We start from the raw sequence: 144,179 nt of genomic DNA, 5'->3' as shown, positions 1-144,179 counted from the left end.
AACAGTGTCATCTGCCGATGGAGTGGTTGGCAGACTGCGTTCTGTGGAAGAGCTGTAGCTTCTGCAGGAGGACGAGGAGGAGGAGGAGGAGGGGGTGCGAACGCCTACAGCCAACTGTTTCCTAGACCGTGGGCTAGGCACAACTGTCCCTAAATTGATGTCGCCTGTGGACCCTGCATCCACCACATTCACCCAGTGTGCCGTGATGGACACATAACGTCCCTGGCCATGCCTACTGGTCCATGCATCTGTAGTCAGGTGCACCTTTGTACTCACAGATTGCCTGAGTGCATGGACGATGCGCTGTTTAACATGCTGGTGCAGGGCTGGGATGGCTTTTCTGGAAAAAAAGTGTCGACTGGGTAGCTCGTATCGTGGTTCAGCGTACTCCATCAGGGCTTTGAAAGCTTCGCTTTCAACTAACCGGTAGGGCATCATCTCTAACGAGATTAGTCTAGCTATGTGGGCGTTAAAACCCTGTGTACGCGGATGCGAGGATAAGTACTTCCTTTTTCTAACCAGAGTCTCATGTAGGGTGAGCTGGACTGGAGAGCTGGAGATCGTGGAACTTTCGGGTGTGCCGGTGTACATGGCAGACTGAGAGACGGTTGGAGACGGTAGTGTTTCCGCCGGTGCCCTAGATGCAATATTTCCTCCTACAAAACTGGTGGTTCCCTGACCCTGACTGCTTTTGGCTGGCAAAGAAACCTGCACAGATACTGCCGGTGGTGCGGAAAATGGTGGCCTTACAGTGACGGAAGGGATGTTGCGTTGCTGACTAGCTTCATTGGCCGAGGGTGCTACAACCTTAAGGGACGTTTGGTAGTTAGTCCAGGCTTGAAAATGCATGGTGGTTAAGTGTCTATGCATGCAACTAGTATTTAGACTTTTCAGATTCTGACCTCTGCTTAAGCTAGTTGAACATTTTTGACAGATGACTTTGCGCTGATCAGTTGGATTTGTTGTTGTTGTTTAAAAAAATGCCAGACTGCACTCTTCCTAGACTCGGATCCCTTTTCAGGGATTGCAGACTGAGCTTTAACCGGATGGCCACGCTGTCCTCCAACAGGTTTTGGCTTTGACACGCGTTTTGGGCCAGATACGGGCCCGGCAGATGGAACCTGTTGCGATGTTGATGCCTGCTGCGGCCCCTCCTCCACCTCCGCTTCTGAACTACTGCCGCCTGCACCCTGTTCCCCCAATGGCTGCCAATCGGGGTCAATAACTGGGTCATCTATTACCTCCTCTTCGAGCTCGTGTGCAACTTCGTCTGTGTCACTGTGTCGGTCGGTGGTATAGCGTTCGTGGCGGGGCAACATAGTCTCATCAGGGTCTGATTGTGGATCTGTACCCTGAGAGGGCAATGTGGTGGTCTGAGTCAAAGGAGCAGCATAGTACTCTGGCTGTGGCTGTGCATCAGTGCACTCCATGTCAGAATATACTTGTAATGGGCATGGCCTGTTAAATGTTTCACTTTCTAAGCCAGGGACGGTATGTGTAAAGAGCTCCATGGAGTGACCCGTTGTGTCGCCTGCTGCATCCTTCTCTCTTGTTGTAGTTTTTGCTGAGGAGGACAAGGAAGCGACTTGTCCCTGACCGTGAACATCCACAAGCGACGCGCTGCTTTTACATTTACCAGTTTCGGAAGAGGAGGCAAAAGAGCTAGAGGCTGAGTCTGCAATGTAAGCCAAAACTTGCTGTTGCTGCTCCGCCTTTAAAAGCGGTTTTCCTACTCCCAGAAAAGAGAGCGTTCGAGGCCTTGTGTAGCCTGACGACGAAACTGGCTCCACAGCTCCAGACTTAGGTGGAATATTTTTATCCCCACGACCACCTGATGCTCCACTACCACTACCATCATTACCAGCTGACAATGAACGCCCACGACGACCTCTTGCACCAGACTTCCTCATTGTTTTAAAATCTTAACCAAAGTAACTTTATTTGTTGCTGTCAAACAACTTACACGGTGAGCTATAACTTCAGTATGATTTCAATATCCCTTAACAGGTTGGTGAGACCACAAGGAAAATCAGGCACAATGTTACACACTCTGTTTTCTGTGGCACAAAATCACAGAGATGACACACACGCAGGACTGTCACTCAAGCACTAATGTCAATATTAATCTCCCACCTAATTTATTTATTTTTTTTTCTCAGGGAGACTTTAGAAACCAAATAATATTAAAAAAAGAACAAAAAAAAAAACAACAAAAAAAAGGCTTTCTATGGCCCACAATTAGAGAGAGAGAGGTGGCACACCCAGGAGTCAAGACTGGCGCACAAGCTGAAAGGGCAATATTACTCTCCCACTGTTTTTTTATGTTTTTTTTTATTTTCAGGGAGACTTTAGAAACCAAATAATATTAAAAAAACCAAAAAAATAAATAGCCTTTCTATGGCCCACTGAATGAGAGAGAGAGGTGGCACACCCAGGAGTCAAGACTGGCACACAAGCTGAAAGGGCAATATTACTCTCCCACTGTTTTTTTAAGTTTTTTTTTTTTATTTTCAGGGAGACTTTAGAAACCAAATAATATTAAAAAAACCAAAAAAATAAATAGCCTTTCTATGGCCCACTGAATGAGAGAGAGAGGTGGCACACCCAGGAGTCAAGACTGGCACACAAGCTGAAAGGGCAATATTACTCTCCCACTGTTTTTTTATGTTTTTTTTTTTTTTCAGGGAGACTTTAGAAACCAAATAATATTAAAAAAACCAAAAAAATAAATAGGCTTTCTATGGCCCACTGAATGAGAGAGAGGTGGCACACCCAGGAGTCAAGACTGGCACACAAGCTGAAAGGGCAATATTACTCTCCCACTGTTTTTTTTTTTTTTTTTTATTTTTATTTTCAGGGAGACTTTAGAAACCAAATAATATTAAAAAAACCAAAAAAATAAATAGCCTTTCTATGGCCCACTGAATGAGAGAGAGAGGTGGCACACCCAGGAGTCAAGACTGGCACACAAGCTGAAAGGGCAATATTACTCTCCCACTGTTTTTTTAAGTTTTTTTTTTTTTATTTTCAGGGAGACTTTAGAAACCAAATAATATTAAAAAAACCAAAAAAATAAATAGCCTTTCTATGGCCCACTGAATGAGAGAGAGAGGTGGCACACCCAGGAGTCAAGACTGGCACACAAGCTGAAAGGGCAATATTACTCTCCCACTGTTTTTTTATGTTTTTTTTTTTTTCAGGGAGACTTTAGAAACCAAATAATATTAAAAAAACCAAAAAAATAAATAGGCTTTCTATGGCCCACTGAATGAGAGAGAGGTGGCACACCCAGGAGTCAAGACTGGCACACAAGCTGAAAGGGCAATATTACTCTCCCACTGTTTTTTTATGTTTTTTTTTATTTTCAGGGAGACTTTAGAAACCAAATAATATTAAAAAAACCAAAAAAATAAATAGCCTTTCTATGGCCCACTGAATGAGAGAGAGAGGTGGCACACCCAGGAGTCAAGACTGGCACACAAGCTGAAAGGGCAATATTACTCTCCCACTGTTTTTTTAAGTTTTTTTTTTTTTATTTTCAGGGAGACTTTAGAAACCAAATAATATTAAAAAAACCAAAAAAATAAATAGCCTTTCTTTGGCCCACTGAATGAGAGAGAGAGGTGGCACACCCAGGAGTCAAGACTGGCACACAAGCTGAAAGGGCAATATTACTCTCCCACTGTTTTTTTATGTTATTTTTTTTTTTCAGGGAGACTTTAGAAACCAAATAATATTAAAAAACCAAAAAAATAAATAGGCTTTCTATGGCCCACTGAATGAGAGAGAGGTGGCACACCCAGGAGTCAAGACTGGCACACAAGCTGAAGGGGCAATATTACTCTCCCACTGTTTTTTTTTTGTTTTTTTTTATTATTTTCAGGGAGACTTTAGAAACCAAATAATATTAAAAAAACCAAAAAAATAAATAGCCTTTCTATGGCCCACTGAATGAGAGAGAGAGGTGGCACACCCAGGAGTCAAGACTGGCACACAAGCTGAAAGGGCAATATTACTCTCCCACTGTTTTTTTAAGTTTTTTTTTTTTTATTTTCAGGGAGACTTTAGAAACCAAATAATATTAAAAAACCAAAAAAATAAATAGCCTTTCTATGGCCCACTGAATGAGAGAGAGAGGTGGCACACCCAGGAGTCAAGACTGGCACACAAGCTGAAAGGGCAATATTACTCTCCCACTGTTTTTTTATGTATTTTTTGTTTTTTAAGGGAGACTTTAGAAACCCAATAATATTTAAAAAAAAAATAAATAGGCTTTCTATGGCCCACTGAATGAGAGAGGTGGCACACCCAGGAGTCAAGACTGGCACACAAGCTGAAAGGGCAATATTACTCTCCCACTGTTTTTTTATTTTTTATTTTTTTTCAGGGAGACTTTAGAAACCAAATAATAAGAAAAAAAATAAATAAATAAATAGGCTTTCTATAGCCCACTGAATGAGAGATAGCACACACAGCAGTGGCACACAAGCCCTGACTGAGGCCAATATTTTTCTCCCACTGATTGATGTAGTGTTTTTGTGTTGAGGTAGATTTTAGAACACAAATCAAGGAAAAAAAAAAATGCTTTCTATGGCCCACTGAATGAGAGAGGTGGCACACCCAGGAGTCAAGACTGGCACACAAGCTGAAAGGGCAATATTACTCTCCCACTGTTTTTTTATGTATTTTTTGTTTTTTAAGGGAGACTTTAGAAACCCAATAATATTTAAAAAAAATAAATAAATAGGCTTTCTATGGCCCACTGAATGAGAGAGAGAGGTGGCACACCCAGGAGTCAAGACTGGCACACAAGCTGAAAGGGCAATATTACTCTCCCACTGTTTTTTTATGTATTTTTTGTTTTTTAAGGGAGACTTTAGAAACCCAATAATATTTTAAAAAATAAATAAATAGGCTTTCTATGGCCCACTGAATGAGAGAGAGAGGTGGCACACCCAGGAGTCAAGACTGGCACACAAGCTGAAAGGGCAATATTACTCTCCCACTGTTTTTTTATGTATTTTTTGTTTTTTAAGGGAGACTTTAGAAACCCAATAATATTTAAAAAAATAAATAAATAGGCTTTCTATGGCCCACTGAATGAGAGAGGTGGCACACCCAGGAGTCAAGACTGGCGCACAAGCTGAAAGGGCAATATTACTCTCCCACTGTTTTTTTAAGTTTTTTTTCTTTTATTTTCAGGGAGACTTTAGAAACCAAATAATATTAAAAAAACCAAAAAAATAAATAGCCTTTCTATGGCCCACTGAATGAGAGAGAGGTGGCACACCCAGGAGTCAAGACTGGCACACAAGCTGAAAGGGCAATATTACTCTCCCACTGTTTTTTTTTTTTTTTTTTTTTTTTCAGGGAGACTTTAGAAACCAAATAATAAGAAAAAAAAATAAATAAATAAATAGGCTTTCTATAGCCCACTGAATGAGAGATAGGACACACAGCAGTGGCACACAAGCCCTGACTGAGGCCAATATTTTTCTACCACTGATTGATGTAGTGTTTTTGTGTTGAGGCAGAATTTAGAACACAAATCACGGAAAAAATAAATAGGCTTTCTATGGCCCACTCAGTGAGAGATGGCACACACAGGGATGGCACTGTAGCAGAAATGCCAATCTTAATCTCCCACAAAAAAAAACAAAAAAAAAAAAACAGGGACTGTCCTACAATTACTATCTCCCTGCAGTAATCTAAGCCAGGTATGGCAGGCAGCAATAGGAGTGGACTGATGCACAAATTAAATAAAAAGTGTGGACAAACAAAAAAGATAGCTGTGCAGAAAGGAACAAGAGGATATGTGCTTTGAAAAAAGCAGTTGGTTTCCACAGTGGCGTACACACAGCAATACAGCTATCACGGAGCCTTCTAGGGCAGCCCAATGAGCTACAGCGCTGAGGGAAAAAAAAAAAAAAATAGCTTCCACTGTCCCTGCACACCGAAGGTGGTGTTGGACAGTGGAAATCGCTACAGCACAAGCGGTTTGGTGGTTAGTGGACCCTGCCTAACGCTATCCCTGCTTCTGACGAAGCGGCAGCAACCTCTCCCTAAGCTCAGATCAGCAGCAGTAAGATGGCGGTCGGCGGGAACGCCCCTTTATAGCCCCTGTGACGCTGCAGACAGCAAGCCAATCACTGCAATGCCCTTCTCTAAGATGGTGGGGACCAGGATCTATGTCATCACGCTGCCCACACTCTGCGTTCACCTTCATTGGCTGAGAAATGGCGCTTTTCGCGTCATTGAAACGCGACTTTGGCGCGAAAGTCGCGTACCGCATGGCCGACAAGCACAGGGGTCGGATCGGGTTTCATGAGACGCCGACTTAGCCAAAAGTCGGCGACTTTTGAAAATGATCGACCCGTTTCGCTCAACCCTAATAATAACCCATTGGTACCCAGAAGTTGTGATGTGAAGATCACCAATTGATTGACATAGGTGACAACATGCTATAGATTGTAAGTCCTTCTTTGCCATAATCCGATATTCACATTATGTAGATCTCCCTGCTGGTTCCCTTAACCCCTCTGTGACCTTAGATGTACTATCCCGTCGAGGTGACCTGGGCCTATCTGACCCTCGACGGGATAGTACGTCATAGCCGATCGGCCGCGCTCACGGGGGGAGCGCGGCCGATCGCGGCCGGGTGTCAGCTGCATATCGCAGCTGACATCCGGCACTATGTGCCAGGAGCGGTCACGGACCGCCCCCGGCACATTAACCCCCGGCACACCGCGATCAAACATGATCGCGGTGTACCGGCGGTATAGGGAAGCATCGCGCAGGGAGGGGGCTCCCTGCGGGCTTCCCTGAGACCCCCGGAGCAACGCGATGTGATCACGTTGCTCTGAGTGTCTCCTACCTCCCTCCTCGCCGCAGGTCCTGGATCCAAGATGGCCGCGGCATCCGGGTCCTGCAGGGAGGGAGGTGGCTTACCGAGTGTCTGCTCAGAGCAGACACTTGGTAAGCCTGCAGCCCTGCACAGCAGATCGCAGATCTGGCAGAGTGCTGTGCACACTGCCAGATCAATGATCTGTGATGTCCCCCCCTGGGACAAAGTAAAAAAGTAAAAAAAAAATTCCCCACATGTGTGTAAAAAAAAAAATAAAAAAAATATCCTAAATAAAGAAAAAAAAAAAATTTATTCCCATAAATACATTTCTTTAGCTAAATAAAATAAAAAAAACAATAAAAGTACACATATTTAGTATCGCCGCGTCCGTAACGACCCAACCTATAAAACTGCCCCACTAGTTAACCCCTTCAGTAAACACCGTAAGAAAAAAAAAAAAAAAACGAGGCAAAAAACAACGCTTTATTATCATACCGCCGAACAAAAAGTGGAATAACACGCGATCAAAAAGACTGATATAAATAACCATGGCACCGCTGAAAACGTCATCTTGTCCCGCAAAAAACGAGCCGCCATACAGCATCATCAGCAAAAAAATAAAAAAGTTATAGTCCTGAGAATAAAGCGATACCAAAATAATTATTTTTTCTATAAAATAGTTTTTATCGTATAAAAGCGCCAAAACATAAAAAAATGATATAAATGAGATATCGCTGTAATCGTACTGACCCGACGAATAAAACTGCTTTATCAATTTTACCAAACGCGGAATGGTATAAACGCCTCCCCCAAAAGAAATTCATGAATAGCTGGTTTTTGATCACTCTGCCTCACAAAAATCGGAATAAAAAGCGATCAAAAAATGTCACGTGTCCGAAAATGTTACCAATAAAAACGTCAACGCGTCCCGCAAAAAACAAGATCTCACATAACTCTGTGGACTCAAATATGGAAAAATTACAGCTCTCAAAATGTGGTAACGCAAAAAATATTTTTTGCAATGAAAAGCGTCTTTCAGTGTGTGACGGCTGCCAATCATAAAAATCCGCTAAATAACCCGCTATAAAAGTAAATCAAACCCCCCTTCATCACCCCCTTAGTTAGGGAAAAATAAAAAAATTAAAAAATGTATTTATTTCCATTTTCCCATTAGGGTTAGGGTTAGGGTTAGGGCTAGAGTTAGGACTAGAGTTAGGGCTAGGGTTAGGGCAAGGGTTAGGGCTAGGGTTAGGGTTAGGGCTAGGGTTGGGGCTAGGGTTAGGGCTAGAGTTAGGACTAGAGTTAGGGCTAGGGTTAGGGTTAGGGCAAGGGTTAGGACTAGGGTTAGGGCTAGGGTTGGGGCTAGGGTTAGGGCTAGGGTTAGGGCTAGGGTTGGGGATAGGGTTAGGGCTATGGTTAGGGCTAGTGTTACGGCTAGTGTTACGGCTAGTGTTAAGGCTAGTGATAGGGCTAGGGTTATTGCTAGGGTTAGGGCTAGGGTTAGGGTTAGGGTTGGGGCTAGGGTTGGAGCTACAGTTAGGGTTGGGGCTAAAGATAGGGTTAGGGTTTGGATTACATTTACGGTTGGGAATAGGGTTGGGTGTGTCTGGGTTAGAGGAGTGGTTAGGGTTACCGTTGGGATTAGGGTTAGGGATGTGTTTGGATTAGGGTTTCAGTTATAATTGGGGGGTTTCCACTGTTTAGGCACATCAGGGGCTCTCCAAACGGGACATGGCATCCGATCTGAATTCCAGCCAATTCTGCGTTGAAAAAGGAAAACAGTGCTCCTTCCCTTCAGAGCTCTCCCGTGTGCCCAAACAGGGGTTTACCCCAACATATGGGGTATCAGCGTACTCAGGACAAATTGGACATCATCTTTTGGGGTCCAATTTCTCCTGCTACCCTTGGGAAAATACAAAACTGGGGGCCAAAAAATAAGTTTTGTGGGAAAAAAAAGATTTTTTATTTTCACGGCTCTGCGTTGTAAACTGTAGTGAAACACTTGGGGGTTCAAAGTTCTCACAACACATCTAGATAAGTTCCTTGGGGGGTCTAGTTTCCTATATGGGGTCACTTGTGGGGGGTTTGTACTGTTTGGGTACATCAGGGGCTCTGCAAATGCAACGTGACGCCTGCAGACCAATCCATTTAAGTCTGCATTCCAAATGGCGCTCCTTCCCTTCCGAGCTCTGTCATGCGCCCAAACAGTGGTTCCCCCCCATATATGGGGTATCAGCGTACTCAGGACAAATTGATCAACAACTTTTGGGGTCCAATTTATCCTGATACCCTTGTGAAAATACAAAACTGGGGGCTAAAAAATCATTTTTGTGAAAAAAAAAAAAGAATTTTTATTTTCACGGCTTTGCGTTATAAACTGTAGTGAAACACTTGGGGGTTCAAAGTTCTCACAACACATCTAGATAAGTTCCTTGGGGGGTCTAGTTTCCAATATGGGGTCACTTGTGGGGGGTTTGTACTGTTTGGGTACATCAGGGGCTCTGCAAATGCAACGTGACGCCTGCAGACCAATCCATTTAAGTCTGCATTCCAAATGACGCTCCTTCCCTTCCGAGCTCTGTCATGCACCCAAACAGTGGTTCCCCCCCACATATGGGGTATCATCGTACTCAGGACAAATTGGACAACAACTTTTGGAGCCCAATTTATCCTGATACCCTTGTGAAAATACAAAACTGGGGGCTAAAAAATCATTTTTGTGAAAAAAAAAGGAATTTTTATTTTCACGGCTCTGCGTTATAAACTGTAGTGAAACACTTGGGGGTTCAAAGTTCTCACAACACATCTAGATAAGTTCCTTGGGGGGTCTAGTTTCCAATATGGGGTCACTTGTGGGGGGTTTGTACTGTTTGGGTACATCAGGGGCTCTGCAAATGCAACGTGACGCCTGCAGACCAATCCATTTAAGTCTGCATTCCAAATGGCGCTCCTTCCCTTCCGAGCTCTGTCATGCGCCCAAACAGTGGTTCCCCCCCACATATGGGGTATCAGCGTACTCAGGATAAATTGGACAACAAAGTTTGGGGTCCAATTTATCCTGATACCCTTGTGAAAATATAAAACTGGGGGCTAAAAATCATTTTTGTGAAGAAAAAAAAAGGAATTTTTATTTTCACGGCTCTGCATTATAAACTGTAGTGAAACACTTGGGGGTTCAAAGCTATCAAAACACATCTAGATAAGTTCCTTAGGGGGTCTACTTTCCAAAATGGTGTCACTTGTGGGGGGTTTCAATGTTTAGGCACATCAGGGGCTCTCCAAACGCTCTGCTATGCGCCCAAACAGTGGTTTACCCCCACATATGGGGTATCGTCGTACTCAGGACAAATTGCACAACAACTTTTGTGGTCTAATTTCTTCTCTTACCCTTGGGGAAATAAAAAAATGGGGGCGAAAAGATCATTTTTGTGAAAAAATATGATTTTTATTTTTACGGCTCTGCATTATAAACTTCTGTGAAGCACTTGTTGGGTCAAAGTGCTCAACACACATCTAGATAAGATCCTTAGGGGGTCTACTTTCCAAAATGGTGTCACTTGTGGGGGGTTTCAATGTTTACGGACATCAGGGGCTCTCCAAATGCAACATGGCGTCCCATCTCAATTCCATTGAAAAGTCAAATGGCGCTCTTTCCTTCCGAGCTCTGCCCTGCGCCCAAACAATGGTTTACACCCACATATGGGGTATCAGCGTACTCAGGACGAATTGTACAACAAATTTTGGGGTCTATTTTCTCCTGTTACCCTTGGTAAAATAAAACAAATTGGAGCTGAAACAAATTTTGAGTGAAAAAAAGTTAAATGTTTATTTTTATTTAAACTTTCCAAAAATTCCTGTGAAACACCTGAAGGGTTAATAAACTTCTTGAAAGTGGTTTTGAGTACCTTGAGGGGTGCAGTTTTTAGAATGGTGTCACACTTGGGTATTTTCTATCATATAGACCCCTCAAAATGACTTCAAATGAGATGTGGTCCCTAAAAAAAAATGGTGTTGTAAAAATGAGAAATTGCTGGTCAACTTTTAACCCTTATAACTCCGTCACCAAAAAAAATTTTGGTTCCAAAATTGTGCTGATGTAAAGTAGACATGTGGGAAATGTTACTTATTAAGTATTTTGCGTGACATATGTCTGTGATTTAAGGGCATAAAAATTCAAAGTTGGAAAATTGCGAAATTTTCAAAATTTTCGCCAAATATTCGTTTTTTTCACAAATAAACGCAAGTTATATCGAAGAAATTTTACCACTATCATGAAGTACCATATGTCATGAGAAAACAATGTCAGAATCACCAAGATCTGTTGAAGCGTTCCAGAGTTATAACCTCATAAAGGGACAGTGGTCAGAATTGTAAAAATTGGCCCGGTCATTAACGTGCAAACCACCCTTGGGGGTGAAGGGGTTAAAGTTGTTGTCTACCGCATATAATCACGTTCATGATGGGCCCTATGGAGGTTCAAAATATTGGCTTGTCTAAACATTGGAAACCTCCCACAAGAGACCTCAATTTGCAAACTAGACCACTCATGGAATGTATCTAGATGTATGGTGACCACCTTGAACTCCCAGGTGCTTCACAGAAGCTTATAATGTTAAGCTGTGAAAATAGAAAAATCACATTTTTCTGCAAAAAAATTTTCTTTCGGGTCACATTTTTTTTATTTTCAAAACAGTAACAAGATACATTGCACAATACAATTTATTTAGCAATTTCTCCTGAGTACGACGATATGTCATAAGTGGCTGAAAACTACTTTTGAGGCACAGTGCAAAGCTCAGGAGGGAAGAAGCACCATACTGGAGTTCAGATTTTGATGGAATAGTTTACGGTTGCCATGCCACATTGGCAAAATCCTGTGAGGTGTCAGAAAAGCAGAAGCCCCCCCCAATAAGTGATGTCATTTTACAAACTACACCCCTCAATGTATTTATCTAGGGGTGCAGTGAGCATGTTGACACCAAATGTGCCTCACAGAAATTTATAAAATTGGGCGGTGAAGAAAGAATTACATTTTTACTGCTAAAATGTTATTTAGCCCCAATTTTTAAATTTTCATAAGAGCTAAAAGGAAAATATGGACAGTGCAAAATTCAATAATTTTAAGCAGATTTTTCTATTATGGTTTGTGGGTACCATGACCCACTGAGGAAGCCCATGATGTACCAGAACAGCAGAACCCCCCATAAGTGACCCCAATTTACAAAGAGCACCTCTCAATGAATTCATCTAAGGGCGCAATGATTATATTGATTCCAAGGTTGTGTCACAGGTTTTAGCCTCAATTTTTACATTTCTACAAAATGGGTATAAATGGCACCAAAATTTGTCCCATATGTGGCTGTACAGTACTTGTTAGCCACATGGCGAGACACAGGAGGGATGGAGAGCTGTTTGCCTCCTGGAGCACAGATTTTCCTAGAATATTTAGAATAGAATATTCCATAGAATATTTACATACAAGAGACCCTAAGTGCTAGAAGAGCATAAAACCCCCGTAAACTGACCCCATTTTGTAAATTATACCCCTTTGGGAATTTACCTACGAGTGTAGTGATGATTTTGGCTCCATAGGTAATTTCCATAAACAAGCAGCAGTGGATGTTGCTGAGTGAAAATTGCAAATCTGCTATTGTAGTGCCCGTACATTGTAGTGCTTGGTACACTGCAGTGCCCAGTACATTATGCCCAGCTCGTGCTTCTGCACCCGTAAATTAGGCAGTCTCTCATTGATGCAGAAATGCCAAACATGTGGATGCTAAATGTGATATAAACACACAATGGGGTCATTTGGATTTAGGAGCACAGGATTCACTGGATTTCTTCATTCTCTATCATGTCAGCCGAACAACCAGCAGCGATCGCACATTCACAGCTCCTGCGCGCACAAAATCGCCAGGACATATCTAACGTCATTAAGCACCTGCTAACGTGGATCAGGTCATAAAGGGGTTAAGGACTAGTGATGAGCGAGAGTGTTCATTACTACTCGTTACTCGATCGAGCATCAGTGTGCTCAGAATGCTCATTACTCGGCCAGCATTTTTTGAATGTTTGAGCGGGAGCTTGAGTCCCCGTGCCGCATGTTTAGCACTTTGTAGACAGCCAATCAACATGTGGGGATTGCCTAACGGTCTCTGTAATGATGTAGCCATCTTGGATGTGGCATTGCTATGATTGGCTGGCTGCATAACGTCATTAGGTCTATATAAGACCCATAATGCCATGCTCAGCATAGTGTACCAACAGACACAGGCAGAGTAGGGAGAGGTGCTAATGAGAAAAGGACAGAATTGTAGCTGCATATTAGCCAGGGATTCATCCATATTTATATTTCTGTGAAGTACAACAACAGTCCTTCTTAGGGATAATTATAATAAATATTTATATTGCTCTTAGCAGCACTTAGGGAGAGATTGTGCTGAAGGGATAATGTAGTACAGGATAGGGTGAATTGCAAATCCTTTATGTTGCAGCCTGCAAATGATATCAAAACCTTTTTCCCGGGCTAATAATATTCTTTTTGCTCTTAATTCGGCAAATTATTCCAAGCAGGGAAATATTATACCACATTTTTACTGCAGCAGTTGTGTGTCAAAAGCATACACTGCAAATTTGCCTGGCATTGTAACACTGCAATTTTTTTAAGCGTTGAAATTTTATATGGCACGCATCATGCTACAGCAGGGCCTCAAATCCCCCCCCCCCAAAAAAAATAGTTTGTTAACCCCTTCATGACCCAGCCTATTTTGGCCTTAATGACCTTGCCGTTTTTTGCAATTCTGACCAGTGTCCCTTTATGAGGTAAAAACTCAGGAACGCTTCAACAGATCCTAGCGATTCTGAGATTGTTTTTTCGTGACATATTGGGCTTCATGTTAGTGGTAAATTTAGGTCGATAATTTTTGAGTTTATTTGTGAAAAAAACGGAAATTTGGCAAAAATTTTGAAAATTTCGCAATTTTCACATTTTGAATTTTTATTCTGTTAAACCAGAGAGTTATGTGACACAAAATAGTTAATAAATAACATTTCCCACATGTCTACTTTACATCAGCACAATTTTGGAAACACATTTTTTTTTTGCTAGGAAGTTATAAGGGTTAAAATTTGACCAGTGATTTCTCATTTTTACAACAAAATTTACAAAACCATTTTTTTTAGGGACCACCTCACATTTGAAGTCAGTTTGAGGGTTCTATATGGCTGAAAATACCCAAAAGTGACACCATTCTAAAAACTGCACCCCTCAAGGTGCTCAAAACCACATTCAAGAAGTTTATTAACCCTTCAGGTGTTTCACAGCAGCAGAAGCAACATGGAAGTAAAAAATGAACATTTAACTTTTTAGTCACAAAAATGATCTTTTAGCGAAATTTTTTTTATTTTCCCAAGGGTAAAAGGAGAAACTGGACCACGGACGTTGTTGTCCAATTTGTCCTGAGTATGCTGATACCTCATATGTGGGGGTAAACCACTGGGCGCACGGCAGGGCTCGGAAGGGAAGGAGCGCCATTTGACTTTTTCAATGAAAAATTGGCTCCAATCTTTAGCGGACACCATGTCGCGTTTGGAGAGCCCCCGTGTGCCTAAACATTGGAGCTCCCACACAAGTGACCCCATTTTGGAAACTAGACCCCCAAAGGAAATTATCTAGAAGCATAGTGAGCATTTTAAACCCCCAGGTGCTTCACAAATTGATCCGTAAAAATGAAACAGTACTTTTTTTTCACAAAAAAATTATTTTAGCCTCAATTTTTTCATTTTCACATGGGCAAAAGGATAAAATGGATCCTAAAATTTGTTGGACAATTTCTCCTGAGTACACCGATACCTCACATGTGGGGGTAAACCACTGTTTGGGCAAATGGTAAGGCTCGGAAGGGAAGGAGCGCCATTTGACTTTTTGAATGAAAAATTATCTCCATCGCTAGCAGACACCATGTCACATTTGGAGAGCCCCTGTGTGCCTAAACATTGGAGCTCCCCCACAAGTGACCCCATTTTGGAAACTAGACCCCCCAAGGAACTTATCTAGAGGCATAGTGAGCACTTTAAACCCTCAGGTGCTTCACAAATTGATCCGTAAAAATGAAAAAGTACTTTTTTTTCACACAAAATTTCTTTTAGCCTCAATTTTTTCATTTTCACATGGGCAACAGGATAAAAGGGATCCTAAAATTTGTTGGGCAATTTCTCCTGAGTACGCCGATACCTCATATGTGGGGGTAAACCACTGTTTGGGTGCACGGCAAGGCTCGGAAAGGGAGGCGTGCCATTTGACTTTTTGAATGGAAAATTAGCTCCAATCGTTAGCGGACACCATGTCGCGTTTGGAGAGCCCCTGTGTGCCTAAACATTGAAGCTCCCCTACAAGTGACCCCATTTTGGAAACTAGACCCCCCAAGGAACATATCTAGATGCATAGTGAGCACTTATAACCCCCAGGTGCTTCACAGAAGTTTATAACGCAGAGCCGTGAAAATAAAAAATAATTTTTCTTTCCTCAAAAATGATTTTTAGCCCAGAATTTTTTATTTTCCCAAGGGTGATAGGAGAAATTGGACCCCAAATGTTGTTGTCCAGTTCGTCCTGAGTACGATGATACCCCATATGTGGGGGTAAACCACTGTTTGGGCGCACCGCAGGGCTCGGAAAGGGAAGGCACGCCATTTGGCTTTTTGAATGGAAAATTAGCTCCAATCATTAGCGGACACCATGTCGCATTTGGAGAGCCCCTGTGTGCCTAAACATTGGAGCTCCCACACAAGTCACCCCATTTTGGAAACTAGACCTCCCAAGGAACTAATCTATATGTGTGGTGAGCACTTTGAACCCCCAAGTGCTTCACAGAAGTTTATAACGCAGAGCCATGAAAATAAAAAATAATTTTTCTTTTCTCAAAAATGATTTTTAGCCCACAATTTTTTATTTTCCCAAGGGTAACAGGAGAAATTGGACCCCAAAAGTTGTTGTCCAGTTTCTCCTGAGTACGCTGATACCCCATATGTGGGGGTAAACCACTGTTTTGGCACACGTCGGGGTTTGGAAGGGAAGTAGTGACGTTTTGAAATGCAGACTTTGATGTAATGCTCTGCGGGCATCAGGTTGCATTTGCAGAGCCCCTGATGTGCCTAAACAGTAGGAACTCCCCACAAGTGACTCCATTTTGGAAACTAGACCCCCAAGGGAACTTATCTAGATGTGTGGTGAGCACTTTGAACCCCCAAGTGCTTCACAGAAGTTTATAACGCAGAGCCGTAAAATTAATAAATGTGTTTCCTTTCCTCAAAAATATTTGTTTAGCCCAGAATTTTTTATTTTTGCAAGGGTAACAGGAGAAATTTGACCCCAAAAGTTGTTGTCCAGTTTCTCCTGAGTAGGCTGATACCCCATATGTGGGGGTAAACCACTGTTTGGGCACATGCCGGGGCTCGGAAGGGAAGTAGTGACGTTTTGGAATGCAGACTTTGATGGAATGGTCTGCGGGCATCATCTTACGTTTGCAGAGCCCCTGATATGCCTAAACAGTAGAAACCCCCCACAAGTGACCCCATTTTGGAAACTAGACCCCCCAAGGAACTTATCTAGATGTGTGATGAGCACGTTCAACCCCCAAGTGCTTCACAGAAGTTTACAACGCAGAGCCGTGAAAATAAAAAATCATTTTTCTTTCCTCAAAAAAGATGTTTTAGCAAGCAATTTTTTATTTTCACAAGGGTAACAGGAGAAATTGGGCCCCAATATTTGTTGCCCAGTTTGTTGTGAGTGTGCTGGTACCCCATATGTGGGGGTAAACCACTGTTTGGGCGCATGTCAGGGCTCGGAAGGGAAGTAGTGACATTTGAAATGCAGACTTTGATGGAATGGTCTGCGGGCATCACGTTGCATTTGCAGAGCCCCTGATGTGCCTAAACAGTAGAAACACCCCACAAGTGACCCCATTTTGGAAACTAGACCCCCGAAGGAACTTATCTAGATGTGTGGTGAGCACTTTCAACCCCCAAGTGCTTCACAGAAGTTTATAACGCAGAGCCGTGAAAATAAAAAATAATTGTTCTTTCCTCAAAAATTATGTTTTAGCAAGTAATTTTTTATTTTTGCAAGGGTAACAGGAGAAATTGGACCCCAACAGTTGTTGCCCAGTTTGTCCTGAGTACGCTGGTACCCCAAATGTGGGGGTAAACCACTGTTTGGGCGCACGTCGGGGCTTGGAAGGGAGGGAGCACCATTTGACTTTTTGAACGCACGATTGGCTGGAATCAATGGTGGCGCCATGTTGCGTTTGGAGACCCCTGATGTGCCTAAACAGTGGAAACCCCTCAATTCTAACTTCAACACTAACCCCAACACACCCCTAATCCTAATCCCAACTGTAGCCATAACCCTAATCACAACCCTAACCCCAACACACCCCTAACCACAACCCTAACCCCAACACACCCGTAACCCTAATTCCAACCCTAACCCTAATCCTAAACCTAATCCCAACCCTAACCCTAATCCCAAACCTAACCACAACTGTAACCCCAACACACCCCTAACCCTATCCGTAACCCTAACCACAAGCCTAATCTTAACCCTATTTCCAACCCTAGCCCTAATTCCAACCCTAACTCTAATTCCAACCCTAACCCTAAGGCTATGTGCCCACGTTGCAGATTCGTGTGAGATTTTTCTGCACGATATTTGAAAAATCTGCAGGTAAAAGGCACTGCGTTTTACCTGCGGATTTACAGCAGATTTCCATTGTTTTTTGTGCGGATTTCACCTGCGGATTCCTATTGAGGAACAGGTGTAAAACGCTGCGGAAACGCTGCGGAATCCGCACAAAGAATTGACATGCTGCGGAAAATACAATGCAGCGTTTCTGCACGGAATTTTCCGCACCATGGGCACAGCGGATTTGGTTTTCCATAGGTGTACATGGTACTGTAAACCTGATGGAAAACTGCTACGAATTCGCAGCGGCCAATCCGCTGCGGATCCGCGGCCAGTCCGCTGCGGATCCACGGCCAATCCGCTGCGGATCTGCAGCCAAATCCGCACTGTGTGCACATGCCATAACCCTAACCCTACCCCTAACCCTAACCCTACTCCTAACCCTACCCCTAACCCTAACCCTAGTTCTAACCCTAGTTCTAACCCTAACCCTAGTGGAAAAAGAAAAAAAAATATTTTATTATTGTCCCTACCTATGGGGTTGATAAAGGGGGGGTTTATTTATTATTTTTTTTATTTTGATCGCTGTGATAGAACCTACCACAGCGATCAAAATGCACTTGTAATGAATCTGCCGGCCGGCAGATTCGGCGGGCGCACTGAACATGCGCCCGCCATTTTGGAAGATGGCAGCGCCCATGGAGAAGATGGACCGACACCGGGAGCCTCGTTAAGTATAAGGGGGGGAGATCGGGGCACAGGGGGGCATCGGAGCATGGGGGAGTGGCATAGGAGCAGGGGGGATCGGACAGGAGGACGGGGGAGCGGAGCACAGGACGGAGGGGACTACGGGACAGATCGGTGGCTTGGTGGGGCGATCGGTGGGGGGCTCACATCAGGGTTTCCAGCCATGGCCGATGATATTGCAGCATCGGCCATGGCTGGATTGTAATATTTCACCAGTTTTTTAGGTGAAATATTACAAATCGCTCTGATTGGCAGTTTCACTTTCAACAGCCAATCAGAGCGATCGTAGCCACGAGGGGGTGAAGCCACCCCCCCTGGGCTGAAGTACCACTCCCCCTGTCCCTGCAGATCGGGTGAAATTGGAGTTAACCCTTTCACCCGATCTGCAGGGACACGATCATTCCATGACGCCACATAGGCGTCATGGGTCGGATTGGCACGGGTTTTCATGACGCCTACGTGGCGTCAAAGGTCGGGAAGGGGTTAAAAAAAATTGCATTGCTGTATTGATACTGCAGTCTTATATGTCCATCTGTATTGGGCACATTGTAATACTGTCTGCAATGTTTTCTCAACAGTGATATATCATACATAATTTAAAATGGGTAAGGCGCATGGTAAGGGATGGGGAAGTGGACGTGTTGCTGTGGGTAAGCTGTGCTTGCCGCAGGAGTACAACAACCACATACATCATGTTGATCTAGCTTCCTGTCCCACTTTGTAGGGGGGGCGTGGAACAACATTCTTGAAGCCAAACCAGTGTGAAAAGGTTTTCAAATGGATAGCAGATAATGCTTCCAGTCACTTTGCCAGGGCATTAGGGCACCTGTATCATTGACCTCCGGTTCATCATATCCGTCTTCTGCCCCCTGAGGAACCATATCACGGGGAAACGCGTCGGGGCGTTCTACTGACAGCTAAGTGCCTTCTTTTGGGGGACAATACCCCTTTCACTGGCTGCCTTTAAAACCATCTATTTTGGTCCACCGCACTGTGCATGAACATAGACATTTACCACTGGCTACCATTTTGCCTATGGGGACTAGCAATTGTGTTGAGATGTACAACATTGTCTATACACTTTTTTATGCATTTATCCTAACTGCTGCTGTATGCCGCCAGGGGAGTGCTGTCATGCACAGGCTTTAATTCGGACTGAACCAGGTCATTTGTTATTGATGTTTTTCCTCCCATTGATGTCCTACCGTCTATGCACATAGCTGTATCTTCTTTAAGCTGTGCAATAGGACTGCCACATAAAACCTTTATGAGTGTAATGCTTTATATGCTCTAAGTATATGTCTGTGGTAGTTTTACCGTCCTATTTTGGGCTTCAATAAGGGAGGCTGACATTATTTTATGTGTGCACCTTAGTTTTTGTCTACCCTACGCTTTTTTCATTTCTGTCAATTGCTCAATGTTTTCCCTCCTTTAGCTGGTTAGGTCTTTAACAGGGCCAGCAGGCGTTAGCCGTCGTGGAGTGGGGGCGCCAAACAATCTATCAGGGTGCCAACCTCCACTGATAGGAAGGGACAGTAGGTGAGCGTAGGGTTATCGTTTTAGGGCAGGTGCACCTAGTAGATGTGTTTATCTAAAAAAAAAATTCCGATTTCACTGGGAAGTGGTATTTTTAAATATATCTTATTAAAAATCTAATTTTTTAAAGGGATAATATGTTACACGAGCTTTGATTTTTCCTTTTTGTTTATTTTTCTTGTATGTGTCTACCTGTAGAATAATAGAACCACGTCCCTTGTGATGGAGCCATGATATTGGATGTTGTTCTGTCTCTGGTCTTTTGGATGTATGGGTATCTTGGCAAAATCTCTGGCTGTCCCTTTAGTCTCTCCGTCTCTGAGTCTCTTTATACAGAGGCATGTAATCTATTTTTAGATTTAACAAAGGTCTTTCAGTCCAGCATCACAGGTAAGGGGAAGAATGGTAATGAGATCAAGTAGTATTACTTGATTATTTAACCCCTTCATGACCTTGGGATTTTTCGTTTCTCCGTGCTCGTTTTTCGCTCCCCTCTTTCCCAGAGCCATAACTTTTTTATTTCTCTGTCCATATGGCCATGTGAGGGCTTATTTTTTGCGGGACGAGTTGTACTTTTGAAAGACATCATTGGTTTTAGCATGTCATGAACTAGAAAATGGGAAAAAAATTCCAAGTGCGGTGAAATTGCAAAAAAAGTGCAATCTCACACTTGTTTTTTGTTTGGCTTTTTTGCTAAGTTGACTAAATGCTCAAACTGACCTGCCATTATGATTCTCCAGGTCAGTACGACTTCATAGACACCTAACATGACTAGGTTCTTTTTTATCTAAGTGGTAAAAAAAAATTCCAAACTTTGCTAAAAAAAATAAATAAAAATGGCGCCATTTTCCGATATCCGTAGCGTTTCCTTTTTTCATGATCTGGGGTCGGTTGAGGGCCTATTCTTTGGCTATGCACTAGTATAAATTATATATATATATATTGTTTGGTCAGTTCATCTATTTTACTATATACTATTTTCTGACTTGAACGTCCCGCCCTTCTCCATGCTGTGATTTTAATTACATCTCAACACAGTTGGTTCTGAGCCTCCTATATAAGTAGGCTTTATCCTGTTATTAGCCATAGGTAAGTGTTCACATTAGGCAGTCAGCTCAGATACCATAGGTAAGTGTTCACACCAGGCAGTCAGTGTAGTTACCCATTCGATCTGAGATTACCTTGATGTTTTGGTGAATGGGCTCACAACGTTTGCAAATCTTGTGCTAAAAATCTCATGTGTTTTTTCATAAAGTTCATAAGCCATTATGCTATTCACATTCCACATATTTCACATTTCCTTATTTGTAGCACAGATGAGTGCGGCCATTGATCTATTTTGTATTTGACTTTTTTTGGCTATGCACTAGTATAAATTATATATATATATATATATATATATATATATATATATATACACTCACCGGCCACTTTATTAGGTACACCATGCTAGTAACGGGTTGGACCCCTTTTGCCTTCAGAACTGCCTCAATTCTTCGTGGCATAGATTCAACAAGGTGCTGGAAGCATTCCTCAGAGATTTTGGTCCATATTGACATGATGGCATCACACAGTTGCCGCAGATTTGTCGGCTGCACATCCCAAAGATGCTCCATACAAGGCAGGATGGATCCATGCTTTCATGTTGTTTACGCCAAATTCTGACCCTACCATCCGAATGTCGCAGCAGAAATTGAGACTCATCAGACCAAGCAACGTTTTTCCAATCTTCTACTGTCCAATTTCGATGAGCTTGTACAAATTGTAGCCTCAGTTTCCTGTTCTTAGCTGAAAGGAGTGGTACCCGGTGTGGTCTTCTGCTGCTGTAGCCCATCTGCCTCAAAGTTCGACGCACTGTGCGTTCAGAGATGCTCTTAGGCCTACCTTGGTTGTAACGGGTGGCGATTTGAGTCACTGTTGCCTTTCTATCAGCTCGAACCAGTCTGCCCATTCTCCTCTGACCTCTGGCATCAACAAGGCATTTCCGCCCACAGAACTGCCGCTCACTGGATTTTTTTTCTTTTTCGGACCATTCTCTGTAAACCCTAGAGATGGTTGTGCGTGAAAATCCCAGTAGATCAGCAGTTTCTGAAATACTCAGACCAGCCCTTCTGGCACCAACAACCATGCCACGTTCAAAGGCACTCAAATCACCTTTCTTCCCCATACTGATGCTCGGTTTGAACTGCAGGAGATTATCTTGACCATGTCTACATGCCTAAATGTACTGAGTTGCCGCCATGTGATTGGCTGATTAGAAATTAAGTGTTAACAAGAAGTTGGACAGGTGTACCTAATAAAGTGGCCAGTGAGTGTATATATATATATTGTTCGGTCAGTTGATCTATTTTACATAGAGGTGACATACAGATCACCTCTATGTAGCAGAAAGGCAGGTGTACTTTGAGCTCCGACCACTGGGTGGCGCTCAAAGCAATCGGCCATCAACAACCATAGAGGTCTCAAGGAGACCTCTGGTTGTTATGGCGATGCACTGCTGACCCCCGATCATGTGACGAGGGTCAGCAGTGCGAGCACTTCCGGCCGCGCGGCCGGGAGCTCTAGTTAAATGCCGCTATCAGCACTTGACGGCGGCATTTAACTAGTTAATGGGCGCGGGCGGATCGCGATTCCGCTCACGCTCATTGCGCGCACATGTCAGCTGTACAAAACAGCTGACATGTCGCGGCTTTAAGGTGGGCTCGCCGCCGGAGCCCACCTTAAAGCAGGGGATCTGCCAGCTGACGTACTATTCCGTCAGCTGGCAGAAAGGGGTTAATTTCTCTGTCCTCTGATGTGATCGCACATCAGAGGACAGAGAAATAGGTTCTCTGATCGCCCCCTGATACTTACCAGTGTCTCCCGGTGTCCCTGGATCCTCCTGCTTCCCCCCACAGCCGCTGGCATCTTTTTCCAGTAAGAAAATGGCGGGCGCATGCGCAGTGTGCCCGCCAAGATCTGCCGGCTGGCACCCGGCAACAATAGGAAGACTTTTCCTATTGGTTCATTTTGGTTACTGTGATAGACCCTATCACAGTGATCAAAATAAAAAAATAGTAAATAAACCCTCCCTTTATCACCCCCTAAGTGAGAGAAAAATAATAAAATAAAGAAACTATATTTATTTCCATTTTTTCATTAGGGTTAGACTTGGGCTAAATTGAGTTGGGCTAAAGTTTGGGTAAGGGTTTGGGTAAGTTTGGGGCTAAAGTTATGGTTAGTGCTGGGGCAAAAGTTAGGGTTAGAGATGGGATTAGGGTTGGGGTTGGGATTAGGGTTAGGGTTGGGATTAGGGTTAGTTTTGGGATTAGGGTTAGGGTTGAGATTAGGGTTAGAGTTGGGATTAGGGATAGGGTTGAGATTAGAGTTAGGGTTGGGATTAGGGTTAGGGTTGGGATTAGGTTAGGTTTGTGGTTAGGGTTATGGTTAGGTTTGGGATTAGGGTTAGGGGTGTGTTGGGGATAGGGTTGTGATTAGGGTTATGGTTAGGGTTGGGATTGGGGTTAGGGGTGTGTTGGGGTTAGGGTTGTGATTAGGGCTATGGTTTGGGATTAGGGTTAGGGTTGTGTTGGGGTTAAGGTTGTGATTAGGTTTATGGTTAGGGTTAGGGGTGTGTTGGGGTTAGGGTGGGGTTATAATTGGGGGGTTTCCACTGTTTATGTACATCAGAGGGTCTCCAAACGTGACATGGCGCCACCATTGATTCCAGCCAATTTTGCATTCAAAAAGTGAAATAGTGCTCCCTCCCTTCTGAGCTCTGCCTTACACCCATAGTGGTTTACCTCCACATATGGGGCATCAACGTACTCAGGACAAATCAGAGAACAACTTTTGAGGTTCAATTTCTCCTGTTACCCTTGGGAAAAAAAATTGGGGCTAAAAAGTCATTTTTGTGGAAAATAAATTATTTTTTATTTTCACGGCTCTGCGTTATAAACTTTAGTGAAACACTTGGGGGTTCAAAGTTCACACAACACATCTACATAAGTTCCTTGGGGGGTCTAGTTTCCAAAATTGGGTCACTTGTGGGGGGGTTCTACTGTTTAGGCACATCAGTGGCTCTGCAACCCAACATGACGCTTGCAGACAATTCTATCAAAGTCTGCATTCCAAAACGGTGCTCTTCCCCTTCCAAGCTCTGCCAAGCACCCAAACAGTGGCCCCCATATCTGGGGTATCAGGGTACTCAGGACAAATTGCGTAACAACTTTTCCCCTGTTACACTTGTGAAAGTAAAAATTTGGGGATGAAAAGATTATTTTTGTGGAAAAAATTTGATTTTTTTATTTTCACGGATCTATGTTATAAACTTCTGTGAAGCACTTGGGGGCTTATAGTGCGCACCACACATCTGGATAAGCTCCTTGGGGGGTCTAGTTTCCAAAATGGGGTCACTTGTGGGGGTTTTCTACTGTTTATCCATATCAGGGGCTCTGCAAGCGCAACATGACTCCCACAGACCACTCTATTATTATTATTATTATTTATTTATATAGCACCATTGATTCCATGGTGCTGTACATTAGAAGGGGTTACATACAAATTACAGATATTGCTTACAGTAAGCAAACTAACAATTACAGACTGATACAGAGGGGCGAAGACCCTGCCCTTGTGGGCTTACATTCTAGAGGATAGTGGGGATGGAGTCAATAGGTTGAGGGTTGCAGGAGCTCCGGTGTTGGTGAGGCGGTAGCTTCGGTAGTGGTGAGGAGGCAGCAGGGTCAGTGCAGGCTGTAGGCTTTCCTGAAGAGGTGGGTTTTCAGGTTCCATCTGAAGGATCCGAATGTGGTTGATAGTCGGACATGTTGGGGCAAAGAATTCCAGAGGATGGGGGATATTCGAGAGAAGTCTTGGAGGCGGTTGGGTGAGGAGCGAATAAGTATGGAGGAGAGAAGGAGGTCTTGGAAGGACCTGAGATTACGTGAGGGAAGATATAGGGAGATTAGTCCAGAGATATATGGAGTAGACAGGTTATGGATGGCTTTGTAGGGAAGTATTAGTAATTTGAACTAGATACTCTGAAGGAATAGGGGCCAGTGAAGAGATTTGCAGAGGGGGAAGCGGAGGAGTAGTGAGGAGAGAGATGAGTTAGTCAGGCAGCAGAGTTAAGGATGGACTGGAGAGGTGCAAGGGTGTTAGCAGGGAGGCCACAGAAAAGGATGTTGCAGTAGTCAAGGCGGGAAATGACGAGGGCATGCGCAAGAATTTTAGTAGATTGACGGTTGAGGAAAGGACGGATTCTGGAGATATTTTTGAGCTGGAGGAAACAGGAGGTGGAAAGAGCTTGGATTTGCGGTTTGAAGGACAGGGCAGAGTCGAGGGTTACTCTGAGGCAGCAAACTTCCAGTACGGGGGAAAGCGTGATGTCCTTTAATGCGATAGATAGGTCAGGTAAGGATGATCTATGAGATGGAGGAAAGATGATGAGTTCAGATTTTTCCACATTGAGTTTGAGGAAGCGAGAGGAGAAGAAGGAGGATATGGCTGATAGACACTATGGGATTCTGGACAGCAGGGAGGTGACGTCTGGGCCAGAAAGGTAGACCTGAGTGTCATCAGCATAAAAGTGGTACTGGAATCAATGAGACATTGTGAGTTGTCCCAGGCCGAGTGTACTGTATAGATTGAGAAGAGTAGGGGTCCTAGAACAGAGCCTTGGGGGACTCCAACAGAGAGAGTGTGGGATGAGGAGGTAGTGTGGAAGTGGGAGACGCTAAATGTGCGGTTGGAAACGTATGAGGAGATCCAGGATAGGGTGAGGTCTTTGATGCCAAAGGAGGAGAGGATCTGTAGTAGGAGGCAGTGGTCAACTGGGTCGAAAGCAGAGGACAGGTCTAGAAAGAGGAGTACAGACTATTGTCCGTTAGCTTTGGCTGTAAGGCTGGTTTCACACTTGCATTTTGATCTGCAGCGTTTTTTAAAAAACGCACGTGGTGAAAAAACGCATGTAAATGCGTGCAAACGCTGCGTTTTTTAGATGCATGCGTTTTTGCATGCAGAAAAAAAACGCGGCGTTTTGCCGCGTTTACATGCGTTTTTTCCTGCGTTTGTGTTTTTTAAATGCATGCTGAGAAGTGTGTGACAGCTGCCAATCATCAAAATCAACTAGAAAACTGTTGTGGATTCTGTTTTTGGGCTCCCTCTGGTGGTTACAACTGGTACTGGGTGACTTTGGTGGGTGGCGGTCTCTGGTTTCCACCTGTCCATCAGAGGCTGGGTGTTTCCTATTTAACCTGGCTTTCCTGTCATTCCCTTGCCGGCTATCAATGTATCAGTGTGTCTCTGTTACCTGCTCCTAAAGCCTTCAAGACAAGCTAAGTTCTGATTTCCCTGTTTCATGTTTGCTTTCATGTTTTTAGTCCAGCTTGCAGATATGTAATTCTCTGCTACTGGTTGCTCTGGTGGGCTGAAATTACCACTCATGTACCATGAGTTGGCACATGAGTTCAAGTAATTTCAGGATGGTATTTTGAAGGGTTTTTAAGCTGACCGCGCAGTGCACCTTTTGTATCCTCTGCTATCTAACTTAAAGCGGGCCTCATTTTGCTGAATCTATTTTCATAACTACGTTTGTGCCTTCCTCTCATTTCACCGTCATTATATGTGGGGGGCTGCTATTTCTGTGGGAATATTTCTCTGGAGGCAAGATAGGTCTGTGATTCTTCTGATAGGGGAAGCTAGATCTCCGGCTGGCGCAAGGCGTCTAGAGTCCCCCCAGGAACGCTCCCCGGCTACTGTTAGTTGAGTGTTGAGGTTCAGGATCGCGGTCAGCTCAGGTTCCATCACCCTAGAGCTCGTCCTGTTTTTGCCCATGTTATTTGTTAAATTCCCTGCCATTGGGAACATGACAGTATAGCCGGCCCACAGAGTGTTAATTGTTTGGGCTGAAGCAGGAGGAAAAGAAGTGTTGAAGGGTAATTTTTTATTTATTTTTTCCCTCAGAGTTTTGCTGCCTAGCCCTTAATTGCTGTCTAGCTGCTTCTTACCTCCTCTTAACCCTTGAATGGCTCTGACCTTAGCTGTTTAACATGGATGTCCAGAGTTTGGCTTCCAGCCTGAATAATCTTGCTGCAAAAGTTCAAAACATACAGGATTTTGTTGTTCACACTCCTATGTCTGAACCCAGAATTCCTATTCCAGAGTTTTTTTCTGGAGATAGATCTACCTTCCTGAATTTCAGGAACAATTGCAAATTGTTTCTTTCTTTGAAATCTCGCTCCTCTGGAGACCCTGCTCAGCAGGTCAAGATTGTAATATCTTTCCTGCGGGGCGACCCTCAGAATTGGGCATTTGCATTGGCACCAGGGGATCCTGCATTGCTCAGTGTGGATGCATTTTTTCTGGCACTGGGATTGCTCTATGAGGAACCTAATCTGGAGATTCAGGCTGAAAAGGCTTTATTAGCCCTCTCTCAGGGGCAAGATGAAGCGGAAGTATATTGTCAAAAATTTCGGAAATGGTCGGTGCTTACTCAGTGGAATGAGTGCGCCCTGGCTGCAAACTTCAGAGATGGTCTTTCTGAGGCCATTAAGGATATTATGGTGGGGTTCCCTGCGCCTACAGGTCTGAATGAGTCTATGGCTATGGCCATTCAGATTGATCGGCGTTTACGGGAGCGCAAACCTGTGCACCAGTTGGCGGTGTCTTCTGAACGGGCACCTGAGACTATGCAATGTGATAGAATTCAGTCCAGAAGTGAACGGCAAAATTATAGGCGGAAAAATGGATTGTGTTTTTATTGTGGTGATACAGCTCATGTTATATCAGCATGCTCTAAACGCACAAAAAAGGTTGATAAATCTTTTGCCATTAGTACTCTGCAGTCTAAGTTCATTTTGTCTGTAACTCTGATTTGTTCACTGTCATCCATTTCCGTCGATGCCTATGTGGATTCGGGCGCTGCCCTGAGTCTTATGGATTGGTCATTTGCCAAACGCTGCGGTTTTAGTCTGGAGCCTCTGGAAGTTCCTATTCCTTTGAAGGGAATTGACTCTACACCATTGGCTATGAATAAACCGCAGTACTGGACACAAGTGACCATGCGCATGACTCCCGTTCATCAGGAGGTGATTCGCTTCCTTGTACTGTATAATTTACATGATGTACTAGTGCTTGGTCTGCCATGGTTACAAACTCATAATCCAGTCCTGGATTGGAAAACAATGTCTGTGTTAAGCTGGGGATGTCAGGGGGTTCATGATGATGCACCTCTGATTTCAATCGCTTCATCTACTCCTTCTGAGGTCCCTGCGTTTTTGTCTGACTATTGGGATGTTTTTGAGGAGCCTAAGCTCAATTCGCTCCCTCCTCATAGGGATTGTGACTGTGCTATAGAATTAATTCCTGGCAGTAAGTTCCCTAAGGGTCGTTTATTTAATCTGTCAGTGCCAGAGCATACTGCTATGCGGAATTATATTAAGGAGTCCTTGGAAAAGGGACATATTCGTCCATCTTCGTCCCCTCTGGGAGCAGGTTTTTTTTTCGTGGCTAAAAAAGATGGTTCCCTGAGGCCTTGTATAGATTATCGCCTTCTGAATAAGATTACAGTCAAATATCAGTATCCATTGCCATTATTGACTGATTTGTTTGCTCGCATTAAGGGGGCTAGGTGGTTCACTAAGATAGATCTTCGCGGTGCGTATAATCTTGTGCGGATAAAGCAGGGCGATGAGTGGAAAACCGCATTTAATACGCCTGAGGGCCATTTTGAGTATTTGGTAATGCCTTTTGGACTTTCTAATGCTCCTTCAGTCTTTCAGTCCTTTATGCACAATATTTTCCGTGAATATCTGGATAAGTTTATGATTGTGTATTTGGATGATATTTTGGTGTTTTCTGATGACTGGGAGTCTCATGTTCTACAGGTCAGGAAGGTGTTTCAAGTCCTGCGGGCCAATTCTCTGTTTGTGAAGGGCTCAAAATGTCTCTTCTGAGTCCAGAAGATTTCTTTTTTGGGGTACATTTTTTCTCCTTCTACTATTGAGATGGATCCCGTCAAGGTTCAGGCGATTTGTGACTGGACACAACCTACATCTGTTAAGAGTCTTCAGAAGTTTTTGGGTTTTTTCTAATTTTTATCGTCGGTTCATTACTAATTTTTCCAGTGTTGTTAAACCTTTGACTGATTTGACTAAAAAGGGTGCTGATGTTGCTAATTGGTCTCCTACGGCTGTGGAGGCCTTTCAGGAACTTAAGCGCCGGTTTTCTTCTGCTCCTGTGTTATGTCAACCAGATGTTTCACTTCCCTTTCAGGTTGAGGTTGATGCTTCCGAGATTGGAGCGGGGGCGGTTTTGTCACAGAGAAGTTCCGATGGCTCGGTGATGAAGCCATGTGCGTTCTTTTCTAGAAAATTCTCGCCCGCCGAGCGCAATTATGATGTGGGTAATCTGGAGCTTTTGGCCATGAAGCGGGCATTTGAGGAGTGGCGTCATTGGCTTGAGGGTGCTAGACATCGTGTGGTGGTCTTGACTGACCACAAAAATCTGATTTACCTTGAGTCTGCCAGGCGTCTGAATCCTAGACAGGCTCGTTGGTCGTTATTCTTTTCTCGTTTCAATTTTGTGGTTTCATACCTGCCAGGTTCAAAGAATTTGAAGGCGGATGCTCTTTCCAGGAGTTTTGTGCCTGACTCTCCTGGAGACTCTGGGCCTACTGGTATCCTTAGGGATGGGGTAATATTGTCCGCCGTCTCCCCAGACTTGCGACGTGCATTGCAGGAGTTTCAGGCGGATAAACCTGATCGTTGTCCACCAGAAAGACTGTTTGTTCCGGATGATTGGACCAGTAGAGTCATCTCCGAGGTCCATTCTTCTGTGTTGGCTGGTCATCCTGGAATATTTGGTACTAGAGATTTGGTGGCCAGGTCTTTTTGGTGGCCTTCCTTGTCAAGGGATGTGCGCACCTTTGTGCAGTCTTGTGAAGTGTGTGCTCGGGCTAAGCCTTGCTGTTCTCGGGCCAGTGGGTTGTTGTTACCCTTGCCTATCCCAAAGAGGCCTTGGACGCACATTTCCATGGATTTTATTTCAGATCTCCCTGTCTCACAGAAAATGTCCGTTATCTGGGTTGTGTGTGACCGCTTTTCTAAGATGGTTCATTTGGTACCCTTGCCTAAGTTGCCTTCCTCCTCTGAGTTGGTTCCTTTGTTTTTTCAGAACGTGGTTCGTTTGCATGGGATTCCGGAGAATATTGTTTCTGACAGGGGATCCCAGTTTGTGTCTAGATTTTGGCGGACGTTTTGTGCTAAGATGGGCATTAATTTGTCTTTCTCGTCTGCATTCCATCCTCAGACGAATGGCCAGACGGAGCGAACTAATCAGACCTTGGAAACTTATTTAAGGTGTTTTGTTTCTGCTGATCAAGATGACTGGGTTGCCTTTTTGCCACTGGCCGAATTTGCCCTTAATAATCGGGCTAGTTCTGCTACTTTGGTTTCTCCTTTCTTTTGTAATTCGGGGTTTCATCCTCGTTTTTCCTCTGGTCAGGTGGAGCCTTCAGATTGTCCTGGAGTGGACGTGGTGGTGGACAGGCTACATCAGATTTGGAATCAGGTGGTGGACAATTTGAAGTTGTCTCAGGAGAAGGCTCAGCAGTTTGCTAATCGCCGTCGCCGCGTGGGTCCCCGACTTCGTGTTGGGGACTTGGTGTGGTTGTCTTCTCGTTTTGTCCCTATGAAGGTCTCTTCTCCTAAGTTCAAGCCTCGGTTCATCGGTCCTTATAAGATCTTGGAGATTCTTAACCCTGTATCTTTTCGTTTGGATCTCCCAGCATCGTTTGCTATTCATAATGTGTTCCATCGGTCGTTATTGCGGAGGTATGAGGTGCCCGTTGTTCCTTCGGTTGAGCCTCCTGCTCCGGTGCTGGTGGAGGGAGAATTGGAGTATGTTGTTGAGAAGATCTTGGATTCTCGTGTTTCCAGACGTAAACTCCAGTATTTGGTTAAGTGGAAGGGTAATGGTCAGGAGGATAATTCCTGGGTGGTCGCCTCTGATGTTCATGCGACTGATTTGGTCCGCGCCTTCCATAGAGCTCATCCTGATCGCCCTGGGGGTTCTCGTGAGGGTTCGGTGACCCCTCCTCAAGGGGGGGGTACTCTTGTGGATTCTGTTTTTGGGCTCCCTCTGGTGGTTACAACTGGTACTGGGTGACTTTGGTGGGTGGCGGTCTCTGGTTTCCACCTGTCCATCAGAGGCTGGGTGTTTCCTATTTAACCTGGCTTTCCTGTCATTCCCTTGCCGGCTATCAATGTATCAGTGTGTCTCTGTTACCTGCTCCTAAAGCCTTCAAGACAAGCTAAGTTCTGATTTCCCTGTTTCATGTTTGCTTTCATGTTTTTAGTCCAGCTTGCAGATATGTAATTCTCTGCTACTGGTTGCTCTGGTGGGCTGAAATTACCACTCATGTACCATGAGTTGGCACATGAGTTCAAGTAATTTCAGGATGGTATTTTGAAGGTTTTTAAGCTGACCGCGCAGTGCACCTTTTGTATCCTCTGCTATCTAGCTTAAAGCGGGCCTCATTTTGCTGAATCTATTTTCATAACTACGTTTGTGCCTTCCTCTCATTTCACCGTCATTATATGTGGGGGGCTGCTATTTCTGTGGGAATATTTCTCTGGAGGCAAGATAGGTCTGTGATTCTTCTGATAGGGGAAGCTAGATCTCCGGCTGGCGCGAGGTGTCTAGAGTCCCCCCAGGAACGCTCCCTGTTGTGAAATTGGATTTTGGGCTCCCCCGGTGGCCACTGGTGGAATTGAACTGGTGTGCATCATCCTCTCTGTTCACCTGTTTCCATCAGGATGTGGGAGTCGCTATTTAGCCTTGCTCCTCTGTCACTTCCATGCCGGTCAACATTGTAATCAGAAGCCTTTCTGTGCATGTTCCTGCTGCTAGACAACTCCCAGCTAAGTTGGACTTTAGTCCTTGTTTGTTTTTGCATTTTGTTCCAGTTCACAGCTGTAGTTTCGTTTCTGTGTCTGGAAAGCTCTTGTGATCTGAAATTGCCACTCTGATGTTATGAGTTAATACTAGAGTCTTAAAGTAATTTCAGGATGGTGTTTTGATAGTGTTTTTAGCTGACCATGAAAGTGCCCTTTCTGTCTTCCTGCTATTTAGTAAGCGGACCTCAATTTTGCTAAACCTATTTTCATACTACGTTTGTCATTTCATCTAAAATCACCGCCAATATTTGTGGGGGCCTCTGTCTGCCTTTCGGGGAATTTTCTCTAGAGGTGAGCCAGGACTATATTTTCCTCTGCCAGGATTAGTTAGTCCTCCGGCCGGCGCTGGGCGTCTAGGGATAAAACGCAGGCTACGCTACCCGGCTACTGTTAGTTGTGCGGCAGGTTTAGTTCATGGTCAGTTTAGTTTCCATCCTTCCAAGAGCTAGTTCTTATGTTTGCTGGGCTATGTTCTCTTGCCATTGAGAACCATAACAGTTTGACCGGCCCAAAGGGTTAAATTAATTGACAGAGAAAGGAGAGATAAGAGAAGTCTGCTGAAGATTTTTTTTTTTTTTTTCCTTCAGTTCTGAGTGTGCTTGTAATTGAATCTCTTGCAAGTCTGCCTATATTGCAGCCTTTCTCTCTCTCTCTCCTTCTAATCCTGGAATGGCTTTGTGTTCACCTGTTTAAAATGGATATTCAGAGTTTAGCTGCAGGTTTGAATAATCTTACCACGAAAGTTCAAAATTTACAAGATTTTGTTGTTCATGTTCCTATATCTGAACCTAGAATTCCTTTGCCTGAATTTTTCTCGGGGAATAGATCTTGCTTTCAAAATTTCAAAAATAATTGCAAGTTGTTTTTGTCCCTGAAATCTCGCTCTGCTGGAGATCCTGCTCAGCAGGTCAGGATTGTGATTTCCTTGCTCCGGTGCGACCCTCAGGATTGGGCTTTTGCATTGGCTCCAGGGGATCCTGCGTTGCTCAATGTGGATGCGTTTTTTCTGGCCTTGGGGTTGCTTTATGAGGAACCTCAGTTAGAACTTCAGGCGGAAAAGGCCTTGATGTCCCTATCTCAGGGGCAAGACGAAGCTGAAATATACTGCCAGAAATTCCGTAAATGGGCTGTGCTTACTCAGTGGAATGAGTGCGCCCTGGCGGCGAATTTCAGAGAGGGTCTCTCTGATGCCATTAAGGATGTTATGGTGGGGTTCCCTGTGCCTGCGGGTCTGAATGAGTCCATGACAATGGCTATCCAGATCGATAGGCGTCTGCGGGAGCGCAAACCTGTGCACCATTTGGCGGTGTCTACTGAGAAGACGCCAGAGAATATGCAATGTGATAGAATTCTGTCCAGAAGTGAACGGCAGAATTTTAGACGAAAAAATGGCTTGTGCTTCTATTGCGGTGATTCAACTCATGTTATATCAGCATGCTCTAAGCGTACTAAGAAGCTTGATAAGTCTGTTTCAATTGGCACTTTACAGTCTAAGTTTATTCTATCTGTGATCCTGATTTGTTCTTTATCATCTATTACCGCGGATGCCTATGTCGACTCTGGCGCCGCTTTGAGTCTTATGGATTGGTCCTTTGCCAAACGCTGTGGGTATGATTTGGAGCCTCTTGAAACTCCTATACCCCTGAAGGGGATTGACTCCACCCCATTGGCTAGCAATAAACCACAATACTGGACACAAGTAACTATGCGGATTAATCCGGATCACCAGGAGATTATTCGCTTTCTTGTGCTGTATAACCTACATGATGTGTTGGTGCTTGGATTGCCATGGCTGCAATCTCATAACCCAGTCCTTGACTGGAAAGCTATGTCTGTGTTAAGCTGGGGATGTAAGGGGACGCATGGGGACGTACCTGTGGTTTCCATTTCATCATCTATTCCCTCTGAGATTCCTGAATTCTTGACTGAATATCGTGACGTTTTTGAAGAACCTAAGCTTGGTTCATTACCTCCGCACCGGGAGTGCGATTGTGCCATAGATTTGATTCCGGGTAGTAAATACCCTAAGGGTCGTTTATTTAATCTGTCTGTGCCTGAACATGCTGCTATGCGAGAATATATAAAGGAGTCCTTGAAAAAGGGACATATTCGTCCTTCGTCATCTCCCTTAGGAGCCGGTTTTTTCTTTGTGGCTAAGAAAGATGGCTCTTTGAGGCCGTGCATTGATTATCGGCTTTTGAATAAGATCACGGTTAAATATCAATATCCGTTGCCACTGCTGACTGATTTGTTTGCTCGCATAAAGGGGGCCAAGTGGTTCTCTAAGATAGATCTCCGTGGGGCGTATAATTTGGTGCGAATTAAGCAGGGGGATGAGTGGAAAACCGCATTTAATACGCCCGAGGGCCACTTTGAGTATTTGGTGATGCCTTTTGGTCTTTCAAATGCCCCTTCAGTCTTTCAGTCCTTTATGCATGACATTTTCCGTGATTATTTGGATAAATTTATGATTGTGTATCTGGATGATATTTTGATTTTTTTGGATGACTGGGACTCTCATGTCCAGCAGGTCAGGAGGGTTTTTCAGGTTTTGCGGTCTAATTCCTTGTGTGTGAAGGGTTCTAAGTGCGTTTTTGGGGTTCAAAAGATTTCCTTTTTGGGATATATTTTTTCCCCCTCTTCCATCGAGATGGATCCTGTCAAGGTTCAGGCTATTTGTGATTGGACGCAACCCTCTTCTCTTAAGAGTCTTCAGAAATTTTTGGGCTTTACTAACTTTTATCGTCGATTTATTGCTGGTTTTTCTGATGTTGTTAGACCATTGACTGATTTGACTAAGAAGGGTGCTGATGTTGCTGATTGGTCCCCTGCTGCTGTGGAGGCCTTTCGGGAGCTTAAGCGCCGCTTTTCTTCCGCCCCTGTGCTGCGTCAGCCTGATGTTGCTCTTCCTTTTCAGGTTGAGGTCGACGCTTCTGAAATCGGAGCTGGGGCGGTTTTGTCGCAGAGAAGTTCCGATTGCTCCGTGATGAGACCTTGTGCTTTTTTCTCACGTAAATTTTCGCCCGCCGAGCGGAATTATGATGTTGGGAATCGGGAGCTTTTGGCCATGAAGTGGGCTTTTGAGGAGTGGCGTCATTGGCTTGAGGGGGCTAGACATCAGGTGGTGGTATTGACTGACCACAAAAATCTAATTTATCTTGAGTCCGCCAGACGCCTGAATCCTAGACAGGCGCGCTGGTCGTTGTTTTTCTCTCGGTTTAATTTTGTGGTGTCCTACCTGCCGGGTTCTAAGAATCTTAAGGCGGATGCCCTTTCTAGGAGTTTTGAGCCTGACTCCCCTGGTAATTCTGAACCTACAGGTATCCTTAAGGATGGAGTGATATTGTCTGCCGTTTCTCCAGACCTGCGGCGGGCCTTGCAGGAGTTTCAGGCGGATAGACCTGATAGTTGCCCACCTGGTAGACTGTTTGTTCCTGATGATTGGACCAGTAAAGTCATTTCTGAGGTTCATTCTTCTGCGTTGGCAGGTCATCCTGGAATCTTTGGTACCAGGGATTTGGTGGCAAGGTCCTTCTGGTGGCCTTCCCTGTCTCGAGATGTGCGAGGCTTCGTGCAGTCTTGTGACGTTTGTGCTCGGGCCAAGCCTTGTTGTTCTCGGGCTAGTGGATTGTTGTTGCCCTTGCCTATCCCGAAGAGGCCCTGGACGCACATCTCGATGGATTTTATTTCGGATCTTCCTGTTTCTCAGAAGATGTCTGTCATCTGGGTGGTGTGTGATCGTTTCTCTAAGATGGTCCATTTGGTTCCCCTGCCTAAGTTGCCTTCTTCTTCCGAGTTGGTTCCTCTGTTTTTTCAAAATGTGGTCCGTTTGCATGGTATTCCGGAGAATATCGTTTCTGACAGAGGTACCCAATTCGTGTCTAGATTTTGGCGAGCATTCTGTGCTAGGATGGGCATAGATTTGTCTTTCTCGTCTGCTTTCCATCCTCAGACTAATGGCCAGACCGAGCGGACGAATCAGACCTTGGAGACATATTTGAGGTGTTTTGTGTCTGCAGATCAGGATGATTGGGTTGCTTTTTTGCCTTTAGCGGAGTTTGCCCTCAATAATCGGGCCAGCTCTGCCACCTTGGTGTCTCCCTTTTTCTGTAATTCGGGGTTTCATCCTCGATTTTCTTCTGGTCAGGTGGAATCTTCGGATTGTCCTGGAGTGGATGCTGTGGTGGAGAGGTTGCATCAGATTTGGGGGCAGGTAGTGGACAATTTGAAGTTGTCCCAGGAGAAGACTCAGCTTTTTGCCAACCGCCGGCGTCGGGTTGGTCCTCGGCTTTGTGTTGGGGACTTGGTGTGGTTGTCTTCTCGTTTTGTCCCTATGAGGGTTTCTTCTCCCAAGTTTAAGCCTCGGTTCATCGGCCCGTACAAGATATTGGAGATTCTTAACCCTGTGTCCTTCCGTTTGGACCTCCCTGCATCTTTTTCTATTCATAATGTTTTTCATCGGTCATTATTGCGCAGGTATGAGGTACCGGTTGTGCCTTCCGTTGAGCCTCCTGCTCCGGTGTTGGTTGAGGGCGAGTTGGAGTACGTTGTGGAAAAAATCTTGGACTCCCGTGTTTCCAGACGGAAACTCCAGTATCTGGTCAAATGGAAGGGATACGGTCAGGAGGATAATTCTTGGGTGACTGCCTCTGATGTTCATGCCTCCGATTTGGTCCGTGCCTTTCATAGGGCTCATCCTGATCGCCCTGGTGGTTCTGGTGAGGGTTCGGTGCCCCCTCCTTGAGGGGGGGGTACTGTTGTGAAATTGGATTTTGGGCTCCCCCGGTGGCCACTGGTGGAATTGAACTGGTGTGCATCATCCTCTCTGTTCACCTGTTTCCATCAGGATGTGGGAGTCGCTATTTAGCCTTGCTCCTCTGTCACTTCCATGCCGGTCAACATTGTAATCAGAAGCCTTTCTGTGCATGTTCCTGCTGCTAGACAACTCCCAGCTAAGTTGGACTTTAGTCCTTGTTTGTTTTTGCATTTTGTTCCAGTTCACTGCTGTAGTTTCGTTTCTGTGTCTGGAAAGCTCTTGTGATCTGAAATTGCCACTCTGATGTTATGAGTTAATACTAGAGTCTTAAAGTAATTTCAGGATGGTGTTTTGATAGTGTTTTTAGCTGACCATGAAAGTGCCCTTTCTGTCTTCCTGCTATTTAGTAAGCGGACCTCAATTTTGCTAAACCTATTTTCATACTACGTTTGTCATTTCATCTAAAATCACCGCCAATATTTGTGGGGGCCTCTGTCTGCCTTTCGGGGAATTTTCTCTAGAGGTGAGCCAGGACTATATTTTCCTCTGCCAGGATTAGTTAGTCCTCCGGCCGGCGCTGGGCATCTAGGGATAAAACGCAGGCTACGCTACCCGGCTACTGTTAGTTGTGCGGCAGGTTTAGTTCATGGTCAGTTTAGTTTCCATCCTTCCAAGAGCTAGTTCTTATGTTTGCTGGGCTATGTTCTCTTGCCATTGAGAACCATAACAGCTCCCCGGCTACTGTTAGTTGAGTGTTGAGGTTCAGGATCGCGGTCAGCTCAGGTTCCATCACCCTAGAGCTCGTCCTGTTTTTGCCCATGTTATTTGTTAAATTCCCTGCCATTGGGAACATGACAGAAAACCCACTATAAACAGAAATAGCTAGGGTTAGGGTTAGGGTTAGGATTAGTGTTGAGCGATACCGTCCGATACTTGAAAGTATCGGTATCGGAAAGTATCGGCCGATACCGGCAAAGTATCGGATCCAATCCGATACCGATACCCGATACCAATACAAGTCAATGGGACTCAAGTATCGGACGGTATTCCTGATGGTTCCCAGGGTCTGAAGGAGAGGAAACTCTCCTTCAGGCCCTGGGATCCATATAAATGTGTAAAAGAAAGAATTAAAATAAAAAATATCGCTATACTCACCTGTCCGACGCAGCCTGGACCTCAGCGAGGGAACCGGCAGCGTTGTTTGTTTAAAATTCGCGCTTTTACTTGGTTACGTGAAGTCCCGGCTTGTGATTGGTCAGGGCGGCCATGTTGCCGGGACGCGGACCAATCACAGCAAGCCGTGACGAAATTACGTCACGGCTTGCTGTGATTGGTCCGCGTCCCGGCAACATGGCCGCCATTAACCAATCACAAGCCGTGACGTCACGGGAGGCTGGACACGCGCGCTTTTTAAAATGGGCGCGTGTCCAGCCTCCCGTGACGTCCCGGCTTATGATTGGTCACGGCGCCATATTGCCGGGACGCGGACCAATCACAGCAAGCCGTGACGAAATTACGTCACGGCTTGCTGTGATTGGTCCGCGTCCCGGCAACATGGCCGCCATTAACCAATCACAAGCCGTGACGTCACGGGAGGCTGGACACGCGCGCTTTTAAAATGGGCGCGTGTCCAGCCTCCCGTGACGTCCCGGCTTGTGATTGGTTGCGTCTCCCATGTGACTGCGACGCAACCAATCACAACGCCGGAACATAATTTTAAAATCCTGAAGGACCTGAAATTACGTCACGGCTTGCTGTGATTGGTTGCGTCGCCCATGTGACTGCGACGCAACCAATCACAACGCCGGAACGTAATTTTAAAATCCTGAAGGACCTGAAATTACGTCACGGCTTGCTGTGATTGGTTGCGTCCCGGTCACATGGGCGGCACGCAACCAATCACAAGCCGGGACTCACGTAAAGGAAAGAAAAGCGCGAATTTTAAACAAAGAACGCTGCCGCTTCCCTCGGTAAGGTGCAGGCTGCGTCGGAGAGGTGAGTATAGCAATATTTTTTATTTTAATTCTCTCTTTTACACATTTTTACATTAATGTTGTTTCGATACCGATACCCGATATCACAAAAATATCGGATCTCGGTATCGGAATTCCGATACAGCAAGTATCGGCCGATACCCGATACTTGCAGTATCGGAATGCTCAACACTAGTTAGGATCTCTAGTAACCCTAACCCTAACCCTAAGGTTAGGATCCCTAGTAACCCTAGGGATCCTAACCCTAACCCTAAGGGTTAGGATCCTAACCCTAACCCTAAGGGTTAGGGTTAGGATCCCTGGGGTTAGGGTTAGGGTTATGGTTAGGATCCCTAGTAACCCTAGGGACCCTAACCCTAACCCTAGGGATCCTAACCCTAACCCTAACCCTAGGGATCTTAACCCTAACCCTAACCCTAAGGGTTAGGATCCTAACCCTAACCCTAAGGGTTAGGGTTAGGATCCCTAGGGTTAGGGTTAGGGTTAGGATCCCTAGGGTTACTAGGGATCCTAACCTTAGGGTTAGGGTTAGGGTTAGGGTTAGGATCCCTAGTAACCCTAGGGTTAGGGTTAGGGTTAGGGTTTTCTTGTTTTTTCTTGTGTTTAGGGTTAGGGTTAGGGTTTTCTTGTTTTTTCTTGTGTTTTCTTGTGTTTTTCTATAAAAACGCATGCGTTTTTAACGCAAGCAAACGCATGTGCTTAAAAACGCATGCATTTACATAGACAGCAATACATTTTTTTGCCGTGAATAAACGCATGCTTTTTTTGCGGCAAAAAAACGCCGCTAGAAATTACTACAGGTTGCATTTCTGCAACTAAACGCACGCGTCAAAAAACGCATGCGTTGCCGAAAACATGTCAAAACGCATGCTAAAAAACGCATGCGTTTTTTAATGTGAAGTATAGAAAAAAATGCATGCGTTTTTTAGCGCTAAAACGCTGCAGATCAAAACGCAAGTGTGAAACCAGCCTAAGTAGGTCATTAGTGATTTTGGTCAGGGCTGTCTCAGTTGAGTGATGAGGGCAGAAACCAGATTGTAGATTGTCAAAGAGCAAGTTAGATGAGAGGTGGGAGGAAAGTTCAGCGTGGATGTGCAGCTCAAGGAGTTTGGAAGCAAATGGGTGCAGCGATATTGGGTGATAGCTGGACATAGCTGTTGGATCAAGGGTTGGCTTTTTAAGGATAGGCGTGATTGTGGCATGTTTGAAAGCAGAAGGGCAGGTGCCAGAAGTTAGTGATAGGTTGAAGGGGTGGGTTAGGGATGGGACAAGAGTGGTGGTGAGGTTGGGGAGGAGGTGGGATGGGATTGGGTCAAGCGCACAAGTGATGAGGTGCGATTTGGGGAGGAGACAATTAAGCCCCCCTTCAATGATGCTGGATAGGGAGGTTATGGGGTTAGGGCATTGGTCTGGTATACAAAGGGGTTATGGTGGTTGAACAATGAAGACTTGCCTTGTTTGGTCGATCTTATTTTTAAAGTGTGTGGCAAAGACCTCAGCAGAGATGATCGAGGTTGGAGGAGGCAGTGGGGTGCAGAGGAGGAAGTTAAAGGTTTTGAATGACTGTTTGAGGTTGTAGGATAGGGAAGATATGAGGGTTGTGAGGAAGGCCTGTTTAGCAGAGATGAGAGCAGATTTAAAAGCAAGTGTTGCCTGTTTGAATGCAGTGAAGTCATCTTGTGAATGAGTTTTCCTCCAACGCCGCTCTGCAACCCTGGACACTTGCTGTAGCTTGTTAGTGGTGTTATTGTGCCAGGGTTGTCTGTTGATACATAGCACTTTGCCATGAACAAGAGGGGCAACCGTGTCAATAGCTGATGCGAGAGTGGCATTCTATCAAAGTCTGTATTCCAAAATGGCGCTCCTTCCCTTTTGAGCTTTGCCATGCGCCCAAACAGTGGTCCCCACCACATATGGGGTATCAGAGACCTCAGGACAAATTGCATAACAACTGTTATGGTCCAATTTCTCCTGTTACCTTTGTGAAAGTAAAAATTTGGGGGTGAAAAGATAATTTTTGTGGGAAAAAATATGATTTTTTTTTTTCACGGCTCTACATTATAAACTTCTGTGAAGCACTTGGGGATTTAGAGTGCTCACCACACATCTAGATAAGTTCCTTAAGGGGTCTAGTTTCCAAAATGGTGTCACTTGTGGGTTGTTTCCTCCTGTTTAGGCACATCAAGGGCTCTCCAAATGACATGGCATCCGATCTCAATTCCAGCCAATTCTGCATTGAAAAAGTCAAACGGCACTCCTTCCCTTCCAAGCTCTGCTGTGCACCCAAATAAAGGTTTTCTCCCACATATGGGGTTATCGATGTATTCAGGAGAAATTGCCCAACAAATTTTGTGGCTTATTTTCTCTTTTTACACTTGTGAAAATAGAAAAAATTGGTTCTGAAATAAAATGTTTGTAAAGAAAGGTTAAATGTTAATTTTTCCCTTCCACATTGCTTCAGTTCCTGTGAAGCACGTAAAGGGTTAATAAACTTCTTGAAAGTGGTTTTGAGAACCTTGAGAGCTGCAGTTTTTAGCGTGGTGTCACTTTATGATATTTTCTGTCATGTACAGTACATCCCTCAAAGTGACTTCAAATGTGAGATGGTCCCTAAAAAAATGGTTTTGTCAATTTTGTTGTAAAAATGAGAAATCGCTTGTCAACTTTTAACCCTTATAACTTCCTAACGTAAAAAAATGTTGTTTACAAAATTGTGCTGATGTAAAGTAGATATGTGTGAAATGTTATTAATTAAGTATTTAGTGTGACAAATCTCTCTGATTTAAGGGCATAAAAATTAAAAGTTTGAAAATTGCAAAATGTAAAAAATTTTCTCCATATTTCCATTTTTTTCATAAATAAACGCAAGTAATTTCAAAGAAATATTACCACTATCATGAAGTACAATATGTTTCAAAAGAACAATCTCAGAATCAGCGGGATCCCTTAAAGTGTTCCAGAGTTATAACCTCATAAATTGACAGTGGTCAGAATTGTATAAATTTGCCTGGTCATTAAGCTGCAGATTGGCTCTTTCACTAAGGGGTTAATTATAGTCTTTATTAATTAAAATAATCATATAACAGGCAGATACATGGAGATTCATGGTAATAGTTGCTTATAGATGAGTCAATAAACCTTACATTTCTATGCATTTCCATAAGGACTTCAATTTTTCACAATACAAATTTACATTCATACACTATTCCCACATGCTAAACAAGACTTACACAGGCTGCAATTCACATTACAACCACTGGGAGCCACATACAGACATATATAACATAAACATCTCCTGACAGAATATCATGAGTCATTTTTTTCAGAGCTGCTCAGTTTGAGCCACTTATCTCAGCATATGTCTAGCCAAGAGAATAAGCAAGGAAGGACAGATATGTAAAAGCCTAACAACATGACAATGTAAATTGTATTTATTTGATTTAGTTTACTGATATATATGTGATGATTTAAAAAGTAGGGATTTCACTGGCAACTTCCTTTTTTAAAGATAATGCTGGAATTTTTTCATAGAGTTTTAACACTTTTCCTGTTCTATTTAATGCATAAAATTCTCTTCCTATTCCAACAGAACTTCACAAATTAATATGGCAAAATAGTGCGAAAAGGAGTTACAGACTGAATAGATAAAAACGTCTTCATCACTTTTTACAGCCGATAATGTTTGTGAGAAAATTTGGGTCATCGAGAACGACTTTGAAAAGGTCAAAAAGTTCATTGTATAACCTCATGACTGTCAAGATTATTGATTTAAAAAGTTTTAATAATGTTGAAATTGTACTGCATGATTCTGCTTTTTCTTTAAGAGTGCTTGCACAGCCTGTCATGACAGGAGTATCCCAACAATTATGCTATCTGGCCATTAAGTAAAAAAGGGCACTGCTATAGGGAGCTGGTCAGTGGTCATATAATTAATGATAATGAAGGGACATATTTATTCTGAAGGAGGAACTCCTAGAGGATGCATATACTGTACTTGTGTCTAATTTTGATGTAGTAGACCTAAAACTCTAGTGGCATAACTCATTTTGAGTTTATTTTTAATTGAGCTATAAGTACATTTACTAAATGAGAAAGGTTTTTGCCAATTAACTTCTCTAAATATTGAAGTGCAGGAGCTACAATTGAAACCAGAGGTTTACATACACTATATAAAAAGACACGTATGAATGTTTTTCTCAATATCTGACATGAAATCAGAATTAACCTTTCCCATTTTAGGTAATTTAGGATTACCATAATTATTAATATTTGCCAAATGCCAGAATAATGAGAGAGAATTTTTTAAGGCATTTGTATTACTTACTTACTACAAAGTCAAAAGTTTACACACACTAAGATTACTATGTCTTTAAACAATTCTGGACTGCCCATATGATGATGTCATGTGTTTGTTAGCTTCTGATATGTTTTGGCAACATTTGAGTTAATTAGAGACACACCTGTGGATATATTTTAATGCACACCTGAAACACACAGCTTTTTTTGTGTAGCATTATGGGAACGTCTCAAGAAATCACCCGAGATATCATGAAAAGAATTGTGGACTTGCACAAGTCTGGATCATCCTTTGATACAATTTCAAGATACCTGAAGGTGCCTCGTTCATCTGTACAAACATTTGTACTCAAGAACAAAAAGGATGGGAATGTTGAGCCATCATACAGCTCAGGAAGGAGACGGGTTCTGTGTACCAGAGATTAACTTGCCTTGGTATGACATGTGCACATCAACCCAAGGCTAAAAGCAAAAGACCTTGTAAAGATGATAGCAGAAGCTGGTAAGTTTGTGTCAATATCTACAGTGAAACGAGTACTGTATCAACATGTGCTGAAAGGACCCTCTGCAGGGAAGAAGCCATTACTCCAAAAGAAACATAAAAAAGCCAAATTGATGTTTGGAAATGCACACAGAAACAAAGACCTTAATTTTTGGAGACATGTCCTGTGTTCTGATGAAGCTAAAATTGAACTTTTTGGGCATAATGACTAGGGTTGAGCGAAACGGGTCGACCATTTTCAGAAGTCGCCGACTTTTGGCAAAGTCGGGTTTCATGAAACCCGACCCGACCCCTGTGTGGGGTCGGCCATGAGGTCGGCGATCTTCTGAATCTGGTATCGGAATTCCGATACCGAGTTCCGATATGTTTGCGATATCGGAAATCGGTATCGGAATCCACATTTAAGTGTAAAATAAAGAATTAAAATAAAAAATATTGATATACTCACCTCTCCGACGCAGCCTGGACATCGCCGCTGGTAACCGGCATCTTCCGTTCCTAAGAATGAGTGCGTTCAGGGCCTTAGAAGACGTCACGGCTTTGTGATTGGTCGCGGCGGCCCACGTGACTGCTCAGCGACCAATCACAAGCCGTGACGTAATTCTCTCAGGTCCTAAATTCCTCATTCTAGGAATTTAGGCCATGAGAATTACGTCACGGCTTGTGATTGGTCGCTGAGCGGTCACGTGGGCCGCCGCGACCAATCACAAAGCCGTGACGTCATCTAAGGCCCTGAACGCGCTCATTCTTAAGAAGGAAGGCTGCCGGAAAGAAGCCGAGGGTGAGTATATTCCTATTAGGTATATACTCACCCTCATACGTGCCCTGCTTCTTTCTGGCAGCCTTCCTTCTTAAGAATGAGCGTGTTCAGGGCCTTAGATGACGTCACGGCTTTGTGATTGGTTGCGGCGGCCCACGTGACCGCTCAGCGACCAATCACAAGCCGTGACGTAATTCTCATGGCCTAAATTCCTAGAATGAGGAATTTAGGACCTGAGAGAATTATGTCACGGCTTGTGATTGGTCGCTGAGCGGTCACGTGTGCCGCCACAACCAATCACAAAGCCGTGACGTCATCTAAGGCCCTGAACGCGCTCATTCTTAGGTACGGAAGATGCCGATTACTACCAGGGCTCGTCAGAGGGTGAGTATATCAATATTTTTTATTTTAATTCTTTATTTTACACTTAAATATGGATCCCAGGGCCTGAAGGAGAGTTTCCTCTCCTTCAGACCCTGGGAACCATAGTATCCCATTGCACTGCATTGGGTGTCGCGTTTCGGCCGACCCCGACCCCGACTTTTTTATAGGATCGGCCGATTTCACTCGACCCGACTTTTGAGAAAGTCGGGTTTCGTGAAACCCAACCCGATCCTATAAAAATAAAAGTCGCTCAACCCTAATAATGACCATTGTTGCATTTGGAGGAAAAAGGGAGAAGCTTGGAAGCATAAGAACACCATCCCAACTGTGATACATGGGGATGGCAGCATCATGTTGTGGGTTTTTTTGCTACATGAGGGAATGGTGCACTTCACAAAATAGATAGCATCATGACAAAAAAAGATTCTGTGGCAATACTGAAGCAACATCTCAAGACATCAGCCAGGAAGTTAAAGCTTGGATGAAAATGGGTCTTCCAAATTGACAATGACCTGAAGCATGCTACCAAAATAAGTATTCAGTGGGGACCCAAACTTTGCGTAAAACAGTCGTAGTAAGGGTTAGGGGGTTCCAAAGGGAAGCAAAATGGTGGTAAGAGCATGACAATTCCCCTGAAAACAAATGTGAATAGGAAAATGACTTAAAATAGCACCGAATAAAAAAATTATAATCTAGTACCAAAAGCCAGTCTACGAGGAGGAGGTGGACATGTTGATGTAGGAGGAGGTAGCAAACACAGTTTTTGTGTTTTGTTATTATATATATTTTTGGGATACTTTGAAAACAGGCTCTGTAGGGGCACTCAAATACAGGAAATGTAATAATCTGCTGACCACTCTTTCTCTGTATACAGGCTGTGTTGTATTCTGCACTTTTTGGGGATGCAAAGAATGAGGAGAGCATCATATAGGGGACATGACCATATTGCTGCTGGTGGTGGTGTAGCTGCTGCAAGGAGAGAGAGGACATGGTCTATTTGCGCCAGCTATGTGCCCAAATGAAAAACCTCCCTCTGCTGCATGCAGGCGACAGGACGTTTTGCTTAATTTCATAGGTCTCAGTACTCATGGACAAATAGTGAGGCCAGAACATGTAGAGGCAGTTTTATATTGGATGGCTGAGAGTACCTCCAGTGCCTTCGCTTTGTCTACCACCCCGTCCCCTGCTGAAAGTTCAGAGTTTGCATCTGCTCCCTAACTAAAGGCCATTTTTATAAAATTCATAAAAAGAAAGGGGAGTGACAAAGAGGCCCCACACCCTGAGGTCTGCAGTGAGAAATGTTACAAGAAAACAGTTACTTGCATTATGGGAGACTTCAACCTATAGGGCAATATATTCCCATGTGGGATATCCTTTAATGTAAAGATGAAGCACTTCGATCTATTGTACAGTACTTAGGAAACTTGTATCTATATATCACAATATTTTTAGAGGTCCATATTTATCTTCTGAGGTATTGTGGAGGGGGAGATCTTTGGAGGACCAGAGATTACATGATCTGAGATATCAGGAGATTAGTTCAGAGACATATAGGGAAGACAGATTATGGACAGCTTTGTATGTCAGAGTTAGTAGCTTGAAGTACCAATTGCCTCTTCAGAGAAAAAGAGGACTTAAACCCTATAGCACCACCTGTTGGAAGTAGCAGTCCTACAAGTCACAATCAACCCTTTAACAAGTCGTGCAATATGACTTTGGATACTTTTTGGAATTGGGAGCCAATGAAGGGATTTGCAGAGGGAAGAAGTGGAGGAGCCGCAAGGAGAGGTGGATTAGTCAGGCAGCAGAGTTGCAGGGCAGACTGGAGTGGTGCGATGATGCAATTGTGGATGATGAGGTCCTAAGCCCCCACATGGAGTCAAGGACATTCGAGTGACGTGGGCAGTTCATATGAAGAGGTGGTTGTCACTCTTCCCCAGCTGTACCACAAAGGAGGAAGCACGGTGCAACAGCACAGTGACTGGCCCCTAGTTAGTACATCGCCTGCTACCAGCCACCACGCTGAGAGCACACCAAAGCCAGATCAAAGGAGCTGACAAGACAAGGGTGGTTTGCAAGCTATGTTATTGGAGCGCCCCAGATGCAGGGCCACGGGGTACTTGGTACCGGGCCTCTCGGTCTCAGTTCTGGGGTTGTCACGGTGGCTAGACCTGGTCCGTGACCCTGCTAAGGGGCATCCAATGAAAGGTGTAGGTGGTGGTGCGTGGTGCAGGTCACAATGAACAACGAGGACACAGGGTTGCAGTCTCTTTACCTCTTTACTGAAGGCTTCAAGGTCCTCAATCCAGAGTACGATTAACAGGGCTGTCTGAGACCGGCCGGTCCGATGGCACCTCCAGAGTTCCCTTTGCAGGTGAAAATCTGTGCCCACCTTCTAGCGCCTGTGTGTTGTAGTACTTCCCTGCTGAGCACCACGGGAAAGTCCTCGCAACTGTTGTGTCTGTTTCTGATGTTCTTTCCCACAACTTATGTCTGTTCTGATGTTCTTCTCCGTCCCCCAGATGATATGGATAGGACGCACCCGTATGACGGGTAGGCCTGGAGTTCTTCCGGGACCCTAGTGACGCCCCTCTCCCACAGTTGCCCCCTATGTCTGCTTAGGTGATTTAGGTGAGACAGCCAACCTATAATTAACTGTCCTGCCGTTGGTTTGAAGTAATGCTTGGAGCCCAATACTTCTTCGGCGTTCCGGCCACCGGCTACGCGCCTCAGTAGGATGTTGCCTCAGTTTTACAGCTCGACTCCTACTGGTGTTATCTCCTTTTTGCGTTGATCTCGTTTCTCACTCTCCACAATAAACCTCGCTTCTTGTCCTTTCTTGAGATACCGCCGCGATGTAGTGCAGGTGCGGTTCCTTAATGTTCTTTCCTGTTCGCTAGGCCTCTGTCAGGATCCCACCCCTGACAGGGACCCCCCTGAATCTTCCCCTGCAACACCCTCTGCCACAGGATGTTGCCTGGTTCCAACCCAGTCAGCTTCTGTCTAACTTTCTATCCAACCCCCAGTTTTAACAGATTGTGAGGAGTGGCCTAATACATAGCGCCCTTAGCTCCCCCTGGAGGCCAGACTATGAAGTGTATTGGTGTCTGTGATACCTGGTCAGGTGAACTCCTTCAGTGCCATCAGACGTACCATCACTCCCCTTAACGGCGGAGCATCAGTACTGCAACTACCAGGACTCTGGGGCGCTGCATTATCAGAGACTGAGGTGAGGGATAAATGTTCCTTACCTGAGCACCACCTGTAGGATGAGGCATCTGAATGCAAAAGACAAAATGAAGTAAGGTACACAACTGAAAAATGAGGAAAAATCTGAGCCTCTTCCTGTTCCCTTTTCTGCTGTGTTTTCTAGCTTCTAGCTTTTTCCTCCTGTTTACAAGAGAATTATTAAGGGGAACAAAATGTTGGGATCCTGGGTACCATAGTATGTGGTTTCCAGCTGCCACTACTTTTCCAGGCAGGCTAGCTCTGCCCTGCAAGAACATGTTGAGAACAAATATCAGGTGTACACTGTGCAGTGCAATCAGTGTGAAGGTCCAAATAACCACCAATGCATGGACCGCTAAGAACGGGCAGGAACGGTATATCTCCCTAACTGAAAAGTGGGTAAGGGTTGTGGTGGTTGGGCCTGAGGCAAAAAATGTTTCAGCACATGTCCAACCACCACCACTTCCTCCGCCACCTCCTCATCCGGTCAGCGTAATACCTGCACCACCAACTTCAGCACAGCCAGGGGCAAACAACAGCAAGCTGTTCTGAGACTCATCTGTTTGTGGTAAAAAAAATCCCAGACCATACAGAAGTTGTGGACTGGGATTAAACATAAGACTGATGAGCAGTTTGTTCCTCTGAACCTCAAACCTGACCTAGTGGTGTGTGAAAATGGGCAAAATCTCGAAGCAGCTCTGGTCCAAGCCGGTTTGATGCACATGCTTTGCTTGGAAAATGTGCTGAATGTGGTGACAGAGAGCTTCCTGAACATATTAACACATTAACATCCAGCATCATCAACTGATATGGTATTAGCAAGAGGCAGCAATTCAACAACATGGTGGAAGGGTACCAGTCCTGACATCTGCACGTGCTAAGTGATGTGTCTATCTCATTTAATTTCTGGGTCTCCAAGTTAGGCACATGGGCTGAGCTTTTCCCTTATGCTTTGAAAGTGCTGGACCTCCCTACGGCAAGTGTACTGTCAGATCATGTGTTTAGCATGGCAGGGAGTGTGATCACAGACAGGGGAATCCACCTGTCCACAGCCATCGTGGACAAGCTCATATTCATTAAAATAAGCCAGGCATGGATCCCACAGGACTTCTCCATACCTTTGACTGAATAGAGAAGCATACCAGCCTCACCCACCCATTGTTATACTCCAGGACAGTTTGTTCATTCTATTTGCCATTCCCAATGTTTAGGGGCCTCCTCAAATTTAAATAAAAACAAACAAAAGCAAACAAACAAATAGCAAGGCTATTTTGCAGAGTACCCAAGAGGTTGTTTTGCAATGTGCACCCACATAGGCTTTTTGGCAGAGTACTCCTACAGAGATGGGTGCAGAGTACACACAAAGATGCTTTCTTATAGAGGACACACACAGAACCTAACACTGTCCCTCACTCGAGCTGCTGTCTGTCCCTACACTATTCAGAGAAGAATAGGGGCACCACTAGTTTTGAGCGATACCTTCCGATTAGTGTTGAGCGATACCGTCCGATACTTGAAAGTATCGGTATCGGAAAGTATCGGCCGATACCGTCACAGTATCGGAATCCAATCCGATACCGATACCCGATACCAATACAAGTCAATGGGACTCATGTATCGGACGGTATCCCTGATGGTTCCCAGGGTCTGAAGGAGAGGAAACTCTCCTTCAGGCCCTGGGAACCATATAAATGTGTAAAAGAAAGAATTAAAATAAAAAATATCGCTATACTCACCTGTCCGACGCAGCCGGGACTTCAGCGAGGGAACCGGCAGCGTTGTTTGTTTAAAAATCGTGCTATTACTTGGTTACGTGAATTCCCGGCTTGTGATTGGTCAGGTCGGCCATGTTGCCGGGACGCGGACCAATCACAGCAAGCCGTGACGAAATTACGTCACGGCTTGCTGTGATTGGTCCGCGTCCCGGCAATATGGCCGCCCTGACCAATCACAAGCCGGGACGTCACGGGAGGCTGGACACGCGCTCATTTTAAAATGGGCGCGTGTCCAGCCTCCCGTGACGTCACGGCTTGTGATTGGTTGCGCCGCGATCAACCAATCACAAGCCGGGAGGCTGGACGCGCTCATTTTGAAAGGGCGCGTGTCCAGCCTCCCGTGACGTCACGGCTTGTGATTGGTTGCGCCGCGATCAACCAATCACAAGCCGGGAGGCTGGACGCGCTCATTTTGAAATGGGCGCGTGTCCAGCCTCCCGTGACGTCACGGCTTGTGATTGGTTGCGCCGCGATCAACCAATCACAAGCCGGGAGGCTGGACGCGCTCATTTTGAAATGGGCGCGTGTCCAGCCTCCCGTGACGTCACGGCTTGTGATTGGTTGCGCCGCGATCAACCAATCACAAGCCGGGAGGCTGGACGCGCTCATTTTGAAATGGGCGCGTGTCCAGCCTCCCGGCTTGTGATTGGTTGACCGCGACGCAACCAATCACAAGCCGTGACGTCACGGGAGGCTGGACACGCGCCCTTTTTAAAATGAGCGCGTTTCCAGCCTCCCGTGACGTCACGGCTTGTGATTGGTTAATGGCGGCCATGTTGCCGGGACGCGGACCAATCACAGCAAGCCGTGACGTATTTTCGTCACGGCTTGCTGTGATTGGTCCGCGGCCCGGCAACATGGCCGCCCTGACCAATCAAAAGCCGGGACTTCGCGTAACCATGTAAAAGCGGGAATTTTAAACAAACAACGCTGCCGGTTCCTGCGCTGAGGTCCCGGCTGCGTCGGACAGGTGAGTATAGCGATATTTTTTATTTTAATTCTCTATTTTACACATTTTAACATTAATGTTGTTCCGATACCCGATACCCGATACCACAAGAGTATCGGAATCCCGGTATCGGAATTCCGATACAGCAAGTATCGGCCGATACCCGATACTTGCAGCATCGGAATGCTCAACACTACTTCCGATATTTGAAAGTATCGGTATCGGATTGGATCGGCCGATATCCAAAAAATATCGGATATCGCTGATACCGATACCCGATACCAATACAAGTCAATGGGACACAAATATCGGAAGATATCCTGGATGGTTCCCAGGGTCTGAAGGAGAGGAAACTCTCCTTCAGGCCCTGGGATCCATATTCATGTAAAAAATAAAGAATAAAAATAAAAAATATGGATATACTCACCCTCGAACTGGCCCTGGCTCTCACCGCTGCAAGTGTCTGCCTCCGTTCCTAAGAATGCAGTGAGTGAAGGACCTTCGATGATGTCGCGGTCACATGACCGGTCACATGAGCGGTCATGCAACCAATCACAAGACCGCGACGTCATCGCAGGTCCTACACTCACTGCAATCTTAGGAACGGAGGCAGACGCTTGCAGCGGTGACAGCCAGGGCCCGTCCGAGGGTGAGTATATCCATATTTTTTTATTTTTGTTCTTTATTTTTTACATGAATATGGATCCCAGGGCCTGAAGGAGAGTTTCCTCATCTCCAGACCCTGGGAACCAATCACTGGGAAGTTATAGGAACTTCCGATTCCGATTTCCGATATCAAAAAAATATCGGAACTCAGTAACGGAATTCCGATACAGCGAATATCGGCCGATACCCGATATTTGCAGTATTGGAATGCTCAACACTAGGCACCACCCATGATCTGGCAGTTATACAGGCCGGGTCACGGGGAGCTCTGACCAATCTCCACCAAGACTGTTAGGGCACTCTACACCAGGCTGTTATGGCACTTTTCAACAGACTGTTAGGGCACGATGCACAAGACTGTTGGGCACTCTACACCACGCTGTTAGATCACTGTGCATCAGGTTGTTATGGCACTGTGCACCAAGCTGTAAGGACATGCTGCATCAGACTGTTATGGCACTCTGCACCAGACTGTTATGGCACACTGCCCTAGGCTGTTAGGAAACCCTGCACTAGGCTGTTAGGATACTCTGCATCAGGCTGTTAGGGCACACTGCACCAGGTTGTCAGTGCAAACTCCACCATCCTGTTATGGCACTGTGCACCAGGCTGTTAGGGCATGTTTCACCAGGCTGTCATTGCACTCTGCACCGGGCTATTAGAACATGCTGCACCAAGCTGTTATGGCACTGTGCACGAGGCTGTTAGGGAGCGCTGCACCAAGCAGTTATGGCACTCTCCACCAGACTGTTATCATATTGTGCACCAGGCTTTTTGGGTATGCTACACCAGACTGTTAAAGCATGCTGCATCAGGCCATTAGGGCATGCTGCACCAGGCTGCTATGGCGCTCTGCACCAGACTGATACAGCATTTACAGAGGTCGGGTCACGTGTTGCGCCTGCTAATCACAGCCATGCCAAAACTTGTGATGGCTCTGTTAATGCCCACAGCTAAAAAGCTTGCTGACTGGATCAATTGCAGCTTTTAAGCAAACTTTATTTGGCACAGAACCCCGAACAATAAAACAATGTTCTAGAAAAATCTGTGTCTGGAACGAACACCGAACCTCACAGTTCTGGTTCACTCTTCCCTACTCAAAATGTCACATCTTGAATACGGGGTCAACAGTCTATAAATTATATTGGAATGTTGGTGTCAGTTCAAAGGCCAGTAAGTAGATTATTACATGGAATGGAATTTTTTTCCTATAATCAGATGTTAAAAACTTGGGCTTGCTCAACTTTGAAAAAAAGATGCCTCAGATCAAAACATTGCCACGCCACAGGGCATTAAAGTCCTCTTTTTTACATCTTTTTGTGCTGTTTCCCTTTCTGCTACTATGTATATATAGTTTTATATATATATATATATATATATATACATATATACTAGATGGTGGCCCGATTCTAACTCATCGGGTATTCTAGAATATATATGTACCGTATTTTCCGGCATATAAGACGACTGGGCGTATAAGATGACCCCCCAACTTTACCAGTTAAAATATAAAATCTTCTTAAAAGTCGGGGGTCTTCTTATACACCGTATGTCGTCTTATAGGGCCGGTGACTAATGTGCCTTTTGGGGGGGGAGTGGTCCTGATGACGACGAGGGGGCATCTCACAGGAAAGTGAGTATCCCCCATTACCTCATCGTAGCGCTGCAGCGTGGGGTCTCTGTGCTGGGAGCGGCGGCTGCTGTGCTGTGGGGCGGTGGCTCCTCTTCTGCAGTGTGGGGCCTCTGTGCTGTGGGGCGGCGGCATATCTTCATGCAGTCGGGGCTCCTCCGGCATCTCCTTAAAGCCCGGAGGCCCCGCCGGCAGCTCCATCGGTGCAATGCTGTGGCCTCCGGAAAAATGGCCGCTGCTCAGATTCAGATCTCGTCCCGAGATCTCGGGAGACGAGATCTGAATCTGAGCAGCGGCCATTTTCCCGGAGGCAGCTCAATAGGTGCGATGCGGTGGCCTCCGGGAAAATGGCCGCTGGGGGCGGCGCATGCTCAGATTCAGATCTCGTACCGAGATCTCGGGACACGAGATCTGAATCTGAGCAGCGGCCATTTTCCCGGAGGCCACCGCATCGCACCTACTGAGCTGCCTTCGGGAAAATGGCCACTACTCAGATTCAGATCTCGTCTCCCGAGATCTCGGGACGAGATCTGAATCTGAGCAGCGACCATTTTCCCGAAGGCCACCGCATTGCACCGATGGAGCTGCCAGCGGGGCCTCCGGGCTTTAAGGAGATGCCGGAGGAGCCCCGACTGCATGAAGATACGCCACCGCCCCACAGCACAGAGGCCCCACACTGCAGGAGAGGAGCCGCCGCCCCAAAGCACAGCAGCCGCCGCTCCCAGCACAGAGACCCCACGCTGCAGCGCTATGATGAAGTAATGGGGGATACTCACTTTCCTGTGAGACGCCCCCTCGTCGTCATCAGGACCACTCCCCCCCACCCACCATATACACCCGGCTTACAAGGCAATACCCGGCGTATAAGACGACCCCCGACTTTTAAGAAGATTTTTAGGGGTTAAAAAGTCGTCTTATGTGCCGGAAAATACGGTAGTTTATTTACGAAGATTTTAGAATAATACCATGAATACACAGAATTCGGCTGGCCGGGCACGACCAATTAGCGAAGCGTGGTTCAAATCCCGTGCCAATTCATGGCCAGAGTACGCCTGTCGCTTATTGTTTACAGTCGGCCACGTAGTATATAGCACAGCCACATAGTATATAGCAGGGCCACGTAGTATATAGCAGCCCACATAGCATATAACACAGCCATGTAGTATATAACACAGCTCACGTAGTATATAACAGCCCACACAGCATATAACACAGCCACGTAGTATACAACACAGCCCATGCAGTATATAGCACAGCCCACATAGTGTATAACACAGCCACATAGTGTATAACACAGCCCACATAGTATATTGCACAGCCACATAGTATGTAGAACAGCCATGTAGTATATTGCACAGTCACGTAGTATATTGCACAGCACACATAGTATATTGCACAGCCCACGTAGTATATAGCACAGCCACGTAGTATATAGCACAGCCACGTAGTATATTGCACAGCCCACACAGTATATTACACAGCCATGTAGTATATTACACAGCCCACATAGTATATAACAGCCCACACAGTATATAACACAGCCCACGTAGTGTATAACACAGCCCCTGTAGTGTATAACACAGCCACATAGTATATAACACAGCCCACATAGTATATTGCACAGCCCACATAGTATATTGCACAGCCCACATTGTATATTGCACAGCCCACATAGTATATTGCACAGCCACGTAGTATATTGCACAGCTACGCAGTATATTGGACAGCCACGTAGTATATTGCAAAGCCCATGTAGCATATAGCACAGCCACGTAGTATATTGCACAGCCATGTAGTATATTGCACAGCCCATGTAGTATATTGCAGCCACATAGTATATAGCACAGCCACAAAGTATATAGCACAGCCACATAGTGTATTGCACAGCCACATAGTATGTAGCACAACCACATAGTATATTGCACAGCCCACGCAGTATATTACACAGCCAACATAGTATATAGCACAGTGACGTAGTATATTACCCAGCCCATGCAGTATATAGCACAGCCACGTAGTCCCACATAGTATATAGCACAGCCAAGTAGTATATACCACAGCTATGTAGTATATTGCACAGCCACATAGTATATTGCCCAGCCACATAGTATATTGCACAGTCAACGTAGTATATTGCACAGCCACGTAGTATATAGCACAGCCACGTAGTATATTGCACAGCCCACGCAGTATATTACAAAGCCATGTAGTATATTACACAGCCCACATAGTATATAACAGCCCACACAGTATATAACACAGCCCACGTAGTGTATAACACAGCCCCTGTAGTGTATAACACAGCCACGTAGTATATAACACAGCCCACATAGTATATTGCACAGCCACGTAGTATGTAGCACAGCCCACATAGTGTATTGCACAGCCCACATAGTATATTGCACAGCCACGTAGTATATAGCACAGCCACAAAGTATATAGCACAGCCACATAGTGTATTGCACAGCCACATAGTATGTAGCACAACCACATAGTATATTGCACAGCCCACGCAGTATATTACACAGCCAACATAGTATATAGCACAGTGACGTAGTATATAACCCAGCCCATGCAGTATATAGCACAGCCACGCAGTCCCACATAGTATATAGCACAGCCAAGTAGTATATACCACAGCTATGTAGTATATTGCACAGCCACATAGTATATTGCCCAGCCACATAGTATATTGCACAGTCAACGTAGTATATTGCACAGTCCACATAGTATATAGCACAGTCCATGTAGTATATAACAGCCACGTAGTATATTACACAGCCAACGCAGTATATAACACAGTCCATGCAGTATGTAGCACAGCAATGTAGTATATAACACAGCTCATGCAGTATATAACACAGCCTACGTAGTCCCACACAGTATATAGCACAGCCAAGTAGTATATTGCACAGCCACAAAGTATATTGCACAGCCACATAGTATATTGCACAGCCACATAGTATATAGCACAGCCACATAGTATATTGCACAGTCCACATAGTATATTGCACAGTCCACATAGTATATAGCACAGCCCATGTAGTATATAGCACAGCCACATAGTATATTGCACAGCCGATGCAGTATATTGCAGAGCTGATGCAGTATATAACACAGCCCATGCAGTATATAGCACAGCCCACGCAATATATTACACAGCCACATAGTATATTACACAGCCCATGTAGTATATAGCACAGACACATATTATATTGCACAGCCGATGTAGTATATAACACAAACCATGCAGTATATAGCAATGGGGGCACCATATCCCTGTTAAAAAAAGAATTAAAATAAAATTAGTTATATACTCACCCTCCGATGGCCCCCGAATCAAGCCCAGGCCTTTCCCGCTCCTCACACGCCGCTCTTGTCCCAAGCGGCAATAACACGTGATGATGTAGTGGTCTCGCGAGACCGCTACGTCATCTCCAGTCATTGCCGCAATGCATTCTGGGGACCGGAGCGGCGCGCGAGGAGCTGGAAAGGCCTGGGCTGGATCCTGGGGCCGTCGGAGGGTGAGTATATAATGATTTTTAAATTTTTTTAATTATTTTTAACATTATATGTTTTTACTATTGATGCTGCATAGGCAGCATCAATAGTAAAAAGTTGGTCACACAGAGGGTTAATGGCAGCGTTAACGGACTGCCTTACACAGCATTATGCCGTGGTTAACGCTATGTGGGCGCTGACTGGGGGGGAGTAGGGAGGGGGCACTGACTGCAGGGGAGGAGGGAGGGGCCAATTCGCGGCCGGACTGTGCCCGTCGCTGTTTGTCCGCGGCCTCGGGCCGTGACCAATCAGCGACACAGGATTTCTGTGACAGACAGGCAGACAGACGGAAGTGACCCTTAGACAATTATATAGTAGATATATGTGGTCAATACACAGGACTGGCACATGACTTATTCCTTCCAAAAACCTTGCTTACTAATTATGAACTGATGGGATCTCTGGGTGCCTTCACTCCTGATATCGGCTCAAGTAATATATAAGCTGTTCTGAAATTTATCTACTAATTAATCCTGGTAAATATGCTTTTTAATCTATTATCCCATTGATATTATTGTGTGTAACAATGATTTTAGTGTATTAGAACAAAGGCTAACTTTTAGTGGCCTGTTAGCTAGGAGTTTGTATATCTAGTAGGCCATTGCCTTTCTTGGGTTATTTTGTGCAATAAAGGGAGTTACTGAGCATCAATAATATCTTGGCCAGTGGTAATACATAATAAGTTTAATTCTGTTGACTGGTAACAATATAAGGCACAAATATATATTACTGCCTCAGCAAAGATGGGAAAATGGATTGGAATTACATTTAGTAATGAGTTCTTTATTAAATTATCATTGTTCTTCTCTTAGTGAACGGTGCAGTGAACCGATAACCTTGGCTGAATGTACAGTTTCATAGATAGAATTTGCATTTGTTAATATCATTCTCTTTTATATTTTACATTGTGACTCTGATAATTGTTCTTTATATGTTACTAATGTTCATAAAATAAAGATAATCTGAAACCGAGGTCTCTGGTTCATGGTTGTAATGTAGATATGTTATGCAGATCTTCGAACAGTGCTTATAAACTGCTATACACCTCTCCATGTCTTGTAGTATTCTGAAAAAAAATGCAGTACAATATGATTGTAGTAGTACCAATAAACCATGGAGACAATTAGGTTTGCATTGGGAATCATTGATTCTTTTGAAACCCAAATTCACCAGCTTCGCAGAATTTTTTGAAGTAATTTGGATTTTGTTGAATTGATTTGCTGAGAACCGAACTTGCCCTAACCAGACATGTGTTAATCTCTGGGGTCTCCTATGATTGCACATGGTCACTTGAGTCCAATATTGAGGCTTATTCTCAGCCAATGGTGTAGCATCAATTCCCCTCAGTGGAATAGGGAATTCCAAAGGCTCCAGGACAAAACCACAGCGCCTGGCAAACGACAAATCCATCAGATTCAGGGCAGCACCTGAATCCACAAAAGCCATAACCGAGTAGGATGACAAAGAACAAATTAAAGTAACAGACAAAATGAATTTAGGCTGTATAGTACCAATGGTGACAGGTTTAGCGATTTTTTTTAAGCGCTCAATTCTGGTCAGAATTCTGTCACATTGCATAGACTCAGGTCTCTGTTCAGAAAACACCACCAGAGGATGCGCTGATTTGCGCTCCCGCAAACGCTGATCAATCTGAATGGCCAAAGCCATTGAGTCATTCAGACTTGCAGGCATGGGGAATCCCACCATAACATTCTTAATGGCTTCAGAAAGACCTTCTCTGAAATTTGCAGCCAGGGCACACTCATTCCATTGAGTAAGCACTGACCATTTCCTAAATCTTTGACAATACACCTCTGCTTCATCCTGCCCTTGAGAGAGGGCCAACAAAGCCTTTTCTGCCTGGTTCTCAAGATTAGGTTCCTCATAAAGCAGTCCAAGTGCCAGAAAAAAACGCATCCACATTCAGCAATGCAGGATCTCCTGGCACCAGAGAGAAAGCCCAATCTTGAGGGTCGCCACGTAACAAGGAGATAACAATTTTAACTTGCTGAGCAGAATCACCAGAGGAACGAGGTCTCAAAGATAGAAATAATTTACAATTATTCTTAAAATTCAGAAACCTAGATCTATTTCCAGAAAACAACTCAGGAATAGGTATTTTTGGCTCTGACATAGGGCTATGAACAACAAAATCCTGAATGCTTTGCACCCTTGCAGCAAGATGATCCACACTAGAAGTCAGACTCTGAATATCCATGTCTGCAGCTGAACTCAAAACCACCCAGAGATTAAGGGGATGAGAGAAGCTGGACAGACTGCAGCAAAGGTAGAGGAAAAAACAGTACTCAGGACTTCTCTTATCCCACTTCTGCGATGCATTAAACACTTTTTGGCCTGCTGTACTGTTATGATCCTAGTGGCTGAGGATCGCAAAATGGACTAGCTAAGTAAATGAATATAGACACGAGCTCTAGGGAGGTGGTAACTGGACTGACCGCAAACCTGATCCTAACCAAACACACTAAAGGTAGCCGGTGAACGTGCCTAAAATCCTGGACGTCTCGACGCAGCCTGAGAAACTATCTACTCCTAGAGGGAAAGTAAGACCTCGCTTGCTTCAGAGAAATCACCCCAAAGATATGGGAAGCCCCCAACAAATAATAACGGTGAGGTAAGGGGAAAATACAAACGTAGAAATGAAAACAGATTCAGCAAATGAGGCCCACTAATACTAGATAGCAGAAGACAGATAGGGAACTGTGCGGTCAGTAAAAAACCCTATGCAAAATATCCACGCTGAGAATACAAGAACCCCCACACCAACTAATGGTGTGAGGGGAGAAACTCAGCCCCCCAGAGCTACCAGCAAGCAAGGAAATCACATATTAGCAAGCTGGACAAGAAACAAAAATAAACCAAGAAACATATGAACACTGATGATCAAAAAAAAATGACCAAAGAAAAACTTAGCTTCTCTTGAATAGACTGATAACGAAGGCATGCAGGAGAGCTCCAAAATAGCACTGAAGACATTGACAGCAGGCAACAACTGATAGTCCAGGTGAGCTAAATAGGAAACCAGCTAACAGATAACGAGACAGCTGATCCAGCCTCAGACCTGCAGAATGACACAAAGAGCCACCAGAGGGAGCCCAAAGACAGCACTCACACAGTACCACTTGTGACCACAAGAGGGAGCCCAAAAACAGAGTTCACAACAAAATATATTGCCTCATTATTTTTAGCCCCTTCATCAGGGTAAAATAATTCTAATACTAATAAACAGCCCCTCATTTATGACAAATTGAGGGCAGTGAGGGTGTGCCACCATGGAGCTGGGGCACCAACTCGCAAATCCCTAGGGAGGCAACCTGCACTGCCAAGTAGGGTCAGTGAAAGTATTCATTTCTGTTTTCATTTCTACGTTTGTATTTTCCCCTTACCTCACCGTTATTATTTGTTGGGGGCTTCCTATATCTTTGGGGTGATTTCTCTGAGGCAAGCGAGGTCTTACTTTCCCTCTAGGAGTAGATAGTTTCTCAGGCTGCGTCGAGACGTCCAGGATTTTAGGCACGTTCACCGGCTACCTTTAGTGTGTTTGGTTAGGATCAGGTTTGCGGTCAGTCCAGTTACCACCTCCCTAGAGCTCATGTCTATATTCATTTACTTAGCTAGTCCGTTTTGCGATCCTCAGCCACTAGGATCATAACAATATTTGTCCTAAATTAGGGCAGAGTGAGATGGTTGCCAATTTTGTCCACTCTTATCTCTAATTTCTGTCTAGAGGAACACACAAAACTTGGTGGGACAGTCATGTCAGCAGGGGTTATAGTAATTACTTAACGCTATCCCTCTGGGTCTTCCTGAACACACAAATATGAGATATTTTATCTAAAGCCATCTAAAAGATTCTTTCCCTACATGCCAGCAGAGGTTGTCACACTAGCGGGACACAATATGGCGCCCCCGCTCCACAGTGGCTCTCACTTCACTTTCCCTAACAAAAAGTAAAAGGGGCCAATGCAAAAGTTTGGGCACCCTGTATGGTTAGTACCTAGTAGCACCTCCTTTTGAAAGTATCACAGCTTGTAAATTCTTTTTGCAACCTGACAATAGTCTTTAAATTCTTGTTTGAGGGATTTTCATTCATTCTTCCTTGGAAAATTCTTTCAATTCTGTGAGATTCCTGGGTCGTCTTGCATGCATTGCTTTTTTGAGGTCCAGCCATAGATTTTCGATGATGTTCAGATCAGGGGACTGTGAGGGCCATTGTAAAGCTTTCAGCTTCCGCCTTTGGAGGTAATACATTGTGGATTTAACATGTATTTAGAATCATTAATATTATCCATTTGTAGAAGCCATCCTCTTTTCAATTTTTTTTAACAGATGGTGTTATGTTTACTTCAAGAATTTGTTGAAATTACATTGAATCCATTCTTTCCTCTATCTGTGAAATGTTCCCTTTGCCATTGGCTGAAGCACAACCCCAAAGCATGATTGATCCACCCCCATGCTTAATGGTTGACACGATATTCTTTTCCTAAACTTATATGCCCTTTTTTTCTCCACACATACCATTGATCATTGTGGCCAATGAGTTCTATTTTACCCACATTGGTCTACAGGACTTGTTTTCAAAATTAATCAGGCTTGTTTAGATATTCCTTTGCATGCTTATGATACTGAAATTTATGGTTAGGACAGAGGAGAGGTTTTTTTCTAATGACTCTTCCATGCAGGCCATATTTGTGCTGGTGCCTCTGAACAGTAGAACAATGTACCACAACTCCAGAGTCTGCTAAATGTTTCTGAAGATCTTTTGCAGTCAAGCGCATGTTCTGATTTGCCTCTCTAGCAATCCTACGAGCAGCTCTCATTGAAATTTTGAGGTCTTCCAGATTTTATCTTGACCTCCACTGTTCCTGTTAACTCCCATTTCTTAATTGCATTTCGAACTGAGGAGGGAAGGGCAACTTTAAAGTGCTTTGCTATCTTGCTCTCGCCTTCCCCTGCTTTGTGGGCCTCCACCATTTTCATTTTCAGAGTGCTAGGCAGCTGCTTAGAAGAACCCATGGCTGCTGTATTTTGGAACAAGGATAGAGGAGGCTGGGTTTTAAGAAAGCCGCAAAATTTGCAACACCTGGCCTTTGCTAATGATGATAGTGAGCAGGCCATAACCTTAAAAGGTTAATTAAGGTACTTGATCAAAGTTATCTGAGCACACAAATCTCCTTTTGCATCTGCCCAATTTCCTTTTTGTAATTTTTAAAATGTAAAAAAATACTATACACATATTTTTTTTTGCCTAAAATACAAAATAAATGTGTCATCTTTAACTTTAGGCCTTTTAGAAATTATTTCATCTTCATCGTGCTTAACTGTTCACAATAACAGTAATTTTGATGAGGGGTGCCCAAACTTTTGCATGCCACTGTAATGCTGACTGAAGAGAAGAATAATTTTTGTTTTTTTATTATAAAACTGTTGCAGAGGTATTAGCAAGCAATCAAAGTATTTGGCAACTAATGAGTTTACATTTTAAGCTGTAGTGGATTGTGTACTTATTAACACTGCATGTTGTGGACCAATCATAAGCAGGCAGCAACACAGTAGAAAAAGGACACGCCCCTCCAATAGTTTAAAGCAATATTCTCAATTTGTGAGATGCAATCACACTTATGTCTGCTGTGCTCGAACAGCTTGTAATCACACTGCAGTGAGAGGAGAGAAGGCCGTTATTAGATCCCACACATCAGTAACTTGTTTTCTCTAGACTACGCTTGTGTGAGACGTAATAACAGCCTGCTGTTACATCATGAGTGTAATTTACCTTGAAACGTTTTGTGAAAGATCATCTTGTGTCAGCAGATTCATGCTATGTAATGTGAGAACAGCAAGAGGTAGCAGCTGAGACACTAAATTCAATGATGTGTCACTTTTTGGCAGTTTAACTTTCTGAAAGTTTAATCACTAGGAGATAATCACTGCTGCACTACACCAGTGCATGAGCCCTGGTCTGACCAAGCCCCCAGCTTTGATAAGCAGCTCACTGTCAATAGACAATGTACATAGGGAGCCTTGTGTGGATGGGGTTAGCTTTCTCACCTCTGTTTCATGCTGCATCTAAAAACTCTTATTGTGTCACAACCTCTGCACATAGTACATTTAGTGACACAGCATTAGAATCAGGGTCTTTGTTGTGTTGTAAAGACCCTGATTCTAATGCTGTGTCACAATAGTGATTTAGGGTTAATAAGACATAACAGCAAAAAAAAACTGCCAATCATTTCTCATTTTTCCTGTACTTCCATCTCCAGTGAGCTTTCTCAGTAGAATGACCAATAGAGAAAAAATGACAGCAGTGACATAATAAAATATTCACTATGGTAATTATCCTTCCCCTGCACAAGTCGTTAAAGGTGTTGTTTGCAAAATGTTCAAGAACATTGACTGCTGCAGCCATTCGTGGGCTGCAGGGTTAATCTGCATCAGGATGCATTATGATGACATGCAGAAGAGGCCAGTGGGGGACTGAGCAGCATTGGAATGGAAAAGATAGAGGACTGGTATGGTGTGAATAGCGCATTTTTCAATCAATTTTGCTTGGTAGGTTTGCAGTTGTGCCATACTCCTTCCATTTTTTGGATGATGGATTAAACAGTGTTGTGTGAGATGTTCACAGCTCGGGCTATATTTTTCACAACCTAACCCTGCTCTCTTCTTCTCCACAACTATATCCCTGTTCCCACTGGCGTGACCTTTAGTTTTCATGATCCTGTTTTATCCTTAATATTCCCAAACAAACCTCTGAGGCCTTCACAAAATGGCTGTAGGTATACTAAGAAAAAAAATTACCCATGGGTGGACTCAATTTACTAAATTTACTAATTATGAGACTTGTGGTGTCAATTGGTCACTCAGGATTATATTTAGAGGTATCAGACTATAGGGGGCTGAATAGAAATGTACGTGACAATTTTACAATTTTGTCGTTTTAAAATATTTAGAAAATCATGTATCTCATCCTTTACACTTCCTAAATACTTGCTAATTTGTGTTGGTATGTCACATAAAATCCCAATAAAATACATTTAAGTTTGTGGGAGTAATGTGATAAAATGTGAAAATGTTCATGGGGTATGAATACCTTTTCAAGACACTGTAGGCAAACACTTAAGATTAAATATCCCACATATATTTTCCAAAGAAAAGGAAACATAAAGAAATAGAAAATGTATAGTTTAACAGATTAATATGAAAGGGAAAATGAAAAGGTTGATAGATTTCCTATAAGGAGTAATTAATGCAGAACATTTCAAACAAAAACAAGCATGATTGCATTTTCCTTCCAAATATAGGAAAATAAATGCCATTTAATGTATTCATCATGTATATTATATAAAGCTGATAAGGCATAGCAGCAGAACAGTGTTTTTAGCGGCCGGCTACAATAGCTGACAACAGAGTGACTGAGATAAATGAGACTGAATGGTAGCACTGATAGGTGACACAGCTCAAACTCTGTCTCCTTCAGTAAGAAACGTTAACCCTGGTGAAGGTCACCAGCCAGCCCCGATCTAGCCACATAAAAATTCATGTCACATGCTCACAGAAATACCAAGATTGTTGCAAAGAAATGATTAACATATATAAAAAATATATATGAGGGAAAAACATAAACAAATAGAATTATCTTAAAATGCAAACAATAAAAAATGCAGGAGAAAATTCAGTAAAGTGCTCACTGTTTTTTGAGAACATTAAGTTTCTTGTTTTCTGAGTTTTGAAGCCTTGAAAGTTACATGGCAGTTGTTAAAGTAATTGCCATCGATGCTTTTGTTGTGGATTTAAAAAAAAAAAAATAGGGAAGTAGATAGAAGAGAACAACAAAGCTCCTTAATTATCAACAGATAAAAAAAAATGTCAAGAGCAGATCCCAGTGAAAAAATTGTCATGTCTTCCAAGATACAGGAAACATTTTGTAAGCAGTGGAATAGTCCTTTGCATTGGTCTGAGCAGCGTTTTTACTGTAACCATATGGCAGGTACCCCTTAGCACTGTCCAAGGTTCTGTCAAAAGTCACAAATTGATAATGATGACGGCTGCATACAGATTTGAAGTCTATGTCCAGTTAAAAACAGAAGATATGAAGCAGTAAGAAAGGAGCTGCAGAAGAGGTCTCCTGCATGTGTCCAGGCAGAGGGAACTGAATGGGGGTAGCACAGGCGCTGTTAGGTGAAAATTAGGGAATGCTGGAGAGCAATAGAATGGGAGCAAACTTACATGACCTGGGAAAGAAGAGCGGAGGTTGGTGAGGTGGGAAAGGGAGTCTCCCACCTGATTATTGGTGGTAGTAGAGGTGGTGTAAGCAAAATTGCCTCCCTGTGCCAAAGTAAAGTAACAGAGAGAGTAGTGATGAGCGAGTATGCTCGTTACTTGAGTTTCTCCGTTTCTCCGAGCATGCTCGGGTGGTCTCCGAGTATTTCGGCGTGCTCGGTGATTTAGTTTATGTTGACACAGCTGCATGATTTGCGGTTGCTAGATAGCTTGAATACATGTGGGGATTGCCTGACAAACAGAAAATCCCCTCATGTATTCAAGCTGTCTAGCAGCTGCAATCATGCAGCTGCGTCGACATAAACTAAATTATTATTATTATTATTATTATTATTGTTTATTTATATAGCACCATTAATTCCATGGTGCTGTACATGAGAAGGGGTTACATCAAAATACAAATATCACTTACAGTAAACAAAACTAACAATGACAGACTGGTACAGCGGGAAGAGGACCCTGCCCTTGCGGGCTTACAATCTACAGATCTCCTAGCACACCAAATTACTCGGAGACCACCCAAGCATGATCAGAGAAACTCGAGCAGTGAACACACTCGCTCATCACTAAGAGAGAGTCTACCTTTCACTGATATATAATGAATGAATATAACTAGGCCCCAAACTGGCCTAAGTCTAGTCCATACTAAGCTGCGCATCAGGCTTGTACAAATACCCTTAGTTTGAGTATTGAAAAGCAAATTGCAAAAAGAAGCAAGCCCAGATTGAAGGGGAGCTTATGTACGTACAGAGATATTTTCATGGAGAATGTTCTAGACTCACACTTGGACAGTTGAAGAGATTTAAGGACTATAATAGATACTGAATAGGGATGAGCGGACCCATGGAAGTTTGGGTTTTTTGGGTTCAGCCGAACCTTAGTCCAAAGCTTGGTTTGGGTAACATAACTTGACCTGAAATTGACACCCAACCCTTACCCCATATAAGTCAATGGAGACCCAAACTTTGGTGCAGTAAAATGGATGTAAAACGGTCATAGTAAGGGCTAGAGGGCCAAAAAGGAAGCAAAGTGGGGGTAACAGCAGGGCAATTGCCCTGCAAACAAATGTGGATAGAAAAATGACTTAAAATAACATAGAATAATAATAATAATCTTGAACCAGGAAGTGGAGGTCCAAGTGCAAGAGTAGAGGAATGCCTCGCATGTGCATTGTACTGTACTTGAGAGGCGTCTATCAGACACCCTCATTACTAATGGAGAAAAGCATGAGACCCGGCAGTGGCTGATACTCCAGTCTATGGAACTTTTTCTCTGAACCGGACTATGGAGAAAAAGATCGTCTTGGGACCTCCATGTGGACTATGGCTTACCGACATGGGCCCTAGATGTGAACTATGGCAGACTGGCGTGGCTTTTTTTGGGTTTGAATAAATGGGTGAAAGAGGGAAATTGTTGAGTTTTTTTTCAAATGATTTTTTTGTGTGTGTTTTTTCTTTTTAATACTGAGTTAGTGATGGGGTGTCTGATAGACACCTCTCCATTACTACCCCCGGGGCTTGATGCTAGCTGACTTGTTACACAGCTGACATCAAACTCAAAAACTACTACTCAATTTACCACCACACCAGAGCAATCGGGAAGCCATGTATGCACCATTTTTGAGGCTGCTGAGAGCTGGCCTTATTAGACTCAGAAGGTGCAAATATGCTTGGACCTTCCCATTCTGCTATCCCTTGGCTGGTTATTAAAAATAGCTGGAAGCCCATGTCTTTTTTTCATTTATTTATTTACTAACAAGAACAGTAAAATACACATGCAAGGCACTACTCCACTTGTACCTCTGCCTCCTGGTTCAAGATTTTTATTTTTTATTCTTTTTATTCTGTTATTTTTATTTATTTTCCTTTCCACATTTGTTTGCAGTGCAATTGTCCTGCTCCTACCACCATTTTGCTTCCTTTTTCAGCCCCCTTGTCACAGTTCTTCCCCTTAGTGTGTCTAAGATGCAATTACTGATAGCTCAGCCATCCAATCTGGTAGAGGGGAGTGCTGAAGCTGTTAGGGCTTTGTTTGACAGCTCAGTCATCCAGTCTGGTGCAGGGGCATGCTGAGCTGTCAGTGTGTTGATTTGACATGAATTGCATCTGAGACAGGGAGGCACTGGCTGTCTCCAGGTGTTCATTATCCCAGATGATTGCGAGGTTAATTAATTGAGCTGTTTCTCCTAGCCCTCTGCCAGACATACATTCAGCTACTGTGTGGTTTGTTCCTCTGTGCCTTGCATTCTGTTTATGGAACTTTCTCTGTCTGACCTTGGACCTCATTCTGACCATCCATCTGTTTAACCCTTCTCCTCTGATCCGCTATACTCCTAGTAGTCTGAACACGAAACGTTACTTGACTATACCTCCTGGCATCTGACCTTGGACTCCTTGGCTATTCTGACTCTTGGCCATGAGAAGTAACTCAGCATCACATTGCATCTGGCCAATATGTTTTTCTTTCTTGCCAGTATGGAGCCTGTTCACATGCTTTGTGACCAGGTGGCAAACTTGTCACAGATAACTCAAGGTCTGGCTAAGAAATATCAGTTGCAGGGTCAGAAAAGTAATTTGATGATGACCGCCTATTGCCTTTCACTGCTGGCAGTGGCTGTAACGTTGGTACTCTGTGATGTACAGTTGGTCTCTCTGAAACCTGTAATGGCCCTCCCTGATAAATTCTTAGGAGCAAGAAAGCAGTTTGAAGCATTCCGGAAGAGCTGTAGGCTATTTTTTACCCTACGCTCCCTGCCATCAAGTAAGGAGTTTCGGTGGGTGGGAATAATCATGTCCCTACTGCGAGGGGGTCCTCAGACTTGGGCATGTTCTTTGTCCCTACAAGCTCCATAATAGTTTTCTGTTGACTGCTTTTATTAACAGTTTAGGTTTGATATATAACAAACCTGAAAGGATCTAGGTCGCTGATAAAGATGAGCAAACCCCTGGATGTTGGGGTTCCCCGGGGTTCGTCAAAAGAACAATAGACAAGTGAGGGATATGATTCAATACTGAAAAAGCGAAGTAAAAAATATCAGCTTAAATATTATACAAAAAATCCTTTTATTAAAGTAGCATATAATAACATTTAGTAACAGCAAACATGATAGCATAAAGAGCAGAATAAATCATAAAGGAATAAGGTCTGGGGTCTATACTAAATAGTATATAGATCGGGGGAATCATGTTCCTAAAAAGTATAACATTTATATCCAAATTTGCAGATATGGACAGATGTCATTTGAAGGTCTATGACAAGCATCAAGTTGAGTGTAGCTATAGTTATAGAGTAAAAAATACAATTTGAACATACAAAATGACAAATGAAGAATCCAAGATTTAAAGTGTTGATTCTTTCTTACCCATGTGGAGGCCAGACAGACAGACCCAACTTCCTCAGGAGTAAGGAGCTGCAAAGTGAACAAACTCAATTTATGCCTATTATTTAAAAATCATATTATAATTTCTTAATTATATTATATTTCTGCACAATTAAGTTTAAATGTTGCTGTCCCAGCTTTTTATTTTACATCCAAATTCCCTGCTTAAGTTCCACACACATATTATGGCATAAAGAATCAGACACACCGTTGCAAATACAGTGCAAACCATATGTTCCACCATATAACATTTCATCTACATACTATATCATGCAAAGTGACAACCTCATGCCTCATAGGTAGTGTTGAGCATTCCGATACCGCAAGTATCGGGTATCGGCCGATACTTGCGGTATCGGAATTCCGATACCGGGATTCCGATACTTGCCGCGTATCGGATACCGGAATCGGAAGTTCTAAGATTCAAAAAGCAGAAATTCAGCCAATGAGATTGATTCCAAGTGTGGGCACATCCTGTTTAGCATGGAGGGCATGAAACTACTGGCAAGGCTGTGATTGGCTGGTGTAATGATGTCATGATGCAGTTTAAAAGTCGCTGGCGCCATTTTGCGATCACTCTGCTGTGAATTCAGTTAGTGACAGGACGCTGTTTGCTGACTGAGGGACAGTTTAGAGATAGCGATTTGCTTCTTTGTGCTTTCCAAAGGCTAATTTAGCAACCGCTGTGTTCACCTACTATTCACCTTGCTTTTGCCTTGTAGCGCTGTTTTCACAGCGATCTGCAGGGTCTGTGTGTGTGTGTGTGTGAGTGCAGCCCAGTCTCCAGTCTGAGTGCAGCCACATAGGCCATCCATAGTTGGTTGTATTCAGTTCAGGGAGGGTGGTTCATTGCCTCATACTGTTCCTTTTTTTTTTTTTTTTCCCAAGTAGTGTAGTCTGCTGCTAATTTATTCAAAAAAATCCTATTAGTGTCTTTCCACCCGTCTCCAGCTAATTTGTGGAAAAACACTACATAGGATAAAGTAGAGGAGGGTTTTTGGGCCTTGCAGCGCCGTTTACGGCTGTCTGCACGGTCTCCGTGTGACTGCAGCTCGCCCTGTAATCTGTGAGCAGCTGTAGCCTGGTTGTCTCCAGCTCAGGGTTTTTCACTGCGTCATACCGCCAAATCAATTTTCTTTTTTTTCAAAGTAGTGTAGTCTGCTGCTAATTAATTTAAAAAAATCCTATTAGTGTCTTTCCACCCGTCTCCAGCTAATTTGTGGAAAAACACTACATAGGATAAAGTAGAGGAGGGTTTTTGGGCCTTGCAGCGCTGTTTACGGCTGTCTGCACGGTCTCCGTGTGACTGCAGCTCGCCCTGTAATCTGTGAGCAGCTGTAGCCTGGTTGTCTCCAGCTCAGGGTTTTTCACTGCGTCATACCGCCAAATCAATTTTCTTTTTTTTCAAAGTAGTGTAGTCTGCTGCTAATTAATTTAAAAAAATCCTATTAGTGTCTTTCCACCCGTCTCCAGCTAATTTGTGGAAAAACACTACATAGGATAAAGTAGAGGAGGGTTTTTGGGCCTTGCAGCGCCGTTTACGGCTGTCTGCACGGTCTCCGTGTGACTGCAGCTCGCCCTGTAATCTGTGAGCAGCTATAGCCTGGTTGTCTCCAGCTCAGGGTTTTTCACTGCGTCATACCGCCAAATCAATTTTCTTTTTTTTCAAAGTAGTGTAGTCTGCTGCTAATTAATTTAAAAAAATCCTATTAGTGTCTTTCCACCCGTCTCCAGCTAATTTGTGGAAAAACACTACATAGGATAAAGTAGAGGAGGGTTTTTGGGCCTTGCAGCGCCGTTTACGGCTGTCTGCACGGTCTCCGTGTGACTGCAGCTCGCCCTGTAATCTGTGAGCAGCTATAGCCTGGTTGTCTCCAGCTCAGGGTTTTTCACTGCGTCATACCGCCAAATCAATTTTCTTTTTTTTCAAAATAGTGTAGTCTGCTGCTAATTTATTCAAAAAAATCCTATTAGTGTCTTTCCACCCGTCTCCAGCTAATTTGTGGAAAAACACTACATAGGATAAAGTAGAGGAGGGTTTTTGGGCCTTGTAGCGCCGTTTACGTCTGTCTGCACGGTCTCCGTGTGACTGCAGCTCTATCTGTTGTCAGTTCAGCCCCCAAAAAATAAATAAATAATAAAGTTCACCAAACACACCAGTTACACCACTTTACATTTCTGTAGGCCACATTAGCTCATATTTGTGTCTAGTCCACACTTTAGATAATTAGTGCTTCTTATACCTGTTAGGAGGAGTTGCTCAGGAATAAGCACACAAATCCGTTAGTACTTTTCTGCTTATCTTTATCAGTCAACCAAGATGAAGAAGGCAGTGAGTAAGGCACGGGGGCGTGGGAGCCGTCGCGGAGCAGGGAGGGGACGTGGGGATTCTGTGCCTGCTGCGGGCACCGGTGACTCATCAGCACCCACTTTCACCAGGCAACAGTCGTTCATGCGAAGCTTTGTGTCCGAGCGCCGTACACCGCTGCTGCGTGAAGAACAAATTGAAGCTGTTGTCGGATGGATGGCAGCTAATGCATCAACTTCCATTAGTGCCACATCCTCTCAGACACAGAGCACTGGAGAGCAGCCATCTGTCTCTTCACCACCTGCCAAATTGCCCAGGCAGACAGAGAGCCCAGGACAGGAGCCGTCTCTACTTCTGTTCTCTGAATCTCTTGGCTTGGAAACAGGGGGCCAGCCAAGCAGCATTGGAGAAATGGAAGAAGAGGCAGGGTGCAGTGATGCCCAACAGCTTTTTCTGTCTTCCTCTGAAGAGGCGGGTGGGCCAGTGGCTCCGGTCACCACATCGCAGGCCGCATCAGCTGATGATGACACTCAGGTGCCACTTACTGGTGCGTGCTCTGCTGCTGAGACTACCCAGGAGGAGCAGTTGGGGGCAGAGGGTAGTGTAGATGATGAGGTCCTCGACCCATCTTGGCGTGAGGGACAGGAAGGTGGTGGGAGCAGCTCTGAGGAAGAGATTCCCCGTACGGCCCAAAGAGGGAGAGGGAGGGGGAAGACTGCGGATCCTGCAGCCTCCGCTTTGGCACCCGTTAGGAGCATGTCTCTTCCAAAAGCCAAAAAGGGCGCTCCCAAGACTTGCAGTGCCTGGTCCTTTTTTGACACAGTTGCAGATGACATTTGCTATGTCAGATGCAACGTGTGTCATCAAAAAGTCAAAAGAGGTCGAAATGTCAGCAACCTCAATACCTCCAACATGTGGAAACATGTGCGCAACAGGCACCCGGCGGAGTTAGAAAAACACACTGAAGAGGTAGGCCAACCAACAGCGGCAGCTACCACCTCTTCAGCTCGTGTTGCCTCTTCCTCTACCTCACACGCAGCTGGTTCGGCGTCCTCCCAGGATCGCCGTGGAAGAACCTCTGCCCCTGTTGTCCAGAGACCCGCTGTAATTCCACCCGCAGCGCCACTTTCCCAGTCATCCACACACTCCCAGCCCAGTCTACAGCCATCGGTAGTACAGGCATGGGAGAAAAGGCGGCCTTTCTCGTCAAACCACCCACGAGCACAGGCTCTGACTGCAGGCATTGCCAAACTTCTGTCACTGGAAATGCTGTCATTCAGGCTGGTGGAGACTGACAGCTTCCGTGACTTCATGTCATTGGCAGTCCCACAGTACAAAGTGCCCAGCCGCTTTTACTTCAGCAGGCAAGCCGTCCCTGCCCTGCAGAAGCATGTGGAGGGACACATAAAACACGCGCTACTGAACGCCGTCAGTAGCAAGGTCCACCTCACCACCGATGCGTGGACCAGTCAACATGGACAGGGGCGATACCTTTCCCTCACTGCCCATTGGGTTAATGTCGTTGAGCCGGGTACAGACCGTGCGAGTGGCGCAGGACGTGTCCTGCCCACTCCAAGGATTGCAGGAATCCATTCTGTACGCATTGACTCCTCCTCTTACACCAGTTCCTCAGAATCATCGCTGCAGGAGCCGTCACAGTCCACCTCCACATGGACCCGTGATGAACGTGTACCTGTTACGACCGACATGAGCACAGCCGTGGCCAAACGTCAACAGGCCGTCTTGAAATTAATTTTCTTGGGGAATCGTAGCCACACAGCGCAGGAGCTCTGGAATGCCATCAAGCAGGAGAGCGATGTGTGGTTTGTGCCAGCGAATCTCCAGCCAGGCATGGTAGTGTGTGATAATGGCCGAAATCTGGTGGCAGCTCTGGGCCTCGGCAACCTCACTCACATCCCATGTCTGGCACATGTGCTCAATTTGGTCGTGCAGAGCTTTTTGAGGGACTATCCGGATCTTGATGCACTGCTGCACAAGGTCCGCCTAGAGTGTGCTCACTTGCGGCGTTCCAGCACGGCAAAAGCGCGCATTGCGGCTCTGCAGCGCCGACACCGCCTGCCGGAACATCGCATCATATGTGACCTACCTACCAGGTGGAATTCCACGTTACATATGTTGGAGCGGTTGTGTGAGCAGCAGCAAGCTGTAATGGAGTACCAGCTGCTTCAGGCGCAAAAAAGTCGCAGTCAGCGCCGTACAGACTTCACAACCACAGAGTGGGCCACTATGAATGACGTCTGCCAGGTTTTGCGTCCCTTTGATTATTCCACGCGGATGGCGAGTGCAGATGATGCACTAGTCAGCATGACTGTCCCCCTTATCTGCCTGCTTGAAAAATCACTGCAAGCGCTAAGGGATGATGTTGTGGAAGAGGTGGAGGATGAGGATTCACCATTTCCATCATCTTCTGGACAGTCAGCGCCACGTGGTTCCTCACAAACGCGTAGGCAGGGGACCGTTTGTGAGGAGGATGAGGAGGAGTCAATGGAGGAGGAAGACATCCGTCCAGAGGAGGGAGTTACATAATTGTCCAGTACTCAGTGTGTACAGCGAGGGTGGGGTGATGACGAGCGGGCAGAGATCACGCCTCCAGCAGGGGACAGCGTTTCTTGGGCAGTTGGCAGTCTGCAGCACATGGTGGATTACATGCTGCAGTGCCTGAGAAACGACCGCCGCATCGCCCACATTCTCAACATGTCTGATTATTGGGTGTTCACCCTCCTCGATCCTCGCTACCGGGACAACGTAGAAAGCCTCATCACACCGTTGAACCGGGAGCGAAAAATGCGGGAGTACCAAGACACACTGGTCAATTCCATCATCTTCTCCATTCCAACTGAGAGAAGTGCTGCTAGTGCATTCCAAAGCAGCTCAGTGCGTCCAGGCCGTGGTGGAGGCTCTGCACAAAGAGGGAGCAGAAGCAGTGCCTCTGCCCAAGGCAAGACCAGTATGGCCGAACTGTGGCACAGTTTTCTGTGCCCGCCACAAAAGTCTACACCATCACAGACGGCTCCAGTCAGCAGGAGGCAACGGTTCCGTCAGATGGTGACAGACTACATGTCTTGCCCTCTTGCTGTACTCCCAGACGGCTCTTCCCCTTTCAAGTTTTGGGTCTCAAAGCTGGATACATGGCCAGAGCTAAGCCAGTATGCATTGGAGGTGCTGTCTTGCCCTGCGGCCAGTGTATTATCGGAACGTGTCTTTAGTGCTGCAGGTGGTGTACTAACTGACCGTCGCATGCGACTATCCTCCGATAACGTTGACCGGCTTACTTTCCTGAAAATGAACAAGGCCTGGATCTCGCCGGAATTTGCCACTCCTCCTCCTGATTGAATAATTAGGTCACTGTATACGTTATCCAGGTCTCCTGTTGTGTTCATCTTTCTACCACCTGAACTTAAATTCCTGGGCTCCAACACCGCCAGTTGAGGCTCAGACGTGCCGTCTGCACAGTCAAAACATACGACCCAGTGTTATTGGGTTTCAGTAATGTCAGCTGATCCCCAGCTGTGTAGCCGGCAATGTGTCATGCGACCGCCACGCTGACACAACAACTGAAATGTAAGGGAATCTGTCCCCCCCCCCCCAAGGCGTTTGTTACTGAAAGAGCCACCTTGTGCAGCAGTAATGCTGCCCAAGGAAAAGGTAGCTATTTTTGTTTAGCTCCTTGCACACGCAGAACTTAACACTTATAAAATGTGTCCACTGATACCGTAAAACCGTCCCGGAGGTGGGACTTTACTTCGTAATGTGACGCAGCCCAGCCGTCATTCCTACCCCCCCGGCGCCGCGCACCGGCTCCTCAGCGTTGTTTTATTCCGTCCTGGAGCCTGCGCTGTTATGTTATCCCGTGGCCAGGCACACTTAGCGCTGCCCGTCTTCTGGCATCATTTGGTGTCTGGATGGCTGCGCCTGTGCGGCCGCGCTGGCAGAGAGCCCGCCTCGCAGTGTCTTCTGATTTAATCCCACTGGGGGCCTGGGATCCATGGACATGCGCAGTGCATATCTGAACCTCCACCTCTCACTCATTTCCCTATGGCTTCTTCAGACTGTTCGGTGTCAGCTGGTCCCTAACAGCATGCCACGGCCGTGACACCGCACAGTCTGAAGAAGCCATAGGGAGATGAGTGAGAGGTGGAGGTTCAGATATGCAGTGCGCATGTCCATGGATCCCAGGCCCCCAGTGGGATTAAATCAGAAGACACTGCGAGGCGGGCTCTCTGCCAGCGCGGCCGCACAGGCGCAGCCATCCAGACACCAAATGATGCCAGAAGACGGGCAGCGCTAAGTGTGCCTGGCCACGGGATAACATAACAGCGCAGGCTCCTTGACGGAATAAAACAACGCTGAGGAGCCGGTGCGCGGCGCCGGGGGGGTAGGAATGACGGCTGGGCTGCGTCACATTACGAAGGAAAGTCCCACCTCCGGGACGGTTTTACGGTTGCAGGGGACACATTTTATAAGTGTTTAGTTCTGTGTTTGCAAGGAGCATGATGAAAAGAGCCACCTTTTCCTTTTGCATCTTTTGTGCTGCACAAGCTGGCTCTTTCAGCTACAAACGCCTTGGGGGGGGGGTTAAAGGTTCCCTTTCGACTTTCTCAGGCTTCGGCCTACATTGTGTTCCTCTGCTTTTCCACCTGTCCCTGGGCTCCAACACCGCCAGTTGCCGTCCAGAAGTGCTGTACGCACAGTCAACAGTCCCTCCTCTGTTATTGGGGTTCAGTAACGTCAGCTGTTCCCCTGCTGTGTGTGTGGCAATCCCTCCTACCTCCTCCTACCTCCTCCAACCTCCTCCTCCTCCACCTGCCCCTGGGCTCCAACACCGCCAGTTGCCGTCCAGAAGTGCTGTACGCACAGTCAACAGTCCCTCCTCTGTTATTGGGGTTCAGTAACGTCAGCTGTTCCCCTGCTGTGTGTGTGGCAATCCCTCCTACCTCCTCCAACCTCCTCCTCCTCCACCCGTCCCTGGGCTCCAACACCGCCAGTTGCCGTCCAGAAGTGCTGTACGCACAGTCAACAGTCCCTCCTCTGTTATTGGGGTTCAGTAACGTCAGCTGTTCCCCTGCTGTGTGTGTGGCAATCCCTCCTACCTCCTCCTACCTCCTCCAACCTCCTCCTCCTCCACCTGCCCCTGGGCTCCAACACCGCCAGTTGCCGTCCAGAAGTGCTGTACGCACAGTCAACAGTCCCTCCTCTGTTATTGGGGTTCAGTAACGTCAGCTGTTCCCCTGCTGTGTGTGTGGCAATCCCTCCTACCTCCTCCAACCTCCTCCTCCTCCACCCGTCCCTGGGCTTCAACACCGCCAGTTGCCGTCCAGAAGTGCTGTACGCACAGTCAACAGTCCCTCCTCTGTTATTGGGGTTCAGTAACGTCAGCTGTTCCCCTGCTGTGTGTGTGGCAATCCCTCCTACCTCCTCCAACCTCCTCCAACCTCCTCCTCCTCCACCTGTCCCTGGGCTCCAACACCGCCAGTTGCCGTCCAGAAGTGCTGTACGCACAGTCAACAGTCCCTCCTCTGTTATTGGGGTTCAGTAACGTCAGCTGTTCCCCTGCTGTGTGTGTGGCAATCCCTCCTACCTCCTCCAACCTCCTCCTCCTCCAACCGTCCCTGGGCTCCAACACCGCCAGTTGCCGTCCAGAAGTGCTGTACGCACAGTCAACAGTCCCTCCTCTGTTATTGGGGTTCAGTAACGTCAGCTGTTCCCCTGCTGTGTGTGTGGCAATCCCTCCTACCTCCTCCAACCTCCTCCTCCTCCACCCGTCCCTGGGCTCCAACACCGCCAGTTGCCGTCCAGAAGTGCTGTACGCACAGTCAACAGTCCCTCCTCTGTTATTGGGGTTCAGTAACGTCAGCTGTTCCCCTGCTGTGTGTGTGGCAATCCCTCCTACCTCCTCCTACCTCCTCCAACCTCCTCCTCCTCCACCTGCCCCTGGGCTCCAACACCGCCAGTTGCCGTCCAGAAGTGCTGTACGCACAGTCAACAGTCCCTCCTCTGTTATTGGGGTTCAGTAACGTCAGCTGTTCCCCTGCTGTGTGTGTGGCAATCCCTCCTACCTCCTCCTACCTCCTCCAACCTCCTCCTCCTCCACCTGCCCCTGGGCTCCAACACCGCCAGTTGCCGTCCAGAAGTGCTGTACGCACAGTCAACAGTCCCTCCTCTGTTATTGGGGTTCAGTAACGTCAGCTGTTCCCCTGCTGTGTGTGTGGCAATCCCTCCTACCTCCTCCTACCTCCTCCAACCTCCTCCTCCTCCACCTGCCCCTGGGCTCCAACACCGCCAGTTGCCGTCCAGAAGTGCTGTACGCACAGAGCCAAACACCTCGCCAATGTGTTAGTGGGGTTCAGCACCGCCAGCTGTTCCCCTGCTGTGTATACGGCAACGTGTACTGCGACCGCCACGCAGGCACAACAAGTTAAATGTAAGGGAACCTGACCCCCCCCCCCCCACAGGCGTTTGTTACTGAAGGAGCCACCTTGTGCAGCAGTAATGATGCAAAGGGAAAAAGTGCCTCTTTTCGTGATGCTCCTTGCACATGCTGAACCAAACACTTATGAAATGTGTCCCCACACAGCGTTAAACCGTCCGGTAGGTGGAACTTTCCTTTGTCGTGTGACGCAGCACAGCCATCATTTTTACCCCCTTGGCGCCGTGCGCCGCCTCCTCAGCGTTGTTTTAATCTGTCCCGGAGCCTGCGCTGTTAGGTTAGCCCTTGGCCATGCACACATGTTGCGCTGCCCGTCTTCTGACCTCATTTGGTGTCAGGCTGGCTGCGCCTGTGCGGGTGCGCTGGCCGAGATCCCGCCTCGCAGTGTCGTCTAATGTAATCCCACCGCGGGCCTGTGATCCGTGCCCGTGCGCAGTGCATATCCTCTCCTCTCACTCCCCTCCCTACGGCTTCTTCAGACTGTGCGATGTCAGCTGGTCCCTAATAGCATGCCACGGCCGTGACACCGCACAGTCTGAAAAAGCCGTAGGGAGGGGAGTGAGAGGAGAGGATATGCACTGCGCACGGGCACGGATCACAGGCCCGCGGTGGGATTACATTAGACGACACTGCGAGGCGGGATCTCGGCCAGCGCACCCGCACAGGCGCAGCCAGCCTGACACCAAATGATGTCAGAAGACGGGCAGCGCAAAATGTGTGCATGGCCAAGGGCTAACCTAACAGCCCAGGCTCCGGGACAGATTAAAACAACGCTGAGGAGGCGGCGCACGGCGCCAAGGGGGTAAAAATGATGGCTGTGCTGCGTCACACGACAAAGGAAAGTTCCACCTACCGGACGGTTTAACGCTGTGAGGGGACACATTTCATAACTGTTAGGTTCCGCATGTGCAAGGACCATAATTAAAAGAGCTAAGTTTACCTTTTCCAGCATTAGTGCTGTACACAATGGCTCTTTCAGCTACAAACGCCTGGGGGGGGGGGGGGTTAAAGGTTTCCTTTCAACTTGCTCGAGTGCAGGCTTCGGCCTACACTCCGCTCCCCCTGCTCCTCCTGCTGACCCTGGGCTCCAACACCGCCAGTTGGGGCCCGGTACTGCTAGCTGCACAGAGAAAAACACCTCGCCAATGTGTCAGTGGGGTCCAGCACCGCCAGCTGTTCCCCTGCTGTGTAGCCGGCAACGTGTCCTGCAAAAGTCACGCAGACACAACACACCCAAAGCTGCCGCCTGTGCAGGCTTCGGCCTACACTCCCCTCCCCCTGCTCCTCCTCCTCCTGCTCCTCCTCCTGCTGTCCCTGGGCTCTAACACACCGCCAGTTTTTGCCCAGATGTGCTAGCTGCACAGAGAAAAACACCAGCCAATGTGTCAGTGGGGTCCAGCACCGCCAGCTGTTCCCCTGCTGTGCAGCCGGCAACGTGTCCTGCAAAAGCCACGCAGACACAAGAACTGAAATTGAAGGGAACCTGTCCCCCCTCCCCCAGGCGTTTTTACGTTATCCAGCCACCTTGTACAGCGGTAATGCTGCATGTGTGCAAGGTGGCTCAGAAACGTATTCTCCTCGCACATGTGGAACTGAAAACACGTCTGCAATGTGTCCTCTGTGTGACCATTTAACCGTCCCGGTGGTGTGACTTTCCTTTGTAATGACACGCTGCAACCCCCTTGGTAGCGCTGCCCGTCTTCTGGCATCATGGTTTGGCTGCCTGCGCCTCTGCGGCCGCCCTGACCCACACAACGCCCCTCGGTGTCTTATTTATTGGGACTGCGAGGGTGTGATTGATGGGCAGGATCAGTGCATCAGTTCGCCTGTCCCTCCTCTCCTTCCGCCTTCTTCGGACTGTGCGGCTTCATGGCCGTGGCATGCGATAAGGGATCAGATGACGCCGCATAGTCTGAAGCGGGTGTAAGAACCCAAGCGAGAGGCGAACATATGTACTGCGCCAGGCCATGAATCCCAGCCCCGCAGTGTTTAAACTATGTCAATACACTGCGGGGCTGTGATTCATGGGCATCGCGAACCGCACCGGCCAACATTAAATGAGGTCAGAAGATGGGCAGCGCTAACGGCGCTAGGCCAGGGGATAACACGACAGCGCAGACTCCTGTACAGCAAATAACAACGCTCGGGAGGCTGCACCCAGCACCAAGGTGGGATTCTTGACACCTGTGCTGCGTCTCATTACAAAGGGAACTCTCGCCTCCATTACACAGTTTGACTGTCTAAAGGGCTGAATGTTATACGTGTTCCATTCAGCGTGTGCAAGGAGAAAAATTACAAGAGCAACCTTTGACTTGCGCAGCACTGCTGCTGCATAAGCTGTGGCTCTTCTACTTTGTAACCCCTGAGGGGGGGTTAAAGGTGACTTTTGAAATCGGTTCAATTAGGCTTCGGCCTACACTCTGCTCCACCTGCAGAGCCCGGGCTCCAACAACGCTAGTTGCTGTCCGGAAGTGCTGGCTGCACAGAGCCAAACACCTCGCCAATGTGTCAGTGGGGTCCAGCACCGCCAGCTGTTCCCCTGCTGTGTAGCCGGCAACGTGTCCTGCAAAAGTCACGCAGACACAACACACCCAAAGCTGCCGCCTGTGCAGGCTTCGGCCTACACTCCCCTCCCCCTGCTCCTCCTCCTCCTGCTCCTCCTCCTGCTGTCCCTGGGCTCTAACACACCGCCAGTTTTTGCCCAGATGTGCTAGCTGCACAGAGAAAAACACCAGCCAATGTGTCAGTGGGGTCCAGCACCGCCAGCTGTTCCCCTGCTGTGCAGCCGGCAACGTGTCCTGCAAAAGCCACGCAGACACAAGAACTGAAATTGAAGGGAACCTGTCCCCCCTCCCCCAGGCGTTTTTACGTTATCCAGCCACCTTGTACAGCGGTAATGCTGCATGTGTGCAAGGTGGCTCAGAAACGTATTCTCCTCGCACATGTGGAACTGAAAACACGTCTGCAATGTGTCCTCTGTGTGACCATTTAACCGTCCCGGTGGTGTGACTTTCCTTTGTAATGACACGCTGCAACCCCCTTGGTAGCGCTGCCCGTCTTCTGGCATCATGGTTTGGCTGCCTGCGCCTCTGCGGCCGCCCTGACCCACACAACGCCCCTCGGTGTCTTATTTATTGGGACTGCGAGGGTGTGATTGATGGGCAGGATCAGTGCATCAGTTCGCCTGTCCCTCCTCTCCTTCCGCCTTCTTCGGACTGTGCGGCTTCATGGCCGTGGCATGCGATAAGGGATCAGATGACGCCGCATAGTCTGAAGCGGGTGTAAGAACCCAAGCGAGAGGCGAACATATGTACTGCGCCAGGCCATGAATCCCAGCCCCGCAGTGTTTAAACTATGTCAATACACTGCGGGGCTGTGATTCATGGGCATCGCGAACCGCACCGGCCAACATTAAATGAGGTCAGAAGATGGGCAGCGCTAACGGCGCTAGGCCAGGGGATAACACGACAGCGCAGACTCCTGTACAGCAAATAACAACGCTCGGGAGGCTGCACCCAGCACCAAGGTGGGATTCTTGACACCTGTGCTGCGTCTCATTACAAAGGGAACTCTCGCCTCCATTACACAGTTTGACTGTCTAAAGGGCTGAATGTTATACGTGTTCCATTCAGCGTGTGCAAGGAGAAAAATTACAAGAGCAACCTTTGACTTGCGCAGCACTGCTGCTGCATAAGCTGTGGCTCTTCTACTTTGTAACCCCTGAGGGGGGGTTAAAGGTGACTTTTGAAATCGGTTCAATTAGGCTTCGGCCTACACTCTGCTCCACCTGCAGAGCCCGGGCTCCAACAACGCTAGTTGCTGTCCGGAAGTGCTGGCTGCACAGAGCCAAACACCTCGCCAATGTGTCAGTGGGGTCCAGCACCGCCAGCTGTTCCCCTGCTGTGTAGCCGGCAACGTGTCCTGCAAAAGTCACGCAGACACAACACACCCAAAGCTGCCGCCTGTGCAGGCTTCGGCCTACACTCCCCTCCCCCTGCTCCTCCTCCTCCTGCTCCTCCTCCTGCTGTCCCTGGGCTCTAACACACCGCCAGTTTTTGCCCAGATGTGCTAGCTGCACAGAGAAAAACACCAGCCAATGTGTCAGTGGGGTCCAGCACCGCCAGCTGTTCCCCTGCTGTGCAGCCGGCAACGTGTCCTGCAAAAGCCACGCAGACACAAGAACTGAAATTGAAGGGAACCTGTCCCCCCTCCCCCAGGCGTTTTTACGTTATCCAGCCACCTTGTACAGCGGTAATGCTGCATGTGTGCAAGGTGGCTCAGAAACGTATTCTCCTCGCACATGTGGAACTGAAAACACGTCTGCAATGTGTCCTCTGTGTGACCATTTAACCGTCCCGGTGGTGTGACTTTCCTTTGTAATGACACGCTGCAACCCCCTTGGTAGCGCTGCCCGTCTTCTGGCATCATGGTTTGGCTGCCTGCGCCTCTGCGGCCGCCCTGACCCACACAACGCCCCTCGGTGTCTTATTTATTGGGACTGCGAGGGTGTGATTGATGGGCAGGATCAGTGCATCAGTTCGCCTGTCCCTCCTCTCCTTCCGCCTTCTTCGGACTGTGCGGCTTCATGGCCGTGGCATGCGATAAGGGATCAGATGACGCCGCATAGTCTGAAGCGGGTGTCAGAACCCAAGCGAGAGGCGAACATATGTACTGCGCCAGGCCATGAATCCCAGCCCCGCAGTGTTTAAACTATGTCAATACACTGCGGGGCTGTGATTCATGGGCATCGCGAACCGCACCGGCCAACATTAAATGAGGTCAGAAGATGGGCAGCGCTAACGGCGCTAGGCCAGGGGATAACACGACAGCGCAGACTCCTGTACAGCAAATAACAACGCTCGGGAGGCTGCACCCAGCACCAAGGTGGGATTCTTGACACCTGTGCTGCGTCTCATTACAAAGGGAACTCTCGCCTCCATTACACAGTTTGACTGTCTAAAGGGCTGAATGTTATACGTGTTCCATTCAGCGTGTGCAAGGAGAAAAATTACAAGAGCAACCTTTGACTTGCGCAGCACTGCTGCTGCATAAGCTGTGGCTCTTCTACTTTGTAACCCCTGAGGGGGGGTTAAAGGTGACTTTTGAAATCGGTTCAATTAGGCTTCGGCCTACACTCTGCTCCACCTGCAGAGCCCGGGCTCCAACAACGCTAGTTGCTGTCCGGAAGTGCTGGCTGCACAGAGCCAAACACCTCGCCAATGTGTCAGTGGGGTCCAGCACCGCCAGCTGTTCCCCTGCTGTGTAGCCGGCAACGTGTCCTGCAAAAGTCACGCAGACACAACACACCCAAAGCTGCCGCCTGTGCAGGCTTCGGCCTACACTCCCCTCCCCCTGCTCCTCCTCCTCCTGCTCCTCCTCCTGCTGTCCCTGGGCTCTAACACACCGCCAGTTTTTGCCCAGATGTGCTAGCTGCACAGAGAAAAACACCAGCCAATGTGTCAGTGGGGTCCAGCACCGCCAGCTGTTCCCCTGCTGTGCAGCCGGCAACGTATCCTGCAAAAGCCACGCAGACACAAGAACTGAAATTGAAGGGAACCTGTCCCCCCTCCCCCAGGCGTTTTTACGTTATCCAGCCACCTTGTACAGCGGTAATGCTGCATGTGTGCAAGGTGGCTCAGAAACGTATTCTCCTCGCACATGTGGAACTGAAAACACGTCTGCAATGTGTCCTCTGTGTGACCATTTAACCGTCCCGGTGGTGTGACTTTCCTTTGTAATGACACGCTGCAACCCCCTTGGTAGCGCTGCCCGTCTTCTGGCATCATGGTTTGGCTGCCTGCGCCTCTGCGGCCGCCCTGACCCACACAACGCCCCTCGGTGTCTTATTTATTGGGACTGCGAGGGTGTGATTGATGGGCAGGATCAGTGCATCAGTTCGCCTGTCCCTCCTCTCCTTCCGCCTTCTTCGGACTGTGCGGCTTCATGGCCGTGGCATGCGATAAGGGATCAGATGACGCCGCATAGTCTGAAGCGGGTGTAAGAACCCAAGCGAGAGGCGAACATATGTACTGCGCCAGGCCATGAATCCCAGCCCCGCAGTGTTTAAACTATGTCAATACACTGCGGGGCTGTGATTCATGGGCATCGCGAACCGCACCGGCCAACATTAAATGAGGTCAGAAGATGGGCAGCGCTAACGGCGCTAGGCCAGGGGATAACACGACAGCGCAGACTCCTGTACAGCAAATAACAACGCTCGGGAGGCTGCACCCAGCACCAAGGTGGGATTCTTGACACCTGTGCTGCGTCTCATTACAAAGGGAACTCTCGCCTCCATTACACAGTTTGACTGTCTAAAGGGCTGAATGTTATACGTGTTCCATTCAGCGTGTGCAAGGAGAAAAATTACAAGAGCAACCTTTGACTTGCGCAGCACTGCTGCTGCATAAGCTGTGGCTCTTCTACTTTGTAACCCCTGAGGGGGGGTTAAAGGTGACTTTTGAAATCGGTTCAATTAGGCTTCGGCCTACACTCTGCTCCACCTGCAGAGCCCGGGCTCCAACAACGCTAGTTGCTGTCCGGAAGTGCTGGCTGCACAGAGCCAAACACCTCGCCAATGTGTCAGTGGGGTCCAGCACCGCCAGCTGTTCCCCTGCTGTGTAGCCGGCAACGTGTCCTGCAAAAGTCACGCAGACACAACACACCCAAAGCTGCCGCCTGTGCAGGCTTCGGCCTACACTCCCCTCCCCCTGCTCCTCCTCCTCCTGCTCCTCCTCCTGCTGTCCCTGGGCTCTAACACACCGCCAGTTTTTGCCCAGATGTGCTAGCTGCACAGAGAAAAACACCAGCCAATGTGTCAGTGGGGTCCAGCACCGCCAGCTGTTCCCCTGCTGTGCAGCCGGCAACGTGTCCTGCAAAAGCCACGCAGACACAAGAACTGAAATTGAAGGGAACCTGTCCCCCCTCCCCCAGGCGTTTTTACGTTATCCAGCCACCTTGTACAGCGGTAATGCTGCATGTGTGCAAGGTGGCTCAGAAACGTATTCTCCTCGCACATGTGGAACTGAAAACACGTCTGCAATGTGTCCTCTGTGTGACCATTTAACCGTCCCGGTGGTGTGACTTTCCTTTGTAATGACACGCTGCAACCCCCTTGGTAGCGCTGCCCGTCTTCTGGCATCATGGTTTGGCTGCCTGCGCCTCTGCGGCCGCCCTGACCCACACAACGCCCCTCGGTGTCTTATTTATTGGGACTGCGAGGGTGTGATTGATGGGCAGGATCAGTGCATCAGTTCGCCTGTCCCTCCTCTCCTTCCGCCTTCTTCGGACTGTGCGGCTTCATGGCCGTGGCATGCGATAAGGGATCAGATGACGCCGCATAGTCTGAAGCGGGTGTAAGAACCCAAGCGAGAGGCGAACATATGTACTGCGCCAGGCCATGAATCCCAGCCCCGCAGTGTTTAAACTATGTCAATACACTGCGGGGCTGTGATTCATGGGCATCGCGAACCGCACCGGCCAACATTAAATGAGGTCAGAAGATGGGCAGCGCTAACGGCGCTAGGCCAGGGGATAACACGACAGCGCAGACTCCTGTACAGCAAATAACAACGCTCGGGAGGCTGCACCCAGCACCAAGGTGGGATTCTTGACACCTGTGCTGCGTCTCATTACAAAGGGAACTCTCGCCTCCATTACACAGTTTGACTGTCTAAAGGGCTGAATGTTATACGTGTTCCATTCAGCGTGTGCAAGGAGAAAAATTACAAGAGCAACCTTTGACTTGCGCAGCACTACTGCTGCATAAGCTGTGGCTCTTCTACTTTCTAACCCCTGAGGGGGGGTTAAAGGTTACCTTTGAAATTGGTTCAAGTAGGCTTCGGCCTACACTCTGCTCCCCCTGCAGAGCCCGGGCTACAACACCGCTCGTTGCTGTCCGGAAGTGCTGGCTGCACAGAGCCAAACACCTCGCCAATGTGTCAGTGGGGTCCAGCACCGCCAGCTGTTCCCCTGCTGTGCAGCCGGCAACGTGTCCTGCAAAAGCCACGCAGACACTTGCTCTTGTACCTTCTGCTCCACATCCTGGTTCCAGTACCGTCAGCTGGTTCCGGGCAGAGCCTTTGGCTTAGGTGCCTCCCTCTGGGTATCCGAGTTCCACCAACGTCAGGTGGTCCTTGGTAGTGCTTTCAGGCACGGGTACCTCCTGCTTAGTAACCGGGTTCCAGTAACGTCAGCTGGTCCTCGGTAGTTCCATTGGCTCTTGGACCTTCGGCTACCCATCCGGGTTCCAGCACCGTCAGCTGGTTCTCGGCAGTGTCTTTTGCTCTTGTACCTTCTGCTCCCCATCCTGGTTCCAGTACCGTCAGCTGGTTCCGGGCAGAGCCTTTGGCTTAGGTGCCTCCCTCTGGGTATCCGAGTTCCACCAACGTCAGGTGGTCCTTGGTAGTGCTTTCAGGCACGGGTACCTCCTGCTTAGTAACCGGGTTCCAGTAACGTCAGCTGGTCCTCGGTAGTTCCATTGGCTCTTGGACCTTCGGGTAGCCATCCGAGTTCCAGTTCCATCAGCTGGTTCTCGGCATTTTCTCAGCCTTCTTGTACCTTCTGCTACATTTCCAAGTTCAAGAGACTAAACACGATGACCCGGAAGAACACCCCTAAGATGACGACGACACCAGAGACGACAACCACCGTGATGACGACGACCCTGGAGACGATGACCCTGAAGACCACCCCGATGACGACGACCCCGGAGACCACCCCGATGACGACGACCCCGGAGACGACGACCCTGGAGACGACGACGACCTGGAAGACCGAGAAGCAGAAGAACAAGAGGCTGCAGAACAAAGAGCAGAAGGACATTAAGCATAACACAAAATATCAGAGCAAAAAAATATTATGTAAATTATAAGCAGAAGAAGACTAAGCAGTGTATGGGGGTGAGTCCGTTCCTCCTCGTGGTGCCCCTGGATAAAGCCTGATGCTGCAGGCCAAACTGAACGCGGACAAATGTAACTGGTTTGTGACAGGCAGAACGGAAGGTGTAATCTTCAAACTTTTATAGATAACAACTACGGGAATGCCTGTCACAAATAAGAATATGATGAAGAAGTTGAATATGATGAAGATAATAGTAAAATAAAAAGAATATGAACAATGTAACCCAAAAAATAATAGGTAGAAGATGAAGAAGAAGATGAATAAGGTGAAGAAGTTGATGTCAAAGAAGCTGATGATGAGGATAATTAAGAAGAAAGCGTGGGAGAAGTAAAAAAGAAGGTGAAGGGCGTGGAAGTAGTGAAACATCAATATCTGACATAAAAAAAAAAAAAAATAACATAGTCAAATTCTTTCTAACGCCGAACTTCATAAAAAAAAATAAAAAATCCTGCTATTCTATTACATTGGGCTAAACCTCTGTCCCTTTAATATCTCCGCCACGTCCCCCAATACATCCTACATTATTCTTAGTTGTTTTCCTTCATGTAGAATGAACCTACAAGTTTATTAAGGGTTTATTTTAATTCCAATATTTTCGTCCCATTGACTTGCATTGGGATCGGGTACCGGTATCGGATTGGATCCGATATTTTGACGGTATCGGCCGATACTTTCCGATACCGATACTTTCCGATATCGGAAAGTATCGCTCAACACTACTCATAGGTAATAGTGACATTGACAACTAAATTTCCCACAATTGATGTTTGTTTGATATGTCCTCCATTGTATGGAAAACAATACTTTCTTATTAAACAAAAAGGCCTATGTGGATCCAGGTGGGCGTTGTCACCCTGTGTAACATAAGGGTGATGTAGACATGATATACCACTCCTATTAATGTATAAATGTACATGCTCATTCTCTACCTCTGCATTATTCTCCATCAACTGATGGAGCCTGTGTGGCAGGAGGTGGTGTTGCCTCCATTAAAGGAGATCTCCAGTTAAGACAAGTTATCACCTATTTAATGGTGATGACTAAGGTTGAGCGAAACGGATCGGTCAATTTCATAAGTCACCAACTTTCGGCAAAGTCGGGTTTCGTGAAACCCGAGCCGATCCCAGCATGGGATCGGCCATGCGGTCGGCGATCTTCGCACCAAAGTCGCGTTTCGTATGACGCTTTAACCACCATTTTATCAGCCAATGAAGGAGTGTGGGCAGCGTGATGACATAGGTCTTGTCTTGCTTTCTGCGGCATCACAGGGGGTGTGGGTAGAAACGCCATCTTACCATTTTGGATGTAGCGATTTACACAGTCCGAGGAATGTACTGATTTACACTCTGTCCGAGGAGAGAGAGAGAGAGAGAGAAAAAAAAAATCCCCATTGACTTGCATTGGGTTTCGTGTTTTGGTGTGTTTCGGTCGGCCCCCCGACTTTTCACAATAATCGGCCGATTTCACACGATCCGACTTTCGAGAAAGTCGGGTTTCACGAAACCCGACTCGATCCTAAAAAAGCAAAAGTCGCTCAACCCTAGTGATGACGATGACTTGTAGCTCAGTGATAGTCTGACCGTTGGGAACGATCGGCAAAACGAGGAACATTTTTTTCCCAATGAGGAACGTTGTCCACATTAGAACTAGAGTGGTAGGGTTCATGCTCAACCACGGCTCCATCCATTCACAATGGAGCTGCTGAGCGCTGCATTTGACCTTTTCTTGTAGCCCCATATAGAATGAATTGAGTGTCTGGTCGCTCATGACACTGCGTTTCCATTGTAACAGACATAAAAGATCCCCATTCTACCAATCAGTGCCTGCGGTTGGACTACCACGATCTATAAGTTACCACCCATCCTGTGGATAGGATATGATCTTCACTGGCGAACTTCTTTAAGTGTTGTAAGGACTCTACTGTGCACCAGAGTGCTTAGTGTGAACCTAATCTAGTCGTCACAATGACAGGAGCTAAATTACCTGTCACAAACCTTTTAAAAGTTTTCTAGTTAAGACATTGTTTGTTACAATTATCTTCATTTCTAACCTAAATAGTTTTGCCGAATTTCTTTATCAACTCTTCATTATCTTCATACAAGTTATCAGTACAAGTAAAAAAAAAAACATAAATATTTAAAACACTGTTACAAACCGAATTGCCTTGAAAAGGTTAACAATGACTTTCACCTCAATTTACTTCCCTCATGGTAAAATAGAATTGACCTCCCTTATCTTGACATAGGAAAGCTGAGATCAATGTCTATCACTGCTTGTAAACTGATAAGACGCCTTGCTTATACGATAAGACTCCTTGCTCATACTTTGTGGATAGTAAACAAGAATTCAAAGAGAATTGGGATCCGCTTGTCCTGTAGGGGATTTTACACAAGACACGGTCTCTTTGTTAAATCAGTAAAGGGTTACTTGACTTTCTATACAAAAGTCTATAAAAAAAAGAAGAAAAAATAGAATAGAAAACAAGCAATATAAAAAAACTTTTTTTTCCCCAGCGTTTTCCCCAGTCTGACAAAATGTTATGTTGCTATGTCAACTGCTTGTAATTTATACCTTTCTTATTTCTACCGACTTTCTATTTGTGCGAGAAGTAAAATTCACTCTCCTCCTCGGCAACATAGAGCAAATAAAACAATAGCTTAGTCTTGCATGGAAAGTAAATTAGTTTTTTTTGAGGGGTGGACAGTGACTTCGAGATGAAGGTTTTGTTTTATGTTGTCTTAAAAAATAATGTGGAATCTTCTTCCGCTGTGTGCCTCCTAAATGCGGAAATATAAAATCTCTGTGTTCTGGCGATGCATTCTTTGATCCAGAAAAGATTTTGCACACAACATTTACTCCATTGTCCTAGGCTGTCTTCTGTAAATGTAATTTTGCTGTGACAACCGCAAAATAGAATATGAGGAAATCGCCTTGAAAATAAAATTCTTTATTAATATTTACAGGGACCTCAGTGCAACAACTGCCGGTGGCTTTTCACTGCCTACAATTAGCAGAATGTAGATGTGAAGCAATAGCTGTGATGACCCAAGGTCAGAGGTTTCGCATGTGACATCATCAAATATAATAAATGTAAACATTTAATAATAAAATGTCCCATTCATGTATGCCGCACGCATAGAAAGTGAGAAGGGCGATTTCCTCCTTTGTTTTCTTGCTTAAAACAGAACATAAAAACAATTCCCAGGCAACATGTTGTTTTCATATTAAATGTTTTTTTTTTCTTTTTTTCTTTTATGTTTTATCTATAAGATATTAATAGGTATCCTTTGAGAAAAAAAAAACTGTTTTACCAGAATAATGTATTAGTAACAAAAAAATCTCATTTAGGCTACGTTCCCACTTTGGGTTTTTGATATAGACTTTCTGCAGCATTTCCGGAACTAATAGATAAATTAGGTTACTCGCGTTTTGTTCATTGCATCTTTGAAAGCATTTTTTTACATGCGTTTTTATCGCATCGTTGATCCTATGGGTTTTGTCCATTGTTAATATTTCATGTTTTAAACAAAGATGCTTTGTTTCTGATCCTTCTTGGTATTTGTCGTTGACAGAACTTTATTAATACAGTCATGTGCAGATTATGAGTTTTTTGTTCATTTCTGCAGAGCAAACATGCCTTAAAAATTCATGTGTGTTTTCTATCTCCATATTTTCTGCTTCTGCAATTCTTAGGGGAAAATCAGCTAAAATTTAGCATACCTGCTATAGAAATTTGCATTTTTCGATTTGAAACAGTCATCGCAGGTGAGTTTGTAAAAAAAAGGCCAGTGGGCATGAGGCCTCTATAAATCACATCCACTTTGCTGGAACTGTGAGGACAAATTCAGATTTCAGTAGTTTTCATGTACAAGAAAAAGAGAATAATTTTTTTATCAGATTTTGATCAGAATTTGATCTGAGTTTGGTCTGTGTCATCAGTTTTTCCTGTAAGTGGAAATTAAAAATACCTCATTTTTCTTCACTAGCAGCCCATGAACTCAGACCGCACTGAGTTTTAGGCCTTCGTCATGCATCGGTTTTGTATGTCCTTTTGCAGCCTGTTTTATAAAGACCGCAAATACGGACATAAGCACACCCATGTATTCAATGATGGGACACACATGTCAGGTTTTTCACATGGATCATGTGCCCATGTGAAAAACCCTCAGACATGTCAATGTTTTTTGCGCAGCACGAGCAAAATTTGTGCTGCACACGTGCACACTGATGATATATTGATGGCATCCTTGTGTCATCACCGTGATATATACCGGTGCTTGGGGACAAGTGGTACAGTTTACGCTGTTCCCTGGCGCCGGTAGGCTGTTGAAGTCAACTGTGATCATTATCTCCTGCTTGAGTTGAGATCACTGTGAGACAATGATGGGAGTTGCCAATTGCCATCAGTGTGACAAGTACCATCGCCAGGGAAGAAGAGGTACAATTCTTGCTCTTCCCTGGTGCCGGCCGGCTGCTGAAGGGAGCTCTCATCATTGTCTCCCACTCGCACTGATCTCTTATAGATGTGCCATTTCTGGGGCGGCTGAGAGCTGATGTTGGCAGTCTGGAGGGGCAATATCGCAGACACCTTCCCAGGCTATTAATATCAAGCCACAGCTGTCTGTTTAGCCTTTGCTTGTTTGAATTCATAGGGGACTCAACGTCTTTTTTTTCTTGGGTTCCCCGTAAATTCACCAGGAAGGGCAAAGCAAACAGCTGTGAGCTGTTATTTATAGCCTGGGAACCTTTTGGGATATTGCCCCTTTTCCCAGGTTAGTAACATCAGCACCCAGCTGTGGACTTTCCCTCTGCTGTTTTTGAAAATTGTGCAAAGCCCAAACTGGTTGCTTTATTTAATTATTTATTTTAAACAGGAGGTACGCATCTGCTGCTGAATAGAACTCCCATCATTGTCTCCTGGTTGTACTGAGGTCAGCACGAGCAGGGGAAAATAATGAAAGCTTCCTTAAGCAGCTGTCCGGCGCCAGTAAACAGCGTGAACTGCACCGCTTCTTCACTGGTACTGGTACTTGTCACGCTCATGAGAACTCCCATCATTTTCTCCTGGTTGTGCTGATTTCAGTGCAAGCAGGAGACAATGATGACAGCTGACATCAGAAGCCAGGGAACAGTGCAAATTGTATCGCTTCTTCCCTGGTGCCGGTACGTGTCACATGGATGGCACACATATTTAACATACGGACACAAGGACACACTGGCACATGGATAAACGGACAGCAAACGGATTGCACGCAAATATCATATAAGAGGCAATTTGCATATAAGCACACATGGACACGGACCACTGATCTCACCTGTCCTGGATTTTCTGTACATGAATCACCAGGATGTGTGAAGGAGGCCTTAAAGAGTTTTTTTTTAATTTCACAGTTTATTGCTCAGTTCCTGAGTCCCCAGCCACCTCTTCAGTCTAACAGTGGTGGTTGGTATCCTAGGAATGGAATGTAGCACTTACAAGGTCTTTTTTGTAGAGCCTTCAAGTGCTGCTCTGAACTTCTTGAGAGTGGTGGATCCAACCACTTTCAGTTTCATTCTGCTCCTCTGACAAAGTTACTTTTGATAGCAGCACAGAAGTGACCACAATTCAAGCTACCTGCACTTTGATGCCATTAGTTTGAACTGTCGTGAGTGCACTGCTTCAATCAAGAAGGAGGCCAGGAGGCAGTGGAGTGGTGCACTTCTGTAGATTGAATGTTAGACAACTCATTTAAGGTGTGCAATTACTTTAGATAGCTGTCTTGTGAATGCTGGTTAATAGCGGACAGCTGTCTCTCCCTCTTCTCCAGTAGACATGAGGACTTGGTAGAACATTCCTGTGCTTTAGTTTGGAAGAAAGAAAGAAGTCTTTGCCAGACACATTTGACAGTGACTTATCTGTTGAGTGCGCAAAAGGAAGAGATGACAATGTTCAATCATTCTCTACCCAACATAAGAGAGTCAAGTGGTCCCATATGTATAAGATGACTGACTGGTTCCCCCGAAAATCAGTAGGTTTGGAAACAAGTTGTCAATCAAGCAGGAGGGAGCAGTGCTGGTCAGGGAATAGAGCTGGAGTGACAGAGGCTTCAGAAATACAAATAGCTCTACAGCCTCATTTGAATATCAAGTTAAATACTGATTTCTCAATAATGGAGGAGCAGATTGGCCATATAAAATGTTGTCTTTGAGAGAGCTACATAGGGGTATAAATATTTTGGGATTTGAAGTCTTGCTGATAGTTTACCTATAAAGGTGAAAATACCTTTAAATTCACCTATATAGATTGTTTATAGTAGATGCAATCTAATGTTTACCATGAACTGAATATTCTCAATGTGCAGAACGAAGTTTATCAGAAGGTCAGAGCTATCTAATTTCAAGTCTTGTTACCCTCGATTCCTATGTAAACATCATGTGATAAACAAGTCATCTATAAAGCTTGTGTAACGTGTTTAGATTTGCTCGTGTTTATCTGGTAGAGAAGGACATAGACTGTATCTTCTTTGATTTATGAGTCGGAATCAGCTGTCAATCATATGTCACAAAGGCAGAATGTAAGTAGTCATGCAGTTCATTATGATATATGGTTTATTCTAGCGTGAGGAACTGCGGATGACACTTTAGTTTTATTTGACGATCATATGCTTCATAGACAGTTGATGTAAAAGTAAAATCCATTTTCTTACTTGTTAGAACAGTTCTTATTAAGCGACATAGTCATAAGGGTGTTGTATTTGCCACTTTTCTAATTTTCATATTCCAAAAGTCATATAAGTGATGCTTTAATTAAATAAAATATGTCAGTTGAGACGATGTGCAGTAACTTTCACTACTGCCTAGATTGCTAAATTTGAACGTTCTCGTTACTATACTTTACCATTTATATATACAGTAGGGAAAATAAGTATTTCATACATTGCCGATTTTGCAACTTTTCCCACCTACAAAGAATGGAGAGGCCTGTAATTTCTATCATAGGTACACTTCAACTGTGAGAGACTAAAAATAAAAAACAGAAAATCACATTGTATGATTTTTATATAATTAAATTGCATTTTATGGCATGAAATAAGTATTTGATACAATAAAAACATAACTTAATATTTGGTACAGAAACCTTTGTAATTACAGAGGTCAGACGTTTGCACACACGGCAGAAGGGCTTTTGGTCCAATCCTTAATACAGAAACCATACGGATCTTCTCCAGATCTTTGAGGTTTCGGGGCTGTTGATGGGCAACAATGAGTTTCAGTTCCATTTAAATATTTCTACTGGGTTCAGGTCTGGAGACTGGCTAGGCCACTCCAGGACCTTGAAATGCTCTCACTCATCACTAGTGGCTTTATGTTGCGACCTTGGTCTATGCCTAGAAGATTTGGTGCTGTCATTAAAAATCATGGAGTTTATGCAAAATACTAGATGTAGTAACTTTTTTATATGAGGCGTATTCATTTTAGTAAATTTTAGTGAAACTAAACATTTTGTAATTAAATATATATTATGAACCTTACTTTCATGTTATGGGTTAAAGTAAACCTGTCAGCAATAGTTTGCTAAGTAAACTACAGGCCATGTTGTCATTGACAGACTTTGGTGCGGCCTGTGGGCAGGTCTCTCATTGGTTAGAGCTGGAAGATAAAACCCTGCCTACAATCCCACCCCGTAGCATGAGCATCTCATTAACTAAAAACTTCTAGCACCGATAACCCAAGCACCACAAGATGCATTTCTTCACCCCAGGTATCATATAAATCAGTTTAACACTGCCAAACTGACAATGTCTGTAGGTTACTTAGCAAAATTTTGCTGACAGGTTTGTTTTAAAAAATATACAGTCTTGTCAAAATTTAGAAAATTGTTCTTGTGTTCACGTAGGATATTGATTAAAATCTTTGTTTTAAATCGAGTGTACTCTTTTATGCTGCATATAAAAAGTGTATGTACTGTACAAATGCTTCACATAAAATTAGAATATCATCAAAAAGTTAATTTATTTCAGTTCTTCAATTCAAAAAATGAAACGTATATTTTATAAAGAGTCAATACGAACAGAGTGATCTATTTCAAGTGTTTATTTCTGTTAATGTTGATGATTATGGCTTACAGCCAATGAAAACCCTAAAGTCATTATCTTGGTGTTAGGGTTGGCGGAACGCACCGAATATATATATATATATATATATATATATATATACTAGCTGAAGAGCCCGGCATTGCCTGGGCATAGTAAATTTCTGTGGTTAGTTATAGCACCTCACTTCTCTTATTTTCCCATCACTCCTCTCATTTTCCCCTCACATCTTTCATTTTCCCCCTCACATCTTTCATTTTCCCCTCACATCTCTCATTTTGTCCCTCACACCTCTCATTTTCCCCGTCACTCCTCTTATTTTCCCCTTCACTCCTCTCATTCCCCCCTCACTCTACTCATTCCCGCCTAACACTTGGCATTTCATCCTCACATCTGTCATTTTCCGATCACTCCACTATTTTCCCTCACTCCTCTCATTTTGCACTCACACCTTTTCATTTTCACCTCACACCTCTCATTTTCACCTCACACCTCTCATTTTCCCCTCAGTGACATGTTTGTCATCTCCCTTATATATAGTACACACCTGTATGTCATCTCCTGTATATAGTATATACCTGTATGTCATCTCTTCTGTATATAGTATATACCTGTATGTCATCTCCTCCTATATATAGTATATACCTGTATGTCATCTCCTGTTTATAGTATATACCTGTACAGTATGTCATGTCCCCTGTGTATAGTATATACCTGCTGTATGTCCCCCTTGTTCACATCTGGCAGCTGTCAATTTGCCTCCAACACTTTTCCTTTCACTTTTTCCCCATTATGTAGATAGGGCAAAATCGTTTGGTGAATTGGAAAGCGCGGGGTTAAAATTTCGCCTCACAACATAGCCTATGATGTGACTGTGCAAAATTTTGTGGCTGTAGCTGTGACGTTGCAGATGCCAATCCCGGACATACATACATACATACACACACACATACACACACACATTCAGCTTTATATATTAGATATATATGAGACAGTAGGTGCGTTCGCAACAAGGGGTCCACCGTGCAGGAGAGAAACCTGCTGCTAGTAACAGGCGGTACTATAAGCGAACTCTGTTACTTCACAGATTCATTACGAAAAGAGAATGCCATGCCCTGTTAACCTCACAGGAGATCACAGCTACCTAATAGAGCCAACAGTGGTCATGCAGTCAGAGTAGCACACAAGCAACTCCTCTCTGGTGCAGCCGGAATTCTAATGGCTATACGCCAGCCCTAAATCCACATACACAAAAACTCCTCACTGGTGGTGCCGGTATTTTTGGGGCTTATTTCAGCCAAACCCTGACCACACACAACCATGACCACAGTGGCGCTGAGCCCATAACATAGGTTTGATACAAGTGCATGGCCATGCAGCCATGCAAACCTTTTATAGCTTTAGCACTCAAGGACCTTCCTAGTGGTCCAACAGGAACTGCTTCAGGACCTGCGCATGTGACCCCCGACCTCCAATGGGAGGTCATCCTGTGGGCATGCCCAGTATGGGAAAAGCAAGACTTAGTCCCAGAAAGATCTACTCACTGCTCATCAGTGCTGGCTACAAAGAAAGAGCCTGGAAGAGTAGTAGTAACCAGTCGCCCAGTATCAGCCTGAGTCAGATGCTGGGACCCATGTCTCCACTGAGCAGGCTCCACTGTGGCTGCAGAGGAATGGGAGACCACAGCAGAGATGGTTTGAAATTCCCCCTGTGCAGAGGTGGGAACTTGACACCTAACACTTGGTAAATTAGAATAATGAACTAAAACACCTGCAAAGGCTTCCTAAGCATTTAAAAAGGTCCCATAGTCTGATTCAGAAGGCTCCACAATCATGGGGAAGACTGCTGACTTGACAGGTGTCTAGAAGGAAGTTATTGACTCACTCCACAAGGAGGGTAAGCTCTTCTTTGCTTAAGAAAGTGGCTGTTCATTTAGCATTTTGTTAAAAGGGTTGTTTCATTTCTTTAAATTAATGTTCCTGCTGCAAGGTATAATGAATAAACAAATGGTTTTGTACTCACCTTCCCTGGGGCCACCAACAACTCTCCATTGCCCCGCCAAGTGTCTCATATTAGCTGCAATGCTGATTACATATCAATAGAGTAGCCAATCAGTGAGCTCAGCGACTCTGCCAGTGTAGACAGAACACTCCCTTCAGAACTTCTGGGCTCACTGATTGGCTGCCATGCTTTCATTGTGACATCAATACCAGTGCCAATGCCAGGGAGCATTGTCAGTAGTCCGAGGTAAAGTGAGTACAGCATTCTTTCTTTATAATAACATGCAACCTCAGACATTTTTTTACTGATAGGACACAACCCCTTTGAGGCAGTAATAGCTGTTGTATTGGGTGCATTTGTAGAAAATGAACTACCCACACAAACTTTTTTGGACTGTGTAGGTTAGTAGCTACAGATCTCTTTCCATCCTGTATTTGGGAAAAGAAGTGAAAAAAAAGCTTGTCACATAGAGTTATTTGGAAAAACAATACAGTGTTTGTAGCAGTTTTTCATGCAACATTTTACATAATTCTAGAAGTCGACTCAAAAAGGTTATTAAACATAAATCGAGTGGCTAGACTTCTTTTTCTGGCTGCATTAATTTCTGGCATTGGATTAAAAACCTTTTCCAGAAGATAAAGTTACGTTTTTCCAGAGAAATCATCCATTCTCGGTTTAATATTTTTGTGCATGAAAAATATCTGGTCAGCGTGTCTGGAGGTCGGCTTCTCTGGTGGTCAGCTTCTCGGTACTGCTATTCACAGCAGACACACTTTTTCTCCAGGTGTTTAGGTTCTACAGTCTGTTTAGCATAACACAGGTATTTTCATTTGTCTGCCCTATCACCTTTCGGATCGGATGTGGCGCCATGTATGCATTTCCTCAGGGGTGGACATATCATTGGTGTAATCTGTACAGCCGCACAGGGGCCCAAGAGGTAAGGGGGCCCACCACCACCTCCAAAGTAGGTGGAATTATGCATTGTGAAGAGCTATTGGACTGGAAAGGGCCCATATAATGTTCTCACAATGGGGCTCTCTCCTGTGTGTCCGCCAGTGCATTTCCTGCTGGTGAAAGTCTCATTTGGATGTTCAGCAATGCTTCTTTCATTTAAAGTCAGTCAATGAAATTCCAGCTAGGGCTTATGTCTTTACTCTGCACCTACCTTCTCTTTCTTTTTCGGAAGTAGGTGGCATAACATATATATATATATATATATATATATATATATATATATATATATATATATATATATACAGTTAGGTCCATATATATTTGGACAGAGACAACATTTTTCTAATTTTGGTTATAGACTTTACCACAATGAATTTTAACCAAAACAATTCAGATGCAGTTGAAGTTCAGACTTTCAGCTTTCATTTGAGGGTATCCACATTAAAATTGGATGAAGGGTTAAGGAGTTTCAGCTACTTAACATGTGCCACCCTGTTTTTAAAGGGACCAAAAGTAATTGGACAGATTCAATAATTTTAAATGAAATGTTCATTTTTAATACTTGGTTGAAAACCCTTTGTTGGCAATGACTGCCTGAAGTCTTGAACTCATGGACATCACCAGACGCTGTGTTTCCTCCTTTTTGATGCTCTGCCAGGCCTTCACTGCGGTGGTTTTCAGTTGCTGTTTGTTTGTGGGCCTTTCTGTCTGAAGTTTAGTCTTTAACAAGTGAAATGCATGCTCAATTGGGTTGAGATCAGGTGACTGACTTGGCCATTCAAGAATATTCCACTTCTTTGCTTTAATTAACTCCTGGGTTGCTTTGGCTTTATGTTTTGGGTCATTGTCCATCTGTAGTATGAAACGACGACCAATCAGTTTGGCTGCATTTGGCTGGATCTGAGCACACAGTATGTCTCTGAATACCTCAGAATTCATTCGGCTGCTTCTGTCCTGTGTCACATCATCAATAAACACTAGTGACCCAGTGCCACTGGCAGCCATGCATGCCCAAGCCATCACACTGCCTCCACCATGTTTTACAGATGATGTGGTATGCTTTGGATCATGAGCTGTACCACGCCTTCGCCATACTTTTCTCTTGCCATCATTCTGGTAGAGGTTGATCTTTGTTTCATCTGTCCAAAGAATGTTCTTCCAGAACTGTGCTGGCTTTTTTAGATGTTTTTTAGCAAAGTCCAGTCTAGCCTTTTTCTTCTTGATGCTTATGAGTGGCTTGCACCGTGCAGTGAACCCTCTGTAGTTACTTTCATGCAGTCTTCTCTTTATGGTAGATTTGGATATTGATACGCCAACCTCCTGGAGAGTGTTGTTCACTTGGTTGGCTGTTGTGAAGGGGTTTCTCTTCACCATGGAGATTATTCTGCGATCATCCACCACTGTTGTCTTCCGTGAGCGCCCAGGTCTTTTTGCATTGTTGAGTTCACCAGTGCTTTCTTTCTTTCTCAGGATGTACCAAACTGTAGATTTTGCCACTCCTAATATTGCAGCAATTTCTCGGATGGGTTTTTTCTGTTTTCGCAGCTTAAGGATGGTTTGCTTCACCTGCATGGAGAGCTCCTTTGACCGCATGTTTACTTCACAGCAAAACCTTCCAAATGCAAACACCACACCTCAAATCAACTCCAGGCCTTTTATCTGCTTAATTAAGAATGACATAACGAAGGGATTGCCCACACCTGTCCATGAAATAGCCTTGGAGTCAATTGTCCAATTACTTTTGGTCCCTTTAAAAACAGGGTGGCACTTGTTAAGTAGCTGAAACTCCTAAACCCTTCAACCAATTTTAATGTGGATACCCTCAAATGAAAGCTGAAAGTCTGAACTTCAACTGCATCTGAATTGTTTTGTTTAAAATTCATTGTGGTAATGTCCAAAACCAAAATTAGAAAAATGTTGTCTCTGTCCAAATATATATGGACCTAACTGTATATATATATATATATATATATATATGTAATTAATACTTTATTTTGTATTTAGTGGTTTATTTTACTCACTCTGGGATCTTTATTTTTTCAGCACCCTTTTCATTTTGTAGGTAATTTACATTCTGCTCTGCCTCATTTTTTTCCGCTCTTTATCAGATATTTTACCCTGGTCATAAAAATTTGAATTTTCATGCTATATTCCACAGAGGCCATCAGATTTAGTTGATTAACTCTGGAAATGAACGCCTCTCAGAATTTTCCCTTCTTGATCTCTCAGTCACAAAGCCCCGCCTCCATCGCTGTAAAACTTGATTCATTTTGCAATGGCAATGACATAGATAATAAATCTTATATTTATTGTAGAGATGAACAGATCAATTCGCAGAACTGAGTCCAGTGGCCATGTTAATAGTCCATGGCTGCTGGATTGAAACCCTGTGAAGTTCCTTCTATCTGCCTGCGTTTCCAGAACCTTACCTAAAAAAAAGACCTGGTGCAACATCATGCATGCATAGCACCACCAAAATGATATTGTGTATATAGAAAAAGAGCCATAGAATTCAGCAGGTGATTCTCAGGACTACCGATAAGCAGCCATTAAATACTGACAAAACCTAAGATAAAAATAAAATGAACAAATACCCTGTAGTAAATAAATAGTAATAGTACAAGTAAATAACATAAGGTACTTAGTTAATACTGTTTTGATAAAAAAAAGTATAAAAGCCATCCCACCGCTACAAGGTGTACTCAAACAGGATGGTCCTATCTATAGTATTAAATCTCTCTGTGTCAGCAGAGCATGAACCAGACCCAACCGTTTAGACAACTGCCCATGAAAAGCTATATAGACAAAAAGCCCAGCCCGAAAAGGGGGAACAACGCCTGTGTTTGCACAAAGTACTAAAAACTAAAGCAACACCAAAGAAATGAGCTGGACCATATGTAGGCGTATGTGCAGTGTGTAGGTGCATGTAGTCACTGTGGCCATTTAACAGACAATACTGATGTAGTCGCTGGGCCAAGACCTACTTATCAATTTGCTCAAGCAGTTGGATCCACTTGTGGATGTGGGGTCAAAAGTTATATTAAAAATTACATAGGTTAGTCCAGCCGAAAATATCAGCTTTATACCACTGAAAAGCGGCAATTTTTCTTCTCTTCCTCTGGACCAACATTATGTAAATATAGATTGGCCTTGTTGGACCTGCCTCCTGTTTCAGCCATTAAACTGTAATCATTAGATTGTTGATGTACGTATCTGCCCATGGTTGAACATTACATTGATGATGGATCAAAACAATTTTTTAAAGAAACAAATCATTGTTTCAATATTATGTTTACATGTTCATGACATTAATAACTCTTTAATTATCTGTGCTCATGTCAGTATAAAATATTATTATCATCTGCATTTAGCAATTCCCTTTTGGACAGTCGTGATGCAGTGCAGCAACCTTTTAGTTTTTGAGACCTGGTCATCCCCAGCAGACAGGCTAAAGTGTAAAACATTTCACATAGGAAAGAATACTTAGGAAGTGATAGGATTTTTCATTTGAGTTCAAAAGAACTCTTTCTTTTCTCTTCTGTAGCTACAATGTTGCCCAGTGACCCATCAGTTCATCAGACCTACACAAACATAAAGCACTGTCCAAATGATGGAGAAAAATAGAAAGGGTCCGTCTGCGGAGCTCACCCCAATGTACTCTTCATTTTTATAAACAACGTTTTAATTCATCGATCCCTCCGGTTCTGCCGCTTTTAGGGTGTTTCATAACAAAAGCACTGTACAAGAAATATTGTCAGCATTTAACAGATGAGACAGGTCACTGCCACAAATAAACCTTCATGTTTTCCTCCATTGTGCCCGGACCATTTGTCACAGCAGGTTCATATCTACAAGGTGTTTAAAAATTGAAACCATACTAGTACAGTACTTGGAGCATGTGTCAGCATCCGTGCAGGGTAAAATATATCAATTTCACCGTGTCTTTTCTGAAAAAAGGAATAAAAATTGCCAGAGTTTCCTCTCATTTTGCTCAAAGTGCCGCTTATAAATTCTCTGTTAAGAAAAAGGGAAAATACTTTGTAGTGAACAGAGGAACCGAGCTTCTTATTTCATTACATTTTATCACAGCAATGTGGATAATAACAGCCTGACATCATTATTATTATTATTTTTATTATTATTATTATTATTATTATTATTATCTATTTATTTATCATTATTATCATGTTTATTATTATTATTATTAATAATAAGAATAATAATAATAGTACTAATTTAGACTACTATTATTTTTCTACAAAGACTATTACAAAAATGCAGAGGAAAGTGCATGTATAACCCATAGCTACGTTGTCAGTACATGATAACAACAGAGATCGCCACTTTAAGCAAAATTTGCCAATGTGAGGCGCTAATAGCACAATTAGAATACAGAGATCAGTCCTCTTATTTTTCTATACATTGCACTCATACCATAACAGATCCATCCTGTAAGTGGCAAGTTTGTCTTCAATGGATCAAACTTGTTTTTTTCGCACATGGAGCAGACGGTAGACCTGATTGAGATTGAGTTAGCCATTTCATAGGTATCATCCACTGAGGACTCTCAAATCTTAATATTTTTTAGATCTTTGGTAAAACACTCAACTTACTTACATTCAATGACAAATTTGCAACATTTTGTTTTGTTTGTCGAGTTTCTTTTATATTGGACACTTGTGGTCCAATCCAATGGCACATACAACCTTTTCTTTTTTTGGAAGGGGGGATAAAGACTATCAAATGATTCATTTTATTAGTGTACTTTTATATTTATATATATTTCCTGGCTTCATTTCATGGACTCTTCAAATGGTATAAGTTGCATGGTACTGGTCAGATATGGCCTGGGTCAGATGTGCCATCATTTGAAGTGACATCTTTAAAGTGTCATCAGAAATATTGCAGAAAGATAACCCATGGTATATTCTCCTTCATGCTGTCATGCCCTGATCCATCTCCTTTCATTCACAGGTATGTGGGAACTGTCTCCTAATCTGAACTAGCTACTGCACCGTCTGAATCCCTTGTGCATCTATCCCTCTTCTAACTGCTGGTATGTTGCTGCTTTTTCCCTGACTTTACTTCTATGTTTCATACTTCAAGCTTGCTGAATGCATATTGATATGCACATGTTCCTCACATCTAGCTCTATCCACCCATCTTAAGGCCTCGTCTCACATAGCGAGATCGCTAGCGAGATCGCTGCTGAGTCACTAGTTTTGTGACGCAACAGCGACCTCAGTAGCGATCTCGCTATGTGTGACACGTACCAGCGATCAGGCCCCTGCTGCGAGATCGCTGGTCGTGTCGGAATGGCCTGGACCGTTTTTTGGTCGTTGAGATCCCGCTGACATCGCTGAATCGGTGTGTGTGACACCGATCCAGCGATGTCTTCACTGGTAACCAGGGTAAACATCAGGTTACTAAGCGCAGGGCCGCGCTTAGTAACCCGATGTTTACACCCTGATTACCAGCGTAAATGTAAAAAAAAAAAACACTACATACTCACCATCTGATGTCCGTCAGGTCCCTTGCCGTCCGCTTCCTGCTCTGAGTGCCGCCGTACAGTGAGAGCGCAGCACAGCAGTGACGTCACCGCTGCGCTCTGCTCTCACTGTACGGCGGCTCAGTCTGAGCAGGAAGCAGATGGCAAGGGACCTGACGGACACCGAAAGGCGAGTATGTACTGTTTGTTTTTTTGGTAACCAGGGTAAACATCGGGTTACTAAGCGCGGCCCTGCGCTTAGTAACCCGATGTTTACCCTGGTTACCCGGGTTCTGCAGGGGGACTTCGGCATCGTTGAAGACAGTTTCAACGATGCTGAAGTCGTTCCCCTGATCGTTGGTCGCTGGAGAGAGCTGTCTGTGTGACAGCTCCCCAGCGACCACACAACGACTTACCAACGATCACGGCCAGGTCGTATCGCTGGTCGTGATTGTTGGTAAATCGCTATGTGAGACTGGGCCTTTATCCTATCCTTCACCAACCTTGATGCTAATCAAATGTACTATTAACTGCACTCTGTGAATTGCTCCCTGCTGTGAACTATCCCCCACCTCCTTTCTCCTCCCTCTTCCTCTCTTACCTGGCTTCATTTCATGGACTCTTCAAATGGTATAAGTTGCATGGTACTGGTCAGATATGGCCTGGGTCAGATGTGCCATCATTTGAAGTGACATCTTAAAAGTGTCATCAGAAATATTGCAGAAATAGTCCAGAAATCGGCCAGACGGTAAGACCAATCACTATCTTCTAAATTTACTTGCCTTTCTTTTCCTCCCCTGCTCTTTAACCATGCTCACATTATCCCCACCGTTTTTGCTCCACTAATCCTCATTTTCCTTCATTCACCTGTTTCCCTTTTCTCCGCTTATTCTCACTGCTGGTGATGACACATCCCCCAATCCTGCCCCCCACCTCATACATTACTACCCCTTACTGTTATGGTTCTCAATGGCAAGAGAACATAGCCCAGCAAACATACGAACTAGCTCTTGGAAGGATGGAAACTAAACTGACCATGAACTAAACCTGCCGCACAACTAACAGTAGCCGGGTAGCGTAGCCTGCGTTTTATCCCTAGACGCCCAGCGCCGGCCGGAGGACTAACTAATCCTGGCAGAGGAAAATATAGTCCTGGCTCACCTCTAGAGAAATTTCCCCGAAAGGCAGACAGAGGCCCCCACAAATATTGGCGGTGATTTTAGATGAAATGACAAACGTAGTATGAAAATAGGTTTAGCAAAATTGAGGTCCGCTTACTAGATAGCAGGAAGACAGAAAGGGCACTTTCATGGTCAGCTGAAAACCCTCTCAAAATACCATCCTGAAATTACTTTAAGACTCTAGTATTAACTCATAACATCAGAGTGGCAATTTCAGATCACAAGAGCTTTCCAGACACAGAAACGAAACTACAGCTGTGAACTGGAACAAAATGCAAAAACAAACAAGGACTAAGTCCAACTTAGCTGGGAGTTGTCTAGCAGCAGGAACATGCACAGAAAGGCTTCTGATTACAATGTTGACCGGCATGGAAGTGACAGAGGATCAAGGCTAAATAGCGACTCCCACATCCTGATGGAAACAGGTGAACAGAGAGGACGATGCACACCAGTTCAACTCCACCAGTGGCCACCGGGGGAGCCCAAAATCCAATTTCACAACAGTACCCCCCCCTCAAGGAGGGGGCACCGAACCCTCACCAGAACCACCAGGGCGATCAGGATGAGCCCTATGAAAGGCACGGACCAAATCGGAGGCATGAACATCAGAGGCAGTCACCCAAGAATTATCCTCCTGACCGTATCCCTTCCATTTGACCAGATACTGGAGTTTCCGTCTGGAAACACGGGAGTCCAAGATTTTTTCCACAACGTACTCCAACTCGCCCTCAACCAACACCGGAGCAGGAGGCTCAACGGAAGGCACAACCGGTACCTCATACCTGCGCAATAATGACCGATGAAAAACATTATGAATAGAAAAAGATGCAGGGAGGTCCAAACGGAAGGACACAGGGTTAAGAATCTCCAATATCTTGTACGGGCCGATGAACCGAGGCTTAAACTTGGGAGAAGAAACCCTCATAGGGACAAAACGAGAAGACAACCACACCAAGTCCCCAACACAAAGCCGAGGACCAACCCGACGCCGGCGGTTGGCAAAAAGCTGAGTCTTCTCCTGGGACAACTTCAAATTGTCCACTACCTGCCCCCAAATCTGATGCAACCTCTCCACCACAGCATCCACTCCAGGACAATCCGAAGATTCCACCTGACCAGAAGAAAATCGAGGATGAAACCCCGAATTACAGAAAAAGGGAGACACCAAGGTGGCAGAACTGGCCCGATTATTGAGGGCAAACTCCGCTAAAGGCAAAAAAGCAACCCAATCATCCTGATCTGCAGACACAAAACACCTCAAATATGTCTCCAAGGTCTGATTCGTCCGCTCGGTCTGGCCATTAGTCTGAGGATGGAAAGCAGACGAGAAAGACAAATCTATGCCCATCCTAGCACAGAATGCTCGCCAAAATCTAGACACGAATTGGGTACCTCTGTCAGAAACGATATTCTCCGGAATACCATGCAAACGGACCACATTTTGAAAAAACAGAGGAACCAACTCGGAAGAAGAAGGTAACTTAGGCAGGGGAACCAAATGGACCATCTTAGAGAAACGATCACACACCACCCAGATGACAGACATCTTCTGAGAAACAGGAAGATCCGAAATAAAATCCATTGAGATGTGCATCCAGGGCCTCTTCGGGATAGGCAAGGGCAACAACAATCCACTAGCCCGAGAACAACAAGGCTTGGCCCGAGCACAAACGTCACAAGACTGCACGAAGCCTCGCACATCTCGAGACAGGGAAGGCCACCAGAAGGACCTTGCCACCAAATCCCTGGTACCAAAGATTCCAGGATGACCTGCCAACGCAGAAGAATGAACCTCAGAAATGACTTTACTGGTCCAATCATCAGGAACAAACAGTCTACCAGGTGGGCAACGATCAGGTCTATCCGCCTGAAACTCCTGCAAGGCCCGCCGCAGGTCTGGAGAAACGGCAGACAATATCACTCCATCCTTAAGGATACCTGTAGGTTCAGAATTACCAGGGGAGTCAGGCTCAAAACTCCTAGAAAGGGCATCCGCCTTAACATTCTTAGAACCCGGCAGGTAGGACACCACAAAATTAAACCGAGAGAAAAACAACGACCAGCGCGCCTGTCTAGGATTCAGGCGTCTGGCGGTCTCAAGATAAATTAGATTTTTGTGGTCAGTCAATACCACCACCTGATGTCTAGCCCCCTCAAGCCAATGACGCCACTCCTCAAAAGCCCACTTCATGGCCAAAAGCTCCCGATTCCCAACATCATAATTCCGCTCGGCGGGCGAAAATTTACGCGAGAAAAAAGCACAAGGTCTCATCACGGAGCAATCGGAACTTCTCTGCGACAAAACCGCCCCAGCTCCGATTTCAGAAGCGTCGACCTCAACCTGAAAAGGAAGAGCAACATCAGGCTGACGCAACACAGGGGCGGAAGAAAAGCGGCGCTTAAGCTCCCGAAAGGCCTCCACAGCAGCAGGGGACCAATCAGCAACATCAGCACCCTTCTTAGTCAAATCAGTCAATGGTTTAACAACATCAGAAAAACCAGCAATAAATCGACGATAAAAGTTAGCAAAGCCCAAAAATCTCTGAAGACTCTTAAGAGAAGAGGGTTGCGTCCAATCACAAATAGCCTGAACCTTGACAGGATCCATCTCGATGGAAGAGGGGGAAAAAATATATCCCAAAAAGGAAATCTTTTGAACCCCAAAAACGCACTTAGAACCCTTCACACACAAGGAATTAGACCGCAAAACCTGAAAAACCCTCCTGACCTGCTGGACATGAGAGTCCCAGTCATCCGAAAAAATCAAAATATCATCCAGATACACAATCATAAATTTATCCAAATAATCACGGAAAATGTCATGCACAAAAGACTGAAAGACTGAAGGGGCATTTGAAAGACCAAAAGGCATCACCAAATACTCAAAGTGGCCCTCGGGCGTATTAAATGCGGTTTTCCACTCATCCCCCTGCTTAATTCGCACCAAATTATACGCCCCACGAAGATCAATCTTAGAGAACCACTTGGCCCCCTTTATGCGAGCAAACAAATCAGTCAGCAGTGGCAACGGATATTGATATTTAACCGTGATTTTATTCAAAAGCCGATAATCAATGCACGGCCTCAAAGAGCCATCTTTCTTAGCCACAAAGAAAAAACCGGCTCCTAAGGGAGATGACGAAGGACGAATATGTCCCTTTTCCAAGGACTCCTTTATATATTCTCGCATAGCAGCATGTTCAGGCACAGACAGATTAAATAAACGACCCTTAGGGTATTTACTACCCGGAATCAAATCTATGGCACAATCGCACTCCCGGTGCGGAGGTAATGAACCAAGCTTAGGTTCTTCAAAAACGTCACGATATTCAGTCAAGAATTCAGGAATCTCAGAGGGAATAGATGATGAAATGGAAACCACAGGTACGTCCCCATGCGTCCCCTTACATCCCCAGCTTAACACAGACATAGCTTTCCAGTCAAGGACTGGGTTATGAGATTGCAGCCATGGCAATCCAAGCACCAACACATCATGTAGGTTATACAGCACAAGAAAGCGAATAATCTCCTGGTGATCCGGATTAATCCGCATAGTTACTTGTGTCCAGTATTGTGGTTTATTGCTAGCCAATGGGGTGGAGTCAATCCCCTTCAGGGGTATAGGAGTTTCAAGAGGCTCCAAATCATACCCACAGCGTTTGGCAAAGGACCAATCCATAAGACTCAAAGCGGCGCCAGAGTCGACATAGGCATCCGCGGTAATAGATGATAAAGAACAAATCAGGGTCACAGATAGAATAAACTTAGACTGTAAAGTGCCAATTGAAACAGACTTATCAAGCTTCTTAGTACGCTTAGAGCATGCTGATATAACATGAGTTGAATCACCGCAATAGAAGCACAACCCATTTTTTCGTCTAAAATTCTGCCGTTCACTTCTGGACAGAATTCTATCACATTGCATATTCTCTGGCGTCTTCTCAGTAGACACCGCCAAATGGTGCACAGGTTTGCGCTCCCGCAGACGCCTATCGATCTGGATAGCCATTGTCATGGACTCATTCAGACCCGCAGGCACAGGGAACCCCACCATAACATCCTTAATGGCATCAGAGAGACCCTCTCTGAAATTCGCCGCCAGGGCGCACTCATTCCACTGAGTAAGCACAGCCCATTTACGGAATTTCTGGCAGTATATTTCAGCTTCGTCTTGCCCCTGAGATAGGGACATCAAGGCCTTTTCTGCCTGAAGTTCTAACTGAGGTTTCTCATAAAGCAACCCCAAGGCCAGAAAAAACGCATCCACATTGAGCAACGCAGGATCCCCTGGAGCCAATGCAAAAGCCCAATCCTGAGGGTCGCCCCGGAGCAAAGAAATCACAATCCTGACCTGCTGAGCAGGATCTCCAGCAGAGCGAGATTTCAGGGACAAAAACAACTTGCAATTATTTTTGAAATTTTGAAAGCAAGATCTATTCCCCGAGAAAAATTCAGGCAAAGGAATTCTAGGTTCAGATATAGGAACATGAACAACAAAATCTTGTAAGTTTTGAACTTTCGTGGTGAGATTATTCAAACCTGCAGCTAAACTCTGAATATCCATTTTAAACAGGTGAACACAGAGCCATTCCAGGATTAGAAGGAGAGAGAGAGAGAAAGGCTGCAATATAGGCAGACTTGCAAGAGATTCAATTACAAGCACACTCAGAACTGAGAAAAAAAAAAAAAAAAATCTTCAGCAGACTTCTCTTTTCTCTCCTTTCTCTGTCAATTAATTTAACCCTTCAGGGCCGGTCAAACTGTTGTGGTTCTCAATGGCAAGAGAACATAGCCCAGCAAACATACGAACTAGCTCTTGGAAGGATGGAAACTAAACTGACCATGAACTAAACCTGCCGCACAACTAACAGTAGCCGGGTAGCGTAGCCTGCGTTTTATCCCTAGACGCCCAGCGCCGGCCGGAGGACTAACTAATCCTGGCAGAGGAAAATATAGTCCTGGCTCACCTCTAGAGAAATTTCCCCGAAAGGCAGACAGAGGCCCCCACAAATATTGGCGGTGATTTTAGATGAAATGACAAATGTAGTATGAAAATAGGTTTAGCAAAATTGAGGTCCGCTTACTAGATAGCAGGAAGACAGAAAGGGCACTTTCATGGTCAGCTGAAAACCCTCTCAAAATACCATCCTGAAATTACTTTAAGACTCTAGTATTAACTCATAACATCAGAGTGGCAATTTCAGATCACAAGAGCTTTCCAGACACAGAAACGAAACTACAGCTGTGAACTGGAACAAAATGCAAAAACAAACAAGGACTAAGTCCAACTTAGCTGGGAGTTGTCTAGCAGCAGGAACATGCACAGAAAGGCTTCTGATTACAATGTTGACCGGCATGGAAGTGACAGAGGAGCAAGGCTAAATAGCGACTCCCACATCCTGATGGAAACAGGTGAACAGAGAGTACGATGCACACCAGTTCAACTCCACCAGTGGCCACCGGGGGAGCCCAAAATCCAATTTCACAACACCTTACCCTATCCTTCTCACACTATGAGAAACCACCGCAACCCCTCACACTTAAAACCTGTGCAACTGACCCCCACCACACTGCTTCCCCTCTCTGGGGCACTTTGGAATGCCCTCTCTGTCTGCAACAAGCTCCACATGGTCCATGATCTCTTCACTTCTCGCAACCTTTTCTTCCTGGCCCTCACTGAGACCTGGCTGACGCCCCCTGACACGGCCTCGCCTGCAGCACTGAGTTACGGTGGCCTCCAATTTACCCACACTCCTCGCTCTGGCAACAGACATGGTGGAGGAGTGGGTATCCTTCTTTCTAAAAACTGCTCCTTCAACCCTATCCAACCCCCACCCTCCCTTATCCTCCCTTCTTTTGAGGTTCACTCTGTCCATATTTACGCTCCCACCAATCTCCAAATGGCTGTCATATACCGACCATCTGGCTCAGCCACTGCCTTCATCGACCAATTCTCCACCTGGCTCCTTCACTTTCTCTCTGCCGACATCCCCACCATCATCATGGGCGACTTTAATATCCCTACTGACACCCACCAGCCAGCAGCCTCCAAACTACTGGCCCTTACTTCATCCTTTGGACTCACCCATTGGTCCACCACAGCCACCCACACAGACGGACATACACTAGACCTCATCTTCACCCGCCTTTGTTCCTTATCTAATCTCACAAACTCTCCCTTCCCCCTATCGGACCACCATCTACTCACCTTCTCATCCTTGTCCTCCTCACCTGCCCCCCACGTCCAGCCATTACCACATCCTCGCAGAAACCTCACACATCTAGACAGTCACAGACTCTCAGACTCTCTCCTACCCCTGTCCTCCATATCTTCACTGCATGACACGGACAGCGCCACCGCTTTCTATAACTCGACCCTCACATCAGCCATAGAATCAGTCGCCCCTCTCACGCATGGCACAGTGCGACAAACCAATAGGCAACCTTGGCATAACAATGTCACAAAAAAACTTCGACAAGCATCCAGGGTTGCGGAGCGGCGTTGGAAGAAAACACACCTGCCAGACGACTTCACTGCCTTCAAACAAGCTACATTTGACTTCAAATCAGCCCTCACCTCTGCTAAACAGACCTATTTCACTAACCTTGTATCTTCACTATCCTACAACCCAAAACAACTGTTCAGCACATTTAACTCTCTCCTCCGCCCACCACTGCCACCTCCAACTCCCTTCATCTCTTCCGAGGACTTTGCCACCTACTTCAAAAACAAGATCGACCAAACAAGGCAAACCTTTACTTGTCCACCACCCCAACCACTCCATATACCAGACCTTTGCCCTTCCCTAATAACCTCCCTCTCCAACATCACTGAAGGAGAGCTTACTCGCCTCTTTTCCAAATCACACCTCACCACCTGTGCACTTGACCCCATGCCTTCCCACCTGCTCCCCAACCTCACTAACACGCTTATTCCAGCCCTAACCCATCTCTTCAACCTATCGCTCTCTTCTGGTACCTTCCCCTCTGCCTTCAAACATGCCACCATCACACCCATCCTCAAAAAAACTAACCTTGACCCAACTGCTATGCCCAGCTATTGCCCCATATCACTGCTCCCGTTTGCTCCAAAACTCCTTGAGCAGCATGTCCATGGTCAACTTTCCTCCCACCTCTCATCTAACTCTCTCCTTGACAACCTCCAATCTGGCTTCCGCCCCCACCACTCCACCGAAACTGCCCTGACAAAAATTACTAATGACCTAGTCACAGCCAAAGCTAACAGACAGTTCTCCATCCTCTTCCTTCTTGACCTGTCCTCTGCTTTCGACACAGTCGATCACTGCCTACTGCTACAGATTCTTTCTTCCCTTGGCATCAAAGACCTCGCCCTGTCCTGGATTGCCTCATACCTATCCAACCGCACATTTAGCATTTCCCACTCCCACAATACCTCCTCATTCCGCCCTCTCTCTGTTGGAGTCCCTCAAGGCTCTGTCCTAGGACCCTTACTTTTTTCCATCTATACCCTTGGCCTAGGACAACTCATAAAGTCCCATGGCTTCCAGTACCACCTGTATGCAGACGACACTCAGATCTACCTCTCTTGCCCAGATGTCACCTCCCTGCTGTCCAGAATCCCGAAGTGTCTGTCAGCCATATCCTCCTTCTTCACCTCTCGCTTCCTAAAACTCAATGTAGACAAAACCGAATTCATCATCTTTCCCCCACCTCACGTATCCCCCCTACCCAATCTATCTATTATGGTGAACGGCATCACGCTCTCTCCCGCTCCTGAAATCCGCTGCCTCGGGGTAACTCTTGACTCTGCCCTGTCCTTCAAACCTCACGTCCAAGCTCTTGCCACCTCCTGTCGCCTCCAACTCAAAAATATTGCCAGAATCCGTTCCTTCCTCAGTCCACAATCTACCAAAACTTTTGTGCATGCTCTCATCATCTCCCACCTTGATTATTGCAACAACCTCCTCTGTGGCCTCCCCGCTAACTCTCTTGCACCACTCCAGTCTGTCCTCAACTCTGCTGCCCGCCTAATCCACCTCTCTCCTCGCTACTCCCCTGCTTCTCCCCTCTGCAAATCCCTCCACTGGCTCCCAATCCCCCAATGAATCCAGTTCAAACTACTAACACTGATCTACAAAGCCATCCACAACCTGTCCCCTCCCTATATCTCTGAACTAATCTCCCACTATCTTCCCTCACGTAATCTTCGTTCATCCCAAGACCTCCTACTCTCCTCCACACTTATTCGTTCCTCACACAATCGCCTCCAAGATTTCTCCCGAATATCCCCCATCCTCTGGAATTCCATGCCTCAACACGTCCGATTATCCACCACCCTCGGATCCTTCAGACGGAACCTGAAAACCCATCTCTTCAGGAAAGCCTACAGCCTACAATAACCGAGCCGCCGCCTCACCACCGCCAAAGCCACCGCCGCCTCACCCCTACCTTCTGACTCTTCCCCACTATCCCATAGAATGTAAGTCCGCAAGGACAGGGTCCTCTCCCCTCTGTAACAGTGTGTCACTGTAAACCTGTTTACTGTAAATTATATCTATAACTCTGTATGTAACCCCTTTCTCATGTACAGCACCATAGAATTAATGGTGCTATATAAATAATAATAATAATAATAATAATAATAATAATAATAATAATATTTAGAAATATCTCAGTTATTATACTTTTTTTATACCCTTACTTATAATTTTCATTATCTTTACAAACATCATCATCGTTCTCCCCATTGGGGCTCACAATCTAGAATCCCCATCAGTATGTCTTTAGAGTATGGGAAGAAAGCGGAGAACCCGGAGGAAACCCACGCAAACATGGGGAGAACATCTATCTATCTATCTATCTATCTATCTATCTATCTATTATCTATCTATCTATCTATCTATCTATCTATCTATTATCTATGTATCTATCTATCTATCTATCCATCTATCTATTATCTACAGTATTATCTATCTATCGATGTATCTATCTATTATCTATCTATCCATCTATCTATCTATATATCTATTGTTGATCTAGTATTTATTATCTATATATGTTTCTATCTATCTATCTATCTATCTATCTATCTATCTATCTATCTAATACCTATCCATCTAATATCTATCTATCTATGCATCTATCTATCTATCTATCTATCTATCTATCTATCTATCTATACATCATCTGTCTATTATCTATCCATCTATCTATTATATATCTATTATCTATATATCTATCCATCTATTATCTACAGTATTATCTATCGATCTATCTATCTATCTATCTATCTATCTATCTATCTATCTATCTATCTATCTATTATCTATCTATCCATCTATCTTTCTATATATCTATTGTTGATCTATTTATTATCTATGTTTCTATCTATCTATCTAACTATTATCTATCTATCTGTCCATCTATCTATCTATCTATCTATCTATCTAATATCTATCATCACATTATTTCTAACTTTTACCTCATTTTTTATGCCCTTGCTATGCACATTATTAGACTGAGAAAAGTCAGCACTATACGTTCAACTAAATTTTGTGAACTGTTAAAATAACTTGTGAGATGTCTTGCTGAAGTGATATAAACCTAATGAACACGTTTAACTGAAGTGGGAATGACTCAAGGCTCTATAAAGTTTTACTTTGTGACAAGACATTTACTAACCTTACAAATCTCTCAATAACTGACATATATGCATAGGATGGCAAATATCTGGAGTTCATAAACTTATTTTGTTGAAGAAAATGAAATTGTCAGGTTTCAGACCGGAGCTGAGATAATAATTTACTCCAATAAAGTCTCATCTCCAATTGAACCTACTAAATCTATATTAGCCTGTAAAGCAAGAAGGTTGAAAAATGATCTGTCACCCTCTTACAAAAATGTTCTTACATTACAGGGAGCCATGGCTATGTTCTGGACTGTCATGTCCTTCACTGGGTTATATCTATGAGATTCCAGAATTCACTTTCCTGATAATGTAAAATGCATCAGTTTTTACCCTTGAAAAGTGGACAGAAAAAAAATAGCAAAAACGCAGAGTGTGAACAATCCCTTAGATTTTGGAATGTTGCAGCCATTCTTTGTAATAGAGAATAGATATGAGATGTGTAAATCTGAAAGCAAAGTAAGTCAGCTCTCCTAAATTTCTTTATCTTGCCGTCCCATGCATGGAGCACTTGGAGCACAGCAAGATGAATGTAAAAAAGTTAATTTCCATGAGTAGGATTCACGCCTTATTAAAATGTATCCTTTATTGTAGATCAGTAAAACAACTTAGAATAAATCATACATTGCTTACATTCATTGCAATGATTAACGACATAGCTCTGAAACGCGTCTGCAACTTTTAACTTTTGCATGATCAAATCTGAGATGTCTTACTAACTTACAATAAAGAAGACGCATTTTATCAAGGCATGAGTTTTACTGCTGGATCTAATCTTATCTCTTCCTAGATATGAGACACATTTGCATCTGAGGGATGTAATTAGGCCTCATAGAGGGATGTATGGGCATGATGATGTCCTAGCTAATGTCCACAAGGAGATGCAGCTCTTGGTCCAAAAATGCCTCATTTGGGTTGTTGCTGAATAGCGGGTCCAGAGTACTGTGTCATATATGCAAAGTGTCTCTTCAGAGAGGAAGAGGACTTGAACTGTAGTGCCACCTATTGGAAGTAGAAATCATACAAGTCAATGTTAATCCTTTAACAAGCCTTGCAATATGACTTAGGATAAAAGCCAAACCAGAATCCCAATTTGGAGACACTGTGTTTCGGGATATTTCCACTCATCAGTGCAAAGTATGAGATCTGATTTGGCTAGGTGAGAGACTAAAGGCCCCGTCTCACATAGCGATTTACCAATGATCACGACCAGCGATACGACCTGGCCGTGATCGTTGGTAAGTCGTTGTGTGGTCGCTGGGGAGCTGTCACACAGACCGCTCTCTCCAGCGACCAACGATCAGGGGAACGACTTCGGCATCGTTGAAACTGTCTTCAACGATGCCGAAGTCCCCCTGCAGCACCCGGGTAACCAGGGTAAACATCGGGTTACTAAGTGCAGGGCCGCGCTTAGTAACCCGATGTTTACCCTGGTTACCAAAAAAAACAAACAGTACATACTCACCATCTGATGTCCGTCAGGTCCCTTGCCGTCTGCTTCCTGCTCTGACTGAGTGCCGCCGTACAGTGAGAGCAGAGCGCAGCGGTGACGTCACTGCTGTGCTGCGCTCTCACTGTACGGCCGGATCTCAGTCAGAGCAGGAAGCAGACGGCAAGGGACCTGACGGACATCAGATGGTGAGTATGTAGTGTTTGTTTTTTTGGTAACCAGGGTAAACATCGGGTTACTAAGCGCGGCCCTGCGCTTAGTAACCCGATGTTTACCCTGGTTACCAGTGAAGACATCGCTGGATCGGTGTCACACACACACCGATTCAGCGATGTCAGCGGGACCTCAACGACCAAAAAAACGGTCCAGGCCATTCCGACACGACCAGCGATCTCGCAGCAGGGGCCTGGTCGCTGGTACGTGTCACACATAGCGAGATCGCTACTGAGGTCGCTGTTGCGTCACAAAACTTGTGACTCAGCAGCGATCTCGCTAGCGACCTCGCTATGTGAGACGGGGCCTTAAGACTGTGATCTAAGGGGAAAGTTTTCTCTTCCTTGTGCAGTGCACAAGATGGTTGAGTTTTCAGCCCACCATGCTTACCATCCTCAGGCTTTTTACAATAGTGTTTTAAAGGGAACCGATGATGTTAAATAATGCTATTATTACATGTTAAATAATGCTACCAATTAACTTTGTTACTCTTGTCAGCGTTTTTCTTCCAGTCATAGAGATGGTGCCAGCTCAGTTCCGGTCATCACTCTGTGTGTATAGAGAGGGCAGCTGTAACCGCCGGGCCCCCGACACTGACTGACATTGGTTTTAACATATCGTGTACTGGAAAACCGGAAAACAATTTCAAGTGCAGTGAAATTGCAAAAAAAAAGTGCAATTCCACAGAGGGTTTTTTTTTCTACCACGTTCACTAAATGCTACAACTGACTTGCCATTATGATTCTCCAGGTTCACAGACACCAAACATGTCTAAGTTATTTTTTATCTAAGTTTTGAAAAAAAAAAAAATTTGTTAAAAAAAATAAATGTCGCCTTTTTCCAAGATCTGTAGCTTGTCCATTATTTGTGATCTGGGGTTGGGTGAAAGCTTTTTTTGTATGCCGAGCTGATGTTTTATTGATACCATTTTGGTGTAGATATGATCTTTTGATCACCCGTTATTGGATTTTATTGTAATGTAGCGGCGGACAAAAAAAAAACATAATTCTGGCGTTTTTAATTTTTTTCTCGCTATGCCGTTTAGCGATCGGTTAATTCTTTTTTATATTGATAAATCAGACAATTCTAAATATAGAGATACCAAATATGTGTATATTTGATTTGTGTATTGTTTTATTTTGAATGGGACGAAAGGGGGGTGATTTGAACTTTTATAATTTTTTATTTTTTTTAATATTTTTAAAACTTTTCTTACTTTTTGCATGCTTCAATAGTCTCAATGGGAGACTAGAAGCTGCAGTACTTTGATCGCCTTTGCTACATACAGGCGATGATCAGATTGCCTTTATGTAGAAGAAGTGATCACTTGCCATGAGAGCTGACCACTATAGATGTCTGATGCAACCATAGAGGTCTACTGCAAACCTCTGGTTGTCATGCTGACCCATTGGTGACCCATGATCATGTGATGGGGTCACCGATGGGCGTGATCAGTGATGCGCTTACTGTAAACTCAAGTTAAATGCTGGTGTCAGAGATTGACAGTGGCATTTAACTAGTTAACAGCCGCTGATCGATCGCTTTTTCCACCCGCGGCTGTTGCAGGCACATGTCAGCTGTATAGATCAGCTGTCATGTGCCCAGAAAGGTGGAGACTCAGCACCGGGTCCGCACCAAACGGGGTAGTGCATACTATTATGGCACATATTGGAAATGGGTTAAAGTGGTATTCTCATAATATTGAATTGCTTTAGATAGTTAGGCAGCATACAAATAACAAAGTTTACAATTGATTTACTTTTTCCATCTGCTGTTATTTTCCTGATGTGAGTATTTTATTACATAGTTTACAGCTTACTGCCTAGGAGTCAGGCTCACTGTACCCTGTAGTTACTTTCTGAGATGAGGAGTTAATGCCTAAGACCCAAGCTTTCTTCAGTCCATTAATTACTATGCAGCAGTTAACTGCTCACCTCCCCTCCTTCTCAGCTCCTGACCAAGGTGCTATCAGTCTTGCAAAATTAGCACCCCTGAGCATCAAAATTCTTCTAATCAATGCTCTCACTTTCCCAGTCATGTGCTCGTCCTAAAGGCCCCGTCTCACTTAGCGACGCTAAAGCGATCCCGACAACGATACGACCTGTCAGGGATCGTTGCTGCATCGATATGTGGTCGCTGGTGAGATGTCAAACAGTGAGATCTTCCCAACAATCGCTGCTGCGATCTCACTGTTTGACATCTCACCAGCGACCTGTAGCGACCTGTACAACAATGTCACATGGGAGCTATTATGACGATTCAGTGTCTGAGTCGTCAACGAGGTCGTTGGTAAGGTGTCAAACACAGCGATGTGTGCTACCCAGCGGGACCTCAACGATCAAAAAAAGGTCCAGGCCATTCCGTCACGATCAGCGATCTCACAGCAGGGGCCTGGTCGCTGCTACGTGTCACACATAGCGAGATCGCTATTGAGGTCGCTGTTGCGTCACAAAACTTGTGACTCAGCAGCGATCTCGCTAGCGACCTCACTTAGTGAGACGGGGGCTTAAGGCTCTGGTATTTCTATAGGCAAATATAGTTATAACACCGTAGACTTCAAAACTAACACTGTCAGGCCATTATTGTGTCACAGCACCATAAATCCAGCAGTAGGACAAAGCTGCTGAGCCTGAACTGTCACTCAAGGTGGAGTGCTGGACCCCCCCAGCAAAAAGGAAGCAAACAAGGCAATAAAAGAGTTTGCTGCTAAAGACTCAATGTGATAATAATCTTTTAAGCTACAGCTGGACTCATAAAATACTCAAAAAAGTACTCAAAAATACTTTCAAAAAGCAGCATACAACCATTTTGGTAAGGATTTTCAAAGTGAGTACACCAGCATCATCAAGTCTAATATATCTATGCTATTTGCATTGTGTAATCAAGTGACGGACGTGGTTTAATAACATCTTTTGATAAGACCATTAGTATCGCAGGCAGTAGCAAATAGCTAGTATTGGTTGGCTGCAGGCATGGAGACAACATCTTCAACTAATAGCCATTTTGGATAATAAAAAAGTTAACAATAGCAACATATATTGTGCAGAAAAATAAATGTTCTGGTCAACGACCAAGTAAACTGTCTGCTAATTTTCATTCTGCAGAGGAATTATAAAGGCTTCCTACACAAAAGGAGGAGGCCGTGTGATAGGAACGGAAAAGAGTCCGGCACTGTCAATCCTAATAATCTCAGGGGATTCAGAAACAACTGGATTTATCAGACGGAAAGCAATTAAATTGTGATCACTGTGCCAATTCACCAGAAATTTAAATTAAATCCTGTCTATTGTTTGTATCTGCTTCACAGAAGTAGAAATATTGGTAACATCTTTGTTTAGCGCAGTAGAGTAGTATTTAGTGATATCAGAAAACTAGTAGACTAAAAATATGCAAAAAAGCAGTAGACATCAAAAGGATTATCAAAAAGTATCAAAAACAAGAATACATACAACATAGCATGGGGGTAAGTTCATATGCTACACATCACTGAACATAAGTCATTTCTGCAAAAGAAGGCGCATGTAACGCTGAAAGCGGACAAGTCACACTGCATGTACCTGTCAGGACGCTGCTATGATCATTCTGATTTCTCCAGTGTAGCTAGGGGAGGAAAGACCCCCGCACATGTCTGTGCTCAGTAGATGGTGGAGGTTCCTTGGAAGTTTGGGGCTGCATATCAGCCAATGGAGTTGAGGATATGGTCAGGAATAATGGTGTCCTCAATTCTACGAAATACAGGCAGATCCATCATGGAATCCCATCAGAGAGAGATCTAATTTAGAGATGAGCAAATAAATTGGAGTGGAACTTCATTCTGCTCAAATTTTTAAAATATCCGCATTCGCATTAGTACATGGATTTGGTAAAATGGAGGCTGCTAGCCACTATTTAGCTAAGCCATGAAAGGCCATCAAAATGTTATAAAATGTTAAAAAAAAACTTATACTCACCTCTCCGGCCCTTCCATTCTTTACTGTCAGCCGTCCGGTCCTCATCACATCTTTGGATCATCGTTGGCAGCGCTGAAATCCCAGGTCCTCAGCGCTAATGTTCTGCTAGGCTCAGGAGGGGTCTGTGCACGCATGCGAGGTAAAGCATCAAAAGTTTGTCCGATCATCAGATCATTGTTGTTTTATGTGTATGTGCATTTTTGTCATTAATGCTTGTGTGCATGTTTGCACTACGTACATGCATGTAAGGTGTAAATTAGAGTATAATGTTTTAGCATAGGCATACATACAGTATATGTATTAAATCAATATGCATGCAAATATGTGAATGTGCAATTGGGGCCTGACAGATGGTGGACCCGAAAAATTAAGAGACCACTGGAAATGTTCAGTTTGTCTGATTTTTCTCTTTATAGGTATATTTTTGTAAAATGTAAATTGTTCTTTTATTCTATAAACTTCTGATAACATGTATCCAAATTTCCAAGCAATAAATTTTGCATTTTTTTCTGACAAAGAAAAATGGTGAAAATTAAAAAAAACAACAACAGTGCTTTCAGACCTCAAATAATGCAAAGAAACCAAGTTCATAATCATTTAGAAACAACAATGCTAATGTTTTAACTCAGGAAGAGTTCAGAAATCAATATTTTGTGGAATAACCATGATTTTTAATCCCAGCTTTCATGCGTCTTGGCATGCTTTCCAACAGTCTTTCACCCTACTTCTGGCACAAAAATGTAAGCAGTTCTTCTTTGTTTGATGGCTTGTGACTATCCATCATCCTCTTGATTACATTCCAGAGGTTTTCAATGGGGTTCCGGTCTGGAGATTGGGCTGCCCATGACAGGGTTTTGATTTGGTGGTCTCTTAATTTTTGCCAGAGCTGTATATTTAGCTTTCATAATGGCATTTTTGCATGTGGATGTTATGCAAGAAACCTTGCTTGTTACTTCACTTTATGACCTGATACAAAGAGTGACTAGCAAGAAGCAATTATCAGTCTGGCTGATCCTGCCCTTTCATAGGAATATTACATGGACAGAGGCTTAATAAAAAATATAGAATAAAATAAGAATCGAGTGACTCATACACCTATATTTTTCTTATTCAGACAGTTATAAAATTTAATAAAAGTTACAGCTGATTGTAAACAATTGAGTTGCTTCTTTTCTTTTTTTTCTGCAAATTTGCAGGAATCCAGTTTCTGACTGTTATGCACCTGTCTCTAATTTGTGGTTTGCTTCCCTCACCTCTCTCTGCTAAGCTCTGTGGTGCTCCATGTCAGGCTTTTCAGGAGACCTGGTGTGTTCCCATGTGATTATTTCCTGGGTCTATATAAGGCTCACCAAGACACACACCTGTGTGTTTGGTATTAAGACTTCAGTGGTACTAAAACTTTGAATTTGTTAGTATTCTTTAACCTGCCTATTCACAGTCTAAAGGACATCTACTGCCTGTCTAAAGTTTCCAGCATCTCAGCTGCCTGCCTGTGGTCTCCGAAATGTCTCCTGCCTGCATGTGGTTTTCAGCATCAAAGCTGCCTACCGATGTTCTGGATGTCTCTTGCCTGCCTACAGTTTTCAGCATCCAAGCTGCCTCTTCATGGTCTCCTGAATGTCTACTGCCTGCCTACGGTTTCAGAATTCTAGCTGCCTGTCCATAGTCTCCTGCCTGCCTACTGTTTCCAATATCTCAGCTAGCTGTCCGTGGTCTCCTGGACATCTCCTGTCTATGGTTTTCAGCATCACAGCTGACTGTCAGTGGTTTCCTGAACATCTGCCTACAGTTTCCATTATCCCAGCTACCTGGCTATGCTATCAGTTTCCTGCATTTAACAACTGGCTGCGGCATCGATGGCCGTTGACCATTTGCCCATTTGGACCTAGGGCTTAGAGGATCCTCCTCATTTAGTGAGCCTAACACTCACGGTGCAAAATTAAGACATTCTCACACTATGCTAGCAAAATCCTGAAGTTTGCATCACCACCATTGAGTGTTACAATATACAGTAGGCACATATAACCTTTTTTTTTCGATTTCAATATATGACACTAGTTACTAAGAGGAAGACAAAGTAGTCACATCTAGACTGGCTTGATGGCCACTTGCAAGAGATGAACAATACAATTTACACTGCACTGACCCAGGGTCTAGTCCAGTCCTCCCTCGCAGCTGATGCCTCTGGAGCTTATTTGGTCCCTCAACATACATCATGACAATGTGTGACACCTAATGACTAGTCATAAACTCATAATGTAACATTAGGATGTTGTGGGACTGAATAACTGCCATTGGTGCCCAGGATGTTGGACAACACAAATGAAGATCTGCTTCACTGGAGGATGGGACTTATTTTGTTGTTTTGCTACTATTTCTAGCTTTGGGCAAATTTTATCAATGCTTTGGAATACCCTTTGGTTGAAGTAAATATGCATAACCAATGCATCAACATTTTTTTTCAAATATCTAAAATCTACAGAGCTAGGGTACAGACTGAAGTGTTGGTTAAAAAAAAAAAGAATATATATGGCTCAGAAATAAACTTCCTCCTTTTAAGAGAGAAAAGAGGATATGGGGGCAGGGGATGCATGTATTGAAATATTGCAATATTCCAGAAAATTATGTTTGCTAAAACCATGCTAATTTACTGACAAAGCCAATTTTGGATTGAGATGGTAAGAAGGACAATAAGCAGAACAATAGATAAGACCCATAAGTGATGTATTGCATGCTGTCCTGCTGTCTTGTGCCATCAATGTATGTTACTAGATCAGCATGGATGATAAAAGGCTCTTCCTGTATATTGCAGACATGTTGCATAATAAGCATTGCCAGCACAAATAGCTCATTTTAATGTAGCATAACATTTAGTTGTTCCAAACAATCTCTCCATAGGTCCATAAGGTACTTCTTTATGAAACACTATTGTGCTTTATTCTAAGAGGCTCTTTTATAATAGACCCCTAAAAAAATGCGATCACAATGTTTATTCGGTAATTTCACGGTAATCACTTTATAATAAATTCCGCAGAGATTTCCAGGATTTTTTCATAGTAATTTTATGTGCAATTACTTTTCATTCTTCACAACATAAATAGCTGTGTAATTACCACATGTTCACAAAATACTTGGTTATTTCTTTGCATTCTGAATATCTGAAGGCTTGATTATGAGAAGTATCATCTCCTTGGTGTATGAATTTTAGGCGAAAGTGACACAGTTGTGCTCTTATTGGACGAATTTCCTATAATTAGCCGGTGTTGGCTGGGGTCAAGATGCCAGTCATAGCTTTATTACTGTTCAAAATATCAAAATCCTATTAGAATTAAACAGGCATGGATGCTAGGTTTTTAGTTAGATTAAATAAATGTAATAATTATTTTTATTAGTCAGAAACAGCAGTAAGTGCCAACTTGGTAGTAGACACTGTGTAATAGACATTTCAAGTTATGCATCCAGATGTGTAGCTTGAGGTTCCCAGATCCCAGTGCAAAATCTTTAACAGAGTTCTAAGACGTGACATTTATAATATTTGTGTTTTCTTATGTAGCAGAGGGATTGAATTACTATTCCTCCAGAATCACTTCTCAGATACACCACACTCGTAAACACATGGCTTTATAAGTGTTAATCAATTTATTGCAAATGCCAAGGCTCCCTCTGCGATCTTTGACTGGCAAAGACAAAAAAAATTCTAATATAATTTTGTATTTGGGTAATTGTAACGAATGGAAACGGAGGCACAGATGGTGAAGCGAACATTTGTTTAATGAAATTTTTGTGGAACCACCTGACACGCAGGTAAAGAGAACCTGGAATAGCAACAAGAAACACTTGTTGCTCAGGCACCACTGCCCTTAATAATAATACAGGACACTCAGCCATTGGCTGAGACCTAATTTTGAAAAAGGCGCGAGGTCTGTTTAAGAGACCGGGAGTGCACACGCGCGCCCTCAGAGCCACTTCAGGAGACATACGGGCCTCCTGCAGCATCCAGGAAGCAGAGGCAGGAGCTGGCAGCATGGGACAAGGGACGGGAACCCCAGAAGACCAGCGGCCCCGCTGGGCACCTCGCTGCAGTGATGGACCTGAGGCGCCAGGTAAGTATCGGTATCGGGAGGCAGACCGGACACGAGGTAGAAGTGCTACAGTAATATTAAAATATAAGAAAGACTTCTGAATTTCTTGCATTAATGCCTAAGGGTACCGTCACACATTGAAATTTCCATCGCTACGACGGTACGATTCGTGACGTTCTAGCGATATCGTTACGATATCGCTGTGTCTGACACGCTACTGCGATCAGACACCCTGCTGAGAATCGTACGTCGTAGCACATCGTTTGGAACTTTCTTTTGTCGCTTGATCACCCGCTGACATCGCTGGATCGTTGTGTGTGACAGCGATCCAGCGATGTCTTTGGAGCGCCCCCACACCGCCGCAGGGCCGAGGGGTACCCGGAGCCGGGCCTCTGGGATCTCAGTCCTGGGGTTGTCACGGTGGCTAGACCCGGTCCGTGGCCCTGTCTGTCAGTGGGGGACGTCCGTTGCAAATAGGTGCTGTTAACGGTGGTGTAGCGGTGCAGTTGTGGGGTGCAGGTCGCGGTAAATAACGAGGACACCAGGTTGCAGTCTCTTTACCTCTTTGCTGGAGATCTCTCGGTCCTCAGTCCGGAATCCGGTCCACCAGGCTGCGCAAGTCCGGCCGGTCCAATGGCACCTCCAGAGTTCTCCTCACAGGTGGAAATCAGTGCCTTCCTTCTTAGCGCTTTGTGTTGTAGTCCTTCCCTGCTGTGCTTACGGAAAGTACCCCACAACTGTTGTGTCTGTTTCTTAAGTTCCCTCACAACTCGATTAACTGATCTTCTGCTAATCTTCCGTCCCTTCCTGATGTTACAGTAAGAACGGCACCCGTTTGTCAGGTAGGCCTGGAGTTCTTCCGGGACCCTAGAGACGCCCCTCTCCCGCAATTGCCCCCCAAGACTTCATAGGTGATATGTGGTAGACAGCCCGCCTGAGACTGACTGTCCTGCCGCTGTTTGGAGTATGGCTTAAAGCTGTATATTATTCCACTCCCTCGGCGTTCCGGCCACCGGTAATGCGCCTCAGCAAGGTGCTGCCTCTTTCAACAAAACCCCTGCTGGTATTCTCCTTCTGCTTGATTTCGTTTCTCACTCAGCACAATCTATCTCGCTTCTAATCCTTTCTTAGGGCACCGCCGCTATTCTGAGCAGGCACGGTCCCGTTACGTTCTTTCAATGCCAAGCCTCTGCCAGGATCCCACCCCTGGCAGAGACCCTTCTGTCTCTTCCTCCACAACACCCTCTCTCACTAGGTGTTGCTTCGTTCGATCCAGTCAGCTTTCTTTTCTAACTTCCTGCCTGACCCCCAGTTTACCCACTATGGTGGGGAGTGGCCTAATGAATAGCACCCTTAGCTCCCCCCGGAGGCCCAGCTGTGAAACATATTGGTGTCTGTGATACCTGATTGGAGGAACTCCTTCAGTGCCATCGAACGCACCATGGCTCCCCTTAGTGGCGGAGCCACAGTACTGCAACGACCAGGACTCTGGGGCGCTGCACTCCCCCCTGGTTAAACACAGTACTCCGGGACTGGGAAGAAAACAACAATACAGGTTAGCAAAAAGACATACAAATTTGTTGAGTGCAAAACAATAAGCATACTTGAACAGGCTTCCCTTTATGGGAGGTGAGGACAGTTTAACGTTACAAAACATAATCAAATATCATAGCAACAGGCTACAATTTACTCTCATTACCCAACCGGGTATTCTACTAAGTGCAAATGCTGGAACAATAAATTAACATTGCCTTTAGGAAACGTACACTCTTAGTTTACCAAAGGCCTTCCTATAATCACATTACAGGGCAAGGTAACTTCACATTCTCCTACTTTGAACCTGCAGGACCGCCTGTCCCTATGGCACCAGACCTACTGCCTCTCCTTTCTTTTACAGGACCGCCCCGTTCAGCCAGGGCCTACTGCCTTTCTCTACTATACATAGTATAGACATAACATTCCTTTCCATTTGAGAGCATGGAGCCCACTCTGCTTGGCTCCTATAAGGACTCACTCACTAACCCCTACGGGTCTACTTTCTGTCCTTAGTAATGAACTAACTTTCTATGGGGACGCAGGGTTTACCTTCTATCCTCACCTTCGTTATTACTTCTTTACTTTCAGTTAAACGGAACTCTACATCTACCCCTACGGGCTTTCTGCATCTTTCTCTTCAAAGAACATTATCTAGGTTTCACATTTTAAACAAATTAAACACACATAACTTTTCCATGAAAAACAGTTACATTTCCTTCAAAGCATTATCTTGACATTACTGTTCTAAAACAGTATCACTTTCAAGTTCAATTCTAACCTCCCCTTTAAGAGGAGATCAAGTCTTTCTGAGGTAGCTCTTCTTCTCAGCCTACCAGTCCATGCAAAGGCTCCGGAATGGTATCTTCGCAAAATGTCTTTAAACAAAACCAGTAGGAAGCACCTTTAAGAAGGTGCAAACTATGTACAAGAAAGTTCAAATCATGCACTGTTCATGATTCAGCAGTTTTTATAACATTGTGGAACAAAAAGCAAAAATGAAAGTGAAAGCAAAAATAAAAAGCAATAGGGATCCCGGGTAAACAAAGGGATCCCTTTAAGAGTTAACCCAGGACGGGTTTTAGCAGCAAAACAGCAAGGAAATAAACAGTTAACTATTTACAGTTTCAGGTTTCCGAGGCTTAGTTGGACGGCTTCCAGGGCTGCACCTGGCACTTAACCCTTCTTGGCCTGGGCAAAGTGAGGTCCAGGGTTACACCCAGTGCTGGACAAACGCCGTTAATCCATCTTTCATGTACGATTAAATCATGCGCAGCGATGGAGGTCTGCGCAGCTTGAGTATGGGCATCTGCTGCAGCAGAGGTAGCGGCTGCTGCAAGATCAGTCACTGGAACGGAGTCAGCAGCTGTGGCACTAGCAGTCGCTGGGGTGGTGTCGGTCGTCAGGGCAGGGTGGCTCTTCCTACCTGCTTCAGATGCGGTTCCTCCGGTGCCGGTCTGCTCCGTCTCCGCTGGGGTCTGGAATGCTGGCTGCAGGGCCTTGTTCTGCGACGCTGTCATCTCTGCTTGCAGCACCTCGCTTTCCGGCAGGGCCTTGCTTTCCAGCTTCGGAGCGCTGGGACTTCTTCCCTGCTCCGGACCAGATGAGGCTGCCGACAGATGTCCGGTGAGGCTCCTGATGATGGCCTTCTTCCACCCGGCCTCGGTGCTCAGCTGCGTCCGTCGGGGTCGGTCGCTGAGCTCGTCCACTCCGGCCTGCAGGAATTCAGCATCAGCAGTGGAGGCCTGGTTGCGGTGCCCCTCCGGGTGGCTGGGGGAGTCCTCTGCTCCGACCCCACGCTCCGGCTCCGGGCGGCTCGCCATGGCGTCCTCCATGTCGCTCGCTCCTTCTTCCTGGTCCTTTTCCCGCTCTCTTCTTCATGGGCGGTTTCGTTTTCGTTGTCTCTGCCCACCATTAAGGATCAGGAGGCGGATCTCGGCTGCTGACGGACACGTCCTCAAGGGGCCGAGATATTTAGACTGGGCGGCCATTGTCTTTCGCGCTCTTCAGCTTGTTCACGCCCACTTCCACGCCCTTCTTCTTCTCCTGCGCTCTCCTTAGCGCTGTAATGGCGGCGGTTTTGGCGGGAACTTCTGGCGGCAAGTGGCAACACACAGTCCTTGTAATAAAGCACAGTCCAAGCACGATAAATCACAGTTCCAAGGCACACATGACCTGATTCTTCAGGCTTAAGTAGATCCTGTTCGTGATGCCAAGATCTGGAGTGCCCCCACACCGCCGCAGGGCCGAGGGGTACCCGGAGCCGGGCCTCTGGGATCTCAGTCCTGGGGTTGTCACGGTGGCTAGACCCGGTCCGTGGCTCTGTCTGTCAGTGGGGGACGTCCGTTGCAAATAGGTGCTGTTAACGGTGGTGTAGCGGTGCAGTTGTGGGGTGCAGGTCGCGGTAAATAACGAGGACACCAGGTTGCAGTCTCTTTACCTCTTTACTGGAGATCTCTCGGTCCTCAGTCCGGAATCCGGTCCACCAGGCTGCGCAAGTCCGGCCGGTCCAATGGCACCTCCAGAGTTCTCCTCACAGGTGGAAATCAGTGCCTTCCTTCTTAGCGCTTTGTGTTGTAGTCCTTCCCTGCTGTGCTTACGGAAAGTACCCCACAACTGTTGTGTCTGTTTCTTAAGTTCCCTCACAACTCGATTAACTGATCTTCTGCTAATCTTCCGTCCCTTCCTGATGTTACAGTAAGAACGGCACCCGTTTGTCAGGTAGGCCTGGAGTTCTTCCGGGACCCTAGAGACGCCCCTCTCCCGCAATTGCCCCCCAAGACTTCATAGGTGATATGTGGTAGACAGCCCGCCTGAGACTGACTGTCCTGTCGCTGTTTGGAGTATGGCTTAAAGCTGTATATTATTCCACTCCCTCGGCGTTCCGGCCACCGGTAATGCGCCTCAGCAAGGTGCTGCCTCTTTCAACAAAACCCCTGCTGGTATTCTCCTTCTGCTTGATTTCGTTTCTCACTCAGCACAATCTATCTCGCTTCTAATCCTTTCTTAGGGCACTGCCGCTATTCTGAGCAGGCACGGTCCCGTTACGTTCTTTCAATGCCAAGCCTCTGCCAGGATCCCACCCCTGGCAGAGACCCTTCTGTCTCTTCCTCCACAACACCCTCTCTCACTAGGTGTTGCTTCGTTCGATCCAGTCAGCTTTCTTTTCTAACTTCCTGCCTGACCCCCAGTTTACCCACTATGGTGGGGAGTGGCCTAATGAATAGCACCCTTAGCTCCCCCCGGAGGCCCAGCTGTGAAACATATTGGTGTCTGTGATACCTGATTGGAGGAACTCCTTCAGTGCCATCGAACGCACCATGGCTCCCCTTAGTGGCGGAGCCACAGTACTGCAACGACCAGGACTCTGGGGCGCTGCATCTTCGCTTGTAACCAGGGTAAACATCGGGTAACTAAGCGCAGGGCCGCGCTTAGTAACCCGATGTTTACCCTGGTTACCAGCGTAAACGTTAAAAAAACAAACCGTACATACTCACCCGTCGGTGTCCTTCAGGTCCCTTGCCGTCTGCTTCCTGCTCTGAGTGCCGGCCGGAAAGTGAGAGCAGATCACAGCGGTGCTGCGCTCTGCTCACTGTACGGCTGCACTCAGAGCAGGAAGCAGACGGCAAGGGACCTGAAGGACACCGACGGGTGAGTATGTACGGTTTGTTTTTTTACGTTTACGCTGGTAACCAGGGTAAACATCGGGTTACTAAGCGCGGCCCTGCGCTTAGTTACCCGATGTTTACCCTGGTTACCGGGGACTTCGGCATCGCTCCAGCGCCGTGATTGCAACGTGTGACCGCAGTCTACGACGCTGGAGCGATATTCATACGATCGCTGCGACGTCACGGATCGTGCCGTCGTAGCGATCAAAATGGTACTGTGTGACGGTACCCTAAGTCTAAAATAAATAAATAAGGTACAATGGTGTGCACTCAGTCAATTTGAGAGGTGAGGTGCAGGTGTCATGGACTGAAAAGTCTAAAATAAGTCTAAATACAGTGCCTACAAGTAGTATTCAACCCCCTGCAGATTTAGCAGGTTTAATAAGATGCAAATAAGTTAGAGCCTTCAAACTTCAAACAAGAGCAGGATTTATTAACAGATGCATAAATCTTACAAACCAAAAAGTTTTGTTGCTCAGTTAAATTTTTATAAATTTTAAACATAAAAGTGTGGGTCAATTATTCTTCAACCCCTAGGTTTAATATTTTGTGGAATAACCTTTGTTTGTAATTACAGCTAATAATCGTCTTTTATAAGACCTGATCAGGCCGGCACAGGTCTCTGGAGTTATCTTGGCCCACTCCTCCATGCAGATCTTCTCCAAGTTATCTAGGTTCTTTGGGTGTCTCATGTGGACTTTAATCTTGAGCTCCTTCCACAAGTTTTCAATTGGGTTAAGGTCAGGAGACTGACTAGGCCACTGCAACACCTTGATTTTTTGCCTCTTGAACCAGGCCTTGGTTTTCTTGGCTGTGTGCTTTGGGTCGTTGTCTTGTTGGAAGATGAAATGACGACCCATCTTAAGATCCTTGATGGAGGAGCGGAGGTTCTTGGCCAAAATCTCCAGGTAGGCCGTGCTATCCATCTTCCCATGGATGCGGACCAGATGGCCAGGCCCCTTGGCTGAGAAACAGCCCCACAGCATGATGCTGCCACCACCATGCTTGACTGTAAGGATGGTATTCTTTGGGTCGTATGCAGTGCCATCCAGTCTCCAAACGTCACGTGTGTGGTTGGCACCAAAGATCTCAATCTTGGTCTCATCAGACCAGAGAACCTTGAACCAGTCAGTCTCAGAGTCCTCCAAGTGATCATGAGCAAACTGTAGACGAGCCTTGACATGACGCTTTGAAAGTAAAGGTACCTTACGGGCTCGTCTGGAACGGAGACCATTGCGGTGGAGTACGGTACTTATGGTATTGACTGAAACCAATGTCCCCACTGCCATGAGATCTTCCCGGAGCTCCTTTCTTGTTGTCCTTGGGTTAGCCTTGACTCTTCGGACAAGCCTGGCCTCGGCACGGGAGGAAACTTTCAAAGGCTGTCCATTCCGTGGAAGGCTAACAGTAGTTCCATAAGCCTTCCACTTCCGGATGATGCTCCCAACAGTGGAGACAGGTAGGCCCAACTCCTTGGAAAGGGTTTTGTAGCCCTTGCCAGCCTTGTGACCCTCCACGATCTTGTCTCTGATGGCCTTGGAATGCTCCTTTGTCTTCCCCATGTTGACCATGTATGAGTGTTCACAAGTTTGGGGAGGGTCTTAAATAGTCACAAAAGGCTGGAAAAAGAGATAATTAAGCCAAACATGTGAAGCTCATTGTTCTTTGTGCCTGAACTACTTCTTAATACTTTAGGTGTACCAAACAGAATTCTGGTGGGTTGAGGGGTTGAATAATAAATGACCCTCTGAAAATACTTTTCCCAATTTAAAAAAAAAAATAAACAAAGAAATAACATTCTTTTTTGCTGCAGTGCATTTCACACTTCCAGGCTGATCTACAGTCCAAATGTCACAATGCCAAGTTAATTCCAAATGTGTAAACCTGCTAAATCTGCAGGGGGTTAAATACTACTTGTAGGCACTGTAAGTAAAATAAGTAAGGGAAGTAAATAGAAATCTTGAAATTCTTGGTATAGCTTGCTATATTGTGCAAGTTCTCGATGGCCAAAAATGTGAATGTAGATCCTTTTGTGATCCCTTTTGGCATTTGTTTGCTACACTGTTTACAAAAAACAAAGACAACACTAAAATCCCATATCCTAGATATCACTGAATGAAATATTCCAGTTGTAAATCTTTATTCATTACATAGTGGAAAGTGTTGAGAACAATAAAACTTTAAAATGATCAATGTAAATCACATCGAATATCCCACGGAGGTCTGAAGTTGGAATGATGCTCAAAATCAAAGTGGAAAATGAAGTTACAGGCTGATCCAACTTCAGTGAAAATGCCTCAACACAAGGAAATGATGCTCAGTAGTGTATACCCTCCCTTTAATGCTTGGACATGCTCCTGATGAGGCGGTGGATGGTCTCCTGAGGGATCTCCTCCCAGACCTGGACTAAAGCAACCACCAACTCCTGGACAGTCTGTGATGAAATGTGACGTTAGTGGATGGTACGAGACATGATGTCCCAGATGTGTTCAATTGGATTCAGGTCTGAGGAGCGAGTGGGTCAGTCTATAGCTTCAATACCTTCATCTTGCAGGAACTGCTGACACACTCCAGCCACATGAGGTCTGGCATTGTCCTGCATTAGGAGGAACCCAGGGCCAACTGCACCAGCATATGGTATCACAAGGGGTCTGAGGATCTCATCTTGGTACCTAATGGCAGTCAGGCTACCTCTGGTGAGCACATGGAGGGCTGTGCGGCTCTCCAAAGAAATGCCACCCCACACCATTACTGACCACTGCCTAACCGGTCATGCTGAAGGATGTTGCAGACAGCAGATCACTCTCCACGGTGTCTCCAGACTCTGTCACGTCTGTCACATGTGCTCAGTGTGAACCTGCTTTCATCTGTGAAGAGCACAGGGTGTCAGTGGTGAATTTGCCAATCCTGGTGTCCTGTGGCAAATGTCAAACGTCCTACACGGTGCTGGGCTGTGAGCACAACCCCCATCTGTGTACATCAGGCACTGAGACCATCCTCATGGAGTTGATTTCTAACTGTTTGTGCAGACACATGCACATTTGTGGCCTGCTGGTGGTCATTTTGCAGGGCTCATGCAGCGTTTCTCTTGTTCCTCCTTGCATAAAGGCGGAGGTAGCGGTCCTGCTGCTGGGTTGTTGCCCTCCTACGGCCCCCTCCACATCTCCTGGTGTACTGGCCAGCCTCTGGACACTACTCTGATAGACACAGCAAACCTTCTTGCCACAGCTCGCATTGATGTGCCATCCCGGATGAGCTGCACTACCTGAGCCACTTGTGTGGGTTGTAGAGTCCATCTCATACTACCATGATTGTGAAAGCACAAATATCAGCCAGAAAGCATTGCTACTGAGATATGGTCTGTGGTCCCTTCCTTCAGAACCACTCCTTTATTGAGTGTGTCTTGATAATTTCCAATAATTTCCATCTGTTATCTATTCCTTTTGTTCAACAACATGTGAAATTTATTGTCAAACAGTGTTGTTTCCTAAGTGGACAGTTTGATTTCACAGAAATTTGATTTACTTGGAGTTATATTCTGTTGTTTAAATGTTCACTTTATTTTTTGAGCAGTGTACTAGGGATGAGCAAGCACTAAAATTCTCAAATTCTCATTACTCAAACCGAGCAATTCCTAGCTCTCGAATTCTCGTTTTCAGCATTGAGTATAATGGAAGTCAATTGGAAATCAGAGCATTCTTCAGGCAGATGCTACAGGAGGTTTGGGGGGGGCAATGAAAATGTTGAAATGGATGGAAGAAGTGCTGAATAGAAGAAGAACAGCATGAGGAGGTCTCCTGGAAGCATCTCTGACTCCTAGATCGCTGCTGAGAACAGGAGTGTCACACTTATATTCAACTTTAAGGACTGACAATAAAACAATCAAAATTGATGAGAAATTTGAGATTCTAGGAATTTTTTTAATCAAAATTATTTACTGAATAATGATTTGTATACAAGACAACATTTTTAAAGGATTTAAAAAATAATAATTTAAGTAAACCAAAATTGAAATCTTTCATGAAAAATTGGATAATTCAGAGCAAGTTATGAAGGAGGCAAGAACTGCCAAAAATTTGATGGAAAGGGATGAAGATGCACCGAGTATTAGACATAAAAGATGGCCTCATGCACATTCTACTCAAACTGACCTGTAATGGCACTCAAAGGCTATGCACTAAGTGCAAAGGCTGTGAAAATTAGAATCCGGGTCACTCATACACCCGTCAAGGCACCAACTGTATTGCCTCTTTAAAAAATTATAAACAAAGTATAGTTGTAGTACTCTCACACTCATAAAAAAGATCTTCACACAGTGCAAAGCCTATCAAAAAATATAAGCATGGTAATCCATACACTCTTTAATACACCAACTGGACTGACTCATAAAAAACTTAGAAAGTGTAGTTGATGTACTCCTACATTCATTAAGGCTTTGCTAAGTGCGAAGCCAGGAAAAAATGATAAGGAGGGTAAAACATTCATCCATGGAACCTTGAAGGAAACAACTTGTGAGCCTCATAAAAAATAAGAAAATGTAACTGATGTACTCCTACCCTCAAAAAAAAGCTTTTCATACAGTGCAAAGCCAAGAAAAAATTATAAGGAGGATCATCCACTCATCCATAAACCCTTGAAGGCAACAACTGTCGGGACTCATTCAAATGTTGAAGATTAAAAATGCTTTATGTGCTGCTGTCATCTGGTGGTGTGGAATTGTTGGGGCTAATCCAGGCTTTCTTAATTTTTATCAGAGTGCGCCTGTCAGCATTTTCTGTTATGACCCCCCAAAGCGGCACTAAAAACCCATTTAGATAAGATGCTAGTGGCAGGGCAGCACAATACCTCTAGGTAGGCCAGGTATTGCTTGACCATCTCTACAAATGTTTCCCTCATCAAAAATACCCAGCTGTCAGGGCATGGACACTGGCAGTGCATCAGAAAATTGGCCTAGACTTTTGATAATGGACCCTTGCATCTGCTGTACCTGGTATGTGTCTCCCTCACCTCTCCTTCTCAGCCCATCCACATAGGAGAGATGGGACAAAGTTTATATGGGTATTAGCCTTTGTTGAGCTAGCAATCAGCCCCTGTTCCTCTTCCTCCTCCTCAGCCTCTACCTCCTCATTGTTATCCAATCTGTGCTGAGCAGATGAGTTGGGGCTGGGTAGTATCTCCTTGTCTAATGTCTTCCTCCATCTCCACCTGGTATTCATGTAAAGCTTCAGCTTTAACTGTGAGCAACTGTTGTATAAGTAGGCACAGAAGCAGGATAGTTGCACTGATTATGGTGTCATCACCGCTCATCTTCTATGTGCAGTCCTCAAAGAGAACTGCACACATGTCAGACATTCATGCCCATTCTTCAGTCATTATCTGAAGAGGCTGCCCAATGGGGTGTGTTGGAGCTGATATTCAACAACTGGCCTCTGCTGCTCACAAAGCCTTACCAGCATTTGCACTGTCGAGTTCCAGCATGTGGTGACGTAGCACACCATTCAGTAAACTGGCACTTGCATGCGCTGCTGAAGCACTTCCAAATTGGCAGCAGCTGTGGCCAACTTGCGTAAATGGCCGCTGATGTGGCGTAACTTGACCAGAAGTTCAGGGAAATCTGAATTGGTTTTCAGAAACTGCTGGAACATGTCGCCTTGCCAAGCTTCACAGGCACCACCAGGTTAAACCCATTATCACACACTACTATGCCTGGTTGGAGGTTCAGTGGCGAAAGCCACGTATCTTTCTGGTCTAATATGCCTTTCAATAACTGCCATGTTTAGCAGTTTATCTCCTAGACAAATTAGCTTCAGCAGAACTTGTTGCCGCTTCGCTCAGGCAGTGCTGCAGAGCTTCCAGCTTCTGGTTGATGTGGAAGCACCTAGTACAGGGGAGGAGGCAGTGGTATCTCCCACTGTTACCAATCATAGACCCAAGTATTCGGCTCACTAAGTCTGGTGCATAGATGACATATACCTGATCATCCTGGTGATGGTTAGGCTTTTACTGGTAAGGCCCCTGCTGATCTTGTCATGGCACAGTTTGCAAATTACCATTTTTTGTTTCAAAACTCTCTTTAAAGTCACAGACTGGGGAACTCTTAACTCTTTGACAGAAATTCACTAGTGTTGGTGCTTTGCAAAACAGTTGAGCTCCTTCTCCTTCTCATAACCCCACTACCTCTTCCTCCCTGTTTCAGTGCTGCTGATTAGGGTTGAGCGAAACGGGTCGTTCATTTTCAAAAGTCGCCGACTTTTGGCAAAGTCGACGTCTCATGAAACCGAGCCGATCCCAGCGTTGCATCGGCCATGCGGTACGCGACTTTCGCGCCAAAGTCACGTTTCAATGACGCGAAAAGCACCATTTCTCAGCCAATGAAGGTGAACGCAGAGTGTGGGCAGCGTGATGACATAGGTCCTGGTCCCCACCATCTTAGAGAAGTGCATTGCAGTGATTGGCTTGCTGTCTGCAGCGTCACAGGGGCTATAAAGGGGCGTTCCCGACGATCGCCATCTCACTGCTGCTGATCTGAGCTTAGGGAGAGGTTGCTGCCGCTTCGTCACAAGCAGGGAGAGCGTTAGGCAGGGTCCATAAACCACCAAACCGCTTGTGCTGTAGCGATTTCCACTGTCCAACACCACCTTCGGTGTGCATGGACAGTGGAAGCTAATTTTTTTTTTCTCTCAGCGCTGTAGCTCATTGGGCTGCCCTAGAAGGCTCCCTGATAGCTGTATTGCTGTGTGTACGCCACTGTGGAAACCAACTGCTTTTTTCAAAGCACATATCCTCTTGTTCCTTCCTTTCTGCATAGCTATCTTTTTTGTTTGTCCACACTTTTTATTTAATTTGTGCATCAGTCCACTCCTATTGCTGCCTGCCATACCTGGCTGAGATTACTGCAGGGAGATAGTAATTGTAGGACAGTCCCTGTTTTTTTTTTTTTTTTTTTGTGGGAGATTAAGATTGGCATTTCTGCTAGAGTGCCATCCCTGTGTGTGCCATCTCTCACTGAGTGGGCCATAGAAAGCCTATTTATTTTTTTCCTTGATTTGGGTTTTAAAATCTACCTTAACCAAAAAACACTACATCAATCAGTGGGAGAAAAATATTGGCCTCAGTCAGGGCTTGTGTGCCACTCCTGTGTGTGCCATCTCTCATTCAGTGGGCCATAGAAATCCTTTTTTTTTTTATTTTATTATTTGGTTTCTAAAGTCTCCCTGAAAAAAAAAAAAAAAAAAAGACAGTGGGAGATTAATATTGCCCTTTCAGCTTGTGTGCCAGTCTTGACTCCTGGGTGTGCCACCTCTCTCTCTCAAATTGTGGGCCATAGAAAGCCTATTTATTTTTTTGCTTGATTTGGGTTCTAAAATCTACCTTAAAAAAAACACTACATCAATCAGTGGGAGAAAAATATTGGCCTCAGTCAGGGCTTGTGTGCCACTCCTGTGTGTGCCATCTCTCACTCAGTGGGCCATAGAAAGCCTATTTATTTTTTTGCTTGATTTGGGTTCTAAAATCTACCTTAAAAAAAAACACTACATCAATCAGTGGGAGAAAAATATTGGCCTCAGTCAGGGCTTGTGTGCCACTCCTGTGTGTGCCATCTCTCAGTCAGTGGGCCATAGAAAGCCTATTTATTTTTTTCCTTGATTTGGGTTCGAAAATCTACCTTAACAAAAAAACACTACATCAATCAGTGGGAGAAAAATATTGGCCTCAGTCAGGGCTTGTGTGCCACTCCTGTGTGTGCCATCTCTCATTCAGTGGGCCATAGAAAGCCTTTTTTTTTTAAATTTTATTATTTGGTTTCTAAAGTCTCCCTGAAAAAAAAAAAAAAAACAGTGGGAGATTAATATGGCCCTTTCAGCTTGTGTGCCAGTCTTGACTCCTGGGTGTGCCACCTCTCTCTTTCAAATTGTGGGCCATAGAAAGCCTATTTATTTTTTTGCTTGATTTGGGTTCTAAAATCTACCTTAAAAAAAAACACTACATCAATCAGTGGGAGAAAAATATTGGCCTCAGTCAGGGCTTGTGTGCCACTCCTGTGTGTGCCATCTCTCACTCAGTGGGCCATAGAAAGCCTATTTTTTTTTTTTTTTATTATTATTTGGTTTCTAAATTGTCCCTGAAAAAAACATTTTATCTTATTTGGTTTCTAAAGTCTCCCTGAGGAAAAAAAAAAAAAAAATAGGTGGGAGATTAATATTGACATTTGTGCTTGAGTGACAGTCCTGCGTGTGTGTCATCTCTGTGATTTGGTGCCACAGAAAACAGAGTGTGTAACATTGTGCCTGATTTTCCTTGTGGTCTCACCAACCTGTTAAGGGATATTGAATTCATACTGAAGTTATAGCTCACCGTGTAAGTTGTTTGACAGCAACAAATAAAGTTAATTTGGTTAAGTTTTTCAAACAATGAGGAAGTCTGGTGCAAGAGGTCGTGGCCGTGGGCGTTCATTGTCAGCTGGTAATGATGGTAGTGGTAGTGGAGCATCAGGTGGTCGTGGGGATAAAAATATTCCACCTAAGTCTGGAGCTGTGGAGGCTGTTTCGTCATCTGGCTACACAAGGCCTCGAAAGCTTTCTTTTCTGGGAGTAGGAAAACCGCTTTTAAAGCCGGAGCAGCAACAGCAAGTTTTGGCTTACATTGCAGACTCAGCCTCTAGCTCTTTTGCCTCCTCTTCTGAAACTGGTAAATGTAAAAGCAGCACGTCACTTGTGGATGTTCACGGTCAGGGACAAGTCGCTTCCTTGTCCTCCTCAGCAAAAACAACAACAAGAGAGAAGGATGCAGCAGGCGACACAACGGGTTACTCCATGGAGCTCTTTACACATACCATCCCTGGCTTAGAAAGTGAAACACTTAACAGGCCATGCCCATTACAAGTAGATTCTGACATGGAGTGCACTGATGCACAGCCACAGCCAGAGTACTATGCTGCTCCTTTGACTGAGACCACAACATTGCCCTCTCAGGGTACTGATCCGCAATCAGACCCTGATGAGACTATGTTGCCCCGCCACGAACGCTATACCACCGATCGACACAGTGACACAGACAAAGTTGCACACGAGCTCGAAGAGGAGGTAATAGATGACCCAGTTGTTGACCCCAATTGGCAGCCATTGGGGGAACAGGGTGCAGGCGGCAGTAGTTCAGAAGCGGAGGTGGAGGAGGGGCCGCAGCAGGCATCAACATCGCAACAGGTTCCATCTGCCGGGCCCGTATCTGGCCCAAAATGCGTGTCAAAGCCAAAACCTGTTGGAGGACAGCGTGGCCATCCAGTTAAAGCTCAGTCTGCAATCCCTGAAAAGGGATCCGATGCTAGGAAGAGTGCAGTCTGGCATTTTTTTAAACAACATCCAATTGATCAGCGCAAAGTCATCTGTCAAAAATGTTCAACTAGCTTAAGCAGAGGTCAGAATCTGAAAAGTCTCAATACTAGTTGCATGCATAGACACTTAACCACCATGCATTTTCAAGCCTGGACTAACTACCAAACGTCCCTTAAGGTTGTAGCACCCTCGGCCAATGAAGCTAGTCAGCAACGCAACATCCCTTCCGTCACTGTAAGGCCACCATTTTCCGCACCACCGGCAGTATCTGTGCAGGTTTCTTTGACAGCCAAAAGCAGTCAGGGTCAGGGAATCACCAGTTTTGTAGGAGGAAATATTGCATCTAGGGCACCGGCGGAAACAATACCGTCTCCAACCGTCTCGCAGTCTGCCAGGTCCACCGGCACACCCGCAAGTTCCACGATCTCCATCTCTCCAGTTCAGCTCACACTACATGAGACTCTGGTTTGAAAAAGGAAGTACTTATCCTCGCATCCGCGTACACAGGGTTTTAACGCCCACATAGCTAGACTAATCTCGTTAGAGATGATGCCCTACCGGTTAGTTGAAAGCGAAGCTTTCAAAGCCCTGATGGAGTACACTGAACCACGATACGAGCTACCCAGTCGACACTTTTTTTCAAGAAAAGCCATCCCAGCCCTGCACCAGCACGTTAAACAGCGCATCGTCCATGCACTCAGGCAATCTGTGAGTACAAAGGTGCACCTGACTACAGATGCATGGACCAGTAGGCATGGCCAGGGACGTTATGTGTCCATCACGGCACACTGGGTGAATGTGGTGGATGCAGGGTCCACAGGGGACATCAATTTCGGGACAGTTGTGCCTAGCCCACGGTCTAGGAAACAGTTGGCTGTAGGCGTTCGCACCCCCTCCTCCTCCTCCTCCTCGTCCTCCTGCAGAAGCTACAGCTCTTCCACAGACTGCAGTCGGCCAACCACTCCATTGGCAGATGACACTGTTGCACACCAGTTGTCCCATTATGGGCCAGCTACTGGCAAGCGTCAGCAGGCTGTATTGGCTATGAAGTGTTTGGGCGACAACAGACACACCGCGGAAGTTCTGTCCGAGTTCTTGCAACAAGAAACGCAGTCGTGGCTGGGCACAGTAGATCTTGAGGCAGGCAAGGTAGTGAGTGATAACGGAAGGAATTTCATGGCTGCCATCTCCCTTTCCCAACTGAAACACATTCCTTGCCTGGCTCACACCTTAAACCTGGTGGTGCAGTGCTTATTGAAAACTTATCCTGGGTTCTCCGACCTGCTCCTCAAAGTGCGTGGACTTTGCTCACATATCCGACGTTCGAATGTACACGCCAGCCGTATGCAGACCTATCAGCGGTCTTTGAACCTTCCCCAGCATCGCCTAATCATAGACGTTGCAACAAGGTGGAACTCAACACTGCACATGCTTCAGAGACTGTGCCAACAGAGGCGGGCTGTTATGTTTTTGTGGGAGGATACACATACACGGGAAGGCAGTAGGATGGCAGACATGGAGTTGTCAGGTGTGCAGTGGTCCAAGATACAAGACATGTGTCAAGTCCTTCAGTGTTTTGAGGAATGCACATGGCTGGTTAGTGCAGACAACGCCGTAATAAGCATGAGCATCCCCCTAATGCGTCTGCTGATGCAAAGTTTGACGCACATGGAGCAGGCGTCTGCACCAGAGGAAGAGGAAAGCCTTGATGAGAGTCAGCCATTGTCTGGTCAGGGCAGTGTACAGGACGAGGTAGCGGGCGAAGAGGAGGTGGAGGACGAGGAGGATGATGGGGGATGAGTATATTTTTAATGCGGAAGCTTTCCCGGGGGCACTGGAAATTGGTTGCGTGGCAAGGCCGGGTTCTGGTTTTTTGAGGGACACAAGTGACGTAGATTTGCCTGAAACTGCCCCTCAACCAATCACAACCGGAGATTTGACAACTGGAACTTTGGCCCACATGGCGGATTATGCCTTACGTATCCTAAAAAGGGACACACGCATTATGAAAATGATGAACGATGACGATTACTGGTTGGCCTGCCTCCTTGATCCACGCTATAAAGGCAAATTGCAAAATATTATGCCACATGAGAACTTGGAACTAATATTAGCAACCAAACAATCAACTCTTGTTGACCATTTGCTTCAGGCATTCCCAGCACACAGCGCACGTGATCGTTCTCACACGAGCTCCAGGGGGCAGCAGACTAGGAGTGTTAGGGGTGCACACATCAGAAGTGGCGTTGGACAGAGGGGTTTTCTGACCAGGTTGTGGAGTGATTTTGCTATGACCACAGACAGGACAGGTACTGCTGCATCAATTGAAAGTGACAGGAGACAACATTTGTCCAGTATGGTTGCTAACTATTTTTCATCCCTTATCGATGTTCTCCCTCAACCGTCATTCCCATTTGATTACTGGGCATCAAAATTAGACACCTGGCCAGAATTGGCAGAATATGCATTGCAGGAGCTTGCTTGCCCGGCAGCAAGTGTCCTATCAGAAAGAGTATTCAGTGCTGCAGGTTCAATATTAACCGAAAAAAGGACTCGTCTGGCTACCCAAAATGTTGACGATCTAACATTCATTAAAATGAACCACAACTGGATTTCGAAATCTTTTGCCCCACCTTGCCCGGCCGACACCTAGCTTTCCTATGAAAAGCTCTTGCCTGTGGACTACTGTGAATTACTTTTCTAATGTATAATTTGCTGCAGCTGATTGTCCAGCATACGACATGTTTACACCTCCCTAAATGGCCAAACTCCCCACACGGGGCCGTGGTATCGCGACTTGGCGCAAGCACCCGTGAGACTGCTGTTTGTCTGAAGAGGTGGGTGTGGCCGCTTTTGGTCGACGGCACTGCCACTGGGTCCCTCATAGTAGAATGTAGTGTCTCTGGCGGTGGTGGTGCGCACCCAACGTCAGACACACTGTTGTAACATGAGGGGCCCTGGGGCGGTCCCGCCGGCCTCAAGAGAGTTCCCCCCTCCCCCAGCTCAAACTGTGCTCTACCACGTGCAAAATTATGTCGCACAGCTCCACCAATCTTTAGTCTATTCGCTGACATCATTCAATGTCTGGCACTGACAATACAAATTTGTAGACATCTATGATGCAACTTAAAGTAGTCTGTGTCTGTGTCCTATATTGGCACCATTAAATAGTTACTGCCAAATTACTATGTCAGAAACTCAGCAGATGAGCCCACCCCTGTACCTAAGTATGCCACCTTTTTTTTTTTTTGGTTGTTTTGCGAGACATTAACATCTATTTATATTTTGGGAGTACTGGGACAGACACTCCTTGCAATACTCCTCCACTGACCACCAAGCTGCCTGTGTATCCATGTAACCGATGTAAAACTGCCATGAGCCTATTGTTTGTTATTTTAGGCCTTTGATAGCCTGTCTGCGGTCCCTACTTTAAATACTCCTCCACTGACCACCAAGCTGCCTGTGTATCCATGTAACCGATGTAAAACTGCCATGAGCCTATTGTTTGTTATTTTAGGCCTTTGATAGCCTGTCTGCGGTCCCTACTTTAAATACTCCTCCACTGACCACCAAGCTGCCTGTGTATCCATGTAACCGATGTAAAACTGCCATGAGCCTATTGTTTGTGATTTTAGGCCTTTGATAGCCTGTCTGCGGTCCCTACTTTAAATACTCCTCCACTGACCACCAAGCTGCCTGCCCGTGTATCCATGTAACCGATGTAAAACTGCCATGAGCCTATTGTTTGTTATTTTAGGCCTTTGATAGCCTGTCTGCGGTCCCTACTTTAAATACTCCTCCACTGACCACCAAGCTGCCTGTGTATCCATGTAACCGATGTAAAACTGCCATGAGCCTATTGTTTGTTATTTTAGGCCTTTGATAGCCTGTCTGCGGTCCCTACTTTAAATACTCCTCCACTGACCACCAAGCTGCCTGTGTATCCATGTAACCGATGTAAAACTGCCATGAGCCTATTGTTTGTTATTTTAGGCCTTTGATAGCCTGTCTGCGGTCCCTACTTTCAATACTCCTCCACTGACCACCAAGCTGCCTGCCCGTGTATCCATGTAACCGATGTAAAACTGCCATGAGCCTATTGTTTGTTATTTTAGGCCTTTGATAGCCTGTCTGCGGTCCCTACTTTAAATACTCCTCCACTGACCACCAAGCTGCCTGCCCGTGTATCCATGTAACCGATGTAAAACTGCCATGAGCCTATTGTTTGTTATTTTAGGCCTTTGATAGCCTGTCTACGGGCCCTACTTTAAATACTCCTCCACTGACCACCAAGCTGCCTGTGTATCCATGTAACCGATGTAAAACTGCCATGAGCCTATTGTTTGTTATTTTAGGCCTTTGATAGCCTGTCTGCGGTCCCTACTTTAAATACTCCTCCACTGACCACCAAGCTGCCTGTGTATCCATGTTACCGATGTAAAACTGCCATGAGCCTATTGTTTGTTATTTTAGGCCTTTGATAGCCTGTCTGCGGTCCCTACTTTAAATACTCCTCCACTGACCACCAAGCTGCCTGCCCGTGTATCCATGTAACCGATGTAAAACTGCCATGAGCCTATTGTTTGTTATTTTAGGCCTTTGATAGCCTGTCTGCGGTCCCTACTTTAAATACTCCTCCACTGACCACCAAGCTGCCTGTGTATCCATGTAACCGATGTAAAACTGCCATGAGCCTATTGTTTGTTATTTTAGGCCTTTGATAGCCTGTCTGCGGTCCCTACTTTAAATACTCCTCCACTGACCACCAAGCTGCCTGTGTATCCATGTAACCGATGTAAAACTGCAGTATTTTGCTTATAAAAAAGAAAATACTGGAGAGATATCAAATGCAGACATTTTAACATTAAAAACAAAAACACATACAACAAAAAACTGGTACAGTACAAAAATTGGCCACCAGCTACAAAAACTTTCTCCTGCAAGTAGTTAACTGAAAGGTTTTTTTCCATTGAAAACACAGATATGGCATCCACCGAGTGTTGTCCTGTCGCGTCTTCTTTATATTATTGCCAAGAAGCTGCAACGGAATAAAGCTGAGCTTCTACCTTCTGCCTCTTATTAACTGCTTTTTTTAAAAAAAAATTGGCTGTTCCGGCCTACTAAAGGTGTCTGCCCCTGCCTGGTGTTGTCCTCAACTGAATAAAGCTGTGCTTCAACCTTCTGTTCCAAATTACGATTTTTAAAAATGAAATTGGCTGTTCCGGCCTACTAAAGGTGTCTGCCCCTGCCTGGTGTTGTCCTCAACTGAATAAAGCTGAGCTTCTACCTTCGGCCTCTTATCAACTGCTTTTTTGTTAAAAAATTGGCTGTTCCGGCCTACTAAAGGTGTCTGCCCCTGCCTGGTGTTGTCCTCAACTGAATAAAGCTGAGCTTCTACCTTCGGCCTCTTATTAACTGCTGTTTTTTTTTAAAATTGGCTGTTCCGGCCTACTAAAGGTGTCTGCCCCTGCCTGGTGTTGTCCTCAACTGAATAAAGCTGTGCTTCAACCTTCTGTTCCAAATTACGATTTTTAAAAATAAAATAGGCTGTTCCGGCCTACTAAAGGTGTCTGCCCCTGCCTGGTGTTGTCCTCAACTGAATAAAGCTGAGCTTCAACCTTCTGTTCCAAATTACGATTTTTAAAAATGAAATTGGCTGTTCCGGCCTACTAAAGGTGTCTGCCCCTGCCTGGTGTTGTCCTCAACTGAATAAAGCTGAGCTTCTACCTTCGGCCTCTTATTAACTGCTGTTTTCTTAAAAAATTGGCTGTTCCGGCCTACTAAAGGTGTCTGCCCCTGCCTGGTGTTGTCCTCAACTGAATAAAGCTGAGCTTCTACCTTCGGCCTCTTATTAACTGCTGTTTTTTTAAAAAAATTGGCTGTTCCGGCCTACTAAAGGTGTCTGCCCCTGCCTGGTGTTGTCCTCAACTGAACAAAGCTGAGCTTCCACATTCTGGCTTTCGACCTATACTATCAGATATTAAACTGCATTTGGCCTACTAGTGTGGTTAGGCCCTTGAAACAGTGTCTGCTGCTCTTGGGTTTGCTACTCCACTGAACAAAGCAATGCCGCCTGTTTAGTCCTGTTACCAATTTTGAACTGCATTTAGCCTACTTTATTCTTTGGCCCTATATCTGTTTCCTCCTCATCCTGCCCATTGCCCAGCCACTGCTAGATGAGTCTGCTGGTACATTGACCTAGACCACTACATTCCGCTTGTACTCTACACAGCCAGAATCTGACCCTGCTGAAAGTAAGGTTCCCCTTCCCACATGTTATACCACCTTACACAGGGACAAAGAGGAAGGTGCAGATGAAAGTGCAGGTTCCTTCATCAGGTGGGGGGGCATGCTCGTTGGTGACGTCACTGGCACAGGGCCCCTCAGAGTACGCAAAAGTGTCGCTGCTGGTGGGAGGCGCCCCCGCCATGCAAACACACCGCCGTACTTTGAGGGGCCCTGTGCCAGTGCCAATGCGAACGAGTGGGCCCCCCCTGCTTGCTCAGGATCACAGCACTTGCAACGTTGAAATACTTACCTCTCCCTGCAACACCGCCGTGACGTAGTCCGCATTTCCTGGGCCCACGAAAAACTTGAGCCAGCCCTACTCCCCCCACAACTTTTGCCAAATGACCCCCAATTTCCTATGCCCAACTATTATTATAAAGTTAATTAAGATTGACAAGCTTCAGAAACAAGAATGGATGTTTTTGGCATTAAAATGGGCACTGTAGGTGTTTTCCTGGCCTCCACTCACTGCCGTCTATGCTTCCCCATTGACTTGCATTGGGTTTCGCGTTTCGGTCGATCCCCGACTTTTAGCGATAATCGGCCGACTGCACTCGACTCGACTCTGGACAAAGTCGGGTTTCACAAAACCCGACTCGATCTTAACCCCTTCCCGACATTTGACGTACTATCCCGTCGAGGTGGGGTGGGCCCGTATGACCGCCGACGGGATAGTACGTCATCACCGATCAGCGGCGCTCACGGGGGGAGCGCGGCCG

The sequence above is a fragment of the Ranitomeya variabilis genome, chromosome 3, assembly GCF_051348905.1.
Source record: "Ranitomeya variabilis isolate aRanVar5 chromosome 3, aRanVar5.hap1, whole genome shotgun sequence".
Classification (NCBI taxonomy): Eukaryota; Metazoa; Chordata; class Amphibia; order Anura; family Dendrobatidae; genus Ranitomeya; species Ranitomeya variabilis.
The sequence above is the reverse complement of the archived record's forward strand: the minus strand, read 5'-3'. Positions refer to the sequence as shown.